Genomic DNA, 144,179 nt, shown 5'->3' with positions numbered 1-144,179 from the left:
CGTTTCCTTCTGCGTAGGTGATTGTAAATATACACTCGGTTAGCAGCAGTTAAACAGTGAGTTCGCTTTGTGGGTTATTATGGGTTGCTTTTTGCGTTTTCATTGCTTCTGTTCGGACATTTTCTAGCATCAACCCACCCGAAGTATATTTGATGACACAAATGTGTACAGTAATGTGCGTGTGTGTGTTTTTTAATCTGTACTTGTACTAATGGTGAATAAATTTGGTTGATTCAGCCATTCGTACGTATTGTCTGCTAGTTTTGAATAGGAATCATCCTTCCTTTTCTTTCAAGATCTCTGACATGTTGAACAAGCAGACAAAAGCAATCAAGATAAGAAAATGAATGACGGAAAACTAATGATAATGGAAGATATGCCTTTAATAAGCTATTATATACAATCAAATTGCGTATACCCTCGAGAAGGATGTTAATTAAGAGCCTTCTGTCTATGATGTTTACTATCAGTCTATCAAGGATTTCCCATGATGCTCTTTGCCACGGCAATGATAGACTGCACAACTCTGAAGGGGATTTTTGCTGTTTTATTGTGTTGGTTCTCAATAAATAAGGTTTTAATGAAATGTATGCTTTTCTGACGTTCACACACAGATGCCCTATCTTAAGTCTTTTTTTTTTCTAGTTTATGAAATATTAGATTAAACTCGCTGTGTCGCACATAATCAAAAGATGGCTGATGATAAAATAGACACAATTTACAAGGGTGTTAAAGGAAGGTTTGGGGGTTTAATGAAAGTAAAGCTTTATATCAGCAGCATTTGTAGAATGAAATTGATTACCATAGAAAATAATTTCAAATGATTATTAATTTATTTTAAAAAAAATGTTATTTATTTAAAAACTTAAAACCACAGAAAATAATTTCAAAAAGTTCAGAATTTATTTATTTATTAAAGGTTTTTTTTTTCATAACTTAAAAATACAAGTAAAATTTATTTTAATTATTTATTTAAAAAGCTTAAAACCGCAGACAATTATGTCTTAATAACTTTTTGGTTTGTTTATGTGTTAAAAAGCTTAAACACAATTAAATCAAGTTAAGCTCTATTGATAGAATTTGTAGTATAATGTTGATTATCGCAAAAAATAATTACAACCGGATATTTATTTAATTGTTTGTTTGTTAAATAGCATGAAACCTCCGAAAATTATTTTGTAACTATATTTGATAGTTAAGTGGATTTGCATGAATTCTTCCTTTAAAATGTGCATTGTTTGAGGCGTGAAGTGTCTAAATGGTCATTTTAGCAGAAGGGTGGCTGTTTACTGACTCTACATGATCATGACGAGTGTTATGGCATCACTGAAAACTTTGGTAAGTGATGTAATTGCACTGATCTCATGTTAACACAATGTTTAAGTTTAGTAGATAATGCTTTTCAAACCGTGTGTATTTTAACATTCATTGTCTTGGGTAGACATCCATTGTAAATCTATATTGCTCTAAACACTTTCACTTTTTTTTCAATCTGAATTAGACTAATAATCAATTTCTTCTGTTTTTGTTTTATTTCAGGGAACTAGTCCTCATCCTCACTGCAGTTTTACAAAAGCTGTCAGTGAAATCACTTCACGTATTCATATTTTCTGCCATATTCGTGCATGTAGTTGGTGTTTTTCTGCTTGTGTTTGTGATTTATTGATGAGCCGGCTGTGTTTTCAGGGTAACTGTGATGCTGGTAAGAGATACTCTGACAGCTTCTTGACTTTTAATCTTCAACAGCAGGATTCCTACCAGACATGTTTCTCAGTGCGCAGAACATTGAAGGAAGCCAATGATTCCCAGCGGCTGCGGATGTCCTCGGTTGATTGCAGGTTTTGTTTTGTGAGTCCGATCTTTAGTTCTGACTGTCCACATTATCAGTGTACCATTGATGAGATCGGACATTGTTCAGTGTGATCAATATATGTGATATCAACACCAGTTACTGTATCATGTCCATCATGACACGTTCTTACAGCATAAACACACTACTGTACACGCACACACACACACACACGGTCCAAAACGTACTCTTTGGCAATGAGAGTTGAAATTTACTGGCCTTAATTATTAGATAGATAGATAGATAGATAGATAGATAGATAGATAGATAGATAGATAGATAGATAGATAGATAGATAGATAGATAGATAGATAGATAGATAGATAGATAGATAGATAGACAGACAGACAGACAGTTAGACAGACAGACAGACAGACAGCAGTTAGACAGACAGACATTTAGACAGACAGTTAGACAGACAGACAGACAGTTAGACAGACCGTTAGACAGACAGACAGTTAGACAGACAGTCAGACAGACAGACAGACATTTAGACAGACAGACAGACAGTTAGACAGACAGTCAGACAGACAGACAGACATTTAGACAGACAGACAGTTAGACAGACAGACAGACAGACAGTTAGACAGACAGACAGAGTAGATAGATTGACAGACAATTAGACAGACAGTTAGACAGACAGACAGTTGACAGACAGTTAGACGGACAGACAGACAGACAGAGAAGATAGATTGACAGACAGTTAGACAGACAGTTAGACCGACAGACAGACAGACAGACAGAGTAGATAGATTGACAGACAGTTAGACCGACAAACAGACAGACAGAGAAGATAGATTGACAGACAGTTAGACAGACAGTTAGACCGACAGACAGACAGACAGACAGAGAAGATAGATTGACAGACAGTTAGACAGACAGTTAGACCGACAGACAGACAGACAGAGTAGATAGATTGACAGACAGTTAGACCGACAAACAGACAGACAGAGTAGATAGATTGACAGACAGTTAGACAGACAGTTAGACCGACAGACAGACAGAGTAGATAGATTGACAGACAGTTAGACAGACAGTTAGACCGACAGACAGACAGAGTAGATAGATTGACAGACAGTTAGACAGTTAGACAGACAGACAGACAGACAGTTAGACAGTTAGCAGGCAGACAGTTAGACAGGCAGACAGTTAGACAGACAGACAGACAGATAGATGTAATATTGCACAACACATTTAATTTTAACTAAGCCATTCTACATGTGTTTGGCGCTTGACAAGTATTAATTTTGTTTACACATTCATGCATATTTTGTCCAAAACCGCTCACTCGTTCACTCATTGATCATTCAGTGCATAGTGAACACCACACGCGAGTGTAAATGAATGAATTCAGACGGCTGTAAACACTACTGTACTACAGGTTACAGTCACACCACGTCCCAAACACTGAGAAACAACTTTCAGACTGAAACTCATTTCTAAAAACCCACTTTAAATTCCGTTTTAAAACGCATGCATGTGGATGTTGTTTGTAATGTGATTTTTTTTTCTTTCGCTCTACAAATAACTAAACAGATTTGAGACGGTTGCATCAACTAATTTAGTTTTTTTTACTGTGAGTTTAAAGTTCTGGTGACGCCTCACTATCATAAAGGCCTCAGTCTGAGCTGTTAAACGATCACCATAATGACCAGATGGACAATATCATCGCCTTTAATGTTGGGAGGAGAACAAAACAAAGACTGGCTCTCCGCCGTAAATTAAATCTCGGATCTCGCAGGATACAATCAATCTCCTAAATTGTTTTCAGCCGAGCACGTTCACACATTATCAGATTATTATTCATCTCTGCGTCATTAATGATTCTCCTCTATGATGTGGTGTCGTGTTTTACAGATGTTTTGTGTGTCTTTGATTGGGTGCTTTGTAGTCTCGCCTCCTCTCATGCATACAAGATCAGTCCTTATTCTCAACGGCCTCTAGAACTACAACGGAGCTCACTCTATAAAATTACTTCAGAGAAATCTGCAAGATATTTGGAGATATCTGGGAAGTTTGTTAGCTCAGACATTAGCATCGCGGTAACATACACGGACATCAAAACAGACTTTGAAAATCCTCTGGAGCCGAAGGTGCTTTGTAAAAAAAAAGAAAAAGTAAATGACAAAATGACAAAATGGTAAACACTGACTTCCCTTTGATGCAATAGTATGATCTTTCTTTTTAAGGCTCTTTTGTTGTTGTTTTTTCAGACCCGCCGTCTTATTTAGTGCGCGCATAACTGAAACATCATCAACTGAAGAATGCATCTGTTGGCAGATGAGGACCAGATGTTTGGTGCAAGTGTTTTAGTTTTTAATTATGTTTATATAATGGATAGCTGTGATCACCGATGCTTCAATGAGGCGCTATATTACTGTATTTTAATTAGTGCTGGGCAGCGATTAATCGCATTTAAAATAAAAGTTTGTGTTTACATAATATATGTGTGTGTACTGTGTATAATTATTTTGTATATATAAATACACTCATCTGCATATTTAAGAACTAGAATTTGTATTAAATATATGCATAAACACAAACTTTTATTTTTGATGCAATTAATTATTGCCCAGCGCTAATTTGAATTGAAATCCACCAACAGTGATGTTGAATATCTAGTTCAGTCCTGAAACTCTAGAGGGCGCAGACTAATTTGTCCTTAAAATGCAATCTGCAACCAATCACAGCATTGCCTCTTGGCACAAGCTGATTGGCCTGTGCTGATCCTGCAGCCAATGAGATTGCTTGCTCAACATTTAAATAGTCTGGTTCAGTGTTTGCTGTAAGCTAGTTCCTCTGAACCCCTCCACCTCCCCAGCTCCACCTGCCTAAATCTGCTACAGGATTTATGTGTGTGTGTTTATGCAGCAGCAGCAGATCTGACATGTTCACAGCAGCGTCTCTGTGTGTCTTTTAGCAAGAGAAACTTATTTTTGCTCTGCAACCGCAGTAGCGTAACAGATCTAAGACCAAATACATTAACTTTGTCATATTAAATTGTATTGAATTTTATTTTTGGTGATTTTTTTTACGGCAATCACCATTGGTTTCAATAGAGTAAGACTTAGAGTAAGACTAAAACGTTCAGTATGTTTACATTGTATACCCAATTTACCATGGAACAATTGTTATTCAGTACAAAATACCACATTTAGTGTTACTATACAAAAAACAGTTGATTTGATGCCACAAAAAAAAAATTGTATAATGTCATTTAAAAATAGAAATAAATCGATGAGCCTTTATATTTTTCAACATGAATTAGCAAGAATGCTGAAATGTACCAACAGCGATGTTTTGTGTATTTGATTAGGTTTTATAGCCTGGGTTTCCCCAGACTGCCTTTGCGCAGCGCGATTTTATTCTCGCTGAAAGGCAGTCTGGAAACCATGGACCAGATTTTAGCCTCGTTTAGGGAACCAATCACAGAACGGGGAGGGAGCAGCAAGACGATGACGACATCTTTGCGACACAACTAAGCAGTTTGCTTATACCTATGGAGTCAACATGGCAGCAGACGCGAAGCTACCTTTTGATGCAGCCTTAGATATTGTTCTAAGTAGTTTAGATCGCAATTTTATTTAGAAAAAAGAGCAGCGTTTGGCGTTAAACCATTTCTCTACATACATCATCTGGTATAATGGAAACGATTGGCTATGAGCTACGTACAGGCGCATTTGATAGACATTCTTAGCACCCAATAAACGGCGCCGGCGCATTCGTAAACCACGCCTCAAATACGAGAAAATGCACATGTGGTTCCCAGACCCAAGTCTCAACGAGAATTGGGTCTGGCGTTAGCCAGGCTATAGGTTTTAGGGGAAGTCAGGCTTTTCGTGCATTTTGTCCTGTGTAGTGAAAATCAAGTTTTAATGTTGTTTATATGTCTATGTGGTGTTTTTAATATGCTCTAAGACAAACCATGTGCAAATTCATAAGTCGACAGCATTGCTGAGTATTTTCTGCTTAATACTGCAGTGAATCAACTCAAAAACACGCTTTGAAATCGCTGGTGTTTCTGACGTCACAAACTACATTGTAACCAATCAGATCAACGTGTGATCGTCAACGAGCGGATCTCTGAGCTGAGTGAGTGAGTGGAGGCGGGGCTCATTTGCATATTCATAGAACCGCATATACTACATGAGGCAAGGGTGCAGAGTTACATTCAAGATATTTTAAGGCATGAAGAGTTTTTTTTTTTTAAGGGAAAAAGTTTAAATATGTAATTTTGGTGATCAAAGATGAGTTTTACGGTATATAATTATTGACTAAAGATGTAATTTAAAGCAATCCTCATTGGTTTCAATACATGCTTTTACAGTAAGACTAAAACTTAAAGTATGTTCCCATATACTGTAGTTTTTTTCTTGACATGACCCCTTTGAGAGCACAAGTCTTAGATGGATGTTAGCGCAGTAGGACGGCGAGTCCCGTTCCAGCAGAACACAAACGCCCCCGTCCCTTTACACTCCGGGATCGTGGGGTGATACATCTTTCCGGACACGAGAACAATGCCTGCGAGCTCTAATTCTTCATGACAGCACTGTAAATGGGCCACAGATATGGCTCCTGCTATGAGAGCAACCATTTGCATTTAGATGGGGAAAAAAAGAAAGAAATGAGGTTAGTTTGAGAACAACAGATGTCAAATGGTCAATCAAGAAACTACCTAAACTATATATATTCTTGAGGAAGTTTGGGGTCGGAAGGATTTTACGCTTTTGAAAGAAGTTAAGAAATTAAAAGTTTAAGCCAGCAGAACAGGCCGATTTTTTTATTTTGTACTCATATATTTTATACATAATTACTCTTAACTTGAAATATTTCAGTAAGCTAATGTATACATTTAACTTAAAATTATCATGTAACCTCAACTTAAATATTTTTAGTAGTGGAAACTTGGCTAGCTTTAACGAGCTAATTCAGTAAATTATAACTTGGTAACACAATGCTTTGATAGCATTTGCTGAATGAGTACAGCAGTTTAGAACAATAAACATATACCTGTTCTCAAACCAAGTTCATGCTCCGCTCGTCTGTAAACCCTAACGCTCAAAGTAATTAATTGGTTTGAGTAGGACAAACTTAAATTAAACTAATTAGTTCAGTCAAATTAACTTCAATGAGTATTTAGCACTTTCTTTTTCTTTCAAGTTCACAGAACTGATATATGTTAAGTAAACTGAACTGTTTCATTGTTTTGAGTTTTATGAAATTATTTATTTTAATTTAGACGAACTCAAGTTTAACTGAAACGGCTGGGATGTCTATTTCCCAGCATGCTTTGCCGATGGCACTCGAAAGGGAGAGTAAATGCTACAATTAAGTGTAATATAATGTTGTTGTTTTTATGCAAGATTAATGATAAGTGGGAGATTTAGCAGTGATTAATGTTTTGTTATGCTAATTTAGAAGAATTTCTGTTTAATGTTGGTTTTAGGATATTACCATCATGGTCAAGTGGTGCATGAGCTTGATTTGAGAGCAAATAATACCTTTATATTGTTGCGCTCATACAGCAAGTGCTTCTGTATAATATACTATTGCTAATATGTTAACAAATTAGTGTGTTAGCGTTTATACTAATAAAAGTGTTCACATTGAGATTACATGAAAGTTTTAAGTTAATTGTATGAATTAGTGTACTCAACACATTTCAAGTTAAGAACAATTAAAATGTATAAGTAAAATGTAAAATATGCTATAGTTTTGCTTACTTAAACTTTGAATTTCTTAAACTTTGAATTTGGGTTTACGATGACCCTCCAAACAACCCAACATAACAGAAACTCTTCTAAATTAGCATAGTAAAACATTAAACGCTATACTAAATATCCCACTTAACAATAACCTTGCACCAAAAACATTATATAAACTTAATTTTAATATTTACTCTCCCTTTCGAGTGTCAAATCATGCTGGGAAATAAAGATCCGAGCCCAGTTTCAGCTCAGTTTGTCTAAATTAAAAGAAGCAAGTTCATAAAACTCAAAACAATGAAACAATTCAGATGACTTAAAATGTGTCAGTTTTGTTCTAAGTTCTAAATACTCATAATAGTTCATTTGATTGAAGTAATTTGTTGAATTTAAGTTTATCATACTCAGTCCAATTAATTATTTTGGGCATAGGGTTTAACTTTATTGTGCTCAAGAAACATTATTATCGTCGACGCTAAAAAATAGTTTCCTATTTTTGTGGAAACTGTGATACATTTTTCCCAGGATTCTTTAATTAGTAAAGTTCAAAGGAACAGTGTTTATTTAAAATAGGCCTAGAAATATTCTGTTATAAATGTCTTGATCAATTTAATGCTTCCTTGATGAATATACATATCAATTTCTTTCAAATAAATACCAAAATTTAGAGTTGCTGCTGACAATTTTAATTTTCAGCCCTCAAATCTGAATCATACTTCACATTCATACGGTTTCTTTTTGTCCCAGTAGAAATGCATTTAAATGGTGTTAAACATGAGCGCGCTGAAAAACAGATGTTTTTGCACAGAGATTTTCTCCAGTGAATCTCGATCAGAGTTCAGAAACGGGAGGGAGAAAAAATAAAAACGTCATGAATAATGCAGCATGTCGCTCGGTGTAAATGCTACTTTATAATAAACTGTGATATCTGAAATGTTGCGGCTGCAGGAATATGACAGCGAGAGAGCTCAGGGTAATTATTTTAACCCGGCTCAGACTGCTTGCACTGCACAAATCCTCCAAGAGACCGACAACATCAACAACAACAAATCTAAATGCAGCTTCTCTGTCGGTTTGTGAGAATGAATCAGAGCGGCTGTCTGGAATTTGCATGTAATGACTTATTTGCTTTCTGTTATCGTAAGAAAGAAAGAGAATTATACGGTATTAATACCTTTCATTTATGAATATACAAATAAATCCCTAGAGAAATTACATTTAAATGCCTGTACCATCAAACTTTATGAGTTATTATTCAGGTATCTGCTGTAAACATGTCAAGAGTTTTACTGAACTAACTGCTCTAGCGCCTCGTGTGGCAATGCTGAGAATGCAGTCTTGCTTTGTTTGAACAGTGGTTCGTGAAAAAACAAGCTTGTGTGGATACAACTATTTGGATTCATGTACTCAAATGCAAAGCTATGTTTTGAGTGTATGCACAAATGAGATTTAAGACCTACAGCAGAAACTCTTGAGACAAAACAACGGCACTGACATATTTTAAAGGGGAAATATCATGAAAATATTACTTTATCTGTGTTTAAGTGCTATAATTGGGTCCACGGTGCATCTACCAACCTAGAAAACGTGAAAAGTGAGAACACAGTAACTTTTGGTAAGCATGTCAAAAAATCAGCCAATCAGATTTCGCTCCCCTTCTGCACTGTAAAAATGAAAACATAGATTTTCGCGTTTCCGAAAAAATGCACTTACCATGAACGCGAGACACTGACAAAAAGGGCTGAACAAAAAAAAAAACAAGCGAACATACCTTTCAAAAAGATGAAATTAAAGAATGCCCTTACTTAACAGGGAGGAAGATGAAGAGGTGGAGGAGGACCACATGATGGCCAACCAAGAAAATGCCCAATATATCGCTGGTTTTCGTGCACGTCAACAAGTCATTGACAAATTTTTTTTAATTCATCCCTATTTTCCCCAGTCTTTTTGAAGCATATTTCCCACATTACTTCTTTTATGAATTTTTGTGTTCGTTCATTTAATTTAGATGTGTATTTAAATTTTTTCTTCCCTTTTCAATTATTTCATTTATAAATTTGTTTAAACAAAAAACGAGTACAATAAAGTACAATCAAAATCTTATATTATACTCACGTTGCAGTGTAATCTGTTAAATAGATAAAAGTGTAATCTGCCGGTTGTCCTGCAGGTGACCTCATAAATCGGTCTTCTTACGATGAACTTGGGGGTGTACGATTACTCCAGAGCGCTTGTAGTTCTACAAAGATTTTCAAGTGCTACTTAAGTTACGATGCTTTTGGGAAACAGACCATAATAATAACATCAGTCGTACGATCGTTTTTACGAACTTCTTAGACTTACGATGCTTTTGGGAAACGCAGCCCTGGGCAAGAACTCCGTGTGATGCAGCCTAGCAGGGGTAAGAGCAGCAATACCCCCCTTGGGGTAAACAGAACAGAACCAACATGAATATATTGCAGATATCATTAATTCAAGATTTTAAAGCTCAATATAATTCGAGAATTTACTCTGATTTGCAGGGGAATCAGAAGGCCAAATCCTGACTGGACGCTTTAGTCTAGGACCATATCTTAAAGGAGAACTCCGGTCAATTTTAACATTGAGCTCAATTTTTATTAAATTTGGAGTGCTGTCAATACAGAGAACAACGACAAAAATCGGTGTTGCCTACACTGTGTTATCCTATTTTTAAAATTTACACCCTATTGACTTGAATGGGGCAAGTTTTAAACCTGCTTTTATCCTCTTAACATCTTTGATGTGTCATACAAGTGCCCAGCCATGTTGCTGGATTCCTTCAGAGTGAACACGAGTGAATCTGACTGCAGGAGATGTGAAAGATATTCATAAAAATGATGTTATATCAGCCAGCGCACAGACCTGTATTTACTTCCTGTTTTCGGTCGAAGTCCAAAGTAGTCGATTGTCGAGTTCATGCGCATAGGTTTAGTTACTATGATCACGCCCGTGAACTCGACAATCGACTACTTTGGACTTCGACCGAAAACAGGAAGTAAATACAGGTCTGTGCGCTGGCTGATATAACATCATTTTTATTAATATCTTTCACATCTACTGCAGTCAGATTCACTCGTGTTCACTCTGAAGGAATCACTCACATGGCTGGGCACTTGTATGACACATCAAAGATGTTAAGAGGATAAAAGCAGGTTTAAAACTTGCCCCATTCAAGTCAATAGGGTGCAAATTTTAAAAATAGGATAACACGGTGTGGGCAACACCGATTTTTGTCGTTGTTCTCTGTATTGACAGCACTCCAAATTTACAAAAAATTGAGCTCAATGTTAAAATTGACCGGAGTTCTCCTTTAAGCATCGTCTGTGAAACCGGGCAATAGTGCATGAATCGTATATACTGTTGTGATGCTTTTATGGTGGTCTATTGTAAACTGTTTTCATTTTCCGCTTTCTTTTTAGCTTTGCATGCAAGAAAGCAAGTTGTGTTTGGAGCGACATGCAGGTGAGTCAATGATGACTCTCTATTGGTTCCCAGGGCATTGTGGCTCCTGTGGGAGTGGAAATCGAGATGAGAAACGAAATGTGCAGCTGGGAACTTCTGAGGGGCTTAAGGAGGAATCGATTCTTCACCTCCGAAGGAGAAAACGCAATCGACAGTCCTGTGAGAGTCCGGGGGATTCACCTTTACCCTTCGCCGCTGGAGGAGATCTCAGGTCAGAGTATTGAAACGCTGATCTGTGCTTCACCTGTTGCATGTCATCGAAGTGTTCGAGTCTGTGAAACTGAGGAAGAGGAGCATGACTGTCATTGAGTCCATTTTCCAATGTCAGTCTGCTCTTAATCTATAGCCTAAACTTACCCAAATTTAACATGGTAAAAATGTGTTTGTTTGTTTTTTAAACACACACTGCTGTTGATTCGGTTAATGCCACAAAAATAAAAAATAATGCTAAAAATAGACTAAATATATGATGGGCATGGACATTTTTGGACATGGTAAAACATGGTATTCTGCACAAAATACCACACTTATTATTACTATTGTAAAAACTGTTTTCATTTGGTTAATAACATAGAAAATAAAAATTGAGGAAAATAACTCAAATTACCATGGTAAAAATGCACAAAATACCTCAATTGTTTTTACATTATAAAATAACATTTGGTACAAAATACCACAATTATTGTAGATAAACTGTATTCATTTGACAAAATGTAAACAAAAACTGTTGATTTTGTAAATGCCATAAGAAAACAGGAACATTTAGTCATTTAACATTTTTAATAAATGACAGAAAACTTATGAATGCTTAAATAGTTACATCAGTATTTTATTATGATTTTACTGCTGGAACAAAATATGGGTTTTTACAGTGTACCATGGTACATTTGTGTTAGGTTATTTCAGTGTTCACTGTTGTTTTATATTTCTTCACAGATGCATTCATATAAAAAGTGGCTTACAAAAAAAAAACTAAAACACATTTACTTTCATTTAGTTCATAAATGAATGGTAGGAATAAAACTAAAGTGCTCCCATAAGAATAAACTCTCAATAAAAGTCACCTTTTAACATTGCATCTTATGAGAACATCGAGACATTTGGGCTTCCCATAAACAGTTATTGTTATTGAATTCTTTATTTTAAAAGCCATATATGACAGTGATAAAGCCCAGCTGGACTGGCAGCAGTGAGTCACTCACATTCAGAATCAGACTGAGAAAGTGCTTTGGGTGAACATGGTGAGTCAATTCACATTTATTAGAACTGCATTGAGACCGAACTTCATGCTTTCATAAAAGAAAAGTTTTGATTATATTTCATGCATTCACAATAAGTTCACCCCCACTCCTTCCTTTTGCAGTAAATAAGTCTGAATTTGTTTATTCACTGAATGCAAATATCCCCTTCAGCATATCAAATATAGTCAAAGAAACTGTATATTCTGTGCAAATTATCAATTAGCAACTTAAAAATATAAATTTGTATAAGTCACTTTGGATAAAAACATCTGCTAAATGGTTGACCGTGAATGTGCATATCATTTGTCTTCGTTCTTGTTTAATATGTAATGTGTAATGTAACTCGTTGCCTCTGATGAAAGAAACAGCTTGCAAAACAAAGATGTTAGTGTTTAGTTAACAACAGCAAAAAATAACATCATAAAGTCCATAATCTTAAAACAGAAATGATTCATTCATGCTAGAATGCATGCTGGGAGTTTGCAAAGCCTTAAGACATAAAGCAACTTTTTTTTAATGAAATAGTTTATTTAGACTCTGTAGTTGAGATGATATTTGGGGGGAATATAGTTGATCTAATGTGTTTGTGTAATATAGATTCATAATTTGTTGTTATCTGTGATTCAAAATGCCCTGCATGTTTAATTAGATTTTAATCGCTTTGCGATTGCTATTTTACACAAGAACTTATATATACTTTTGTTGCAAGCAGCACAATAAGCCTCTAAATGTTGTGCAATACAGTGATTTTACCACAGTAAAGGAAACCTCCACTTGTGTCTGAGAATACACCACGGTAAAATCAATGTAAAGGAGTGTAATGTTGTTGGTTTTCTTGTTTTGCTGTTGCTCTGAATGCCAACACCACTGCTGTAACTCTCTCTCCCCCACAGAAAGGGAGTCTTGTTCGGGATCTTTGGCCCCATAACTCTTCCTTATTGCTTTGGCTGACTTTACCGCGGTAAGCGCTGACAGGGGCCTTTGTGCTCTTAGAGGAACGACGTGTATTACAGGAGTCAATGGGTTCAGATCCGGCTTGAGATTCGGGACGCGGAGGGCAGACGCAGTGCAGAGGATTCAAAAGCTTTACAGTTTTCAAGTCTTTACAGGTGAAGCTTTTAGGATGTTCAGATAGTTGTTGTGTTGTTTAAGGTTAAGAGTCAGTGGTAGTTTCACCTCCTGAAGAATGAAACTCTGTGACTCTGAGGCTCTGCTTACACCTGGGGCCCTATTTTAACGATCTGAAACGCAAGTATCAAACGCGAAACGCAAGTAACTTTGTGGGCGGATCCCTGCGCTGTTGCTATTATACCGGCGGGATAAACGACTCTTGCGCCCGACACAAATCTAAAATGGGTTGGTTTGAAGTAGCTTCATTATTCATAGGTGTGGTTTGGGCGTAACGTGAAATAAACCAATCAGAGCGTCATCTCACATTCCCTTTAAGAGCCGGCGCGCTTGTTCCGTGGCGGATCGCTATTATAACGGCGGGTTTGCCAGCGCACGCCAGGAGCGGTTCACAGCCGAGGAGACCGGCGTTCTCGTCAGGGCCGTAAAACACAGAGAAGTGACATTGAATGGGGATGATGGGAGAAACCCACACAATAAGCTTCGGTTAAACAGGCGTATAATAGTTTGGGTAAATGTGTAAGCTGGATTAATACCTATTTTTTCACATCTTCATGGACACAACAATGATTTCCCTCATCTGTTAATGTTTGTCCTTGTAATAATGTATGATTTGCAAAAATTAAAACTGCTGATTAGAGAATCAAAGTGTATGCGCGTTGTTCACACGCTACATTATGGCCAAGCATGCGCCCTTAAAATAGCATATGACTAAAGCCTGTTTTACTCCTACGGCGTCGTGGCCGTTTTATGGTTCTGCGTCGGGTTGTGTTGCATCGCGGTGCATTTCACCGCCAGAACGCTAGAGGGCCGGTATCACAGCCCTTGCGGTCTGCGTCGCCTCGACGCGTAGTTACATTTTTTTGGAGGTGCACGTCGAGCTTTGGCGGAGGGGGCGGAGAGGGGTTCGCGTCGACGCAGAAGGGTCTGCGGGGGTACGCAGTCGATTCGACGCACAAGGATAAAACAGGCTTAACGTGCAACGCGCCACTGTCTTTAGACTGGGTTTTTCCTGGTCAGTGGCGGAATTGTTTTCTCAAACTGCAAAATAGCACCAGGGAACGTTTGCGCCGGAACACGCCTCCTCTTTTCGCTCCACCGCCCCGCGAGCGCAAGTTCATTCCCTAATTTACCAACGTGCGTCTGTGGAGGGAAAAGTCCGCTGTGCGCGGGTGCAAAATTGAATGATACATGCGTCGGTGTTCAAAGTCAATTGCGCTGGGTGCAAGATAGGGCCCCTATACGGTGTTAAAGGAACACTTTTTTTGGAAATAGGCTCATTTTCCAACTCCCCTAGAGTTAAGCAGTTGAGTTTTACCGTTTTCGAATCCATTCAGCCGATCTCCGGGTCTGGCGGTAGCACTTTTAGCATAGCTTGGCATAGATTATTGAATCTGATTTGACCGTTAGCATCTCTCTCAAAAAAATTACCAAAGAGTTTCGATATTTTTTCTATTTAAAACTTGACTCTTCTGTAGTTACATCGTGTACTAAGACCGACAGAAAATGAAAAGTTGTGATTTTCTAGGCCAATATGACTAGGCCTATACTCTCATTCCTGCGTAATAATCAAGGAACTGCTGCCGTACCAGCAGCGCAATGATATTACACAGCGCCTGAAAGTAGTCCCCAGCTCTGTAACTTGACCGGCACTAAGTTTGTAATATCATTGCGCTGCTGGTACGGCAGCACAGGAAATATTATTGAGTACAAACATGTCAGTTTTGAAATGATCTTCCCTAATGAAATCAGTGTGTTGAACACCCAGTGTTTGCTCTCTCTGTCTCTCTCTGTAAAGTCAAATGTCTCTGACTCACTGTGTTCTCTAGCGCAGGTTTTCAAATGCGCATGTTAACTAATCACCTAAACAGACTCAAAAGTTTTCTGTTTGATCGGTGATGATGAGCTGTTTACTCACGACATCCTCACAGCACACAATAATTATGAAATAAACATCCTAATATCCTGCAAGATGCGCCATCGACTCAGTTTCGGATGTCTGCTGTTTCTGAAACCCGAGATGAGAGCAATCTGTCGGAGAAAACATCTGAAACACCATTCAAATATTAATGAATCTGCAGAGAATGGATGGATTAACTTATTGTTTATGGTGAAAATGTGTTGTATGCAGTTTTTCCAGAGATGCTCTCTCTGACTGTCAATCATTTTGCATGTTTAGGGTCTCGATGAAAGCAAACCTGTGGAAGCTCGTTTCCGCCACAGAATAAAACATTTTAAAAGATAATTGCGACTTTTTATCTCACAATTGACTTTATTTCTCAGAATTGCGAGATATAAACTACCATATGCCAGATATAAACTCGAAATGCTGATTTTTGCTATTGCAATTGCGAGTTTATATCTCGCAAGTCTGACATATTTTCTCAGAGAGATATAAACTCGCAATTGCGAGTTATGAAGTCCAATTCTAAGGAAAAAAAGACTGACTTCTTTAGCATCTGGACCAATCAGACGCAAACTATTAATTATATTTAATGAATATCCAGCAAACTCACTATCCCAACAAGGTCTATAAAACTTACACCCAAAATGGCAACTAACATCCCAAATGAAGCCAACACACTGGCAGACAGGTGTCCTGTACACACAGATAAAAAAATGTGTAAAAATTGAGGTAAAAGTATACCTTAAGATACGTATTTGTACACTAAGGTACTAATATGCACCTTTTAGGAGTAAAAAAGGTACAAATATGTCCTTTTAAGGATACTGCCCCAGTGACAAGCTGTTGTACCCTTAAAGGTAAAATGTGTACACCTTTTGTCCTCTGTGTGCACAGGATTACACACTTACACATTAAGACTGATAAGACTTTTTTGACCCATAAGGAAGTTGTGTCTCTCACTTAATTCTTGCTGAGAAGGAGAAATAACCCCTTTTAATTCTATATATATATAAAACAAAATATTAAATGGACTGCATTTTTATAGCGCTTTCAACAGGCCCATGACCACCAAAGCGCTTTACGTATTGCCTCACATTCACCCATTCATTCACTCATTCACACACCGACGGCGCATGTAAGGCGCCATCCAGCTCGTCGGGAGCAGCTGGGGTTAGGTGTCTTGCTCATGGACACCTCGACACATACAAATTATTTATCTGTGTAGCTTTGTATTGTTGAGTGTTATATAATGCAATTCTGATAGAATTGTGAGATAAAAAAGTCGCAATTACCTTTTTATTTTTTATTCTGTGGCAGAAACTAGCTTCCATACAAACCAGCTGAAATCATCTTTATGAAGTTTGTTTACAGTAAAAGATTGTAAATTATTTTTGTTTTTTATCAGCTTATATCGATCTAGCTTACTCGATGTGCAACAAGTAGAGTAACGTTATAACTTTCACACACTCAAATGTATTTTTAGTATGATTGTTTTGACCAAGTAAAACAGTGTTGCGTTACCCCACAATTTGAATTGCTCAAATAAAGTGACATGAGTAGTAACTTGTGGCTGTTTTATTAGAATGAAATAAAATAATGTGAATTTAAAACGTGACTGTAACTAAATGAAAGTTTAGGGAAGAAGGAGGCAGGAACCGGCAAGCGTCAAACGTAACTTTAATCGTAAAATAAACATAAGCAACAAAAGTAAAGGAGCAGCAGCGGCATATTAGCATAATAAAAGCTCCAGAGCTCGAGACCGTGTGTCGCGCAAGTGTCTCTCATTAGCAACCGTTTTGATCCACTCCCACGGCTCTCGCCCGCACCCTGTTTTATAACTAATAAAAGTTTAATACATTAGCTCATCCATGAACATGATTTCTGTCTGAGTCCCATCGGCTGTAGAGGTGAAGACGACAAATCCAATGAATCCACACTCATTCACGGAGTCATCAAGCTACGCCTTTAATACTATTGTGAATAAGCGACCTCTAGTGGCGAAACTTACATACTGTGCCTTTAAGTTTGATCATATTTCCTTTAAATAATTAGGTTTCTTATTTTGGTTGTTGAATGCAACGTAGTGTTAATGTCTATATTTTTCTTTAATGTTTACTGTGATATGTAACTGTCACATGTTCAATTGCTTTTTCTAAATAAAGATTTATTTAATAATAAATCTGCCCACAGGAAGAAAAAGTATGATTGTAATTCCTTTCATAGAAAGCATCTGTCATAAATGCCCATGTGTGGAAAGGGTGGCCGTTCAGTAAAACACATCTATACGACAGAGAAAAATATTTTGGGACCAGCGAGGGCTTGGTAACAATCTCTACCACACAAACTATCCTGCCCACACTGTGTTAAATAAATAAGGAGCTCCTGTCAAAGGAAGGGAACATGATAAATCCACACCAGTAAACAAAGAGACAGAGAGAAATGTGCCGGTCTGCCGGTGAGTACTTGCATAAGTTACTAATGTGATCACCCATCTTGACAGCCACATTAATGATGTGTGTCTCATATGCTGGATTAAGGCTAAATAACTCAGTTCCTGCGGTCTTGCTGTCGTGCCTACTGTGAAGTCTACATAGGCATGTTTCACAGATTTCGTCTCAATGCATTCTGAGATTGTCTTCTCCATGAAGGATGCACACAATGCTGCTTTAATTTGGAGAAATTAAAGAAAGAAGCATAATTTGGAGTATATTGCCATTGCTACTGTCTAGGCAGCTCACTATAAGTCGCCAACTATTTTAGTATGATTTTGGGATAATGTTTTTTTCTGTGACGGTATGTCTTCTGTGGCTTTAAAGCTGCAGTCCGTAACTTTTTTGGGTTAAAAATGATCCAAAATAAATTTGTTAGCAAGTACATAACCAGCCAGTGTTCAAAACTATCTGCTTGCCGTAGCTCGGTTCAAAACGGTAAGCTTGTAATAATGTTTTTAATTCCAGCGGTACTGGTGGCTTTCCGTGGGAAATTCGAGCATGTCTTTGCGTCATTACGTCACATCTGTACACATAAAGAAGGAGTCTCGGCTAGTAGGCTATATTGCATGTAAGGATGTTGGAGGTGGAGATTTATAGCCTTTTCTCACAGCACTTGATATAATTAAACTTATTAAATTGATGGCGGATCCAGAAAGGTTCAAACGAGAATCATCAGTGACAACTGGAGATTCACCCATTGTAAAACGCAAAAGACTTTGTAGTGGCTACAGAAAAAGAGAGACTGCAACCGGACCCATGCGAAAACAAGGATAAATATCGGAAGGGCATTAAATGTAGTCACACAATGCTGATGTTGTTAACATTAACAGTGTGAGAACAAAGTATAATTTGCACGGTTTGACGTGATATGAAGTGATCGTTAGATTTAATCAGCACGATTTACTGCAATGCTTTTTTCCCCTTAGTTGGTCAGAACAGTGGATGTTACTTACAAAAAGTATAATCTGTGATTATGAATGACAGTATCCAAACCGGCGCGGTGACTGACAGCCGCACATTCTCCTCAAAACATTGTGTTCATCCGCGCTGTGCCGTGCCGAGGTCTGTCAACTCACATAAAATTGATAATTCCGCGAATAAATGCAATTGCAGATTCGAACAGAGATGGCGACAAAAAGGAAAAACTGCGGACTGCAGCTTTAAAATCACGAGCTCTTTAAACTTGAGTGGATTCTGATTGGCTGTTCATGTATTTATCGTTCATCAGCTTGAAAAAAAAATCATTCTGATGGTGATTCCAATTATATAGTTTTTCTGTGTCGAAAAACGATTAAGGATGACTATAACGATAACTTAGCTATATTATGGCCCACACCAACACACAATAACATTAGTTTATTATTATGAGCGCGCGCTGCCGTTACGTCTTCTGTCATGTTCGCACTCTTTAAAGTTGGGTGGATTCTGATTGGCTGTCAATGTTTTTTATCATATCAGCTGGAGAAAAAAAATCATTCTGATAGAGATTCCAGCGACATCTTTTCTCACTGTCCTACGGTGTGGACGTCCCTATTAAACGTTCATTAAAACTAAAACTAATTGGACTAAAATGTCCTGACTTTGCTCGAACCGGGTTTTACTAACCAACATATTTTGAATATTTTTTTTACTTTTTTGAGGATTTTCTCCTCACCTTGTTACACTTGTGGTGTTAAATGACTGGCCTTCAAAAAATAGCTTATAAATCTCTCGTTATGCTACAGCCTATTATCACCAAATGTTGGATTCATACTTTTTGTCAACTTGTTTTCTTTCAATTGGGACAGTTTTTGTATTTATTTGTTGCACCTGACATATTGTAGGCCTCATTGATCTGAGCTTATATTGGTAAAAAATCTCCATTCATTGAAAATAAGATATCAAATAAAAATAAGAGAAACATTTTGTTTAGGGACATGTTCATCATGTTCATGTTCACATACATGTGTATTTGCAAAGATAAAGGCCTTGGACCTCTGCATGCGTGAACACACACACAAACACACACATTCATGTACACAAACAAACTATTTTGAGTATTATAGGCTTTCTTTTTCACAGAGATTAACTCCATATCCTCAGATCAATGAGGCCTACGATCAATCCGTTTCAAAAATAAATACTAATCCTATCCTAATTGAAAGAAAACAAGTTGAAAAAGTTTTAATCCAATATTTGGTGATAATATAGCATAACAAGTCATTTTTGTAGGCCGAACACCAAAGGTGTTGCAGTGTTTTTTAACACATAAAGGTAGGCCTATGTATGCCTATACTAGCAAAATAAATGTTTATCTGTTCCATATTTTCCAACTTCAGATCCCGTTTTCCGTGTTTCATGACCGATGAGATCTCCGCAGCCTGTGTGGCTTTTGTTCGAAGCCTGGCGTGAACTGCTAGCACTGGAACACAGGGTGATTTGTCTGATTTTGAGCAGATTTATCGAGTTAGATGTCTGGCTTCAGGGCTTTTCATGTTATGGTGAAGAGGAACATGAAAGGGCTTCCAAACCTCCCTCTCTCTCCCTCTCTTTCTCTTTGAAAATTCATTTATTTGAGTTGCATCAGTGTTTTCCTAAGTTACCAACGTCAACAGGTCTGAACGCAAGCATCGCTCTTCAGGATGCCATACTCACATCCAAACAAAAAAATGACACCCAGCAGCTTTAAATCACCCCGTTAATCATCATAAGCGATGGCCGCGTGCTGATGTGATCAGTGTGACCGCAGCTTATTTTACAGGGCTCATAAAAACGAGCTGGCCCATAAAGAATGACGGTAACATTCGGTCCTGAATGAACCGCCAGTGCAGTGCTGGAGGTTTCATAAGCTCTCGGGGTTTCATAATGCCTTTATCATCACAGACCTGCACTGCTGCAAGACTAACTATACAATCTAAAGCCAACTTCAGCTGTAAATCTCTGCGGGACGCAGCCTCACATTCAGACGCCTCCTCTCCGCCGTTATATTAGAAAAGTTATTATATTATAACGATGAATTAATGATCTGGTGTAAAAAAGGGGGAACAAATGTTTTTTTTTCACACCACATCATTATTTCATCGTTCACCTGATGGATTCCCTGCTGTAAAATACAGCTTCAACTGGTGGATGTGTTTTGGAAAATGCAGGTCTGGTCTTTATGATCTGGTAATAGGCCTATTATTAGCTGGTAACGTATACCTTGAATGCAGTATGTCATTTTTGGATAAAGTGTCTGCCAAATGCATGTAAATCACGGAATAAGAATGAATAATAGTTTTACAGCATTTATTATTAATCTAGGTTCATATTAATTTATATAGCATATTGTAAAGTATATTTTCAACAGTGTTTTGACCAGACGGATCCGTTTCTGGGTGAGATTGAACATTTGAGTAGGCTACTGGTTTTCTTTGCTGTGGTTCTGCTCTACATGAGTTTGATATTTCTGAGGCTGTCGATAAACAGCTCACAAGCTTGTAAGTGCGTGTGAATGTGTGTGTGTGTGATTGTCCTCGTGTACGCAAGTGTGTTCTGAATATTGTCTTTCAGAAAGAACACGGGCAGTATAGATTTTCGTTAGGCTATGGCTTTCTCTGAAGCACCCTGCTGTTTAGACTCAGAGCCGATGGTTAATAGTAAAGCTCTACTGCCCTCTAGTGGTGAGATCTGGTAAGTCTAAGATTAATTTGAATGAACGCTTCAGTCAAACGCTTTGATTCAACTGTGTCATCAGTAAAGTTTTAGAATTCACTCTGAGTTTTACTTGAATATTTAATTAAATACTTCTTGTCGGCTTATATAAATAGGTTTGTTGGAGTTGCACCGCTTGAAACCACACAGAGTCACATCTGTTTGAAATCAAATTAACCAAACACTTTTCTCTCTGCTTTTCTTTAGACACCTCTCTCCCAGAATGCACTGGGCATTGAGAGTGGACTGAGAATGAATGCTGTACTCCTGTCTGTGAGCTACATCCAGTTTTATTGAATAATGTTGCATTCGACTATTTAGTTCACATGTCACGTATTCTCTTAGCAATGAGATCAAATGGAGGGCAAGAGACTTTTACTAACATCTCGTGCTTCTCAGATGCTAGAGTTTTAGAAGAGATCTCAACAATATCTCAAACTGTGCTCAGATTCGCCAAGATACCAATTAACAATGTGCAATCAAAACGTAAATACCTTATATGAATATGATCTGAGCTGCTCCACGTTCATTTTAAAGCTTTTAATGTGTGATTGATTCATTTCTTGTATCTGAACACAACATAATTTCCTCTTCCTCTGAACATCAGATTCAGAATACGATGGAGAGTCTCTATTGGGAATATCTGACCATCATGTCTCAAACTTAATTACACAGTGATTAATGGATTCCTGACAGACAGAAGATGAGGTCATGATACTATCAAGTCCTCGTGGACCAGAATCTGTGGTTCTGTGCCAGCTGGGAAAACCACATCATCATTACTGATAAATTGTGCGCACTAATGCATTGTGGGAGAACACCTGGTTTAGTAAACATGTAGTATATCTATCTATCTATCTATCTATCTATCTATCTATCTATCTATCTATCTATCTATCTATCTATCTATCTATCTAATATTGTCACGGAATCGATGTTGATGGCATTGAAATTCTGCAGACATCTCAGATCATGTCTCATGTTTATTTCATTTAGCCAAGGCACAACCGACTCCGTTACAAATATAGTATAACTATGACTTCTACCACTAAACGATTGAGACTCTCTTTTCCAGCACTGCATGGTAGCTCCTTTGAAGAAGATAAAGGAAAATATTCGACGCCGTGGTACAACGAACACAAGGGCACAATAAGAAAGAAGGCCGGAAAATGGAGCGCAGCTAGAAGAAAACAAAACTAGAGGTATTTTGCATTTCGTGGAAGGAAAGTGTTATTGCATACATAAAGGAATCTAGACTTAAAACACATCTCTTTAACATGACATGCACATAACACAAATCAGTTAAAGCTGCCGTCGGCAAGTCTGGCAGATTGAGTGGACTTAGACAAAATTTTGAATGTTTACAACTCTCATGCCCCTCCCCCACTACCAACGAGCACCCGCCCATCGTCAGTGCGTGTGTACCTGATTTTCTGTGAACGCGTCCGTCTTCAGCATCGATCAACACCATAGACTCGGAGTCGGAGGTAGGCTGCCCTGGCTAATCTATCCATAGATAGCAATAACCGAGGAATTGGAAGCTTGTTATTAGATTTTCTCTCTGCCATCACGCTTCGTACAATCTTCAGGCGAACTTCAGGCGTGTCGTGTGTGATATTGTAACGTCCGCGTCTGCGCGAGGGAGGGGGATCTGTGATTTGTGCACGACCTGTGATTGACAGTCAGATCTCACATCCCCCTGCGCTGATTAGACCCGATGATCCGGGACGGTGGATTTTTGCAAAACAAAATAACACGCTCAGGTGGAGTTAGAAGCTCGGGTTTTTTTCTAAAACCACCTTATTTATGTTGTTCTGTCGGATTATAGTGTCAATTTCACTGAATTTGATCAAAAAAATGTTGCCGACGGCAGCTTTAAATGATTGTTAGGCTGCATAAATTAGGTAATCCCGAACCGAGAACACTTATTGCATCGTAAGAAGAATGGCATCTTTGCTAATATTAGTCGGTCTGTCTCATTCTTATCCTGGGGTTGCTAGTCAGCCGGATCCGGTCCATATCCAGATCAGATGGTTAGACACGACCAAAGCACGGCCCTGAATGTCAGCAGATATCCTGTCTACTAGACAATACATTATGAAAGTCTTGTAGACATGACAGTCATTGGCACAGACAGGTCCTCTGAACAGACCCTATGGCCAGCTTCGGCTCCATACCGGTGTGATGAAACTGATCTTCAAGCATATGGAACTAGATTAAATATTTGGAATGTTCCGATCCAATCTGACCTGTAATGCTGCCTGAATCATAATCACACAGACAGTGTTTGTTCGTTGGCCCTGACTGAGCCTGGTTTCTCCCAAGGTTGTTTCCCTCAATTCTGTCACCTGATGGAGTTTGGGTTCCTTCCCACTTTCACCTCTGGCTTGCTTAGTTCACAAATCTGTCTATATTGTTAACATTCAACAATATAGACACCAAATTAAGTAATTCAATAATTGATCATCTTTTTACAAAAGAACTGAATAAACACTGAACTGACTGAAGCTGAAATGCATAATTTTCCTGTTATCACTGTAAAGCTGCTTTGAAACAATATGTATAGTATAAAGCGCTATATAAATAAAGGTGACTTGAGTTGACTATCTACACTGAACAAAATTATAAATGCAACACTTGTTTTTGCCCCCATTTTTCGTGAGCTGAACTCAAAGATCTAAGACTTTTTCTATGTACACAAAAGGCCTATTTCTTTCGAATATTGTTCACAAATCTGTTTAAATCTGTGTTAGTGAGCACTTCTCCTTTGCCGAGATAATCCATCCACCTCACAGGTGTGGCATATCAAGATGCTGATTAGACAGCAGGATTATTGCACAGGTGTGCCTTAGGCTGGCCACAATAAGGCCACTCTAAAATGTGGAGTTTTACTGTATTGGGGTGTCCTGAAAACCAGTCAGTATCTGGTGTGACCACCATTTGCCTCACACATCTCCCCCACATAGAGTTGATCAGGTTGTTGATTGTGGCCTGTAGATTGGTCCACTCCTCTTCAATGGCTGTGCGAAGTTGCTGGCTATTGGCAGGACCTGGACCACGCTGCCATATACGCCGATCCAGACCATCCCAAACATGCTCAATGGGTGACATGTCCGGTGAGTATGCTGGCCATGCAAGAACTGGGATGTTTTCAGCTTCCAGGAATTGTGTACAGATCCTTGCAACATGGGGCCGTGCATTATCAGCTGCAACATGAGGTGGTGGTCGTGGATGAATGGCACAACAATGGGCCTCAGGATCTCGTCACGGTATCTCTGTGCATTCAAAATGCCATCTATAAAATGCACCTGTGTTCGTTGTCCATAACATACGCCTGCCCATACCATAACCCCCCCGCCACCATGGGGCACTCGATCCACAACGTTGACATCAGCAAACCGCTCGCCCAGACGACGCCATACATGCTGTCTGCCATCTGCCCTGTACAGTGAAAACCGGGAATCATCCGTGAGGAGAACACCTCTCCAAAGTGCCAGAGGCCATCGAATGTGAGCATTTGCCCACTCAAGTCGTTACGATGACGAATTGCAGTCAGGTCAAGACCCAGATGAGGACGACGAGCATGCAGATGAGCTTCCCTGAGACGGTTTCTGAAAGTTTGTGCAGAAATTCTTTGGTCATGCAAACCGATTGTTGCAGCCGCTGTCCGGGTGGCTGGCCTCAGACGATCTTGGAAGTGAAGATGCTGGATGTGGAGGCCCTGGGCTGGTGTGGGCACACGTGGTCTGCGGTTGCGAGGCCGGTTGGATGTACTGACAAATTCTCTGAAACTCCCTGGGAGACGGCGTATGGTAAAGAAATGAACATTCAATTCACGGGCAACAGCTCTGGGGGACATTCCTGCAGTCAGCATGCCAATTGCACGCTCCCTCAACCTGTGAAATCTGTGGCATTGTGCTGTGTGATAAAACTGCATATTTTAGAGTGGCCTTGTAGTGGCTATTTTATGATATTCACTGATCTTTAGTAAAATATAGATGATTCAAAGAATGTCACATGTGTGACTCTCACTTGTTAGTGTGAGAAGATTCTGTTTATGTACCTGGGAAGGCAGAAGGGAGAGACACTCCAGAGAACAGACGAACGAGGACCTCTGACCTAGATGTCAGAAGGCCATTTGGTGAAGGAGGGCTTAGGAGTTGGCTCTAGTGACGAATCGAAACTAGTGTTATGGCTTCCTTGTCTATGGAAAATTACTGAATGGAAGACTACTGGGAGGATGGCTCTGGCAAGAAGACCTTGGAAGAGCCAGGAGATAAAAGCAGGTTCAGTCTGTCTGGGGGTGTGTCACTCTTCTGCACAGGGTAACAACTGTGTATTAGACTGCTCCTTCTTGCAAGAATAAATATTTTAATCTTTATAATTTGACTCTGAGTCTCCCTTACGCAGTGATGTTTGTTTGATGAATTTTTGCCACAACAATTTGGTGTCAGAAGTGGGATTCCTTGGACGATGCCTCCTGGACCTGAGATCGGACGGTGTTTGGCCACCTGGACTGAGTAAGTTCCAGCTCTACCTCGTAAACTTGAGAGAGAGAGGCCGGCCGATGTCAGAGCCCCGGGAGGATCGACCACTGGAAATCAAAAGAACTCAAGGTGGCACAGAACAACATCTCTGAGTAAGGTAATTAAATTCAGTTTAATTGGGGGAAGAGTGAAATTGAACCATATTGGCTGGGGACTGTTTTCTGTGGTAATAATCTGAAATTAATTGAGGTCTGTGTCAGAACAAGATATTTCAAGCAGATAAATAATCTGGAATTAATTGAGAACTGTGACAGACCAAGACATTTCATACAGATAGGTACCTGAAAATTAATTGTTCCACCACGGAGCGAGTTATTTTTGGGTGCTGAGACTAATTAGGGGAGCCAAGAAAATCGTAACAGATTTTTGGTAAACCATAATTAGGAGAAGCACTAATAGTGCGAACCCAACCGACTTGGGTTAAAAGAAAAGATCGGGTTTGTTTCAGAGACGTCTGACAAATAAAGAGAACGCGCGCAAAGGAAAATCCACAGAAGACAGTGAAACAGCCAAAGTATGGGGATGTTTTAAAAGCAAGCTTGCGAAATTTGGTACACCGGTGTTTTGTCAAATGAGATAAAATTAAGGGCAGAAATGTATGATATTGAGCGCCACAAGATTAAAGATGGTGCTGGAATCAGTTGAACAGGGCAGTGAGAAACAAAGGTTGTTGTGTCTGCGTTCAACGTGTGTAAAAGTGTGAAAAGACAATGAGTTGTTGGCTAGAATGTATTGCCATATAGTAAGATTGAATATAACTGATAAAAGGGTTTTTTTATTTTTCACCCATTAGATGGATGCATGACATTAGATGTCAGAAGATTTTTTTTGTAACAAAAGTTGATCCTCTTTGTGAAGGATTGAGATTTGAGTAATATGATATTTTGGTTTCTGTAAAAACAGTAAGTAGGATAAGTGGGACAGAGACAGTAATGATAATACTTGTTGAATCTGCAGACTAACCATTTTGAGAAGAAAACAACTGTAGAAAAGGTATGTTATGAAAATAACATTTCTGATAAAATTTATGGAACTATTTATGAACGCCTGTTAAGTCAGATTAAGAAATGGTATGAAAAGTGAGGTTCAGATTAAAAATAATAATGATAAGGTATTGAGTATGATTAACAGGGATTGAAAAGATTTAAGATAATGAATGTTTCATTGAGCAAAATGGGGAACAATTCTATATGTTAGTGGTAAAATAAAGAGTGAAATTATGTTTATTTTTGGTTTGACAACCATTATCTTTTGAACCTAAAGACTCCAGCTTTGCTGGGAGTACAGCAACAGCGTGTGCTTATTCAGCCCGGCTTCTGGGTGTTAAATGTGTACTTGCTATTGTAATCACTGTTGTTGATGATAATACCGAATTAGAGAAATGTAAAGACAGATTTTGGAATTAAATAATGTAAAATGTCGGATATTTTGTTGATATTAAGTCATTGAGGGAAAAAAAGACATTGTCTGTTTTATAAAGGAAATTATGGGTCGGGGATAATTTTCCCTGGACAAGTGTTAAAGTTAAACAGAAACTTTGTGAAAACAACTTAGAAACAATTTATGCATTTCCGTGCAGTTTATGAAAATGAATGTTCTGCCAATAATGATGAAGATTATGATTTGGCTAGTGTGATAGAATCCGCCACTGGTGGACTGTCAAAGAATAGAGAGAACTGCTTATCAGCTCTGTTTACAAACTGATTGGAACACACTGCTTCAAGGGTGTCAGTAAGTTGGTGCTGCTAGAAAGCTCAAGGTGATCGAACTATAGGCAAGGGGACAGAGAGTGTTTTAATTGTGGTCAGCTGCATTTAGCAGTAACTGTAAATGACCACTCAGAAAGGTGGAAAAGAAAGTTGATGGAATGTGAAAGTGACGTGGATTAATGTGGGTTTGAAAGTAGAACAGTATTTGAATGACGATATTAAAGTTTTCGTCTGAGAAAGAACTAAGAATGTGAATGAAAGAGAAAAGAAAGTTGATAGATGGAAGTCGTAAGTAGATTGAAAGAGAAAAGAAAGTTGAAAGATGGAAGTCGTAAGTAGATTGAAAGAGAAAAGAAAGTTGATAGATGGAAGTCGTAAGTAGATTGAAAGAGAAAAGAAAGTTGATAGATGGAAGTCGTAAGTAGATTGAAAGAGAAAAGAAAGTTGATAGATGGAAGTCGTAAGTAGATTGAAAGAGAAAAGAAAGTTGAAAGATTTAAGTTGTAAGGAAATCCTTTTAAAAGGAAAGAACTAAAGTACCAGTAGATGTAAATTGCAGATAAGCAAAATATTTGTAAAAGTAAAGGTAACTAAAAATATGATTGTCTTTTAATGAAACACTTAAACATTTTTTTTTTTGCAGATTGTAATTGAGAATCTGACAACTAAAATTGAGATGTTATAATGAAACGTTATTGAGAACTAGAATATCTATTTGTATTTAAGATCAAATAAGTAGAAGTAGCACTGGGTTGCTAAATGTAAAAACAATTTTGTAGAAATGGATCTGATTAAACAAACAGCTTGGTAGTGTTGACCATGAAGCAGCTAGAAGATGTTTTGGTTTCAAAAGATAAGTTTGGGACTTGGCTGAAACTGACTCAATATGAGCGGAAATTTGTAATGTCTAAATTCCCTGATGTATGGGCAAAAGACAACTATAAAATTATTCTAAAATTGAAAAGCGTATGTAATTTCTGGCAAAGATGCCTTAAGCTGCCAGAATTAAAAGATAAAGTAGAGAATGTTTAGTATGACAAAAAAGTGTACCAAGTCCTGAAGGCCTCAGAGTCTCTGTCTCATTCAATGTCAGAAGGCTGTTATCTTAGCCTGTCATGACAATAAGCTATTTAGTAAAGCACAGTGTTTCAGTTGAAAATTATAGACACAGATGTTAAAAGAAATCATGTTAAAGGAAATCATTGCCATTCAGAGGGCAATTAGTACTTAAATATTTTAGATTGTAAAACTGAATGACTTTAAAGGAGTCTTTAAAATAATAATGTAGACCTGAATGACAGAAGTGACATTTTTGTACTTTGTTATTTTAGGACCAGTAACGTATTTGTCTGATCTTAGCCTTCACCATGACACAGGACCTATGACCATGCTATAGATGTACATTGAATAGATGGATGTGAATAAAGTTCACTGTGATTTTGTTGATTCAGACAGGTCTAACAGATTTGAGTGATTAAATACTGTTGTTATTAACCTGTCTCCCTTAACATTTATTAGGCATGCAGTCCAGATAGAGGTGACTCCTGAATGTGTCTTTCCTAAGCTCCAGGAAAAAAAACAGCTGAGTTCTGTTGAAGAAACTGATTGTGTGATGCGAGCGGGTCACCAGTGGGTACGTGGCTACTCAAAGACGGGATGATTTTCCTGGCCAGGAGACATTCTAACGCAGGGGGTCCCGGACACTGCATCTCCGGATGGAGGTGTTAATATGTGAGAAAGGTATGAGAGTTGAGCGCTGACTACTAGAGGCCAACTGGGGTCAGCAGAGCATTGTGGGGTCAGCAGAGCATTGTTTGACCGAGAAAATGTAAGTTCCTCTACACAGTAAAATCGGCAGTGTAAAAATTGCAGTGTTAAAAGTTATTAATTCCCAAAGAGTTAAATTAACAATCAACAATGTTAAAAAACACTCCTCTTCAGTGTAGTTACAAGTGTAATTTTATTTTTACACTGAAAGTGCAAAAACAAAAAGGCGCCGAATTGTATTGACTCCGCCCCTCGATGACTGCTGTCTCGAAAGACGACGACGCCATTTTATCTTCATGCGACCGAGACGGTAGGTTGAATTGCTTTTTTCTTTCTAAAATAAAAAAGTAAATACACTTGTTAACATTTTTGGTAAAATATGGTGGTGAACACATTTAGAAATGATAAACTGCGCGTTTTTGTCAGGATTAAGGAAGCTCGTCAAGTTCATGAGATGCAGAGATGTAACGTTACAGAAGGATGTGAAGGTTTCTCATGACGATTTGATTTCCTGGATGAAGGTGATTTAACGTTTAAAATACATTTGTATTATAAATTATATTTGTATTACAAATATATTTTTTAGCTCATTTCATTTTGGTTTGTTGACAGCCTTCATGAAAGCCTTCCCGCCTCCAGTCGCGCCGAGGCCTCAACCGGTCTTACGACAAGCCTGGCACTAAAGTTGATGAGGAGGTCTGAAACAGCAGCAGCATTTGGGCCTCTTTTTTTCTGCGCAGATGAGAGAATTCTTCAAATGGTAAGTTTATATTCGTTTTGTGTGTATTAAAGTTGCTGTGTTATACATGAACGCGTTAACAGTTCCGTTTTTGTGACGCATGCGCATTATTAACAGCTCGTTTAAGTATCTTGTAAATTAGCGCGCAGTGCAAACAACAAAAGCACTTTTTTGTAGACTGAGGTGGGGGAGCGTTTAAAAACGTTTTATTCGCCCTATGTTTAAGTGAGAATTACATATCTGTATGTTTGTTCTTAGCACTGAATATCATGTCGTCATATCTGCGTCAAGACACAAACATACGAACTTCCCATCAAATTTTTTTTTCCAAACATTGTGAAAGTGCATTAAAGCTAATCTGTAAATCCATCTGTCTTCCAATTCAGTTTACAGGTAACATTTGCGTATGCACTGGCAGAGAATACAGGTACTTTAGCTTGAAATCAGTCTTTATCAATTCATACTGCATGTTATTTTGGGATAAATTATGTCCTAACTATTTATCTGTCTGCATTTTATTAATATGAATCTTTATGTTCTGTTCACATTATAAATACCATTAATAAATTATGGGTAAAATAAATTCTAAATGCGTATTAAAATCAAGTTAATGCCTTATTACTCATTTAACTTATATAAATGTATTCAATAATCAGATTAAATGCATATTAATGCAATATAAATAATTTTACACCCATGCTTTATAGACAGCTCTCAGCATAATCGAAATTAAGGGTAATCACAATTATTTTTACCTTATTTACAGCCCCAATTTAAATTGTATTGCATTACTGAATTTTGGAAATATTAGCCTCAACTGACATATTTTTTTCAAATCCTTTTTCAATAGATTTGGCCCAGAACCCTCCAGTGTCAAGTGAAGGAAGCTCCTCTCATGAGATTGCTACAGAAACCAAGCAACAGAAATTAAGACGAAAGCAACAGAATTCTGAAGATGAATCCAGAATCGTGAGTGTCATTATATTTTATTCTATGTGCAGTACACATTTTAATACATGACGAATCAACATGAAACATTTAAACCTAACTGGGCAACCACACAATGCCTTTGTTCAGACCTGAAATGTACATGTGTCTTGGGTGATTGATGTATCTTGATTGTCATAATTCATGATGACACATCAATCACTATGTCATTGTGTTAATTCAAGATATTAAACTGCAAAAAGTTAAAGGGTTAGTTGTCACACAAGTGTAAAATTGTTGTAATTTCTCACCCTCATGTCATTCCAAACCCAAAAAGACTTTAGTTCATCTTCGAAACTTAAATGAATGTATCAAGAATACTCCACGCAACTACCACTTTGACGCTTCAAAAAGTTAATAAAGAGATTATAAAACGAACCCATATGAATTGAGCCGTTTAGTCCAAATTTTCTGAAGAAACTTGATTGCTTTGTGATGAATAGATTGAATTTAGACTTTTATTCACATATAAACATGAATCAACCAACATGAACAGAAGAAAAAGAAAATTTGGACTAAACTGCTTGGTTCATGGATTAGTTTTAAGATCTCTTTGTTAACTTTTTGAACCGTCAAAGTGGTAGTTGTGTAGCTGTCAATGGAAGGAAAGAAAGCTGTCAGATTTCATCAAAATATCTTCATTTGTGTTTCAAAGACTAAAGAAAGTCTTGCGGGTTTGGAACGACATGAGGGTCAGTAAATTACTGAATACATTTTTTTGGGTGAACTATCCCTTTAATAAAAGAATGTGGCCTAGACCTCATCAGAACAATCGAATCTCAATGCGTCTTGGGTGCGTTTACACCTGTACTTCGAGTTGTTCGCTTGTGCAAGATGAATGTTAATGCCAGGTGTGAACGGTGCTACTCTGTGACTACACAATCATCTGAACAGAATTGTTCCTGAGAGAGATATGGTTGTCATTATGCTATGTAACTGTTTGATTGTTTTTGTTTTGATTTTTGGTTAGAAGACCTCCGCTAAGTTCCTGGAAAGGCTTCTCCCAAGACCTTCAAGGACCTGATTGACTGCAGAATCTGCTATGAAAGATGATGAAACTGATGATTCAGGTTAGACTATAGTTCAGAATAAGATTATCTATACACGTTCATGCATGAATGCATTTTGCTGAAGTTGTCACGTGTTATATAGAATGGGGCAGCGATCTTGCATCAATTCGTCTCCTGCAAGAGACCTGGAAAGATGTCCTCATATCAAGCTGAACAACACCTTGTCGTCTCCAAAAAGGTAAATTTGGACATTTCTGTCACACTGCCTATCGTCTGCCTCAAAATATTGCCATTTGTGTTGATTGTATTGTGGAAAACAAATATAAAGACGGCCAATTGGAGAGCTGACTGAGTGTTATTTTTTGTCTTTGAAAGGGACCAGCATACAAGACTCCCTTGACTGCATTGAAGAGACCACACAGCATACCTGCTCGCGGCCGGTGATGCTGATATGGCAATAAACTCAAATACTACTTCCTGGTCGCTGATGGGACAAAGGGGAACTGCATTCATGGATGCTACACAACTGTCGACAAGTAGTTTTCTGCAATCTTGTTCAAATCTACCTGTCATATTCGTTCATGTCTAGGCAAATTAACATGATTTTATGTTTTTTATTGACTTTTTTTTCTTGCAACTCCTCATGAATGTGATAATTTGACCTTTACACATCTGGCATATGTTATAAAGGAGCCACTTTGCCTATTTGTTAAATAAACTTTGGATTTATACATCTGTCTGAAGACTCTTGATTTTATGTCTGATCTTGTACATTAACACTATATAATAGTGTAAATAGTTTTTGCACTGAACAGATAACTTATAAATAACACTTATAGTGTAATCCAATAGTGTAAATCCAATGGAATTAAATCAACACCAGGGGTGTTAAAACCCCCAAGTGTAAAACTTAAACAACAATTTAAGTGTAACACTTTACACTCGAAGTGTAATTTTTCTACACTGTAAGGTGCTATATTAACACTGTAAATTCAACACTACAAACGGTGTACTTTTTACTCTAGATAGATTGGGACCATATATGATCCGGAGTAGTGTTAAAATTAACACTTTAAGTGTTAATTTGACACTGCGTTTTTTACTGTGTATACCACTCACCAGAGAAAACCCCGCAATTCACTGTATGGCTTGTTTTCAATTGTGACAAGTCTGATGGAAATTATAGATAAAGAGCTGATGGGAGATGTGCTTTCAGGAGCCAGCTGGGACCATCTGATTGTCATTATTTGTTGGGGAGACAGTGACATAACTTATTAATTTATATCAGGAACATGTTGGTTGCCTTATGGGCAAGGAAAATTAAAGAAGTTGATTTTGAACTAATATGTCTATAGGATGGTTTTAACTCCTGAAGGTTAGACATGGTGATAGCTATAGATTAAGACAGTTTTTAGTAGAGTTTGGATAACAAAGGTTAGGAATTGAGAATTTATACAAGTATTCAAATTAAAGACAATCTTATAAATACTCATAGCATAATGTATTTTAGATTATTGTAATGGTTCTAATTTGAGTTAAACATTTGTATATTAACATTTATGAACTATTAAGGGTTCTATGATTAATTAAGTTTCAGTCTTAGGAGGCTGTTTGAAAAGATTATTTTGTGTAAGAGAGACTGCTGAGTGGAGGAAGGGATTGGGACGCTGTTTGTCTTTCTGTTATCAGGCATGGTAAGGCAAGCTTAAACAAAATAATGATAATGAACCAAAACAACCCAGTTGACTTTTCTAAAGAAAGAAAAATGAATAATGAACAGATAGAACATTTGAAACGGTTTGAAAGGCCATGTAAAATTATATAAAAGCTACAGAAAGATGTGAAGGTTAAATCTTGTTTAAACCTTAAATATTATACATTTAGAGTTAATATAAAAAAAGCGAACATTGTAAATGAGCAGTTAACATGCTGTATGTGTGTCTAGCATAAGTGTGTGTGATGGGGACAGCACTTTATGTCTTGTGTTAGTTTAGGGCAGCTATTCCGCCTGAATAGTGAGTATATTGTGTCTTTAACCTCTGGAGAGTGTTTTTTCATTACAGATGTGTTAAGGCAAGTGACAAATTGTAAAGAAGGCAAATGCTGAGTGAATCTGATGAGAAGATGATAGAGAACATGGGACGAGCTTTAAGATCACGCTCCGTCTGATAGTAATTACTTTTGTCATTTATGATGTGGATTTGAATTACTTTTGGATAAGTTTAGGTATTTATATAAATTGGAATTGTGGAGTTGTAGATCCTGGGTTGAAATAAAAGAAGATGTTATAGATTTGACAGCAACAACAAAGATGTGACACATTGGCTAAGTCAATATCAAATTATGCAGAGAGCCATATATGATTATCAGGATACAGGAGGAGAATGTTTTTTTGACTGACATTGACCAAGTCTGTACAGCACGACCTGACCTGATAAAAGAAACTAATGATGACTTTAAAAATGGTTGCGAGACAAAACAACAGACCTGAAAAAAGCAGGATACGTGGCGAGACTGAGGGCCGTTGCCCTTCAAATACTTCGATAAGAAAATGAAATTGTGGCTTTAAGTGAAGAATGTAATATTTTTGTTTCAGAGGCAGAGAAAGATGTCTGGAGAAAGTTTGTCTGAGGGACAACGTTTGGGTTGGTGTTGATGGCAGACTTTATCGAAGACACTATGTTAAATGTTATGTTAAATTGATGATCGAGTTGTGTCGACCATCAAAAGGGGGATGCTTTAGGTTTTATATTCTTTATGGAATAAATGTTGGGAGAACACTATAGGGTAATTGGGTAAAAGCCCTGAAAGAAGCCTTTCTTCTGCCTAACAAAATTGCTGTCTGGATTGTTTCAACAGGAAACGCCAGGACATCGAAGGGGCAGCACGTACTTTACTATCTGACAATAACCTCAAAATTTGTTTTTCTTTACAGAGAGCATGCAGGATTGGGAGACAGGGCAAAATGTGCCCAATGAAATAATGGCAGAAAGCTACACCTTGTACAGCATAACTTTAAAATTTTCCTTTTGCAGAATGTCAGGAGGGATTGCATCAAGCTGAACTGATTCTGTTTTCCAAATGTGGATATGTGTTTTTCAGGGGAAAAGGACTCTGACTCTAATAAGCAAGAAATGTCTAATGATAATATGTTTCAGTTTGTAAACAGATGGTGAAAATTCCACAGGTCACACCAAAAGGGATGAGAGGGAAAGACAAGCAGTCACTAACAAAATACTTAAAGTCTCCATTCACAGGTGACAGTAAGCAGGAAATGGTTCATTCCATTGGGGGTGTGGTGGTGATCCCATTAGTCCATGGGGCAAACGAGATGATCAACACGCCTGGAGGAGGATGTGGACCAACTAATGAATTAAGAATGTGGTTTTGTGATGATTTTGAGGATTTTATCTGATTATATTGAAATAGAGCTTAGTATTGATATTGGTATATGACAAATGATTTGATTGGTTACTGATTCATTAGAAAATATTTAAGGCAAATGTTTTGAGGAAGAGAAGATCCATTAATTAATTTAAATTATAGGGATTATTGTTGAAGCTTATTAAGTAGAACCACTGCCTGATTGAATTAAAGGTAAAAGAACAAAATATGGGTAGGGAAATGGATATGGGGAAAATGTTGAATGTGCAGGAGTTATGATTGTATGTGTTATTCTGATAATTTTGTTATTCATGGGTGAATGTGAGAAAACTGGAATGTCTGTTCAATTGAAAATTACAGTCTATCTGGATGATGATGATGATGAACAAAATTATGCAGATGATTCAAGTAGAGATTACAGTTAAATGTGTTGATGTTTTCTTTTTCTTTCTGAGAACGATTGATATGTAAAGAGGGTTAAAAGTAGCAGTCATCCGTGTTACGAGATGGCGTACAAGGACAGGGTTTGAAACTGAGGGATTTTTTTTATTTTTTTATTTTTATTTATTTATTTATTTATTATCTGTTTGTTTTCCTACTGTGCTATAATCTTTTTCCTTACTAGTGTGACTGCGGTAGTGAGCCCGGCATTAGTAAATTGTTTACTTGCTTGCTAAATAATTAATGGGGCTTTCCCCCACAAAAAACAGCCTTATGCTTCTTCATTCTAAACTTTTTCTTCACAGGTTCAAGGAGACTGATCTTTTAGGATGGTGTAATGACTTGAACTTGCATTTTATTAGGGGCCAAGCACTGAAGGTGCGGGCACCTATTGTATCTGTTCCCGTTCTTATTCTTCTTCTTTTTCTTTTTCTTTTTTTTCTTTTTTTTCTTCCGACTGGGCGTCTATGGCAGCCTATAGAACCGTTTGCGGGAAACTTATACAAATTGGCACAGTGATAGAGGACAGCCTGAACTATCACTATAGCAAATTTGGAGTCTCCAACTCATTCCCTCTAGCGCCACCAGCTGTCCAAAGTTTCACTCATGTTTATGCTAATAACTTTTGAACCACAAGGGCTAGAAACAAAATTCTTTTTTCCTCTGATTCCTGAGCTCATGACGATTCGACTGCACCCTATGACGTCATTTTCCGTCATAATAGTTTTCCCGCCATTTTGAATTTTCCGAAAAACCTACTTTTTCGAACTCCTCCTAGGCCGTTGCTCCGAATTTCACGAAAAATGAACCAGATCATCTCCAGACCTTGACGACCAAAAGTTATGGAATTCAAGTTGATTCGAATTACCGTTCTCGAATACCGCGCAAATAAATTTTACGTAGCGCTTGCGAAAACAGACGTAAGGCCGTATCTCCACAACGCTTTATCGGATTCAGACCAAATTTGGTACATGTCATCACAAGCATGACTTGAGGCTACATGCTGCGTTTCGGCACAGCGCCACCTACTGGTCCGGAGATATGAAGAATTTATGTTTTTGCTTATAACTTCTGAACGGTTTGTCCAAAAATCACAAAAGTGGTCTCGTTAGATTCAGGGCGTCGTGCTGAGTTGACTGATATCCAATTTTCCCATATCGGCCATTTTGGCTGTCGGCCATTTTGAATTATGTGCTAAAATGCTGTATTTTATGAACGCATGAACGTATCGTTACGAAACTCAGTATGGGTCATCAGTACAACGCCCTAAAGGTACTCAAAAATTTATGAGACACCGCCACCTTTTGGTCAAAAGTTATAATGAAATTTCCAAAAATGCTAATAACTTTTGAATAAATTTGCCTATAGTAATGACACTGATCTCAATAGATTCCTTGGGTTATGCTGAAAACATAGATACCAATTTTGCCATAGTCAGCCAAACTTCCTGTCCGCCATCTTTATTTTCTTTTAAAACCTACTTTTTCGAACTCCTCCTAGACCGAATGTCCGATTTTCACCAAAATCGGATCGTGTCATCTCCAGACCGTGCCGAGTAAAAGTTATGGATTTCGTGTCGATAGACGAAACCGTTTTTGTATACCGCAGTGGCAAAGTTGAGGCATGATGCCAAAATGACTATTCAGGCTTTATATCTGCAATGCCTTGACATATTGACACCAAACTTTGTAAGTGTCATTGTCACTTCACTCTGACCACATCACATCAGTTTCGTAACTGCGCCACCTATTGGTCGAAAGTGATAATCATATTTTTAGTTATTGTATGTGATTTTTCAACCATTTTGCCAAAATTCATCTTTAAATGTCTTCAATTGCTCCTTGCTGCAGTTGGTCTCACACTTCCAGCCACTTTGGCATGTCTTGTCGTCTTGCTTGCGCTTGGCCCCGGTGATTGCTGCTTGCAGCTATATTTATTAGGGGCCAAGCACTGAAGGTGCGGGCACCTATTGTATCTGTTCCCGTTCTTATTCTTCTTTTTCTTTTTCTTTTTCTTTTTTTTCTTTTTCTTCCGACTGGGCGTCTATGGCAGCCTATAGAACCGTTTGCGGGAAACTTATACAAATTGGCACAGTGATAGAGGACCATAGCAAATTTGGAGTCTCCAACTCATTCCCTCTAGCGCCACCAGCTGTCCAAAGTTTCACTCATGTTTATGCTAATAACTTTTGAACCACAAGGGCTAGAAACAACATTCTTTTTTCCTCTGATTCCTGAGCTCACGACGATTCGACTGCACCCTATGACGTCATTTTCCGTCATAATAGTTTTCCCGCCATTTTGAATTTTCCGAAAAACCTACTTTTTCGAACTCCTCCTAGGCCGTTGCTCCGAATTTCACGAAAAATGAACCAGATCATCTCCAGACTATGACGACCAAAAGTTATGGAATTCAAGTTGATTCGAATTACCGTTCTCGAATACCGCGCAAATAAATTTTACGTAGCGCTTGCAAAAACAGACGTAAGGCCGTATCTCCACAACGCTTTATCGGATTCAGACCAAATTTGGTACATGTCGTCACAAGCATGACCTGAGGTTACTTGCTGCGTTTCGGTGCAGCGCCACCTACTGGTCCGGAGATATGAATAATTTATGTTTTTGCTTATAACTTCTGAACGGTTTGTCCAAAAATCACAAAAGTGGTCTCGTTAGATTCAGGGCGTCGTGCTGAGTTGACTGATATTCAATTTTCCCATATCAGCCATTTTGGCTGTCGGCCATTTTGAATTATGTGCTAAAATGCTGTATTTTATGAACGCATGAACGTATCGTTACGAAACTCAGTATGGGTCATCAGTACAACGCCCTAAAAGTACTCAAAAATTTATGAGACAGCGCCACCTTTTGGTCAAAAGTTATAATGAAATTTCCAAAAATGCTAATAACTTTTGAATAAATTTGCCTATAGTAATGACACTGATCTCAATAGATTCCTTGGGTTATGCTGAAAACATAGATACCAATTTTGCCATAGTCAATCAAAGTTCCTGTCCGCCATCTTTATTTTCTTTTAAAACCTACTTTTTCGAACTCCTCCTAGACCGAACGTCCGATTTTCACCAAAATCGGATCGTGTCATCTCCAGACTGTGCCGAGTAAAAGTTATGGATTTCGTGTCGATAGACAAAACAGTTTTCGTATACCGCAGTGGCAAAGTTGAGGCATGATGCCAAAATGACTATTCAGGCTTTATATCTGCAATGCCTTGACATATTGACACCAAACTTTGTATGTGTCATTGTCACTTCACTCTGACCACATCACATCAGTTTCGTAACTGCGCCACCTATTGGTCGAAAGTGATAATCATATTTTTAGTTATTGTATGTGATTTTTCAACCATTTTGCCAAAATTCATCTTCAAATGTCTTTAATTGCTCCTTGCTGCAGTGGGTCTCACACTCCCAGCCACTTTGGCATGTCTTGTCGTCTTGCTTGCGCTTGGCCCCGGTGATTGCTGCTTGCAGCTATATTTATTATTGTTATTATTATTATTATGTTTGATTAATAATGATAAAAAGTGAGGAGTGTAGTGGCTATTTTATGATATTCACTGATCTTTAGTAAAATATAGATGATTCAAAGAATGTCACATGTGTGACTCTCACTTGTTAGTGTGAGAAGATTCTGTTTATGTACCTGGGAAGGCAGAAGCGAGAGACACTCCAGAGAACAGACGAACGAGGACCTCTGACCTAGATGTCAGAAGGCCATTTGGTGAAGGAGGGCTTAGGAGTTGGCTCTAGTGACGAATCGAAACTAGTGTTATGGCTTCCTTGTCTATGGAAAATTACTGAATGGAAGACTACTGGGAGGATGGCTCTGGCAAGAAGACCTTGGAAGAGCCAGGAGATAAAAGCAGGTTCAGTCTGTCTGGGGGTGTGTCACTCTTCTGCACAGGGTAACAACTGTGTATTAGGCCCTGTCCACACGGAGACGCGTTTAGCTGTATACGGACAAATTTTGTGTCGTATTGGCGTTTCGTCCAGACGGATCCGGCGTTTTGAGAGACTGAAACCGCTATTTTTTGAAACCGGGTCCCAAAGTGGATAAATCTGAAAACGACACGCTTGCGTTTTCGTGTGTACAGCCAATCCGTATATTTTGTGAAACGATGATGTCATGTCGACTAGTCGGACACTGCTAGTCACGTAACAGCACCAACACCTGCCGACTGCTTGTATAAAAATATAATATAATGCTGCAGAAGCTACTGAGCCTCTTGTATTACTTTATATATTATTTACTTAAATGTATTTTTATTGTATTTCTTTATATTTGTATTATGCTATGGTGCTGGTCTGTTGTCTGATTAAGACATTTCGTATTTTGTAGGAATGGGCATTTCAAACTAAAAAAATATTCGACGATCACTGGGAATTATTTGATTATTAGGCTGTTCAAAAAACGCACATGCTCGCCAGGCGCTCGCTCAAATTCCACTCCGACATTACATTTCTCAGTAAGCCTGTTGTAGCCATTAAAGAAAATGTATTTAGTTTCATATTTATGTTTAAATAATATGTTATTTTTTATTTCATCTATGTTGATTTATGAAAGTGAACAGCATGAGTAATCATAAGATACGCAATATAGCGGGAGACATCATTTTGACCACATTAAGTTTTGTTTTATATAAAGCTGGTTTGTATAAAGCCTTTCTTTAAAGTGAATTTCGTTTTGTATAAATTGTATCTTAATTTTAATCAAAGTTTCATCAACCAATTGCCTGGATTTAATAAATAAGAAGCAAATATAGCTGACAATATAATCATGAAATTGACGCGCCGGCGCAATATAACTTGCATTGCTCGTGAACTGGAACTCGTCTCATAAATTAGCCTAACCGAAACTCAGAAATATATAGAATGCTTGAAATGTCTACTTTTAAACTGTTAAAATGTCTCCTTGCTATATTTGACTCATTCACTAGGCTACTTTTGCCGGTTCTTTGTGGCAAGCTTTATGAGTCTGATAACTAGCCTAATTGAATATCGTGATTCGTGACTCATCCCTATTGTACCAGGCCATTTATGGTTGTTCATATTGTTTAATAAAGTTCTTGGTAAAAAAGAAAAGAAGAAGCTACTGTGCCTAATATTATTGTATACAGCGCGCAAGGTTTATGGGCATGCTCAAAGTCTTCTTCTCCGTTTTTATTGTATCTCTATGGCAGAATTACAGCGCCACATACTGGTCTGGGATGTATACTACATCGTTTTGAGTCGGTTTCAGTGGTTTCGTGTGTACGCAGATATTTCTTGAGACGACGCCGTGTTTACGGAATTCTTTTTTAGAACGAGGCAAAAAAAACATCGGATAGGGAAAGCTCTGGCTTCGTGTGGATGTGGCCTTAGACTGCTCCTTCTTGCAAGAATAAATATTTTAATCTTTATAATTTGACTCTCCCTTACGCAGTGATGTTTGTTTGATGAATTTTTGCCACAACAGCCTTTTATTGTGGCCAGCCTAAGGCACACCTGTGCAATAATCATGCTGTCTAATCAGCATCTTGATATGCCACACCTGTGAGGTGGATGGATTATCTCGGCAAAGGAGAAGTGCTCACTAACACAGATTTAGACAGATTTGTGAACAATATTTGAGAGAAATATGCCTTTTGTGTACATAGAATAAGTCTTAGATCTTTGAGTTCAGCTCATGCAAAATGGGGGCAAAAACAAAAGTGTTGTGTTTATAATTTTGTTCAGTATATGTTTGTTTGTTTATTCCTTCTTTCATTCATTCATTTGGTTTGAAAAGTAATCTCTTTCTTGCAAATGAAGCTCAAGAAGAGTTCCAGAAGTCAAAATAAGACATTATTGGACAATATTGGACAATGCAACAAAGCCGAGATGTAGGACATCTGAATCTGTCTCTGACCAGGTCTGATCTTTATACACTCCTCTTATCAGCTGTTGAGCAATGAGATTACAGCTCAATCGCCACACCTGCTTCCAAAAATTAAAGCCCTCTCTTCTTGCCTTCCATCTAATTTTGGGATGCTGCCAATTGAACTATCCATCCATCCATGAAAACATGATGAAAAAAAAAAACCGATCAGGACTGTGCTGGTAAAGAGAGGATAAGAGAGAGTGTGGAAATCAGAGGAGAGGTGGGGGGGTTGGGGTGAAAATTCCACTTAGTGTCCATACAAAGCACTTTAGCGCGCGCACACAGAGACACACACACACACACACACACATGCCTCTGAGGTCTTGGATCATCTCACAGCAGAGGAGTTGACAGGAATGATGCTCATCTGACAGATCGGACAGATATCAGACCCCAGATAAGAGGATACTCACGAGTACACAGATTGCTCTGTCAGGTAAGACCAACAATTATGTCTTTTTGACCATATTTATTCACAATGAAAGATCATGAGTATATTCATGATCAGAACTGATATATTTATAGCTTCAATTTATTTGCAAATCTTTGTAATGGACAGAAGTGATGCATTTAACAGTCGTCTTATTAAACACTCTTCACTTATACTATAGTATAATATTCGGTTATTACGGGCTGTTTATGTTTATGTACTACAGTAGCTCATCGGGGTGTGGTCCTGTACGCCATATATACAGTTATTTCACTAGTAATACTGAGATCAACAACAACAGTGCATATAACGTGTGGTGTCTGTTTACTGTCATGTAGCTTATGACATTGTTCACAGTCTTCTTTTTAGACTTTATTAGTAATGCTTGCCAATGAAAGCATCGCTATTTTTACTGTCCACACTAAGTGCCAAACTAAATATTGGTGCTATACAGATATGAACGATTCCTCCAATCATGTGTGTTGTTGATGAGAGTTTGTGCTGATACTTTACTAACTGATCGGATGCACCATTTTTCACCTGCTGGACCAGAAAACAGGTGAAAAAAAATCCCACTGTGTTGGGCAAATTTACAAACTGAAAGATCACAGACACGTGAAGTACATGTCTCTTTTTACTCCAGAGGAGTAACGACAAATATCACCATAGAAACACCCTAGCAACCACACAAAACATCCTAGAAACTGCAAAGCAACGACTAATTATAGAAGAATTTAGCAACTGCTTAACAATGCACTAAAAACCACTGACCGTGACCAGCGTGAAATCATAGCGGCAAGATTTACAAGTGCATGCATGCACATTTTCAAATGACGTAGGCACTGCAACATTAATAATAATGCATTCTTAAATTAGTTTTTTTTTTTATGCTTGAATTCATTGGTTGAATTATTTCCCCAGACTCGGCCGAGTCCACGGGCGGCGGGACATCTGAAGACATGCCGTCTGTCTCGGAGCACCTGCCCCTCGGGGACTGTTCCCGCTCATGTTCCCGCGAGCAGCTGACGCCTCGCTCCGAGAACACGGTCATCAGCCTGTCCGGCAAAGAGATCCGCTGGACGCCTCTGCCCCCTCCAGGCAACTGCGAGTACTACTGGCAGGCCATCCTCCTCATGACCTCCGGGGGCAGCGTGCTCCTCTCCGGGATGGTGCTGAGTGGACTTTACTTCGCGGGGGTTTCCACCATGGCCACCAATATTTTAGGCCCCGCCCTTCTGTCTATTGGTCTGATGGTGCTGGTGGTGGGTGTGGTTTTGATGCCCATCACACAGGAAATGAGGCATCAGAGTGCAGCGAATCGGCTCTGCAGTTTCTACAAGCCTCAGATAAACCTATGAGAAGAACCTAAAGCGTTCAAACCCTGTCCCATATGGACACTGCCCTGCAACTTTAATTTGCGAAGTTTCTGGGCTGTGTTCGAAATCGCCCCCTATACCTTCATTGACTATTCCCTACATTACTCTGCTAACATCGTTCACTCGAGGGAATGAATGAAAACGAGTGATTGAATTCGGACACTGAGTGCACCGAGGCTGCTGCTTTTGCATCGTTTTTTTCTGTTTAATAATCATTTGAAACTTAGCAAACTAGCAGCTCCAGTAGTAATGAAAAGATTTAACTTTTTAAATGAAAAAAATTAATAATCAATTAAAAAGGAAGTTATACCTGTATGATATTACGCTGTACCCACATTGGACCAGCGATCTGGAAAATGAATGGATGGATGATTCGACTGCAGGCGCCATCTTCTGGTCAGACGTTGATATTAATTCGATGCGCGACACTCACAGTGCATTATGGGTATTCTCTAGCCGTTGAGCGTACATTGGTTGTACACTCGTTATTGCGGTGCATTGTGGGATTGAATGAGTGCGCTCGATAGTGTCCACTATGGTTTCAGACACCACCACAAAAAGGCTGTCCCCTCAAATAGTGCCCTATCTAAGGGTATAGATTTTGAACACAGCCAAGTCATTCTGACAACCTTAATTAACTGGTTCATGTGTGTTAAATTGGGGTTGGAGCTGAAATCTGAAGTACAGTGGCCCACCAGGAGTGGGATTGGACACGGGCAAGACCATTGTTTAGGGGGTTTTAGGCACTTTTTGATTCTGCTTCCATTACGTTTCTTCTTTCGTCTTTTTTCTTTATATATATATATACAAACTCGAAAAATTTGAATATCGTGTAAAAGTGAGATATTTCAAGCCTTTATTTGTTATAATTTTGATGATTACAGCTTATGAAAACCCCACATTCAAAATTAGAATATTGTGAAAAGGTTTATAAGCTGTAAGCCATAATCATCAAAATTATAACAAATAAAGGCTTGAAATATCTCAATTTGCAGGTAATGAGTCTATATAATATATTAGTTTAAACTTTTGAGTTGAATTACTGAAATAAATGAACTTTTGCACGATATTCGAATTTTTCGAGTTTCACCATATAATAAAGCTGGAATAAAATAAAATAAAATGTCAGATGAAAAACAGTATTTTCAGGATCTATGGAAAAGATTATTTTTAATCTTTATATAATCTCGATAATTTTTTAAATATTCTATTCTACAATATGTTCAATTGAAAAGTTTAAAGCGCTTTTCACAATGCATATTGTTTCAAAGCAGCTTTACAGAAAACATGTTCTTCTGTTCTGCAAATGTATGCAAATGAGTGCATTAAACATTTGCATTTTTAAACATACAATTTCAGAAAACGTGTCATGTGAAACATTGTCTTGATGTCCAGTGATTGATCTATTGGAGAGAGTATGGTGATATCTATTTAAAATGTTTACCCTATTCATGTATATTGTCTTAATGGAAAAATCGCATTGTGGCTGTAAAGAGAGTCCCACTACCTTGGCAAAAGTGAATACTGAAACTTGGTGTACATGTGCATTAGCTAAGCCAATGTGGTTTTGGGCCTGGTTTGTTCGATGGAATTTTTGTCAGAGTTTCCTGGTGTTATTGCAACATTAGTCTCAGCCGCAGACGTCTCGACCACGGACAGTTGGCTGAACGTCTGATGCATTATGGCACATAAAATGGGAAACACTTCAGGAGTTTCGAAGTCTGATTGGTTTAATTCTACAGGATTTCTCGTTCTTAACAAAGCAGTCGTGAAGCCAAACCCCCTCATGGAAAAAGAAAGCCATTGTGTTTACAACTGTGACAACGATCACTTATCAGTATCAACTAAACACTATGTGAATTAATTTCACAGCACCATTATTACCAGTGGCGATTCTAGGGGGTGGCCTGGGGTGGCCAGGGCCACCCCTGAAAGCTCATTGGCCACCCCTGTGGCCACCCCAGATCTGATAGGTAGTTGCATGTTCGTCAACACAACAAGAGATGCTGTCAATGATGACAGCTGATCAACTGATTTAGGGCCAGTACAATGTTCAAAAGTTACTTTTTAAAGAAGCACCTTAATCCTTAAAATATTTTTGGTCTGTTGGCATAGGGGTGGAACGGTACATGTATTCGTATTGAACCGAAACGGTTCGGTGCATGAATTTACACGGAGAATACATGGTATAAAAAATAAATAAACGTCGCGTGCAAATTAATGAATGTAATGCTGCGGAACTACTGCTAGATACGCGGGTTATTTGTGGAAACCTAATCTGTAGCCCCGCCTTAAGATAGGTTTGTTTATTACAGTAAAATTGCACAACGTTCTTGAATGAATTGCACCGGTCTGTTATTGTGGCGACATTGACTTTACATTTTCACACCCCTAAACATGACGCTGAACTAAACGAGCAGTGATTGGTTGCTTTATGTGTCAGTTAGACGGCCTATGGGCTCTCCTTGGCCAATGAAAGCTGCCAAGGAGTCAATCTAAAGGAGACGATTGAAACATATGTTGGCAAACAATTTTATATTTCTTATATTTTAATTCCAAATTAGCTGTGAACTTGCATGCCTTGACAATATCTGTGTTGAAGCATAACTAAGGGCGCTTTGCTTTAATAAGGACTTTTGGATTATCCAGCTGTTCGGATGGTGTTTATGTTGTCTGTCTAATGTGTTGAACACTTTGGTCTGTAAAATCCCCAAACTGACCACACAAACCCGTTACAATACAGTTCAATGATTAGTGGTGTTTGCTGAATCATTGTCAACGTTGTTCGAAGTTTAAGAATTTGAACAAATGTATTAAACAAATTGTTTTGGATGACGAAATGGGCAAAATATCTTGGCTGCATTGTGACTTTATACGCAAATTTACAAAAAAAAAAAAAAAAATTGTGAATGTTTATTAAAATTCTGTTTGATTATTGACCCAGATTCTTATTTATTGTGCGAGATGCATTTGTCTTTTTAAAATCTAGAAATGTGTAAGGCATTTTTACTCTAAAAAATGCTGCTTGTTTTAACCCAATTTTGGGTCAAATATGGACAAACCCAGCCGTTGGTTTAAATTTTTAAATTACATTTTTAACCCAACGTTTAGGTTTGTCCATATTTGACCCAAAAGTGGGTTGAAACAACCCAGCATTTTTTTAGAGTGTACTATTAGTTAGTCATTTTTTGTTTTCATTTTTTGAAATTGTTGCTGCCTTAAATTTGCCCATGACATTTGCATCCTTAAATTTTCAAGTACAATCAACTTAGATGTTTAAGTAATTTCAACTTAAATTGCATTAAACTGCCTTAAAAATTAGTTGAATCTTGTAAAAAAAGAAAGATTTTTTTTTAACTTATTTTGCTTAGTTAAAGCAATGTAAAAGCATGTGTTGTCATAACTTATTGATCATATCATTTGTTATTTTTGTCATTATTTCAAATTAATCAGAGTGGGATTGATTAAGAATCCACTACGAATACTGGATAAAAGTCTACTGGATAAACTAAATTGTCTTTTTCATAATTTAATTTCTTCCAACTTTAGTCATGGCAGATTCTTTTGATCACATTTCTATCCTTCTATAAAATTAAATTAGCAATCCTTGTATTCCTTAAGGGGTTTTCACCACGCTAACATTACATTTTTTTTTAAGTTCTCATCATACCATCCAATCAAAAAGTGTCTGAGATTAGAAACTAAAACATGACTGGACTAGAAATATGTGTGTGGCTTTGGTAAAAACAAACAAACAAAAAACAAAACAAAAACCCATATCTCTCATTTGAATTACTTGAGCCCACATTTGACAGGCAAATTGCTAGTATGTACAATCTGACACCGAATCCAACATACTGAGGTAGGCTAAGTTATTGTTGTTTTTTTAGTTATTCAATTCTGCCTAACAATAGGCTATCATTGACTCTAAATAACATCAATAAATAGGCCAAACTGGAGGTGTAGCCTACTTTATAATGCATAAATAGTAGTAATTAAATCAAAATTAAGCATTTGAGTGCAGTGTCGCCATCGTGACGTCACAGGGGCGTTCCCCTCGTGCGCGCCAGGTGAGTTTCACCTGAACTCGGCAGACCTTCCGTGATACCGACAGGATCGACAGCATCATCCTCCTCCTGAAGGTGAAGATGAAGGAGCTACGGTGCATCGGCACCTGTTTGCTGTTATTCGTCATGGCGATCGTCTTCGACGTCGTCGGTGTGATCATGCTGTTCGTCGGCGTGTTCGGGGACGTGCGGCGGAACGGCGTGTTTTACGGGGATTTCCTCATTCACACCGGCGCGCTGCTGCTGTTCGCCAGCCTGGCCTGGTGGCTCATGTGGTACGTGGGGAACATCAGGGTGGAGGATGAAAGTGTGGAGCACAGATCGAGCGCCGCGCGCAGCGTCAAAGAGCTCGCGAGGAAACTCACGGAGAGGCTCTCCAAAACACACAACAGCGGTGAGAAGCAAACAAACTCACACACCAAGATAACATTTACATGAATCATTGTGAACTTTTGTAATATCCAAAGAACCATGGCGATAAGACTTTACAGTAAGGTTCATTAGTTAACATTAGTAGGCTACCTTAGTTAACATGAACTAATGAACGATACTTCTACTGCATTCAGTCATCTAAGTTCATATTCATTTCAACATTTACTAATACATCATTAAAATCAAAGGTTGTATTTGTTAACATTATTAACAAATGTGAACTAACATGAACAAACAATGAGAAGCTGGATTTTTATTAACTAACATTAACAAAGATTAATAAATGGGCTACTGTAACAAATGTGTTCATTATTAGTTCATGTTAGTTAATACATTAACTAATGTTAACTTGATCCGTATTGTAAAAAAATTATTGATAAAAAAAAAAAAAAAAGGCTTCTAAAACAAAAGTTATGGAGCCTATATTACATGGTGATGGGAATAAAAAAATATAGGCTATTTAAATGCTGCATAATATGATTCTTGAGATGGAAATAATACGTTTTGGGAATACAACTAATTCAAGCTACTTGAAATTTAGTTTTTTTTTCCCCCTCCCATCTCATAATTTTCTTCCGTCACCATCTCCTTATAAAGAAACATTGAAGAAAATGTACTACCTTAAAGTGCATGCATCCTTATTCTTTATTGCTATTTTATTTTTAGTATTATTTTTCCAAATGTGCACTCATAAAAATAAAGGTTCTTTATTGGCATCGATGGTTCCATGAAGAACCTTTAACGCATTCATGGAATCTTTCCATTCCACAAAAGGTTCTTTATTTAAGATTAAAATGTTCTTCACGCTAAAGGTTCTTTTAAGAACTGTGGACTGAAAGGTTCTTCCCGGAACCCATATGGTTCTTGTATGGCATCATTGTGAAAACCCTCTTTTAGAACCTTTATTTTTAAGAGTGTATCCATCTCCAGTCTGTATATCCTCATGTGTACATTGATCTTTATATTGAATCTAGCCATCTGTCTTTGTTTTTGCACAGGTGAGAAAACCGGAAGCAAATCTTCCACCATTCGAAACGTGACATGGGGCAAATCCACCTATTTCCCAGGACACAAGGATCTTGATATGATCAAATGTGATGAACTACCCAAAGAAAAGTCAGGTGATGATCAGTTCATCTACTACCAGAATCAAGGGTACGAGGACGAGGAGTCTGGCAAACCAATCCCAGTCGAGGTTTCGGAATCAGATGTGAGCAAATGCAACGAAGAGTCTCAGGGGAAAAAGCCAAAAGAAGATCAGTTCAACTGTTACCAGAATGAAGGGTACGAGGATTCGGAATCAGACGGGAAACCTCAGGAGAAGAAGCCAGATGATCAGACCGAGCCGCAGAGTTTGGATGATCTGCTGTGAAAAGAGGCAAGTAAAAATCAACCCTGAATGTCCTGCATAATAAAGGCACTTCAATGAAGTTCAATTCAACAAAACAAACTCCCATGTGACACAAACTCTACAAAGTTTCATACTGTGCCCAAGACATTTACATAAACAAACATCCGTCTTATTTTAGCTGGTGTGTAGATGTTTACCAAGATAATCTGCAAATCTAAACCTACAAGTTATTTACATAAGCTCATGATATTGTATTTAGATATATTATTTCTACACACTTGTGTGCTTCTTTATTCAATTATCGTTTAGTATTTTGATCATATATTTACACCATATCAAGATACATTAATTATAGCAAACTCGCTAATTAATTCGTGAATTTATGTAAGCGTCGTTTTTCGCACTATTGAAATTGTTCTACCTCTGAATGAGGCTTTCACATGAAAAATTGTAAGAAAACTTCTTATTTTCCGCAGGTCCTGAAACAATTGACTGAATTAGCCGAGAACCTTCAATAGTCTTCAACTAACTATTTGCCATACGCTTAGATGCATTTCAAACTGGGTCTGAAGTATAGAATTAGCTTTAATGTACTAAAACACAACTCTCTGTTGTGTTTATATGGAGTGGTCAATTGATAAACCACTCTGTACTGATATCTGTGGCTTATGTAATGGAGTTTAGTGGTGTCACCAAACTGGTCAAATGAAGTCAACTCTTACTTTGCACATTATTTACTCAATTCTATACGACTTTGGAAAAGCTGTTGGCAAATTACCTCCAAAAAGTGGAGGTAACACCAACAAATCTTGATCATTTTCAAAATGACCAATGTGGTTCAATATAATTTATCAGTCTATCGCTATTTTATTGTGTGATGTTGTGTCCGCTTGTGTCATGTTTCTGTTGATTGTCTTGAAGTGATACTCAGGTACAGCCCTTGTTTTTGCACATCCTCATTTGTGAATTCATGCATCGCCTCATGCATAGTAAGAATCCATTTCCCTTTCAAAGCGGCAGCTGGGCGTTCATGCAAACTCCTCTACAGAGTCAAGTCATTTCACTTGTTAGCCAATCAACAGTCGGTGGTGTCATCAGCGACCAAACCAGTCCGACAGCAAATGCGGCTTCAGCCTGACATTGCAATGCTTTAGTGGAAAGGGGGTCAAAAGTGTAGTTATTTTATCGCTAAATATTGTGGCATAAAACTACAGTATATGAAGAATTTTATATTGTCAGATCATGAAATTTCGAGATATGTAACATTAAAATATAGTTATATGGATAGATTATATTTTCAGAAATGTGTGTGTGTACGTGTACAATTGCATGTATGTAAATATGAAACATGTAATCTTGACAAATCCTTTCACTGTACCAATGTAAGATGAAATGCATGTAGAGTTAAATCTGTCTTTAGCTCAAGTTTGTATAAACAGTCCATGCTATCAAATTAAACCACTTTTCACCCTTGATGACTTTTTAAATTTTTTTTGCTTAATACTGTTTTTTGTCAGTCAAGAATCACTTGACACAATCGCAGGGTTATTGAACACATTTGAGTATTGAACGATTAGTTCACTTCAAAATGAAAAATGCTGTCATCAATTAGGCCTACTCACCCTCAAGTTGTTTCAAACCTGTATGTATTTATTTCTTCTGTTGAACATAAAAGATATTTTGAAGAATGTTGGTAACCAAACAGTTGATGGACCCAATTGACCCTACGCAGAGAGCTTGATTGACAGGTGATCTGACCAATCATACTTCGCCATCCGCCATTTTGTCCGACAAAGCAGTCAGAAGAGTTAGTAGATTAACATGGGATGATTTAAACTTGAGAAGCGGAGTGTACTGACGCCTTTCCGCGGTTAAAACAACATTCCTTCTGATGTTCATTCATGTTTATTTGATGCTATAAATGAACTAGAAGGAAGAGATGATCGGTTCACGAGCAGCTTTAACTGAGGCTCTACAGCGATCTGTCAGACACATTAAAGAGCCACAAAACGGTATTTATTGTTTAAATTTATTTTAAAAATGACCAAATTTGAAAGGTGAGACTTTGTTTAATATGTATAATATCAAAAGTAACTTAAAAGTAACCTGGTCTGTCCTGTATGTCAGTGTGTTGTCAGTGTCCTCTCTGCTCCGCAATGTATTTTTCACTGAGTGAGAACATGGTGTGGCGTGCAGCGGCGTAGCTTGTCGAACATAGCGACAGTAACTAAAGGGAGCGGGTGTTTGCGAACGGTCAATTGACTTCAAAAGTATCATTTATTTTCCTATAGAAGACAATGGGGTCCATCAACTGTCTGGTTACCGTCATTCTTCAAAATATCTTCTTTTGTGTTCAACAGAATTGAATTGGAATGATACATACAATTGTGTACCTTGCTAAAATGTGCAATGTGACTAATAGTTGTTTGAGTATTACATAACTCAGAAAACAACTCTTAATGCCACATCCGCAGTGGTTCTGTGACAAAGGCTTTTAGAAGGATGTGAATCTGTTCACTTCACAGTTCATTGTGAGGAAAACAGTCTGTAGAATAAAATGCATAAAAATAGTCTTGACCCCTTCTGTAAGCATTTGACAGGCGGTTGGACTTGTTTTGGTGGTTGCAAAGCATGCCGTCAAAGGAATGGACTACGTAAGAATGTGGGTGAGTTGCTTCATAAAAGCCTTACAAAGAAAGGGTTCCTGTCATTCATTCTTCAGGATCATCAGCCTGCTGTACGTCTGTCGGCTCTCCTTACCTGAGCGTCTCCAAGATGGACTGCAAGGAAAGAGTGGGCCGCTGCTGTATCTTTCTCTTCTTGGCCATTCTGTTCGACGTTGTCGGATTGGTTCTCTTGCTCATTGGCATTTTTGCACAGATCAGTTTTTGGGACTTTTTTGTCCTTTCTGGACCGATCATCATCTTCCTTAGTCTGGTGTTTTGGATCTTTTGGTACATTGGGAACCTGACAGTACCGTACCATGAAATCCTGCCCAGGTGAACGTGGATAGGAGGAATATGGACTGGAGAATTTGAAAATGAACTCTTGGAAGGCGAAGGGACTAACTCTGTGAAACGACCAACAGAAAGGATGACGTGCCACTGCCGGAGTCAACCGTTGAACCATCAATGTGACCACTTGTCTTGGGAGTTAAAAGCTTGGGAATTTCATCTCAAGATGCTTCCAGAATGAGAAAAGTGGGATGATATCCTGACAATGAATGTTAATGTTAAAAGGAAGATTCTTCAAATAGATCTTGAATTATTGTTAATTTTTAGCCATTACATTTTTCCTGATTATGAAAGACTTATTGCTTAGTATCACATACATAGTTCTTGACTCTTTTGGGGAGATCCTGTCATGCACTTTATGGAAAACGTTGGAAAACCTCAGGTGAAGTGCTGAGCCCATAGACACTGATTACTGTACTGAAAGCTAATTATTTATTTACTATCCATGTCTTGACTTTTCCAAAGATTTTACTTCGGTTTACAGGCTAACAAATAAACTATTATTAATCTCTTCATTATAACCAATACGAGCAGAAAATGGTGATGCTGAATGTGAACACCTGTACTGAAATCATGCTGTGGTTACTTTGAATATAGTGGTTGAATGTGGTTACTTATTTCATATAAGATTAATTTATAAAATGAAGTTTTTGTTTGGTCAATGACAGTCAGGGGCGGCGTCTTTTATGATCTTGTGTTTTGGTCAGATGGCTTTCTGGAAACCAGATGAACTGGAAATGCCAGCTCAAACGTCAGCATTCAATGTGAGAGATCCACCCTGTATGCATGACTCAGTGTATTCTTTTGTTATTTTACGTAAAGTGCTTCCTCATATGGTGTCCACCATGTTGAGATCATATGGCAAGTCCAATAATACACATTTATCATGGTGATACCAATATTACGTTTCAGTGTTCAGTTTTGAAGACATTTTTGTTTACTTTGGTACGATAAACACGATGTCCAATGTAAATTTTGAATACTGAAGCAAAACCAATTGAGACCAACTGACTTACGCTGGATGCAGAAACTTCTGGAAAGTTTTAAAGATTAAAGTGCACGATAAAGTTATTGTCTCCCGAAAGAAAGAATTGATACTGAACTGCTGAAAAGAGCCATCAGCAATTCCAGTCTCACTTCCTGTTACATATCTACGTGACAATGTAACAAATTTGCCTGGCTATGGTCTTCATTGGCTGCCGTGAACAATGTCTAGTCTGACCCTCAAACACTGTAGTTGTAGCTGAGACTGTAAGAGTTTGGACTGTGTTGTCGAGAAAACTGTTTTCTGAGCTGTGAATACACTTTGCATGCACTTCAAAAGGATGAGGAATCACGCTGGAATTGATATGAAAAAGGAAAACGTTTGCCATCGTTCGTATCACTGTGTATAAAAAGCTGAGGAAGATCTAGAGCTGAAATTCAGATATGGATATGGTTTCCGACACACACTGTAAGTGGCCGACTAATCACAACAGACTGGGCCATCTGACCAATCAGAGAAGAGTAAAACAATATTAACAGACTGGGCCATCTGACCAATCAGAGCAGAGTAGACCAATCACATCAGACTGGGCCATCTGACCAATCAGAGAAGAGTAAAACAATATTAACAGACTGGGCCATCTGACCAATCAGAACAGAGTAGACCAATCACATCAGACTGGGCCATCTGACCAATCAGAGCAGAGTAGACCAATCAGAACAGGCTGAGCCATCTCAACAATCAGAGCAGAGTAGACCAATCACAGACTGAGCCATCTGACCAATCAGAGCAGAGTAGACCAATCACAACAAACTGGGTCATCTGACCAATCAGAGCAGAGTAGACCAATCACAATAGACTGGGCCACCTGACCAATCAGAGCAGAGTAGACCAATCACAACAGACTGGGCCATCTGACCAATCAGAGTAGAGTAGACCAATCACAGCAGACTGGGCCATCTGACCAATCAGAGCAGAGTAGACCAATCCAAGACTGGGTCATCTGACCAATCAGAACAGAGTAGACCAATCACAACAGACTGGGCAATCTGACCAATCAGAGCAGAGAATACCAATCACAACAGACTGGGCCATCTGACCAATCAGAGCAGAGTAGACCAATCACAACAGACTGGGCCATCTGACCAATCACAGACTGAGCCATCTGACCAATCAGAGCAGAGTAGACCAATCACAAAAGACTGGGCCATCTGACCAATCAGAGCAGAGTAGACCAATCCAAGACTGGGTCATCTGACCAATCAGAACAGAGTAGACCAATCACATCAGACTGGGCCATCTGACCAATCAGAGCAGAGTAGACCAATCACAACAGACTGGGCAATCTGACCAATCAGAGCAGAGAATACCAATCACAACAGACTGGGCCATCTGACCAATCAGAGCAGAGTAGTCCAATCACAACAGACTGGGCCATCTGACCAATCAAAGCAGAGTAGACCAATCCAAAACGGGGTCATCTGACCCATCAGAGCAGAATAGACCAATCACAAAAGACTGGATCATCTGACCAATCAGAGCAGAGTAGACCAATAAACTATTCATATTAATAATGAAACTAATTATGATACACAACACTGCCTCTTTTCGGTTTCATTTTTAAAAATATGAAACATATTCATTTGTGGCTTCAAGCAACATGTGCATATACTCTGATTATCTTTGCTGTATGTATTTGTATAAACTAAAAACGACATAAAACAACCCTTTTTGTTACAAATCAGTTTTAATGAACAATAATAGGCTACCCATCATAAAAGTATAAAGTATGAGAAGTTTATACAATAGGACATTTAGACAAGCAAACAATTCAGTCAAAAATACAAAGTCAATGCAACAGCATTTATAAAGTTATTTTTAAATTACGCTGATTTTCTCTGCCATTGACGCTTGCTGATTGGTGCGAGATGCATTCTGGGATACCTGGCTGTCTCAAGTCCGCACAAGTCACCTCTCGATGCATCCTCGGTAAAAGGGGCGGACCAAGAACACATCCGGGGATTTGAACTGGACTTTAAGATGTGAACTTTGAATTGGAACAGTATTTGGGCAGCGACTGATAACAAGAACGACAAGATATTAAACAACTGCAAACACTAATCATGGCTCTTTTATAATGAAGTGAAACGGTAATAACAGTAAACATGACCATGCATCATCCTGAGGAGCCCAACGGATCCTTGTGGCAGAGTGAAAAGGTTTGTAGATCTCTCTCAAATACTGGTAGAAAACTGCTCAATTCAAGTATGTGCGGTTGGTACACTTCACATGTCAGGTGGTGCGACCAATGTAAAACTAAGAAAAATACTATTGTATCATAAACGTCTTTAATGTATTTTCTGTTTGCATCCGAAATAGTAGGCGATAAACAGTATGTGACAAAAGTATGTCCGAATTCATATACTCATAAAAGAGTAGGCAAAAATTCACCGGATGACCTACTTCTTCTGAAGTGTGTGTACGATGGACACTTGTGAACACAGGTGAAGCTAAATAATGCTGGAAGGTCACATGATCATGACAACATGGCGAATGTACTTCCGGATTACTACACATAATACCAGAGTTATTGTTAAATGTCTTTTGAGACTTTCTCATAATTAAATTTATTCGAAAGAAAACAGTATGATAACATTTATCTCAAAGTTATTATTTTTAAATATTGTTCTAATATGTTAGTTGTATGGTAAAGATGTTTTACACTTTCAATTATTTTTATAATATTTTTTACAAATAATTTTAGATGCCACTATCATATGCTCACATAAAAAAATGTTTAAGACCCAGTAAGGGCATTTAAATATTAGTACATGATAGTTAAATATGCACTTAATAATATATAGTGGGACTGAGAACTCAGGGAGTGCATTGAAAATTATACGGTTGCAAGAAAAGCATATCTTGCAAAAGAAAAGGGAGGTCATGAATCTTGTTAAGTAGTTATATTGCTTTCCATTCAAGTTGCTCTGCATTTAATGTTTTAAACATTTTAAAGAATACATTTTTGATAGGCCTATTTTAAAGGCACAGTAATATGTAAGATTTTTTTAATAAAATATCCACACACAGTGTGATATATTTCATGCAGTTTGTTAAAAGTTTGTAAATCCAGAGAAATTCCCATTTTAAATAATGGCTCGTTTTTTTAGGCTACTTTATTTTTTCTTGCAAAACATACAGATATGACATGTTTATGACATAGGCCTACAACTTTGCATACAATATACAAAATGTATTAACAATATGTTGTTCAATGTCATCAGAATACAACTGAGAAAAGAAGAGTTAAAGAGCTATAAAGTTTAGTTACATTGTACATCAGCTACATTAGGCTAATTGAAGATGTTGCTTTCTTATTTACAGAAAATGTATTTTCTTTTTTTAAATAATAGTCGTCCCTTGTCATTGTCGCCTATCACTGACGAAATTTCGGCGCTATCCTCGGTTTCCGCTTGTAGTAACCACAAAATAAAACATAGATGCCTCATTAGTGACCGTTTCGCCAATGAGGCATCTATGTATTTATATATATCTATGATACAGCATTTAGCACGCCGTTGTTGTGTTGTTCAGTTATCATCATGGATCACGATTATTCATTATTACCGATTAGAGAAATTCCCAAAAAACGTAAACGTAGACCCTCAGAGGCAAGAAGTCTTTGTGATAAAAGGAGAAATAAAACCAGGATAAATATCGGCGTGGCGTTTTGCAGATGGAGAGAACTTCGAGACAAACTTAGAATTGACAAAGATTCCGCTCTCGCATGTTTTTTAATTGACAGCTAAGCAAATAGGCTATTTATTATTTATTGTAGGCTACAAGTAGGCTTATAGTCATTTGATGATTTCAATATTATTAGTTTACTTTTACTACGATTGTTTTACCGTTTTTGTTTTGTTTTTTTCAATTGTCCAATCTGTAACTTAGCACATTTTCAAAACTCCACACATTAGCACAACATCTGTCTTTTGTGACTGTAGCCTACCATTAACACGTTTCTAATAGGCTATGTTTACATTTTCTTTTTTTAGCTTATGCTATAATACTAAAATCATGGATATTTCTGATGCTTAAAATACAGTCTGACAGAAAGACTAATGTTCCAAAACTTTAGTCTTAACATCAGCAGCTCAAAAGTACTGAACAACTGATAAGCATTTTTGGGTAACAGATCACTGAAATATTGAGGAAATACCTGGATCCAATCTCAGTCTGAGACATGGTCAGGTGTTTGAAGTTATTTCCATTACATGGAAATGTAAAATGATAGGACCTGAATTGGTTTTGTTCAATGTGGAACAAAACATGTGCCGAACAACTGGAGGTGAGGGGGTCACCGTGATTTTGCCAAGTAAGACATGTTCCTGGATCAACAAAGATGTTGTTACAGGAACATGTACTTGGTGAAATCACGTTCAACGAGGTGAGGGAGAGGAATAGTTGGAGGAGAGGAGACTGTATGTTCTCCCCCCTTACACCTGTGGAAACCTATGAATGCTTATTTCCGCAATAGAAAATAAAATGGTAAATGTGACTTTTTTCCCCCTCTCAATTCCTAGTTTATGCCTCACAATTCTGAGAAACAAAAAGTCAGAATTGTGAGATGTAAACTTGTAACTGCAAGAAAAAAGTCCGAATTGTGCAGATTATAAAGTTACAATTACTTTTTATTCTGTGCCGGAAAAATAAGCTGCAGGCCTAATCAAATGCCATATGTTGGATTTGTTGTTGATCAAAGCTTACACTAAAAGTAAACTGAATTATAAAAAACTATGGATTTCATAGTGTCTGCAGGAACTGAAAAATGACAAGTAATGCAGTTATTAGCCTATAGTATTTTGACAGTCATTGCGCTATGATTCACTATATGTTCATGTTGGACGTAGTTCTAGTGTTTTGACAGAATGATTGGATTTTGAGTCAGGTAAAGGTAATACAAAAACGAATCAATTTCCTCAACCCAAGAACATGACTTGTGAATTAACAACACCTTCATCATTCTCTCTCTTTCAAAGCATCGCCTTTGTTATTGTTTTAAAAATGAAAACTGCTGGTAATTATTTTTGTATCAATCAATACAAAACATAACTTTGTTGTTGTCAATCCCAATCGATTGTGTATCTATTCCACGGTCTATTCCAGTTCCTATTGTCATGTGATTTATTCTGTTTTTAATAAATTTACTACTTTTACTTCAAAGGAGTTCAAGTGTTGACTAAACTATATTTTGTTTTATGTAGTTGAAATGCAAATAAATTCAGTATTCAGCATATTCCTTACCATTATGTTGTCAGGTGGCACAACATAAATTCATCAGGTAATGCAAACATGTAAATTCGCAATTTAAAGGTGCTCTAAGGCGATGTCACGCGGTTTTTAGGCTGAAACATTTTTTTGTCACATACAGCAAACATCTCCTCACTATCCGCTATATGCCTGTCCCCTGAACACACTGTAAACAAAAACGCGGTCGCTAGATAGCCCAGGCTCCACAAACTGGGCCAGCCTGCACCACGAAACATAACAAACAGTGCTCCAGCCAATAACCGACAAGAATGATTTGGGGTTGGGGGGTTATTAGTGCGCGAGCACATGAAGGGGCCAAGGGGGAGAGAGAAGCATGAAGTGCGAAGTTAGCTAGAGGAGAGATGTCCGTGACAACGACTAACGTTATTCATTTAAATATTGATATGGCCGACAAACGACCAAAGAGACGACGGTCCGAAGAACAAAAAGCAAGGAGGAGGGAAAAGGAGAAGGAACGCGCGAGGTCCCGAATTAACATCGGGAAAGCCTTCGAAAGGTGGCGAGAACTCCGCCGGCAGAAGGGCTTCCTATCCAACATTCAGGTGGCTCTGTTTTTGCTGGACAGGTGGGTAAATCCAGTTTGGTGTTTCTAAATGGACGTTCATGCGTGTTTCAGGAAGCACGGAAGGGAGAGGGAGGGAGGTTAAGGGGACGGGGTGAGGAGGAGAGAGAGGGAGGGACGGGATGGGAGGAGGAGGAGGAGGAGGAGGAGGGAGGGTCGAGGTTGTATCAGCGATTTCAGGCACAAAAATAAATTATCACATTCATCTAATCTTTCCTAACGATCCGCTAGCTGTCCGCCCCGTAAGCAGGCCGTCAAAAAAACGCGTCTCTGTAACGTTAGGCACTAGGCAGCCTCTGAGATCTGCACACAAAAACAATTGGTTTCACCAACCACTCAAAACCAAAATAAATAGTGTCCCAACCAATCACCGACAGGGGGTGGGCGTTGTGAGGTGTTGCGCTCGTGCACGTCTGCACGTGAAGTCGGAGCTGAAGAAGAAAGCCATGCATCGTCTATCAACAACGAACAGGAGAAATTGAACATGGCTGAGTCAATCCCCAAGAGGAGGAGGAGGATTAGGGCGAGGGAATACCATCGTGTTTACGCCAAGACACGAGTAGTTATCGGGAAGGCTTTTGAAAGGTGGAGAGAACTTAAAGAACTGAACGATTTTAAATCGGACGCCGAGGTTGCACTGTTTCTTCTGGACAGGTGAGGAGCTGCTAGTGTGCTGACTTTTTTTTGGGATGTGAACTGTGTGATTTGTGTCATGATGCACGAAACGGGAGGGAGGGGCGAGCTAACTTGGTTTGTTTTGGGATCTCGCATTCTCGCTTCAGACAGAAGTGACGTCACCCGCAATCGCTGATACAACCTTTAAACCAACAGATAACTTTAAATTAAGTATGCAAATTGTACTTATTGTGATTCACAACCAGAGACTATCTTACATCTTTTTTTTTAGCATTGTGATCATACAAGAAAACGTTGGCAATACCAGTTCATAGTAAACTATATAAGGACTTTGAGAAGCATTCATTTTTGAGAAGCAATATATGAGAATATATTTGTTCTTATATTATTTTAACTTAATTATTTTGCTTGCAAAACATTTTATCCACAAATGTAAAACTATGAAAGTTACCCCCAATTTTTGATGTATGGTCATTTTTGTTTGTTTTTGTATAATTGTTTTTATTTTGTTTATTTTTATAATTATTTAATGTTTTGTGGTGAGAATTGTTTTTAAATGATATCTCCTCATTTTTATTTTTATTTTATTTTTTGTGTGTATTTATTTATTTGTTTGTTTTTCTTTCTTTCTCTGAATTCCATTGTGATGTAGGCTAATTGTATCAGTCCCTGAACCTCTGGCTCTCTTTTCTGGCTTATTGTTCTTCACTTTTGTATTTTGTAAGTAAATGTTTAATAAAAAATAATAAGAAGAAGAATAAATCAACAAATAACAGGTCGAAGTAAACAAATGTCTAAAATCTAGATCGCGGATTTGGCAACCCGTGCCGGAACATCTGTTATTGTTTTGGTTCGTGTGGCCCCGCCCACTGCCGGGTTGCCAGTTTTAGCGGAAAACACACACTTTGCTCGCAATCATGGAAGCCAGCGAACGAACTGTCTCAGAGATCGCAGATTCTAGCCGACCTAAAAAGCCCAGGCATCCATCTAAAAAACGCTATGACCTGAATTACAATAAAAAGCGGATAAATATCGGGGATGCGTTTGAGAGATGGAAACAGCTTAAAGCCCAGAAAGACTTTAAAAAGAATTCAGAGTTGGCTGGTTTTCTCCTGGATAGGTAACGTTAACATAACGTTAATCGTTGAGCTTCAGCTAATAGTCAGGCTATTTTACATTTTATGTAAACACTCTGTGTTATATTGAGACACAGTGTTTATTAAAATCATCGCGACGAAAAGCACAAGTTTGACTCGAATTTACGAATGCGAATGCAACCGAATAGATGTGGCTAGAGTTAGATTGCAATACTTTAGGTAAATTATGTGTCATTTTCTGTGTGCATAGGTTGATTACGGGCATATTCTTTTATAGATACGAGGGTAAAAACACCCCCATTCCTGGTAAACGTCGTAAGCGTACCCCGAAGGATCCTGCACAGTCCAGTTATGAAGGTCCAACAACTCTCGCAGAATGGTCAGTATCTGAATCCATATTCGGTTGTGAATGTTTGAGTAACGTTACATAAGTAGGTAACACTAAAGAAGTTTGTTGTTAAATTCAATTTGAGTGCATTTTTGTATTACTTGTATAGACAGTTACACAAACGTAACGTCTGTAAAATAGTGAAACAATCTATAGAGAAGATTTGCAAGATTAAGAGAATATTTAAAGGGGTAGTTCACCCAAAAATGAAAATTCTGTCTAAAAGAAGAAGATATTTTGAAGAATGTTGGTGATAAAACTGTTGACGTAGCTATATGGAGAAAAAAAACCACCTGTATGGTTACTGACATTCTTCAAAATATCTTCTTTTGTGTTCAGCTGAAGAAAGAAATTCATACAGGTTTGGAAAAACTTGAGAGCGAGTAAATGATGACAGAATTTTAATTTCTTTTTAAATATGGTATCTTAGTAAACATGACAGTGAACTAGAAGCATACATAGGCAGAATTTCTGTTGTGTAATATTTTTTATATCTAATCTTCAAAATTTGAGTGTCCACAACGATGAAAACTTTATCATAAATTATCACGGACCTCAGTAACAGTGTGCAAGTTGTAATATTTGTTGTTGTTGTTGTTGTTGTTAATAATATTTCATATAGTATATAATGACGTATGATTCCTAGTTTACTAATCTCAAATTTTACAGTTATGATTGGGGAACAGATGATGAGGAGGAGGAGGAGGAAGAAGAAGAAGAGGAAGAACAGAAATCTGATTGCTACGACAGCCAAGATGATGAATTTGTTCCTCGTCTTTGTGAACGGTATGTTGTATATTGCTCTTACCAAACTAACCTATTGCTTACTACACACTCGGTCTGTGACCAAACTGAATCTTGTACAGTCAAACCAAAAATTATTCAGACACCAGATAACAACTTTGATATATATATATCTTTTTTTTTACTAGTCGTTGCAGGACACTATAGTTCATTTATGTAAGTGAGGATAGCTAAATAAAGTAAACTGTCACATATTATACCCAGAAATTCTTCATGCAGTGACTACCAGTAAAATGTATCAAAATTTGGGACCAAATATTATCCAGACACTTTGACCTGACCATGTTTATGTGTTTTTTTGTTTAATTGTGACCTTTTTACAGCACAGACTGAACAAAATGAAGCATTGCTTGGTCATTGGTTGACCTAAATGTGTATTATCTTATTGTGTAGTTAAATTGAACAGCTGACAGATATTCAACATAATTCATCTGTGAGACGGTCTAACAGAAGAATGGACAAAACCAGTTAAATATCACCTTCTTGTCATATTTTATTACCATTTTCTAAACTATAGCGAATAAACTGAGATAATGTGAGAAATGTTGAAGGTGTCTGAATGAATTAGCTTTGACTGTATATGAGTGTGTGATGCGTATCGGCTAAACCAACATGTTAACTTTAAATGTGATGAATATATTTGGTGTGCCGACAGGACCGGTGGACTGGATGAGATTGTTTATGACGTCCGTGACACAGAGCCCCCGCTCATCTTCCCCACTCCCCCCGAGATCTTCACCGAGGACGACCTCACGGGGAAACGGGCGTCCATCGCCTATGAGGACTGTCTGAAGCAGCTGGCGGCGTTCCTCACGCTGCCCGTGCAGAGGTGCCCGTACAGGTGTGACGTCAGTCACGTGAAGTGCCAAAGCCGTGCCCCCTTCCACGTCTCCATCACATGCAGGGGTACGGCGAGCATCATGGAGTGGGTGAGGACTTGTGTAACTCTGTAAAACACTGGAACCAAGTCGTGTATGTGCAGTGAACGTGGTTTTTGTCAATGTAATCAATAATGATTACATGTATTATTGATTACACTATACTTGCATTTGAGAAAGTTAATAGTGTGGTGCAGGTAGCCTATGATGTCACTTTGTAGGCCAACCGGCAGTTTGCATCACGCGTGTTTCCTCGAGGAAAAACCCAATAGGATTTTCCCATTGGCTTTTGGTTTATCGCTAAAAACAAGGTCTGTGATCAACACAAGTTTATGATACTTGCACGTTTTGACCATCAAGACAAATATCACAGATGAACACAACTTTTGTGAATTTTCAAAAGCTAAAGGTAGGCTATAAACTAACTACACCACGGTCGCTCGACTTAAACGGCACCAACGTTCATGTTTTGATACATTTTATACATCCGGTAAGTTTTGGTTTGGTTTCACATTGCAACTAAAGCGCACTAAAGAACTTTACGTGACAGACTTGCGTCCTGTCGTCACCATCTGTGCGGGCCGCATCTCGACATTAATTGGTTTGTAAAACGGACGTGTGTCTGACGTCAGCGTGTTGTCGAATCGGCGGGTAACTGACAAGAATGAATGAACAGACGCATATCGTTGCCACTATACTGTTATTATTACGGCATTACTGCCTGCAGCACCAACTATGTTCAAATTCGCCAAATGAACGTCCTCGTCGTGCGAACATTTTATCGTCGTCGCCGGCAAGAAAAAAGGGAAAGAAGACTACAAGCGTTTTTTCCAGTTGACTTCTTATGTCGTCAGACCATATTTCAGTTAAAACCCTTGTCTCCTCCTCTCCCCATGATGTACCACGGCTCATTTTTCCTGCTATCTTCTGTCTTCTTCAGCTACGCGGGAACCACCGGTACTTCCTGTAAATGCTCTGAAAGTCCGAACCATACAGAAAATGCTTTCACACTAGAAACAAACCAAACCTTTGTTCAGTTTGATCCGGACCGAGACTCTTTTCATCGGACCAGATTTCGTCGGTTTGGTCCGGGCCGTGGTCCCGGGGAGGTTTCACACATGTAATTTTGATTCGGATCAAACTGAAAAGTCAGAAAATCTGGACCAAAGAAGGCAGGTGTGAAAGGGCCCTAAGCTTCCCACAATATTTTCAGTTTTTATCTAAAAACATTTTCCCAAAACGTTTGAGGTAGAATAGTTTATAAGAGCACAATTGTAAGCATAATGAGGTTTGACTGAGTTTACCTGTTCAGCGTGATGACGTTTAATCTCCTCGACTGCCTCATTTAGCCGCTTGCTAGCAACCGCCTTTCCAAGACACATAACAGCTTAAAAAATCTGCCTTGTTTGGTCCAGATTTTCGGACTTTTGAGTTTGATCCGAATCAAAATTACGGGTGTGAAATCTCCCCCGGGGTAGAGTGGGGTAGTAATGTATTTTATGTCGTCGAAAAAAACTGAAAGAGCTTGTGTTCACCACAGACCTTATTTCAGCCATTTAACCAAAAAAAACATTTGGAAAAAAAAAACATTGGAATCGGGACGATGGAACTGGAAGTGCTAAAAATGCAACTCGTTTACGTGTTTTTGCCTACAAAGTGTTGTCACACCTGCACCTCTCTATTATGGAAGGAGGTTTTTTTTTTCCCAACTTTCTGCTGTTGACTCTCAGACCTGTCCCAACGGCCACACTGTGTGGAGGTGGAGCTCGCAGCCAACAGTAAGGTGTGGGATACAAGCGGGGGATTTCATGCTGGCCACTAACATCATGCTTTCTGGGAGCAACTACTCCAGCAATGGTATGACGAGCGACGCGAGGTTGGCATGTCTTCTGTTGGACAGGTATGTTCCCACTTTTCCATTACAACTCATTCTGTTCATACAGTATAGGTTGCAGTGTAAGGCCTACTATCAACCAATGCACTGGTAGATCATATGGTGGATGACATGACGTCGGGGTTTTCGCCGATTTGAGTTCTTGAGGTTTGCACAGAGATATCCTTTATATATATATAAGGCTTGCACCTTGAAATCTATTTCAGGGTCTGCGTTCTCGAGCCACTAGGCACTGTTTTCTGTTAGAACGGTGTCGTGTTAGCACTCCCTAAGTTAATAGCTAATGCTCTTTGCAACGGAAGTGAATCAATCAATCAAATCTAACTTTAGGACAATAACTTTATTCTAGAGCTGCTGTAAAGCCAAAACAATCTCTGTTACTGTGATTTCCTATTATCACTGTAAAGCTGCTTTGAAACTATGTGTATTGTTAAAAGCGCTATATAAATGAAGGTGACTATTTATTCAAATACATTTTTTAAATGAATATGCAAATGAGTACCGCCTCCACTCACTCACTCAGCTCAGAGATCCACTGGTTGACGATCACACGTTGACATGAGTTTGTGACGTCAGAAACACCAGTGATTTCAAACCGTGTTTTTGAGACTGTCCTTTGCCGCTTTTCCACTACACAGTAACAGCTCGCCTTTGTTTGGTTTTCCACTGTGTAAAAGTTGTACCTGCTTCCAGGTACTTTTTTTTCATATCACCTCCGGCGAGGTTCTGAGCGAGCTGAGGCGATACTAAAATGTGACATGAAACACGGCAGACTGCTGATTGGTCAGAGAGAATCGTCACTATTCACCGCGTCATCATTGCACGCGCCAGACGGAGTATCCTGAATAATCCCGACATTTTAAAAAAGTTTGGCCAGAGATTGCGTGATATACCCATTACTAATATTATGTAAAACAGCATACACTCGATTTCCTCCATTGTCTTGTGTGTGTGGGTAGCGGGTGTGTGTCGCGTCGCTATGACGACCAGTTACTATTGTGGTACTATCTGCAATGAAAAACGGAGCGAAAAGCGAGCCGAGCCGAGTAGAGCTGGTACTGGTAATAGAAAAGCGCCATTTGGTGCACTGCAGTTTTAAAGGTGCAGTCTGTAAGAATGACAGCTAGTGGTCGACATAGGTACTGCAGTCCAAATTCAAAATATCGGAGATCGTTGTTTCTCCTGTCCCCTCCTCCTCAGACTCGATGCTCACACGGGTTGCCAGTTTGAGAACACGCAACAGGAACAAGCGCAATTAACAATGAAAGCAGAGGAGACTTACACACAAGTTGATGAGTCGATTTATCCGTATTTTAATACGCTCTCATAGAGTTTTTCAGACGGATAACCATGGCTTTTTAGGTTGTGTGGAATCTGCAGACTCTGACCCAGTTTGTTTGCTGGCTGCAATACGCTGTGTTTCCTGCCAACTGGCATCCCGGAGTGTCGAAATACTTTTGGGTGAACTGGCAGTGGGCGAGATCATACATAACAAAACAAAAACAGACATTTCAACACAGAACACACATTTCAAAGTAAAATAACTGGCTGTAGAAGAAACGAGTGTGTGAACATTAAGGACATTAAGGGTTTAATGGATAATGTTGGTTTTAGTATAAGTCTGAAGAGATTGTTTTTAGATAGGATGGCTTAATAGAAATGGATATATATGTGTATTTTTTTTTGTTATAGTTATTACTTTTTGTGGTTTGTCTTGAAAATGTCTAGTTTAAAAACCACAATGGAAATAAGTAATGCGACTTTATTGCGTTATCCTTGACAAACAAGTTGTGCATTCATTGCATTATGCATTCATCATAGTGTTGGAATTTAGGGTTTATGATTTATTATGCCTGTTTGTTCACAGGGAAATGGCAGAATCTGAAGACATGCTGTCAGTAGAACAATCTGCAGACAGGTAACGTGTATTTGACATTATTACTCGATTTATTGAGGTCGCCAATAATTTACCCTCTTTAGACCCATAGGAATTGTTTATTAAAGATGGGGGTGTACACACACACTTCAGTATTAATTCTTTTCTTATTATTTATGGGAACATTAGCTAAAGTGCGCTTATGCATTATTTATATTATTTAGGGCTGTGAAACGATTAATCGCATCCAAAATAAAAGTTTGTTTTCATAATAAATGTGTGTGTACTGTGTGTATAATTATTTTGTATATATAAATACACACACGTGCATGTATATATTTAAGAAAAAGTTGTTATTTATATATAAAATATTTATATATAATATAAATTATATATAAATCTATATACAGGTAAATATTTCTTAAATATATATCTTAAATATGTATTTTTATATACATATATATATCATTATATTAAATAATTATACACAGTACATGCACATGTTTTATGTAATCACAATACATTTATTTTGGATGCGGTTAATCATGATTAATCGTTTAACATCCCTAATATTATTATATCGTATCAAATAATATAACAATTGTGAACTGTAAAATTCTGTACACAAGCAGTTTAATCCTATAATTCTGATTCAAGATGGCTGTGAATCTTTGGGAATGGATTTGCTTCATGATTCATTGGTTTTCGACTCAATTCAAGAACGATTTTGTGCAAATTCAGAATGCTTCAGTTCGAGATGTTTCACAATGCAATATGATTAATCATTCGATTCTGCATTTTTTTAAAGTGCATTCATGGGATTATTTAAATTATTTCCCTAATGTGTCTTAGTCAGGGTGTAAATTACAAAACAAACAAAAAACGTTGTTTAATGATGCTACATCACTTTATTTCACATCTTATACAGGGTTCCCACGGGTCCTTGAAATCCTTGAAAGTTTGTGAATCTGAAAAAATATTTTTCGTGAACTTCGTGGCCTATGTACGCTAGCTTGCTTGATTTACATTAGTTACGCGCATTTACACATTACGTATTACACATTGCGCATTTACACATTACCCTCTCTTGAAATGTGTCCCCACATTAAATCCTTGAATTTGAGGGTGTTGGACCTGGAAAGTCCTTGAAAGGTCCTTGAATTTGAAGTTTACCAAAGTGTGGGAACCCTGCTTATAATAAATATGCTTTATGTAGAAACTGACATGAACTAACAATAGTTTTAAAGCATTTTTAAATATTGGTTTCTGTTAATTATTGTGGAGAATAGTGTTCATGTATAAGCTACACAACCTTATTATTACAGTGCATCAGGTGCATTAACCCTTAAAGACCTATACAGCTAAAAGTAACTATTGTTCTTGAAATTTGAATAACGTTTGAGCCGCTGATCAAATCTGTATGCTTTAAAAAGTCCCGTAAATAGGAGATTCGCAGCTATTGTGGGTTAATCGCGTTTGGACATTCAGAGGCTCTGTAGTTAATGTTATTGCGTCATCAGGTTTTGATCAGCATTGATTTGCCATAGAAACCCATGCGGTTTGTTTCTCTGAGCCAAACAGGAATGATTGTTTAGTCCCATCCTCATGCCCAGATTGGTATATATATATATATATATATATATATATATATATATATATATGTGTGTGTGTGTGTGTATATGTCACTTTTGCTTCAGTGTTGACTGTTCTATTAAAATGTTTTCTATTTATTTTACTTCCTGAACTTTTTTTGGACAGTGAGTAAATTGAAAAAACACCAGCTTTTCACTGAAAATCGCCTATAATAATGTTGTAATAAATGGCTATAACTTGCTTAGGGATTGTTACATGTAGTCAAAATTTCATCTGGATATCTAGAATATCCAAGTAAAACTTTCTAAAAGAAAAAAATCCAAACTTCAAAAGGATTTGTTTGAGTTGAGTAAAAAAAAAATCACTAAAAATGTGCTACCGTTTTTCTTAAATCTGGTAAATGCATCCATTCCAAGACAAAATGAATGTAAAATTGGGATTTTAAATGAGCTAGATGGAAACTTCAAGTTCTCCTGTTTAAAATGATATATGGGACTTGATGCTGACCGCTATAATGGTTTTAGATTAGAAAAACAAAGAAAAGTACAGGCGAGTCAGGTGCTCCAAAAATGTTCTCGGTCTTTAAGGGTTAAACATACAATTCTTCCATGGATAGACAAGACTTCCCTAAAATATAATGCGTATTATCAAGAGAGTTGTGAGGGCGCGCCGCAAACGGCTTATCCGTGCATGCAATAATTGAATGTTTACATATTTAAAGCATTAAATAGCAATTCCTAGCATTTTAAATCCATTATTGACTGAAAAGGATTTACGTTTCAAAAATAAATGTTTCAAGAATGATGCATGTGTCAGGATGTGTAATCGATTCATATTAATACACACCCCTTCTGAAATGTTGCCACCAGATTATTATTTTTTTGTGTGTGTTTGGGGTTGGAATATGTTTCGTAGTTTCTTGTAAACGCTTCTGAAATGCCATTCTTCGTCTACCACAGTCTCCCAGTAGCGTTAAAGCACGGGTTTCCTAAATGGTTTCTGTAAGGGCTTTCCAATGTAATTGTCGGCACGGCTTTCTGGAGTGCTGAATATTGATCTCTGCGCTCTTTATTTTAATAACCCATGCGATTGTGCATCCTGGTGGACATCGGTAGATACAGAAAATACCACAATGAGGCACAAAGAGCAAATGATGTGTGTGTGTGTGTGTGTGAGAGAAACACAAGCCATAAAGAAGGAGAGAAGCTAATGGCAGTGATAATGGGATGAGGCCAACCAAACAAGATATATTTCATCACATAAAGATTGTATTTCGAATTATCCACATAATTAACGAGCAAACTAATATAATGGCGTAATCCAATAATTCCCGCTTGTTCAATACGTTGTTGCTCTGAAGACCTCATGACATCTTAATGGAAGTTTTATGGTTTATATACTATGTTTTCAGGGTTTCTTTTTAGGCTAAATGTCAAGTTGTGTAATTGGCTATTGCGGGTATCCCGTCAAAGGCAGCCAATCAAAAGTCATAACTTGTGTGATATTTAAGATTTGGGATTGGGTTGGATTTGGGGAAGATTGTGCCGTTTTTGGACAAAAAAAGTCAATTACGACAAGCCTCAAATTGGGCCGCCCTCCTCCCCCCAACATTTCAAAAATCTAAAGAACCATTTGTGGAATGAGAAGATTCTATAGAGCAGTGGTATTCAATTAAAGTTCCAAGTTCCACAATACTTTGTTGGAACAGTTATACATTTCCTTCGGGGTAGCCGTAGTACTTTGTAAAAGTAAAAAATATTAATCACACAAAATAGTCATCAAAGAAATTTTTAATTTTCTGCTGTTCACACTTGCTAAATACGATCCGGTTTCAATATATGCACCACAAAAACGGATTTTGAACGAGGCTAGCGGTGTTGAAAAGAAGGCGTGTTGAACGGTCTCTGTTATTGGTGGAGTGAAAGATGGGGGCGTGGCTAAAGGGTTCTGCCATTGGTGGAAAGAGGATCTGTGAGGACCAATCGGTGAATCCGTGGGGACCTCGCATCATTTCATTTAAAGATATTTTGAACACGAAGACGACGGTGGTAAGAGAGATTTTTCTATTGCATATACATATTCTATTCTATCTATATTTTATTAATGCTCCATACAGTCCATATATTTTCACACCACCTAAAAGCCTTTTAGTTGCGCACCGGAAGCTCAGACTTTGTTCAGTGAATGCAGTTTTTTGTTATGATTCGAGCGTTTAGAAACGGAGACAGTTGCTGTCAGATTTCATTGGTGATTTCAAGCATGAAATTGAATCGTAAGCTTGGTGAACAGCTTTGGTTTCCCCATTCAAAGAGATCCGAGCTGTTCTTGCATGACTGAATTTGCGTTTCAAAGATGGCCGTCGACTTAAATGACTTGCTTTAAAGGGACTTCGGTACATCTAAATAACATTGTGTCTGTTTTGCAGGTGTTGTCACTGGGATTATGTCCACGTAGAGGTGAAAAAGCAAGTGTAGATGTATATATTGGAGAACACGATGACCAGTTGTGCTGGACGTGGACAGTTACTGTAAATTGTAAAGTATTCAATGTCTGAGTAGGTACTACATTGGAATTGAATTCAAGACAGCTAAAAAAGTAGGGTTCGTACAAGTGCTTAAATGCTTGAATTTGACTTTTTGAAATTTACGTCCTGGAAAAACCCTTGAAAAAAAGCCATGTTTATGAAAAGGTACTTGAAAAGCGCTTTGAATTATTGATATAGAGCCATTTCGCATGGCTATGAGTGTGATATTGCTCATAAATATCCAAGTATGTGATGCAGCTTTCATTCTTCAGGCCAATCATATATTCATGGGATCAGTTGGAATGAGGAAAACGATATCTTTGTCACATATCGTTGCATCTGCTGCACTTCATCTGGGTTGTTTTCGCCTAGACTGTAACAAACTGCTATAAAATTTACAGCAACTTACTGGCAATTTTGGTTGAGTACAATTTTTGGTTCGATTTTTAAGAGTACACTACAATTATACTGTAAAATTATACAGCACACATGTAAAAGCAGCAAAACGAACAGCTGTGAATTTACAGTTCTTAAATGTAATCTTTACAGTATGTTACTGTTATTAATAAACACTATGTATTCAGACATGCCACTTTTCGCCTACCGTATAGTAAGGGAAGTGTTCGATATCGGACGCAGCTAATCCAAGTGAACCACTCATGAAGATAAATTATGAAAATTATTCCTTTTTTGCTACTCATTTGCTGTGATTATCTTTATAAGAATATGTTTTCTTTTCATAGTTAATAAAACTGTTGTTTTTTTAACACGGATGGATATGTATAAATAATGATTTTTATATTTTTGTTGCCCCATAACTGTGATGTAGGTCACTTGTAGTGTTCAAGTTAAATAAAGCATCTATCCTACAATCATGCTGTGGCTGTTATGATTTTGTGATCAGAGAAATGCAGAACGCTTACATTTGATTGGCCCCTTTTTATTGCTTATCTTATCAGCCATAATATGCAAATAAACAACAGAATAATCTACAAGGAAAACAAACGGTGTGTCATGTATGTTGTATGTGTCTCAATACATTAGAAAAGCACCTCATAAGTGTTTATTTCCACTGTTTAGTCACTGGTAATAGAAATTTTTTCTTTGGTTTCATTGACAGCGAATTAAATCACACTTCTTCTTTTTTATGCAGTCGGTTTGTTATCAATTCATAAAAGTCTTTCCATCGCCAGACTTTCAACACGTCTGCTCATCTGGGTAATAAAACCGTGTCCTGTCCTCTATTGTGTGGATGTGTATTGTGTTAGGTGACACTCACAACAATCACCTCTGACCCCACGCTGGATAAAAGCGTCGACTGAATGACAAGTGTAGCATCAGACTTTATTATCAGGTGTCAGTCTCTTGATCCGAGCGGTATTTCCCGGTAGTTTTGTGTGTTCCCCCGCTGGTCATGAGGACTGAACTGCTGTCAAATGAACAGTTGTTTGAAGGGTCGTTTCGTTGGGAAGACTGTCATCGCCACATCCTCCTACAACACGTGACAACAGCGTAACGTCTCCCTCTAGTGGCTGATGTACAACTGACTAGTCGTGAACATAAATAAATAATAATAGGCACTTAATGCAATTTCCCAACCTTTTGGCACAGACTTTCTCAGGCAATATACACTTTAAATAAATAGCACTTCACTTATAGTTACACTTTATGAGAGTTGCATGTATTACCACATATAAGCAAGATGTTTTTTTGTTGTTGTTTACACTTGGTGCAAACTGACAGATATAAATGAAAAGTTTGGACAGTGTGTGTGTGTGTGTGTGTGTGTGTGTGTGTGTGTGTGTGTGCGCGTCTGAACATCCTAAAATCAAAATACATTTGCTTGAGATGCTAAATGATATAAAGTCTTGTTTTGGGGCTTATGCTTAAAACAAGAGCAAATATGTGTCATTGAGTTATGAAAACTATGTTTTGCTTGAACTAAGCTCATTGGCAGATATCTGTTCTTTTTTTATCATAAACTAACTATCTATCATAATCTAGGCATTTGCATTGTAAAACAAGACAAATACTGAGGAAGAGCAGCAGTTTAGAAGGAAATGTTAAAGTTATTTGCATGTTCTAGTGGTTGGGAAGTTTAGGGGTTGAAATAAGCTACTCTTTTTTTCTCTAAAAGTAATTAAAATGTAATACGGAGATCGGTTGGAACAACTCATTGTATTTCTCCGTAGACATTTACATTTAGAAAACATACTGGTATATTTGGTTCCATTCCAGTTTATTCCTTAAATTGTCTTTACTTGGTTTAAAAAGGCCTTCATACAACCTTCAGAAACCCTGGGTAAAGATTCATGGTGTATGCTCAAATAACAGGGTAACAAAGGCAGCATTGTATCATAAGAAAAAATATCATAGTGCGTTTCCATACGCATGGTTCCACTACTTCCTACTGTAAAATAAACAAGTGATAATCAATGTGGTACGTGTGAAAGTGATTATGCAGGACACGATTAGCTATTGTTCCACAAACAGCATGTGCTTCCTCTCAGAGCCGTTTTCGGGTGTGATCGTGAACGCGCCCGGGCGGGTCACACCCATGTAGAGCACTGTTTACAAACACCAGGAAGAGATGACGTCACCCTGCACGAGCACATGTTCTGCGCGTATGCTCGCGCATCTCCCTGTGCGCGTGCACTTCGTCGTGGAAATTACGTCTGCTGAACGTATAGAACGTGTTTCTACGTGTAGTTTAAGGAAAATGGGGGGTTTCGCGCTTAAAACGAGGCAAAAAAACGCGTTTGTTTTCATGACCTCCATACTCAAAACACACACGCTGACGGGCGCTGAGGATTGTGGGGGAATCGGCGACTGCAGACGTGGAGAACCGTAAAACACGGAGTGGAGCTCAGTGGGATTCTGCTCTGGGGTCACTCGGTTTGCAAATATACTGGGAAATAAATACTAGTTTTTTCCACCCACTCAAGAGATACACTTTATTTTTAGTTTGTTATATTCAACTGTATGAATATAATTCATAACTGTATTCACAGTTATAGATTCTAAATTTCTATTTTTTGGCAACATTGTTAAAATGTTTTTAACAGGTTTAAATTTTTCAAAATCTGCCCATTACCCTGGCATAAAATACAATTTTACTTTAAAGGTACTTTTATCGACATGATTGATGCATGTGCAATATTCCTAAAGCATTAATAGGCACACACACACAGAGGAAAAAAAAACATAAACAGTAATACAAATATTAATAAAAATAACCATTTATATTAATTAAATTAAATAGTCACTCTATTACAAGAATATTATTTATGATTTAAAATAGTTATTTTATTCTATAAATCCCTCTTTTATTTGTATTCGATACTTCCTTGTTGTAATATTAATATATTTATTTATTATAAAACCATTTCACGTCCTTAACACAAGTCTCCAGTCCAGTGTTTACAACTCTCCGCGTACATGCGTGTTGGGGCACAGCGCAACCGACCTTCAATCCGTCAAACCGTCCATGTTTTTTATCTCATTGGCTGCGATTGAATTACCGCATTCCTTAGAGCGCCTCTAATTGGTCGGCGCCCCCGTCAATCACAGAACCCCCTCCTCCAGCGCGCTCTGATTGGCTGATCCCCCCTTCCCTTTCTCTCTGGTGTATCGCGGCGGTGGGTCGAGTCGCCGCCGCTGCTGATGCTGGTGTCTCCGGTCGGGCACGTTTAACGTTTCATATTTTCCCTTCATATTCATATCGTGCCCCGTTCCGTGTGCGGAAAGATAAAGATGGCAGCGGTGGCTCGTTTGGAAGGCCGCGAGTTTGAGTATGTGATGAAGAAGCGCTCGGTGACGGTGGGTCGGAACTCGTCGCAGGGTTCGGTGGACGTGAGCATGGGCCACTCGAGCTTCATCTCCCGCCGGCACCTGGAGATCTTCACCGCGGCGGCCGAGGACACAGGCTCGGGCCCGGGCGGAGGAGAGTTTTATCTGCGCTGTCTGGGGAAAAACGGGGTGTTCGTGGACGGGGTGTTTCTGCGGCGGGGGGCGCCACCCCTGCAGCTGCCGAGAATGTGAGTTATTATCATAACCTTCATCATTCTTCATCATGCTTATCATACCATCATCATCATCAGCGATGTTATTGTTGTTGTTGTTATGGTGAAACGCCGGGAGCACGTGCTAGTGTGCCTATGCCGCACAAAATTTTCGTTTCGCTTTCAGAGCGTCTCTGGGCTGTGTCTCATTCCCTAGTGAGCTGCCTAACTAGACAGCATTCACGCGCTTCATGTGTTCATGCAGCATTTTGCCATTGTGTGGAGAAGCAGGGGCCTTTTTAGAGCATCATGCTGAATTTTTGGGCCACCAAAACGATTTTTGTTTTACGAGGGCATGGCAGACCCCATCTTATTTCACCATAAATGCATGCATTAAGTTTGGGGTGTCATGGACACATGCAGCTACCGATTTAGAGCATCACATGCGTGCATTTTTGCGTGAATCATGCGTGTATATATTTTTTTCTGGGGGGCATTAAACATGCTTGCATCATTTTGGGGTGTTAATGTGTGTGCAACATTTTTGGGCATCCATGGGTGTGTGTAGCAGCATTTTTGAGAAACAATAGGTGCATGCATAATTTTGGGGCATCATGGGCACATGCTGCAGCATTTTGGGGCATCATAGGCGTGTGAAGCAGCATTTTGGGCCATCATAGGTGTGTACAGCAGCATTTTGGGGCATCATAGGCGTGTACAGCAGCATTGTGGGGCATCATAGGCGTGTGAAGCAGCAATTTGGGGCATCATAGGCGTGTGAAGCAGCAATTTGGGGCATCAGGCGTGTGAAGCAGCATTTTGGGGCATCATAGGCGTTTGAAGCAGCAATTTGGGGCATCGTAGGTGTGTGCAGCAGCATTTTGGGGCATCATAGGCGTGTGAAGCAGCATTTTGGGGCATCATAGGCGTGTGAAGCAGCATTTTGGGGCATCATAGGCGTGTGCAGCAGTAGTTTGGGGCATCATAGGCGTGGGAAGCAGCATTTTGGGGCATCATAGGCGTGTGCAGCAGCATTTTGGGGCATCATAGGCGTGTGAAGCAGCATTTTGGGGCATCATAGGCGTGTGCAGCAGCAATTTGGGGCATCATAGGCGTGTGAAGCAGCATTTTGGGGCATCATAGGCGTGTGCAGCAGTAGTTTGGGGCATCATAGGCGTGGGAAGCAGCATTTTGGGGCATCATATGTGTGTGAAGCAGCAATTTGGGGCATCAGGCGTGTGAAGCAGCATTTTGGGGCATCATAGGCGTTTGAAGCAGCAATTTGGGGCATCATAGGTGTGTGCAGCAGCATTTTGGGGCATCATAGGCGTGTGAAGCAGCAATTTGGGGCATCATAGGCGTGTGAAGCAGCATTTCGGGGCATCATAGGCGTGTGAAGCAGCATTTTGGGGCATCATAGGCGTGTACAGCAACATTTTGGGGCATCATAGGCGTGTACAGCAACATTTTGGGGCATCATAGGCGTGTGCAGCAGCATTTTGGGGCATCATAGGCGTGTGAAGCAGCATTTTGGGGCATCATAGGCGTGTGCAGCAGCAATTTGGGGCATCATAGGCGTGTGCAGCAGTAGTTTGGGGCATCATAGGCGTGGGAAGCAGCATTTTGGGGCATCATAAGCGTGTGAAGCAACATTTTGGGGCATCATAGGCGTGTGCAGCAGCATTTTGGGGCATCATAGGCGTGTGAAGCAGCATTTTGGGGCATCATAGGCGTGTGCAGCAGCAATTTGGGGCATCATAGGCGTGTGCAGCAGTAGTTTGGGGCATCATAGGCGTGGGAAGCAGCATTTTGGGGCATCATAGGCGTATGAAGCAACATTTTGGGGCATCATAGGCGTGTGAAGCAGCATTTTGGGGCATCATAGGCGTGTGAAGCAGCATTTTGGGGCATCATAGGTGTGTGAAGCAGCAATTTGGGGCATCATGATAGGCAATGCTGTCTAGGTAGGCAGCTCACTAGAATTTCAAACACCACTTTTAAACAAATGCAAATGCATACAAATATCGCCTGTCAGAAATGTGCACAAAAGAAAAAAATGTGTGTTGTGTGTCATGGAAGAATGAGTGTTGTTTGTCTCAGATGGAGTGTAAACAGTAAACACTCATAGGGTTAGATGTTAAATAGGGGCTTAGATCCTGACTGCATCGTATGCTCTTTCTCAAGTGTATATTATTATTATTATTATTATTTTTTTTAATCTCAGAAAAGCCCCGTCTGTCAGTTAGGTAGGTTTTGCTGTCAGATGTTTGCATTTTCTTATTTGTTTGTCTTGAGAAGATGTTGGACATCTGGTTGTGTGGACATTACCCTGAAGTCGACCTTTGGATCGTGATCATCGTGCATTATCTGATTTGAATGAATTGTCTGATTTGTATTTACTCTCGCCCACAGCTGGCCACCGTATTTCCGAATCATTTTGCTCTGTAGGTTTTGAGGTATCTGCTTTTTGAACGACATCAAATCACAGCCTCAAGCACGACTGTAGTGCACACTTATCCCTTTGCTTTTTTTAACACATGACCCACATATCTCAATATGACAACAAATCTGTTGCACCCTACAATGCCAGCCTTTAAAGCTATTTTATGCACTGCCATTTTCAGCTCGTCTCATTTCAGCAAAACCTCTGTTGAGTTCTACACAGGTTTAAAAATGCATATCACCTCTAGATCATCTTGATACGTGGTGTCACATTAAGAGTGCCGTAAGGAAGTCAGCTGATATAGTTTGACTGATTCGCACTTTCTAAATATGGAGGCATGCATGTTTGTCTGAGTTATTAAGAGACTCTCTGATGTCTTTGTGCTGACAGACTTGATGCGGCTTCAGAAAATGTAAATAAGGCTTTTTATAGCCAATATTTATCTTTAAAGCTAGGGTATGAAATCTGTTATTTCTTTCCCTAAATTTATTTTTTATTTTTAATGTTTCTGGATTCCAGTGTAATGGTTTAGTTGAAATTTTAATAATCAAAAATAATGTTTTATCAATTGAATAAAACCGTTAACAATAATATTGCCCTATGAAATTGTTGTGTGTGTCTATTAAAAATTTTCTGGATTCTGTTTTATGGTTTAATATACGTTTATTATCAAAATAATGTGGTAATCAATCACTAATCAGATGAATGCATATTTTAAAATGTAAGCAAATTAAATTTGAACAATTTAGTTTATTTTGAATGGCAAACAAAGTGTTTTGCGAAACAAAAGTTTAACTGTTCTGTACAAAATTAAGTTTTTAAAAATCTTTTAAGGAATAGCTAATAAATAAACAGTTTTAGTGTTATTATCATGATATCAATATATTGCTAGACAATCCTATAACGATACATCACGATATCTGTCTAACTATGAAAACAAAATGCCTTTGAAAAGGTCAAGTGCATGTTTTTTTCTTTTTTTATTAAAGTCCAAACTTTTAGAAAACAGAATTTTTTCAGTCTGTAAATGTAATAGAAATTTTTTAATTAATTTAAACATTTTATGCTTCTACTTTTTAAAAGCTTAAACTTTTCTTTGTGTGTAAACTGACACATTTAACTGCTTATTGACTTGTTTTATATATAAACCTGGTACATGTCCAAATTTACCAACCTCTTTTATTTAAACCTGGGAACATCTCCATGTTTACCAGCTGCTTCCTTAAAATAAACCTGGGAAAGTGTTGTCAAAGTAACTTGGGTATTTTAACATTTAAAAAATGTGACGACACCAGCATTTCCGACCTAGCATTTCGAGCGCTGTTGAACAGATTCTTAAACGTCTCTGATTGGCCTATTGTTCACACGCTCAACATTTATGTTTGTGATTGGCTAATGGCTACAATGATCAACGCCTCCAAAACATGTTGTAAATAGACATCGATATTAAAATAACGAACTTGAGCGCACAAAAGACACGACGTCGTGAACCATTTTATGACTTGATCTTGTGTTTCCATCTGCATTTTTCATGGAAATCATAGGGCCTTATATAGTGAAAATGTGCATATTTCCTTTTTTCATGTAAATGCATGACCTAGACGTGGCTAGCGCAGTGAGGACTGACTTATAATGGCTTACTTATGGTGGCTGCACTGAAACGGGTTGTTTATAAATGTTTGTCCTCAGCAGTTGTGTGTGTCTGTAAAGTTGTTAGCGTGCCATGCTGTTGCTAATTACGCTGCCACTTCTCTAAAGATTAGAGACAGAGCCACGTCCACACTTTAATTATCAAGAAATCAATGCGTCCCACCCGCTGAGACGTGCAGTACGTCCAGATGGTTTGTATGGACTCGCTATAATGGACAGCACGTTTGAGGTAGAGACGCTCCGAGTTACAATATTGATCAAGAAGCTAAAGAGCATTTAATTAGTGGAGATTCGCTCCTATTGGCTCTCTTGTCAGCACAAAGAGATGCTGACGTTTCCACACACGTCATGACCAGGCCTAGACCGAAACCGTGAGATCTTTCAGCATTATTTTTGTCTTTCAAACATGGTGAGGTGTCCGGTTAGGAGAAGGTCATTGGTTTGGCTTGTGTCGTAAAACACTATGCTAAATAAATGCACCTCCCGCTGGGGTGGTTGAACCCAGAGAAACCCCAAACACTGAATCTGAACCCACTGACCTTCTGGAAACAAACAAACTCATCTGTGAGGGAGTTTACGCTGCGAGTCGTGGATTGAAGTGAAGAAGTTAGAGCTTCACAATGCTGGATAAATTGAAAATCACCTTTTTATTTGTTTCAAACATAATCATGATTCTCTAGTCATGATTCAACTAGTTAGACAAAAATAATAACATGTAATTTACTAGAGGTTCTGACAAAATCTCTTGAATGAAGGATTCAATGACTCACTCATAAATGGTTAATTGATTCATGACTGAATCATTCATTAAAAAACGCTGATTTATCCAAAGACATTTTCTAACTATCTAGTCGCCACCTGGTGGCATAGCAATGTCAAGTCACCTTCATTTATATAACGATTTTAACCATATAGATTGTATCAAAGCAGCTTTACGGTGATAATAGGAAATTAAAGTAACTGAGATTTTGGCTTCACAGCAGCTCTAGATTAAAGTTATTGTCCAGCTAAAGTTAGTTTAGATTGATAGACTTCCATCACAACGATCATTAGTTATTAATTTAGGGGCCGCTGACACGACACCGTTCTAACAGAAAACACTTAATGCGATCCGGCCGCTCACCCGCACAAAACAGTGCCTGGTGTCTCGAGAACGCAAACCATGAAATAGGTTCCCAGGTACAAGCCTCGGAAAATTTATAATACAGAATTTTGTATCGCTTCCGCGTAGCCACGTGAACCGGAATTATCCCGACAACGTTTTATCTGTACAGAGGTAAAGGGAGGAAGGCCTTCACAGGGGAGAGACTATTTGACACTTCAGCACTGCGTTGTCGTCATGTCCAGGCGCAGGTCCTTCATCAGATCTGGATCCGGCGGACTGCGGTGAACCTCGGGATAGACAGAGAGACTAATATTAGCGTAGATGCCATTCTTCTTATGATGTAACGAGTACATCAGGATTTAAGGGAAGTGTTCCCGGTTCCGGCTGACCTAATCTATGCAGCCTAACATTGAGTTATAGAAGTCTATAATGCATTATGTGAATCCTAGGCTGAAGAGATGTGTCTTTAGTCTAGATTTGAACTGACAGAGTGTGTCTGCTTCCCGGACAATGGTAGGAAGACTGTTCCAAAGTTTTGGTACTAAATAGGAAAAGGATCTACCGCCAGCAGTCGATTTTGATATTCTAGGTATTATTAACTGGCCGGAGGTTTGAGATCGCAGTAGACGTGAAGGACTATAATGCGTTAAGAGCTCGCTCAAGTACTGCGGAGCTAAACCATTTAGTGCTTTGTAAGTAATCAGCAATATTTTAAAATGTATACGATGTTTAATAGGCAGCCAATGCAGTGTTGACAGAACAGGGCTAATATGGTCATACTTCCTGGTTCTGGTAAGAAATCGAGCTGCTGCGTTTTGGACCAGCTGTAGTTGTTTGTAAACGATTCTGTAGACATCAATGTTTACATCTGAACTGTAGATTTGTATCCCAGTTTTTCTGTGATATGAATTTTTGTAACAGAAATAAAGATACTATGTGGTTGATCGGCAGCGCCAACCCAGTTTTGAATGTCCGCTGTGATTTTGTGAAATGTTTAATAGACACAGGGCGAATCGTTTAGGAATAAGTTTGGCTGCGTTTACACTTGGCATTAACATGCGATCACCATGATCCGATCAGGCAGATCGGATCATTAGCCAATCAGGACACCGTGTGTTTACATTTGTTCATAATAAGTAGCCTCTGTATCTGGATAACTGATCGGATTTCTGTTTCCTGCTTAATATTTAAATTAGGTCTGTAGCACGACACCAATAAGAGTAAAGATTATACAAATTAAGCAATGTCCCAATTGCTCTCACTCACTCACTTTACTTTCCTCTGCAATCTCCATCCTTAAATCAAATTAAGTTTTTTGAATGAAGGAATATTTCCAGATTTGATCATACAAAAATAACTGGGTTATAAAAATAAAAAGTCACATCATCGATCATCGGGGTAAGGTTATAGCATGCTATATTAATATAGTAATGACTATATTAACAGAAATGGGAGATTAATAAACATGCTGAAACAATTAAAAAATGCAACATTTAAAAAATAAAAAGTTTATTCCTCTGGCAAAGCAGCGCACGCTCTTCATTAAGATGTCATGCCTCACAGCTGTGATTGTACAGGCGATCGCCTCGTTCAGATAATGTTGCACAATTAAAATGAAAAATGACACGCACAGTATCATGTAAGTCTGAATAAACGGTTTTAAATATTTACGTTTATTGTAAGGTTCAAATAAATTTAATTTATTGTCTAAACTGCGTCTGGACGTTATTTTCTGACAGCACGTGGGGAGACTGGGCGGGGATTTATATGACGTCCACCTGTGAATGCAGACACACACACACACACACGATGGCTGGATTGCGTTTACATTACACTGAGATCCGATCACAATGCGTCCTCGACCACCTCCGAAACTGGACACGCTGATTGGATAATATTCCGATCAGAAGCGCGTTTACACTCGTCTTTTCAATGTGTATGTGGACAACATCCAGATACAGGTCGCATGTTAATGCCAAGTGTAAACGCAGCCATTGAGATCTTTTTAACGATTAATCGTGCAGCTCTAGAAGATTTGCAGCGGGAAGAGTTTTGTCTTTCAGACTCTCCATCAGAGATATCTCTATTCCAGAGATTCACAAACATTTTTTGTCAGCCGAAACCCCTTTGTGTGATTCAAACCTTCTCCAGTGGATTAACCTCCATATTATGAAGCGATGCGAGTGCTTGGTTTGTACAAAAACCCCCCCCCCATAATTTACCACTTTATTTACAAAATATAAATCTCCAATGCACGTTTACGCAACAACATCTGCTCTGGCATCAACAGAACACACATTTTTTTATTTTGTAAATAAAGTGGTAAATTGTTAATTGTTTTTTGTACAAACCAAGCACTCGCGTTGCGTAATAAAATTGGGGTTAAACCACTGGAGTCACATGGATTACTTTAATGATGTCTTTAATAGCTTTTTGGACTTTGAAAGTGGTAGTTGCGTAGGCTGTCAATGGAGGGACAGAAATATCAGATTTCATAAAAAAAATTAAAAAAGTGTTTTAATGACAGAATTTTTTGTTTTGGTTTGGGTGAACTAACCCTTTAAGATTTGAAAAATGCCAAACTAATCTCTGACGTTTTTTTTAACTTATTTTTTACTTATTCATTATTTTACAGTTTAGTCATGGCTTCATTTTATAGTTTAGTCCCAGTCTTTCCCTCTGTGTCTACATCTTGGTTTACTGTCACGGCTCTAGACAGGACTAGACCGCCGGAGGAGTGAGTCAAGTTTTAATATCTGGTATAGTGTTGTAAGACAGTGAGTCACTGGCAATGGGATTGTTTCTGTCTGGAAGTCATTAGGGTTTTGCTTCGGTCCGTCTTTGAGAATATACACCCCAGCTGATGACGGGATCTAGCTTTAGACTCCACTGACTCGGTTCTGGCTCTCTTCTGTGGCTGTCGCGAGTCTCTTACACTCATGAAGCTTAACAAGCCAATTAAACTCTTCTATTATTTCATCAAAAATATATGTATTGTTTTTATCATGACAAGTAACTGTTGTTCCTTAGTGAACTTGCAAAAGATTGTTCCTTATATTTTTTGCTTTACTCGAAGGTCACGCCACATAGACTAAAATAAAGCTAAACATCTGATGGTTAAAGTTGTGATACACTCAACAGTCATTGATGTTTTCATTAGTGGAAGTATGTATTGATTGGCCATCATTCAAACAATGCATCATGTTGCAGTTGTTTAATTTACTTTGTTGCAATTTCACATTGAAACTTGCATTTTCTATAAAAAACTGCTTTGAAACCAAATTAATTGAATTGAAAATGATCCAGTAAGTTTATTATGTGGGAAATAAACAGACAGACCAGTTAGATGAAGTTTATTTTGCTACATGATCTTAAAAACACTGTTTAAGTGTGTAAAGTAGTGTTGTCAAAAATATCGATATTTCGATAAATATCGATACTGAAATATCTGAACGGTACCAATACTAATTTCCCGAAGTATCGATACTAGCCAAACTTTCACTTTCACTTCTCCCCAAAGGCGCGTTGACAAACACCACACGTGACGCACTCGTCTCATTCGCTCTGGTTAAATAGCAAAAGTGAAGTGAATGGAAAGATGGCGAGGGCGGCGCCCCCGCGACTGGCTTTGGTTTATTTCATAAAGAACACCGCGAGCGGGCATGTTGGAGAATAGCGCGGACACGCGTAAAAACACACCGCGAGCGAGTCGGAGAATAGCGTGGACACGCGCTACACACCGCGAGCGGGCATGTCGGAGAATAGCGCGGACACGCGCTTCACACTGCGAGCGGGTATGTCAGAGAATAGCGCAGACACGCGCTTCACACTGCGAGCGGGCTGCGGGCACCCAAAAGATTGTTTGACAATCAATAATCCCTCACATCACTCATTTTTTAAAATTATTTTATAGGTGAAAACAGACTTAAGGAACAGGCTCCAGGGGTACCATATAGCAAGCATAGGCTACGCTCAGCATCAGGGGTGTTTGTTGTTTGGACAGACCTTTCCCCACTGCTAAAAACAATCCTAAACGAAACACTAACTCTTCTCATTTTAACTTTTCTGAAACATTAACCAAGATGGCCTAGTATTGTTGTTGATATGAGTCTGTGTTGTCTCGTTTTTTCACCGTAATTCTTAAAGTTAACATAATCTGACTGAGGAATCCGACAAGTAAACTGACAAGTAAACCGACAAGTTTAACTGTGGTCAAATGTAAATTAACTTGTGCCTATTTAACTTTATTCAGAAAATTATTATTTAATTCTGCAATTTGCCTTCATTAGCGATTATCATCAATTTGATTACACAGATATGAATTAAACTAGACAGCTAGACAATGGCATCTCTGAATTCAATAATGAAATGCCTTTAACTAAAATTTGAATGTTTAATCTTATTATTATACATTACTGACACTCTATCCTCCAATTTGATACTGTTGAGTGCTTTTTTACAGTAAAAAGCAAAAAAACAGTTTTGGCCTATTACAGTAGGCTATATTTTAATCTTTGATTACAGTAGGTTATACAAATACAACGGGTCATGTTAGCCCTGGTCCAATTAAAAAATATTAACAGATAGAACTCAGGACATTTTTGTTCATGTAAAATATATCTCATTGTCATGTTCTAGACTTGTTATATTTAGCTTTAAATAAAAAAAAAATACCCCCTTAATATTGTGGCAGTTTTTTTCTCTGTGGTATCGAAAATGGTATCGAATATCGATATTTTTCAAGGTATCGTATCGAAATTAGAAATTGTAGTATCGTGACAACACTAGTGTAAAGAGTGTGAGTTTTGGCGTGATTCCTCTGCTTTAAGTGTTGAGCGGTTCAGACTGATGGTTTGAGTTTATCGGCTGAAGACACAAGTTTGGTTTGAAGATATAAAAAAAAACGTATCAATGACAGTGTTCTCTCACCGTTCCTGATTTCAATCACACACTCGCGTTCGACTGGTCTTGTGGCTGTCGGGGCAGAAACCAAAGCTGATGTTCTGTTTTTTTCTTTTTTTTCTTTTTTGGGTGTGATCACAAGCTTATTTTGTCCATTAGATTGAAAGATCGAAAGAAAAAAAACATACTTTTGACCCTGCCCTGGAAGAAATCCGGACAGAAGTGTTTGAAAGTGGCCAAAAGATACGGATTAAAACACCAGGTGTAAACGGGAATGAGTCTCCCTCGTCTACTTGTGATCCGATCGACCAAAACACATCTTAACACCAGCTGTAAACAGGGCCTAAGATTGAGTGCTTAAATCACACTTTTCCTTTTCAGACATGATTTTTTTTAATGTTAACAGAAAAAAACACACCAAAGTTTGGGGTATGTGAGCAAACCATGCTTCCTGTGTGAGATCGGTAGTGTTTTTTTGCAGAATCTTTGAGTTTTTTGGTTATCGTGGGAGAGACGCAAAGGAGATATGCAGGAACAAGTCTGTTCGGATCTCTCACTCTCTCTCTCTCTCTCTCTCTCACACACACACACACACACACACACACACACACACACACACACACACACACACACACACACACACACACACACAGGGAGGAATGTGAGGGGTTGAGATCCCAACATTCCTGTTTTAAAGAGCCCCTCGTAGTTGCCATGACTGAATTGAGCTTGAAATGGCTGCTTTGGAGCAGAAACACAGTTAAGACTTTCTCCTGAATACTTAATTAAATCTGCATCAACAAAACGATTGTTGAATATCTGACAAAAGCAACTGGCAAAGATTAATGAAGGTTTATTGAAAAGTGTCAAGATTCTACATGATCGAGAGTGGTTATTTATTTTCCTCTCTGAAACATACTTGTTAAAAACGGCTGTACTTTAGATTTTCATTCACGTTTTCCAAGTCTTGTGTTTGTAAATTATTTGTGTTATGATTCACTAGCCTTCATTGTTATATTAATATTATTTATACACAATATATTAGTTTATAATTATAGTTATTCATATTTTAAATCAGCTTTTATTGTAAAATTAAAGTTTACATTTTTTGTAATTCGTTTTTTATACTTTTTAAATTTTGGCATTTAGGTTGAATTTATTTCTATTTTAGCTGTAGTTCAGTTTTCATTATTTCCAGTTAGTCATTTTTAGTGCTGTAATGTAAACATTTCAGTTGGTTGCCAAGGCAACATTTTGAAACTCGAAAAATTTGAATATAGTGCAAAAGTTAATTTATTTCAGTAATTCAACTTAAAAGGTGAAACTAATATATTATATAGACTCAGTACATGCAAAGTGAGATATTTCAAGCCTTTATTTGTTATAATTTCATCAAAGTGAGATGAAAACCTTTTCACTATATTCTAATTTTGAATTTTGGGGTTTTCATAAGCTGTGAGCCATAATCATCAAAATTATAACAAATAAAGGCTTGAAATATCTAATTTTCCATGTAATGAGTCTATATAATATATTAGTTTCACCCTTTAAGTTGAATTACTGAAATTAACTTTTGCACGATAATCAAATCTTGAGTTTCACCTGTGTATATTTTATTCAAGTTTAATTTCAATGAACAAATGTTTTAATAGTTTCAGTTAACAATATACTGAGTGTTTATGTAACTGTTATTGGTCATTTGAGCTTATTAACACGATTGTGATGTCTTAATCATGAATATTTCTGCATTAGTAGTTTTTGCGTTTTAGTTTCAGAGAATGTTGTGGTTCGACTGGAGAGGGATTTCTGTAAATTACGGTCGTGTAAAACATCAAACTCCTGTTCGCAGAGGAAGAATCCTGTGTTCAACAACATGAGCTGAAGGAATGGACTCATTACTGCAGAAATGTCCCGCAGATGTTGTTGATAAAGCGCCACAAGCTGCTCGTTCATGACCGGTGCGGATCTGAATGAACCGTCACGTGAGAAATCACACGAGTTTCTCTGCCAGATCATGTGGTTTTATTCTTATCGTTTGTCTTGCTGGATGTGAACAATTCAGCTTTTTTGTTTATAAGTTAATTATTTAGTGTAGTTTGTGCCACATTTTCCTTCAGAATATTAACTTACATTAATCAATGTTTTAAAATGATTTACAAATTTGTTCATTGTTTGGTCATATTTGCTAATACATCGACTAATGTTAACAATTGAAACCTTATTATAAAGCGTTACAGCAATTCCAGAACCTGTATCTACTGAAAAATACCCGTTTAATGAAATTAAATTAACTTGATTTGAAAATTTGCATAATGAAAAGGAAAACTATTGTCGTTGCCTTAAGAATAAAAGCGGGAGTTTGCAAAGGAACAAAAACTAGAAAAAAGGGAAAAAAAAGAATGGGATTTGAGGGATTTGACATTTGAGATGTAAAATGAATCTCTGATGTCCCCAGAGTGTGTGTGTGAAGTTTTAGCACAAAATACCCCACAGATATTTGTATATAGCATGTTAAAGTTGTCACTTTTTGAGGGTGAGCAAAACGCACCGTATTGTGCCTGGCCCTTTAAATGCAAATGAGCTGCACAGAGGGCGGGGTTTCAAGAGCTCATGTGTGTTAGCAGCTGCGATTACCTCACGCACACACACTAAAATGACAGAAACTGTTCTGCCTTTAATGTTAAAACGGAGTCAGACAATGATGGAGAGACTCAAGAAGTGACAACATGTAGAAGCAACAGGACGACTCTGAATGGTTAGTTGACGAATTTATGTTGCTTATGTGGAGTTAACTATCTTCAATTAGGATATTCTGTCATGATAATCTATAAATCGCTCGTATAGGAGCTGTTGTGAGATGCACACAGAGTGACTTTCTATTGCAACAACTCTTCCTCTTCTCAACATGGACTGCGTGTTCCCGGGGGCGGGGCTTATGTACACTTTAGGGTCGGTGATGTCACTAACCCGGAGGAATGTTGTGTAGTTCCTCTCAGCAGTTTGTTGTAGTCCTTTTCTTTAAAAGCAAATATCTTCCTTTGTTTTGAACTTTGAGCGTTGTAACTTTGCAGATGTTGTTTATGCTCAAACAGCAACATTACACACTAACTAAAGTTAGAAAAGTGAAATCATACCCAACCACCCCTGTAACTGGTCAATGGCAGAATGGAAGTACTGTTGTCGCTGTGTTTTAAGGAACGAAAGCTAAAAAAAATGTGTAAAAACTAAACAAAACTAGTCGACAAAGATACAAACAAAAACTTTTGACATTAAAATGTCACTGAAATAGATCAAAATGCATGAAATTAAAATAAAGTATCTGATATAACAAGCATCAGATTGTATTTTGCAGCCTGAGGAATTGATCTGTACGTTGAAACTGATTTCAGATCAGCGCCTTTTTCTCCTCGCCTTTTAATTCCCTTAAAGCCGCCGAGTCTTGATGATGTCGGCAACTTAACTCAGGACTGTGTGTTTATTCCAGACACGCACGAATGCCGTCTCTGTTTCTGAACGAGAGCAGGATTGAATCCTCCTTTTCATTTGTCAGTGAATAAGCAGGATAGTCTTCCGCTGTATTCTGGGATAATTGAAGACGCTGGGTGTGATTGGGGTGTGTGTGTGCCAGGGCTGCAGGGGCCTGGCGCGAAGTTTAGTACAAGGCTTGGCACAAAAACACGTCACCTAGTGCCAACCATATGGACCGTGACGCTAAAAGAAAAGCGAGAAATGGCCCTTGTCCATCAGCCGAGCGCATCGCTCCTGAACTCCTCCAAGGGGGCGCTTGTGTGCTTCAAAAACTGTTTTCTCTTCGTTTTGTCCTCTCGGGTCAACAGGTTGTTGTTTATAAATGGAAAGGATATTAAAATGCTATTGCAACTTGAATCGATGATCGCTTAATTGAGAAATGCTGTAAGCGTACATTTAATTTTATTTGTTTTCACATTATTGCAAATATTGCTGTTTATTGCTATATTGGTGCATATGTTAAAGGTGTATAATTAACTTTTTTTAAATGAAGGCTTTTTTCAACCGCATTTATTTGGGGATAATTGTGATGTTTATTGAACTTGGTTGTTTTTTGCTGTACTTTTTTATTTTTATTTTTTATTTTTTTTGTGTATTGTGATTTGCAAAGCTCCAATAACTGTTTTCTGTGTGAGCCGTGTCATGTTTTCATGGATGAGGTGGCTTGTTTACTCCTGGGGCCGTTAGTGTTGAGACTGAATATTAGTCCATCAAGGGGGCGGTTAATTTTAGCATCGCTTGGAGATCCACTTATACTCCTGAGCTTTATTACCACAGTCATCTTGGTCATAAGAAAACTTGTGTCTGAAACGCATCGAGGGTGTTTACGTGCGTCTAATACTCTTACACCGATTACACTTATTAAACCGACTGCACATAAGGTCATAAAAACATAAACATTGTGAACTGTGCTCTTTTATCAAGCAAACGTTGGACACACCTAGAGTTTTTTTTTTCTGTGGTTTCGTTTTACATGTAAACAACTTTAATATCCCTACAGGAGCTTATTTGCTGAAACGCGAGCCGTTTTTATGCATTAATTGTGTAAAACATTCTCACGTAAATGAATATTGTCACTTCAGACCCTCTTCAAATGTTAAACGCCCTGTTTTCCACCATACACACACTCCACCCATGTGTTTTGGAAGTGTGAATCTTTGTTTTGGCTGCGGCTCCCCTTCCTGGCTTCATGTTGATGCTTGTTTGATCCATAAGGATTACATCTCTTTAGTTGATAATTGTCTTTCTCTCTTTTTCTCAGGTGCACGTTTCGGTTCCCTAGTACGTACATCAAAATCACGTTCACGGCCCTGGCGAGCGTCAAGCGTGAGAAGAGGGAACCGGAGTCTCCGGTGAAAGCGGTTCAGCCACAGATCTCCCCTTTAACCATCAACATTCCCGATAACATCGCTCACCTCATGAGCCCCTTGCCCTCGCCCACCGGCACCATCAGGTACTCACACACACTCACACACTCACTCACTCACTCACTCACTCACTCACTCACTCACTCACTCACTCACTCACTCACTCACTCACTCACTCACTCACTCACTCACTCACTCACTCACTCTCACTCACTCACTCACTCTCTCACTCACTCACTCACTCTCTCACTCACTCTCTCACTCACTCACTCACTCACTCACTCTCACTCACTCACTCACTCACTCACTCACTCACTCACTTACTCACTCACTATCAGGTTAAAAAGCTAAATGATTTATGAAAAATATTAGGGATGCAAATTGAATTTGATTGAAATATGATTGGAATCCATTAAAAAAAAGGAAAATACAGTAAAGTGCTTAATACATTTGCAGCGCAAGTCTGTCATATGAGCCACATACAATTATAATAAGAACAAAAACTAAAGTCTCTCCATGAAAAGCCATGTCCCAAGCACACAATTATGATGTAATCAGGCTCTCAAAAATGATATACAAATTTGGATTTAGATTTATGAACCAATATATCGGCTTTCAAATATAAAGAATTATCGGTTATTGGTATCAGCCAAAATGTTCACATTGGTGCATCCCTAAAAAATACAACTTTTTATGGTTTTATTGTCAATGTGAACCTGAGAATATTTTCTGTTTTAATTGTAATAGACCTTTTTTTTTTTATTAAGGAAAAAAATGCAATTTAGTTTGTATGATTTATTTATAATATATATATTAGGGCTGTCAAAAGATTAATCGCATCCAAAATAAAAGTTTGTGTTTACATAATATGTGTGTGTACTGTGTATAATTATTTATATATATATATATATAAACACACACAATCATGTATATATTTAAGAAAAATTGGTTATTTATATATAAAATATTTATATATAATATAAATTATATAAATGTATATACAGTATATAAATGCAATTATTCCTTAAATATATACATGAATGTGTGTGTTTTTATATATATAAATAATTATACACAGTACACACACATATATTATGGAAACACAAACTTTTATTTTGGATGTGATTAATCACGATTAATCTTTTGACAGCCCTAATATATATATATATATATTTATTTATTATATACATACATACTTTAACTACACAAAATAGAAATGTTGCCTTGGCAATTGTCATTTAATAGTTTTAGTTAATGAAAACACGTACTGAAAGGTAAGATATAATTGATAAAGCAGAATCTGATCTCTGAAGCTTCAAGGCGCTGATGTTCGTGCTGCATCGGGTTTGGTGGTGTTTGAGTGTCTGCGTTTGAGTCGTGTGTCTGCAGCTGTGTGTCCTTTACGGGCCACTTCTGATTTGAGTGATTTAATTGAGTTTGGCTCCCACATAAATGAGGCAGTTTCCTGTTCTGCAGGGAAAATGAAACGTCCTCCTTCCCTGCCTTCCATCTGTTTCTATCAGCCCGCTTTACTAAATGATTTTGGGAGTGTATGGTAATGCATTTTGTGTGTCGTGTGTGTGTGTGTCCCTCAGCGCTGCTAACTCGTGCCCGTCCAGTCCGCGGGGTGCGGGATCCTCCGGCTACAGGCTGGGCCGAATCGTGCCTGACCTGCAGCTCATGAATGATAACTCTCAGTCCGAGAACGACAAAGAGGCGTCAGAAGGAGACAGTCCAAAGGTGCCGAATCTCAGGATAAACATCACTACCGGACGAAAGTTTGGAAACATTATGATTTATTTTCAAAGACGTTGGTTATGCTCCCCAAAGCTGCATTTATTTGTATTTAAATTATCATGTGAACAGTACAATTGTGATTTTTATTTATTTAAATGTGTTCTATGTGAATATATGTTAAAATGTAATTTATTCCTGTTTGTTTGTTTGTTTATTTATTTATATAGCACAGTTTAATACAACTCACGTTGCCCAAAGTGCTTTACAGTCCACAAATAAACAGCACAGAACAAAGAGATAAATAGAAAAACACATAACACACATAGACATAGGAATTTAAAAGATGTTGCTTCAGCATTGGTTTGAACATGTATAGGGATGTGACTGATCTAATGGACATAGGAAGGTCATTCCACAGTTTAGGACCTACTTGAGAAAAGGCTCTGTCACCTCTATGTTTATAATTTGTCCTGGTAGTGCACAGCAGTTGTTTGTTCTCCGACCTCAGGGATCTAGGAGGGGTATAAAGAGTGACCAGGTTTGACAGATAAACTGGAGCTAGATTGTGCAGCGCCTTAAAAACTAGTACCAGGATCTTGTAGATAATTCTGAAACGTACTGGCAACCACTTAAGCGAAATTAGAAGTGGAGTCACGGCATCATATTTTTTTGCCGACTTTAACATTTTTGCTGCCGCATTTTGGACTTTCTGAAGACGCATAATTCCTCCAGTATCCACACCGAAATAGAGGGAATTACAGTAATCCATTTTTGAAAAAACAATGGATATGATAGCTTTCTCGAAATCAGAGCTAGAAAGAAACGGTTTCGTCTTATCTAATAGCCGTAGATTGAGAAAACATGACCTCACCACAGAGCTGATTTGCCTGTCCAGTTTTAAATCACTATCTAAGACAAATCCCAAATTTTTAACACTAGGCTTTACAAAATCACTAAGGGAAGTTTTATTTATGCACTGAATCACGTCAAGTTTTTTTGGACCAAAAACAGTGACATCGGTTCGTGTGATAAAAGCTGAATTTTCAGCATCATTACTCCAGTCTTCAGTGTCACATGATCCTTCAGAAATCACTCTAATATGAGGATTTGATGATCTAGAAACATTTATGATTATTATCAGTGTTGAAAACGGTTGTGTTGCTTCATAGTTTTGTTGAAGAAATGATACACTACAATTCAAAAGTTTAGGGTAAGTAAGATTGAAAATAATAATAATTTATGAATGCTTTAATCCAGCCAGGATGCATTAAATCAAAGGTGACATTACAAACTTTTATTACAAAGGCATTTGTAAAGTTTCAAAAGATTTCTATTTCAAATAAATGCTGTACTTTTATATCTATTCAGCAAATAATTCTGAAAGAAATGTATCATGGTTTCAACTGTTTTCAACATTAATAATAACCATCAATGTTTCTTGATCATCAAATCCTCATATTATAATGATTTCTGAAGCATCATGTGACACTGAATACTGGAGGAATGATGCTGGAAATTTAGCTTTGATCACAGGAATAAATGACATTTTTTAATATATATATTTGAATAGAATTTTTTTTATATTAATATTTCACAATATTTCAGTTTTTACTGTATTTTTGATCAAATAAATGCAGCCTTGCTAAGCATAAAAGGCTTCCTTCAAAAACAAATCATAATTATTCCTAACTTTTGGCCTATAGAGTTTAATACCTGGAGAAAACTGTCCATCTATTCTAAACGACTCAAATCTCTCTCTCTCTGCAGGACGACTCCAAGCCCCCGTACTCGTACGCTCAGCTGATCGTGCAGGCGATCACGATGGCGCAGGACAAGCAGTTAACACTAAACGGCATCTACACGCACATCACCAAGAACTACCCGTACTACAGGACGGCAGACAAGGGCTGGCAGGTCAGTATCCAGGGGTCCCACGGGTCCTTGAAACCCTTGAAAGTTTGTGAATCCGAAAACATTTTTTCAAGGCCCTGGAAAGTTTTTGAAAATAGACATACATAGATACAGGTCCTTTAAAAGTGCTTGAATTTAAGTTTTCTGGAAAAAAATTCTTAATTATTCCCTCTGGTCCGCTAATGTGTTATTTCACCAACACTTCGTGACCTAAGCTAGTTGCTTTACGTTAGTTTAGGTTTACGCATTTACACGTTACGTCAAGTGTTACCCGCGTGACGATGGTACTACTACGATGGTACCTCAACGTTTGTTGTTGGACACAATAAGTGTGTCCTCAAATTAAGTCCTTGAATTTGAGGGTATTGGACCTGGAAAGTCCTTGAAAGGTCCTTGAATTTGGAGTTAACCAAGGTGTGGGAACCCTGAGTGTATCACACACACACACACACCAGATCAACCAGAGATGAGGCTGTTCACACAGGCTTGCAGTCAATCATCATCAATATCTGGAAAACATAAAGCTTTTTAGGCGCTTCATGACTGTTGAGGTTTGAAGTTTGTTGCATTTTGAAGTTGAGGCTCTCTGTGTGTAATATACAGTCAAAACTATTCAGACACCAGATAACATTTTTGATATTTTTTTAACTAGTGGGTGCAGGACACTGTAGTTAATTTATGTAAGTGAGTAGGGGTGTGCCAAAAAAATCGATTCACAGAAGAATCTAGATTCTCATTGGCAACGATTCAGAATCGATCTGAAATGTCCAAGAATCGATTTAATAAATAAATAAAATCAGCTGGCTGTTCGCCTCCATTTTTGTAACGGGACGTGAGCGGCAAATCACTAAAACAAAAAGGAAGCAAATGGATGAGAGGGAGATCTTTCGTTCCTACCATTTGCATGTGTTTTAAGTCCTGTCAGTTTAACAGGGCGCGCTTGACAGGGCATAAGAACGAGCAGAGAGAGAGAGCCCCGGCCGCGCGCGCGCACTCACCCGAGCGCTGTCTGCTCTCTCTCTCTCGCGCATATGAATCAAAATCAATTAATACGATGTTGTCGGGAAAAAAACTCTCCAGTGATGAAATGGTTTCTGTGTTGACAAATCTTGTGCGATATCCTAAACTGCCGAATGCATTGCTTGTTTTTTTCTGTTTACATTTCATTGTGAATGCTGCTACGTCAGAGCGGCCAAAGCGTCAACAAGATTCCCCGTACTTTTTGACAAGCGTCCTTGACAGGGCGGCCATAGCTTTTTTGCAGCTCAAGTCGGCGGCGGTGTGAACGTACAGTCAGCCGCCAGCTGCAGACCAACGCACACTGCAGTGCTTCACCAAACTCCCTGCCAACTCAGGGCAAAAAAAAAAAAAAAGACTCGGTCTATCGCTGCTTCATCGCCAGGTAGCTTAGGGGTAGGACTATTATTCATTTTGAAAGAAGCACTTTATTTTCATAACTTGTTATTCTTTAAGTTACTGTGTCTGACTGAGAAATATAGATGTTTTTTTGTCTTCACCGGTTGTGTTCTACATGATATTTGTGGTAAACTGCATCTATTTTCAACCATTTTGTATTATGAAGAAGCACTTTTGTTTTGTTCCAACTTATTTTATAGCTAGATACTAATGAGTAGCAATTGAGAACATGTTTTTGATAAAAGGCACTTCACTGAGAATTGAACTTAATAAATGTGAAAAAGACACTTTAAAGTCTCCGTTTGTCATTCTGTATAGCAAAGCAGATGAGAGTAGATCATGATCAGAAACCCGATTAGAAATCATTATGGATAAAATCGAATCGAATCGTTTTGAATCGAAAATCTTTTTGAATCGAAAATCGATTTTGAATCGAATCGTGGCCTCAAGAATCGGAATCGAATCGAATCGTGAGATGGTAAAAGATTCCCACCCCTATAAGTGAGGATAGCAAAATAAAGTAAACTGTGACACATTATACCCAAACATTCTTCATACAGTGACTACCAGGAAAATTCAGAAAAATTTGGGACCAAAGTTTATTCAGATACTTTGACCTGACCAAGTGTTTTTTTACTTAAATTGCTAATGCGACATTTTTACAGCACAGACTGAACAGAATTAAGCATTGCTTGGTCATTGGTTGAGCTAAATGTGTATTATCTTATTGTGTAGTTAAATTTAACAGCTGACAGATATTCAACATAACTCATCTGTGAGACGGTCTAACAGAAGAATGGACAAAACCAGTGAAATATCACCTGATTTAATAACTTCTTGTCATATTTTATTACCATTTTCGAAACTATAGCGAATAAACTGATAATGTGAGAAGGTGTCTGTTTTGACCGGATCATTTTACAGTCATGTTGGATGAATATTTCAGTTGACGGTGTGAATAAATGTCTCTGTTTCAGAACTCGATTCGTCACAACCTGTCCCTGAATCGGTACTTCATCAAAGTCCCGCGCTCACAAGAGGAGCCGGGCAAGGGTTCGTTCTGGAGGATCGACCCGTCGTCCGAGAGCAAGCTGGTGGAGCAGGCCTTCAGGAAACGCAGGCCGCGGGGCGTCCCCTGCTTCAGGACCCCGCTGGGACCCCTCTCCTCCAGGTCCCAACTCTAACCTTTAGCACATCCAAAATATTTAGTCAAGTCAAGATTTATTTATAGATAGTTTAACACAACTGAAGTGCTATACAATACAATACAAATAAATCAATTCAAAGAAAAGGAGTAGAGAAAAGAAACACAGAAATTGAGATAAAAATCAAGTATCAAACTATTAGCGGATTCATTTGCATGCCGTGTATTTTTGCTTGTAAAAATGTCACTAAATCTTTATTTTTGTCATAAAAAAATCATAGTTATGATTATCTTAAATGTTGCATTAGACACAATTGTTGGGGTCGCTAAGATGTTTTAATGATTTTGAAAGAAGACTTATGTTCACCAAGGCTGCATTTATTTGATAAAAAATACAATCAAATCAGTAATGTTGTGAAATATTGTTAAAATTTGAAATGGCCGTTTTCTATGTAAATATATGCTAAAATGTAATGTATTCCTGTGATCAAAGCTGCATTTTCAGCATCATTACTCAGTCTTCAGTGTCACATGATCCTCAGAAATCAATCACTTCAACAGTGTGTTGAAAACCAGTTGTGCTGCTTAATATATTCTTGTAGGAACCTTTTTTTAAGATTCTTTGATTAATAGAAAGTTTGAAAGAACTGCATTTATTTGAAATCGCTTGATGTCCTTGCTGAATAAAAGTGTTACTTGAGTAAAAAAAAAAAAAAATCTTGCTGGCCCCAAAGTTCTGGAGGATAGTGTGTGTGAAATGTGTTCTGATGTGTTTGATGACAGGAGCGCCCCGGCGTCGCCCAATCACGCGGGGGTTCTCTCCGCCCACTCCAGCGGCGTCCAGACTCCCGACAGCCTATCACGCGAAGGCTCACCGGTTCCCATGGAGCCCGAGCCTGCCTCGGCTCCGCCCCCTTCTGTTGCTGCTGTCCAACCCAAACTAGCCGTGATTCAGGAGGCCCGTTTTACCCAGAACACCTCAGGTACTACATCACAGATGAACAAACATTCACTTGGGCGGATCTTTTAGGCTCAGAAATTCATGATCTTTGTTATCTTTTATTTCTTGACATTATAATTTTTTTCTTTGGTTTCAGAGCATTAACAGCAGTTGTAAAAAAAAAAAAAAAGTTTGTATATGTCTACATGTGCAGTTTTCATCCGTATCATTCAGAATCTCTGCATCAATATTGTTTATTAGTTTACAGTGAAATTGTAGGCTAATTATTTGTTTGTGTGTTTGTTTTATGAGCCTTAACATGCATAATAAACACTTTGTTTTCATATAAATAACTAATAAACAGTTTTTATCTGTATCTATCAGAATCTGTGCATCGATATTGTATATTAGGTTAAAGTACAATTGTGGACTACTCTGTCTTTTGTCTCTGTCAAACATAACAACCTCAGTCAGAATCTGGTCATCAGTAGTATATACCAGTTGACATCAGTAAGCGTGTGCATGTTTTCTTTCTCAGTGTCTCCCATCACCTCCCAGCCGGTCCTGATCGCGGTCCAGCGCCCGTTGACCCAGTCGATGAAGCCCGTGACGTACGCGCTGGCCACCCCGGTCACGTCCTCCACGTGTGCGCAGCCGCTGATGCAGACGGTGCACGTGGTCCACCAGATCCCGGCGATGACCGTCAGTGCCCTGAGCGGAGCCAACCTGCAGAGCGCCATCAAGAAAGAGCCGCTGGAGAACGGGGAGTACGAGGAGGTCAAAGGTGACGAGCTCAGGTCAAGGAACATCAACTGGTTTTAATTTCTTCAGATAACGTTAGTAACAAATGTGTTCTGTCTCCCTTTAGTCAAGGTTGAGTCGGTTCCTGGCATCGCTCACGGCTCTATAGGCTCAGCCAATAGGATCATTCAGACCAGCGCCGGAGCCACGCCCCTTCAAACCGTTACCATAGTGCAACAAGCCCCGTTGGGTCAGCACCAACTGCCAATCAAAGCCATCACCCAAAATGGCACTCATGTAATGCCTATTGCCACGGCAATACAGAGCCAGGCTAACTCAGGTATTCCATTATTAATGATATAATCACAATTACAGAACTGTGGAATTTAAAGTCCCCTCGTAGTCAATCATTTTATCCCTTAAAACTCTTATTTGATCACCGAAATTACATATTTAAGCGTTTTTTTCCTGGGAAAAAAACTTCATGCCTTAAAATAGCTTGAATGTAACTCGACACCCTTGCCTCATTTAGTATGCGCGGTTCTATGAATTTGCAAATGAGCCCCGCCTCCACTCACTCACAGCAGCTCAGAGATCCACTCGTTGGTGATCACACGTTGATCTGATTGGTTACCAGCGATTTCAAAGCGTGTTTTTGAGACTGTCTTTGGTTCACTGCAGTTTTAAGCAGAAAATACTTTAATAAAGCATATTAAAAACACCACATAGACATATAAACAACATTAAAAGCTTGATTTTAACCACAGGGGGACAAAATATTGTCTGACTGGGCGAAGGAAAACATTTAATTCTGTTTAAATGGCAAATGAGAAGTCCGTTCTTTTGTGTTATCCTTCCTCTGCATGATTATCTGCATTTTATTATTTGCATTTTTTTTCTTCTTACTGTATGCACTTTAAGACTTGCGAGGGAATCTTGTGTTAAATGTCTCTTTCTGTTCGTCTTCAGTGTCGAGTCCGTTACACATGCTGGCCGCTCACGCCTCGGCGTCCGCCTCTCTCCCCACGAAGAGGCAGAACGGTGAAAAAGCGAGCGAGCCGCCGGAGAGCAAACGATTGAAAACCGAGGACGAAGAACAGACCATCGCCTCTGACCCGAACGGGACCGCCGCGGACACAGACTCCACCAACCAGCACGGCAACCACAACTAGTCACCCATTAAACACCACCACTTTCCCTCCTCCTTCTGTTTTTCTTTTGTTCCTTTTTTCTTTTCCTCTCATCACGGTTTCTCTTCCATCCAGCTCATGGTGCCAAAACTGAAGGCTTTCAGGCTGGACAGCCGCTGTTAACCTTTTCAAGTGAAGCAAAAATAAATTCTAACGTCAAAAAAAAAAGAAAACCAAACGCATAAAATAGCGTCCGTTACTGTTGTAATATGTTGTCGTTTTTTTCCCCCCCCGCAGCAACCAGCTGCCCGTTTTCCGTTTTATGACTCGAGCCTGATTGAACAAGAACTCGCACCCCGAACCACAAGAGCAACTGCCATCTGGTCCGTGACTGGGCATTTTATTACAGACTTTCACAGACCCTGCAGATGTTGTCCGATCGGAGGCGTTTGATTGGCTTGGATTCTGCTCTTGGGAGTCACGGTGATATTTAGCATCTCGCGGCCAAAATTGGAAGCATCTTTAAGAAGGAAAAAAAAAAAATCACTCTCCCCGGATGTTTTGCGACATGCGATGCCCTCCGGATGTGCAGATGTTGATCCTCTCTGGACCGTCGGAACCCGAAAGATTCTAGAACCTCCGGAACCCTTGCGTTGTTCACAGTAGACTGAGAATTCCAGAACTCCCGCTTGTGGAATCTGGATCTCTGGCAGCGGAACACGGGCTTCCATCCAACATTCCAAAGTTTGGCATTCAGATTGTGTGGGGGGGGGGGGAGCCAAGAGGATGTCCTGGAATGGAATTACACACCATGAACCACAAATAGGTTGATGTTTTTTTCTTTTCTTTTTTAATAGTGCATACTAGGGCTGTATGTGGTCTTCAGCCAAAGGGATCAAAATATTCCGAAACACATCAGATATTCCGAAACTTTCGGCAGCTAGCCTGACAGCATCCCCTGCAATTGTCGTAGTGGATAATATGCAGTATTTTGTCGTTCATACGTGGAGCGTAGGATCTGGGTGTGTTTTCATTTATAGAGACGTTTTAAAAAGTAATAATAACAATAACGATATATATATATAAGCAGCAGCATACGAGCAGAAGAGGACGTGGGACGCCGGTCTCTTTTCTGCTCTGTGAAACTAAGCGTAGTTTCTTTTCTAAGATGGAGAAAAAAATGTATCAATGGAGTATTTCCTTCCTATGTTTTTTCCTTTGTTTATTTTTAAACCTGAGCAAAACCGGCCTTGTTACACTGACATATTTTCATACACGCACAGATGCTCGAGCGGACGTGCCATTTCCATGTGTAGTTGAACTGTTTTCATCCAGCTTGCATGTAACGGACTAGACAAAACATACCTGATCCGGCGATTTAAACCTAATCCAGAAGAAGAAGAAAAGAAAACACAAGAACCGGCTTTGAATCGGACCAGATCTGCACTTGATTAGACTCCTCTTTTGTTTACTTTTTCCCCCGTTTTCTCTGTTTTGTTCCCTTTTGTTTTTAGGCTGTATTGGTGTAGGCCGATTGTGTCTGCTTAATGATTTGATTCTGGTCAGGCCCGTGAGTCTGACTGATTATATATGTTTCAAACAAAAGCAAAAAAAAAAATATGATTGATGTTTGTTCTGCTTCAGTGGGTCAATGCTTTTTTTTTATAAATTAATTTAAAACCTTACGCTGATGATGTTCTTGTCTTTTCTTTGATTAAATTAGTCTTATATATCATATATATGTATATATTGTCTGTAGGGGTGATTATATGTTTTAGAAATGTCTAATGCTCTCAATGCGGCATTTATTTGATCAAATATACAGTAAGATATTAATATTGAAATATTACCATTTCACAACGGTTTTCTATTGCAATATATTTTAAAATGCAGCGTCATTCAATGTCACATGATCTCTCAGAATTATTCCCTTATGATGATTTGATCAAGAAACATTTGATTATAAGCAGTGTTGAAAACTTTGTGAACAGTTTTACTGCTTATTATTCATGTGGAAATTGATGATTTTCGTTCATTTTAGGCCAAGATTTTTCTGGCTTGTTGCACCATTAGCACCACATAAAGTCATTTTCTAATTCTCAAACATTAACTTACATTTGTGAAGGCGATGCTAATTAAGATCGCTAAAACTAGTTGGAAAGCTAGTTCAAATATTAAATTGTTGCAGTTTAATTTTAACCTCAGTGGTTTTTAAAAGCAAGATAGTTTACTCAATACTTGCTAAATTAAATATAAGCAAGTTAAGTTAAAGTCCCAAAATAATGGTAATTTTCTCACTAAGATACGATGTGGCATCCATAATACATTTTCAGATTTCTCTATGAGATGCCAGCTGAAGACATTTCAATCTGGTCATTTCTCTGATGACCACTGTGTGGCGCTGCTGTGTAAGCGTGCATAGACTGTATGTGGCAGCAGAACTCAAATGGCTTCTGATATTGTGTATGAAAAGGTGCATTTCGAGTCGTGTCGTCCTACAGATGATCTTAACCTGCTGTATTGGTAATCTGGTCTAGATTTTCTAAAATACCCACCGAAAATAGTTTAACCTTTAGCCTCTTTTCATAAAGTTAATCTCGGGGGAATACAGATCTCTTAAGAGCGCTGTTATTAAAGATGATTTGATTGACCTGTATGACCCCCGTGAGGGACTCATCCTCTCTTTGTTGAGTTTTGACCTCTTTACGTGTGCAGAATTTGAATGCAAGATGGCGTCTGGTCTGTTCAGCCTGAGATTTGCTATAACGGCCGAAAGGTTTTAGTAGCCTAACTTAAAATGACATTGCATTCGAATAAAATGGTGTTATCTGTCTCTAGTAGATCATGAGGATGTTTAATGTGATTAAGATTTCAGGTCAGTTTTGATGAAATCCCTTTAGTGAGAGTTAAGGTGCGGTCACTTTTACCCTTGCGCCGCAAATTTTCGCGGGCAAAATCCAGTCGTTCCAATAGGAATCTGCGCGTTCGAATGTTTCACGTGAGGGTGAAAAAGTTTCACACGCGGATTTCTCTAGTGTTAAAGTTCAAATTCGCCGAGTTGGTCAGCAGAAAGCTGCTTTTGAGTTGTGCCTTATTCATTATACTCTTCTGACGGTGGACTTTTTCTGTTTCTTTTTTTTGCTGCGAAATTCTGTAATGAGAGCGTATTTTGAATACGAGACCGTTACCCTCAATGTGGCGCTCTTAGTAAAGTGAGCTCAAATGATTTCACTTCATCAGGATAGATGGGCTACTTGTTTTGAGTTTTTATGCAGTTTTGGATGAAATGTTCTTGATATTCTTCATGGTAACCTCAGCTGCAGGAAAAAGGCAGCAGAAGATCGCAGGTAACGCAATCGGATAGAGCGCGAGACTGTGGGAGGTAAATTAAGGCTCTAATGAACACATCTCACTGGCACACAGACGTGGGAGGAGTTGCCATGGCGACCGGGAGCTGAGTGATGCTGATGAGAGGAAACGAGAGGAGCGGAACCTGAGTGTGTGTGTGTGTGTGTCAGACGCTAGCATCAGTCTCCAACACACCTTTTCAAAAGCATCTCATCTCCTCTAAATAAAGAAGGACCTTGAGCTGAACTGCGTCTGAAAGTTTATGACAAACTCACATCTGATGCAGAAATGACTGGATGTCTCAGGCCACGTTATATTGAAAGAAAAGCCAGAAAGGTATCAGACAGTTTTATATGAAAACGCAAATTGCTTTGAGATGTTTTGCTCAGCAGTTGTAAAAGAGTTGTAAAATTCATCTAGAGTTGGTAGCTTTTGGAATAACGTACTTCTCATGATTTCTTTATGCAGATTTCCAGTACATGTGGAACAGAAGACCTACTACATTTGCCAAAATGAGCAAGTATACAACAGTGTAGCCTATACGCTACATATCCCACAATGCATATGTTTGACTTGAAAAGTGCTCGTATTTGGTAAAAGGGTGAATTAATGCTTATGGGTACAAAAAAGTGGATTGAAATCAAATCCAAGAAGGAGGGAATACAATGATATAAAATTTGTTCCATTTTGATCGTTTAAATTGTCGCACATGTAAATATTATCGCACAGATCTATATAAAGTTGGATGTACATCCAATTTTACACGCATAGATACAGTATAGCCTACTGAAATAAAGCTTTTACTATATATATAATGTAATGTTAGTTAAATGATACTATAAGGCATGAAGATATTATGATAGTATTAACATTAGCATCATGACTTTCTGTAAAGCTGCTCTAAAAAATGTCTTATTGTGAATATAAAATTGACTTGATTTTTACTTTTTCAATGTGTTGCGTTTTGTAGCTAAATATAGTCTATTTCCTGATAGTGATAAACTCGTTCCAGACCCCTGTAGATCATCTTGTGGTGCTTTAAGAGCTATTTTATCCTGACACTAATCTAGATCCTCTGCTAGCCCACAACCCTGTTTCTGACCCCTGTCACTGAGGTCAGCGAGGGATTAGCCACAATCTGATTATCTCGCTGTTGTTTTGCTAACAAGCTTCTTTGGCTATTTGGCCAAACTTTTTCAGTAGTGTGGGTCACTAAATTTAGTTATAGTCTCCATCTCTGTAGCAGAGGTTATACATTTTCATCTTCAAAAAAGTGCTATGGTATCGGTAGCATGGTCATACCATTTGTGTGTGTGTGTGTGGAATGGAAATGGGCTGTTCACACGACACCGTTTTAAACTAAAAACGTGTAACTTTTTATGCGTTTTGGCCGTTCGTTTACATGACAACAGCGTTTTGGGTGCCTGAAAACACAAACTTTTGAAAACGGGTCTCGAAGTGCATGTTTTTGAAAACGGTCTCCGTGTAAACAACAAAAACGCGAATCTCTGAAGACGATGACGCCATGCACATGCATATTAAGTGTTCAGTCTATATGTTTCATCTCCATCTAATGGCCTGGCAGCAGAATACAGCGTTTTCAGTCGTTTTTCGCGGATCCGTGTGAATGGGGATCGTTTTGACAATGGTGTCGCCAATACCCGGAAAAACTTCTCAGTTTTAAGCATATAGTTTTCTGTCACACATCAGCGATGTACTAAAAACAAAAAATCCTTTTCATTTTTCGCGCACAGATGTTGTCAAAACGATCACCGTTCACGCGAATCACGAAAACGACGAAAAAGGCGGTATTATTGATGCCAGGCCAGTAGTTGTCACTTAGTAACTATAGACTGAACATGTTATATGTACGTTACGTCAACTTTTTTTTTTTTTTTGTAGTTTTACACGAAAACAGTAACCTAGCGTTTTCAAAAACGTGCATTTTAAAACCAGTTTTCAAAAGCTTGCATTTTCAGGCCCCAAAAACACTGTTGTAGTGTAAATGAACGGCCAAAACGCATAAAAAGTTTTCAATTATTGTTTGAAAACAGTGTCGTATAAAAGGCAATCTCAGTTTGCGAAACTGAAAACTTTATACATCTTTAATAAAGTGCCGTGCTATTACCAAGGTTTTTCGGTCATGGTTGGATTAGATTTCTCACAAAAGTCAAGAAAGCTGCTTTCCACGAATCAAAATTTCATGACAATGATTTATTGAGCAACTGCAAGTGAAGGTGAATATTCCCCATGACAATGCTAATAAATGGCGACGTTTAGTCGTAGTTCTCGTCCGTGTACTGAAGCCTGACGGTCGAGAGCGTGCGCGCGCCACAACAACACACGCTCAACAATCACAACCGCTGACAATCGCTCCAGTGTTTATCAGCTATTTTCAGCGGATAGCTCATTGATTGATCCCTTGTGATCCTTATTTTGAAATCACAAAGCCGAACAACAATCTCTTTTGTGTTTGGAGCGTGTAATTCTGTGGAATTCGGGCCCGTGAAGAGATTACGTTATGAAAGAGACTCAGGTTAGCTTGGTTAGGATCAGCTAGCTCTAACTTCCACCTGTTTTTAGCTCTGTCTGCTGTTGTTTTGCACTGGACGCAGGTGGTGTGTGTGTTTGGGATAAGTGTGTTTAGTGTGTTCTTGGGTCAGGCAGGTCCTCAGACTCCCTCATGGAGGCGCTATAGAGCAGCAGATGTTTGCTGGAGCAAATCTGCAATTAGATGGACCTCTTTCTATCAGACTCCAGGATGCAAATGAATGCATTTCTCACTATTCTGTGTCTGTCGGCTTTCTCGTCCAGTAATGGTGGCGTGCCGACAGCAGAAGAAGCGCGTTTACGGAGAGAGTGTGTAATTTCCTCGGTGAAAACCAAATGACATGTTAGGCAGAACTGGTTTCCTTGTTATCAAAGTGAATATTTATGTATCAAAGCACCGTAACATATACCAAGTCTTCAGACGTGGTAACTTTGTGTGAGGAATGGGTGCAAGTTTTCCACCACATAGTAGATCATAATTATGATATAATAATAAAGCTTTATTGCAGACACAGGTCCATATAGCACAACATACATCATAAAAAATGGAGATACAAAAATACATAAAAAAAAAAAAAAAAATCATAGTAGCCTATATACAGGCTATTACACCAGTGTCGTCTAAGCCTTGAAGTATATCTATAGCAGCTTTTCAGAGGACTGACTAGGGCTTCAATTATATGGTTCACTGAATTGTCCAGTCGACACATAAAACCAAACATCAGTTGCCTTAAGAGTGCCTCACAGGTTGGCACTCTATTAGACACAAACAAATGACTGGTACTGTGCCACCTAGGGACACAAAGCATATAAAAATGCCTACTTATGACATTAATTGAAATTATGAGAGTAGACATGCATGACAGTCATAACTATTTTTACAAAATTAATACATAAAAAGTTATTATAAGATAAAAAGTTTTTTAAAATTCATTATTAAAAAATTGTTTCCATCTCATTAATTTGACTTAATTTGTCAGTTGCTCATAATTTCAAAATGTCATCCTAAAATTACTTTCAAATAGCTTTTTTTTTTTTCTTCATAGTTTTGACATTTTTTGTCTCATTATTTCTACTTGTATCCTTATAATTTATAAAAACATGTTTTTTTTATTTCTTATATGGTGTAAATGACCGTTCGCAAAGACCCGCCCCCCTTAGTTACTGTCGCTATGTCCGACAAGCTACGCCGCTCTCACACACACACACCACGTTCTCACGCAGTGAAAAATACATCGCGGAGCAGAGAGCACACTGACAACACACTGACATACAGGACAGACCAGGTTACTTTTCGGTTACTTTTGATATTAAACAAAGTATCACCTTTCAAATTTGGTCATTTTAAAAAATAAATATAAACAATAAATACCGTTTTGTGTCTCTTTAATGTGTCTGACAGATCGCTGTAGAGCCTCAGTTAAAGCTGCTCGTGAACCGATCATCTCTTCCTTCTAGTTCATTTATAGCGTCAAATAAACATGAATGAACATCAGAAGGAATGTTGTTTTAACCGCGGAAAGGCGTCAGTACACTCCGCTTCTCAAGGTCAAATCCTCCCATGTTAATCTACTAACTCTCCTGACTGCTTTGTCGGACAAAATGGCGGATGGCGAAGTATGATTGGTCAGATCACCTGTCAATCAAGCTCCCTGCGAAGGGTCAATTGAGCTTCCATACTATTTGAATGGATTATTGAATGATGATTTTTGGCCGTGTGAAAAACAGAAGCTCTAACATTATTTTATTTACAGAAGAAGAAAAAAGTGTGAAAGCGGACGACATGAGGGTGAAAAAAATTATGACAGAATTGTATCACTCATAAAGAGCATATTGTGACTCTTAAGATGTGATTTTGTCATGTTTTGACGCATTAACATCTACTATTTTGGCATGGTAAGCCTGAACACAAAAGGAAACATCACGTCAAACGGCCAAACTAAACTCAACCAGACGGAAAACAGACTGAGGTGTGTTTTTTGTTTCCTCACCTTATGAACACAATGCCAGTGTTTATTTTCTTCTCACAATAACTTTTCTGCAGAATGCCTTCTAATTTTGGCTCTTGGTGTTTGTGAAAGGTGTTTTACGTCATTGGTTGACAGCTTATTACTCACGTTGTCAACTTGAGTTGTGAGTTGACATGTCAGGCCTCTCGAGCAAACAGAGGTCAGTGTTGCGAAAGTATCGCAGAGTACAACATAGCTCTTGCTTATCAGTTTGAAGTCAACATGAGATCACAATTGACCTAGTTAACTTAATGCATGTTCCTAATGCGCTATTTGAAAAAAAGAAAAAGTTTCGCACAAATGTAATAGCTTCTTCACTTCTAAGAAAACTTTATTTTAGGCTGATGTCATCTAGACCAAGCAGACTATTGGATCATGTTAACCAGTTGCCGAATAGCTTCAGGAGAAGAGTATAGTCCTCAATAATCATCTCCATCCTGATACAAAATAACCACTTTTCACTATTCAATCGGTCTTAATTTATACAATCAAGTGTTGCTGAATATCGCAAACATGTCTCATTAAAGGATTAGTTCACTTCAGAATTAACATTTCCTGATAAGTTACTCACCCCCATGTCCTCTAACATGTTCATGTCTTTCTTTCTTCAGTCGAAAATAAATTAATGGATTTTTCTCCATATAGTGGACTTCAATGGGGTCCATTACTTGTTGAAGGTCTAAATTGCAGTTGTAACGCAGCTTCAAAGGCTCAACACGATCCCAGACCACGACGAATAAGAGTCGTATCTAGCCAAACCATCGGCCGATTTCCAAAAAAATAACTTTTATACACTTTTAACCACAAATGCTCGTCTTGCCTAGGCTATCTGTGATGCGCCACGCATTACATAATCATGTTGAAAGGTCACGCGGAACTACCGACCTAGTGTTTACAAAGCGAACGTGCAAAGACTGAGTCAAAAAAAAAAAAAAAAAAAAATTATACCACAATGTCGGGCGAGTTTTACGCCCTAACCTACATTTTCTGCCTACTTTCCGCATGACCTTTCCAATGTGATTATGAGCATTTGTGGTTAAAAAGTATATAAATGTTATTTTTTTTAATAAAATGAGCGATGGTTTGGCTAGATACGACTCTTATTCCTCGGCTGGGATCGTGTAGAGACTTTGAAACTGCAATTTGGACCTTCAACCTGTTGGACCCCATTAAAGTCCACTATATGGAGAAAAATCCTGGAATGTTTTCTTCAAAAACCTTCATTTCTTTTCGAGTGAAGAAAGAAAGACATGAACATGTTGGATGACGTGTGGGCGAGTAAAATATCGGGAAATTATCATTCTGGAGTGAACTAATCCTTTAAAGGGGGGGGTAAAATACTTAGTTTCAGTCAATCTCATGTTAATCTTGAGTACCTATAGAGTAATAGTGCGTCCTTCATATCTCCAAAAAGTCTTTAGTTTCATCATATTTATAAAATAAAAATACAGCTTTCCGATTTTAACCGGAAAAAGCCGAGGTCCTTGATTCTGGGCGTGGGCGGAGCTATAGAGTCAAGCGGGAGCGCCCGGGAAGGTTTGCTTATTATCGATCGTGGTGCGGTAGGTCATATTACTATATATATATAGTATTTGGTTTGCAAATCCAGCGACGACCTGGGCCTTGTTAATAAAACATTCGTCACTGAAATGACCAGAACACAAAACCACACTTGCCACACTCCTTTGCTGTCCCGGAAATACAAACTGCATCCACTGTTCCAGTAACACTGGGTTCTTTGGGAAGCTGAACAAGGTAAACTTTCCCTCACATCCCAAAACACACTTTTTTGGAGACATTCTTGACATCAACCATTCCTATTTAGCGCTGCAGATGATGATTTCCGGTAGTAGCGTGTCGATGAGCGCGGTCTTTCTCTCCTCTGGTCGACGTGTGCGTGAACGCGCTTTTCCGAGAGCAATGCTCATATAAGGAGTTCCACTCTGGTCTACGTCATTAGATCTACGATAGAAAAAAAACCAGCCGAAACGTGTTGCAATCCGGAAGTATGATTTTCAGCACAGAAATTCTCTGTTATTCGTTCAAAATAACTTTTCAAACTTTGGCCATTATTAGCATGAGAATCCATCTCTTTAACACTGTAAACAACTCTGAATACATGAAACACCATTGTACCCCCCCTTTAAGGAAGTAGGTTATTAACACTTCATGTTGTTTTTAAAGTCCCACTGTGGTGAAAATCCAGCTTTTAATGTTGTTTATGTGTCTATGTGGTGTTTTTAATATGCTTTAAGACAAATTATGCGTAAGTTCATTAGTCGACCCATTGCTGAGTATTTTCTGCTTAAAACTGCAGTGAACCAACGACAGTCTCAAAAACACGCTTTGAAATCGCTGGTGTTTCTGACGTCACAAACTACCTTGTAACCAATCAGATCAACGTGTGATCGTCAACGAGGGGATCTCTGAGCTGAGTGAGTGAGTGGAGGCGGGGCTCATTTGCATATTCATAGACCGCGCATACTAAATGAGGCAGGGGTGTAGAGTTACATTCAAGCTAAAGCATGAAGATCTTTTTTTCTTTTTCAAGAACATAATGTTTAAATATGTCATTTTGGTGATTTAAAGATTAGTTTTGAGGAATAAAATTATGGACTACCGGGGGACTTTAACATTGCACACCCTTTAGTAAGGTCGTCGTCCCGTTCTTTGCATGTAGTCAGATCCGTTTCTGCATGACTTGGCATAAACCGAGATTTTCCACTCTTCGAAGCAAGTTTAATGTTTAGCCATCTGTAAAGCTGCCAGGCCAGCTTTTCTAGTCAGTAGATATCGCAGGTTTGTTTGTGTGGAGTTTCTAATCAATACGCGTGCGAGTGGAGACATCTGCGATTCCAGACTTTAATGAGACACTAATGGGAATGTATTGCCAAACTCCTGTACAAACGCTATCCTTCCGTCTTAGCGCTGGATTAACAGCGACTACTGGAAGCCCAGGGCCATATTTTACATCTGTAACACACACACACACACACACATCTGTCATAAACGAGTTGCTCGAGGTCTGAGAGCCGAACGCTGGGTCTCCAAGTGGAGTTGGTGCACATGCAGAGATGAAGTGGTGTTTTCTGCTGAGAGGGTCAGAGGTCAACACGACCGTAGGGTCACACAGAGGGCAGCTGTTACTGTAAAGATCATCAACACGGCATTGTGTTTTACTCCTTTCTTTTTCAGCTTTCAGTTTCAATGTTTTTTCCATTTTGCTTCACTTGTTCTTTGAATTTGCCTTTTTTTATCTGGCCGTTCTTTTGTTTTTTAAGTATGTATTTTTTTATTTTTAGTCTTTTTTCATTTTGTTTCCTTTCTCTTCGTTTCTTTTTGTTTCTCTTAGTTTTATTGCTGCTTTTAATTTCTTTTTGATAATTTTCTATTCTCTTTTTTTCTTTCCCTGACTTTGATTTGCTATTTTTCATAGACTTTTTTCTCTCTTTTACGTTTCCTTTTTTCCTTATTTTTTTTAACCTTTTTTTTGCTTTACATTGTCTTTTATCCATTTCATTTGTCTTTATTTATAGTTTTTCTTTTGTCTCTTTTGCTGTTTTTATTTTTGTCTCTGCGTGCTTTTTTATTATAATTTTCTCTTTGCTTCCCCTTGTTTAATTTCTTTATTTACATTTTCATTTTCATTTTCATTTACTTTTCTCTTCTCTCTCTCTCTCTCACTCTCTCTCTCACTCTCTCTCTCTCTCTCTCTCTCTCTCTCTCTCTCTCTCTCTCTCTCTCTCTCTCTCTCTCTCTCTCTCTCTCTCTCTCTCTCTCTCTCTCTCTCTCTCTCTCTCTCTCCCCTCCCCCTCCCCCCACTGTGGTGTGTTTTGACTGTATTCGGGTCTCAGTGGAGTTGTTGTCAACAGTGTTTCTGTTTTCCAGGAAGCTCTTGCTGTAGATTATGTTGTAGTTTCATCATGACAGACAGATTGTCTACACCTGGACGCAGCTGCCCAACACCTGTGTGCGGAGACATGAGCTGGGCAGATGTGGTTTCCGATCAGTTTGTGGGATCTCAAGAGAAGTAAAAGCAGTGAGATAGTGAGAGCATTGCTGAATCTAGGGTTGTGCAAAAATATTTTTTGTGAAACCTTTTTAATTTTTTTTGCAATTTGACAGACATCCTGTATTGCAGTGGATACATGCACCCTTGTTAACCTCTGGGCAGAGATTTCTCAGAAATGGGTTTAAAACTGATGTGCCTAAAACAAACACTGATGGCATGTTTAATTTCCTTTTTGAGCTATAAAAAGCTGCTTGCGTGCTTATCAAGCTCAGGGAAGCCGCAGACTCGTCAAATCTCTGGATTAGAACATCTGTGTGTCATGAACGAAATGCTCTCTTTGAGTTTAGAGTTTTCCTCCTCTGCTCCAAGTGTGCGTGAACGTTATTAGTGAGACCTTTGGAATAACCAAAGAGACAGAAAGCAAAGAAGCATTATTTTCCATGATAAATGTAATTGTATACATTATAAGTTCTCTTTACATTCCTTTATCATTTATAAGTTCTCCATAAGTTATTTTATATGTTCTATAAGTTAGTTATATAATAAAGGATATAAACATATAAAGGGACATATGAAGATCTCTGTAAGTTATTTTATTTGTTTTAGGTTCTCTATAAAGTTATTTTAAGTTTAAGTTCTCTATAATTAGTTTATAAGTTAAGTACTCAATAAGTTATTTTATCTGTTCTCCAAGTTATTTTTAGTTTAAAAGTTATTTCTAAGTTTTAAGGTCTCTGTTAGTTTTGTTATAAGTTAATTTATAGGTTATTTTATAAGTTGTAAGTTCTCAAAGTTTTTTTAAGTTATTTTATTAGTTATGTTCTCTACAAGTTATTTTATAAGTAGTTATCTACAAGTTCATTTATAAGTTATATGTTCTCTAAGTTCTTTTATATGTTAAAAGTTATCTAGTTATAGTATTAGTTATGTTCTCTGAAAGTTATTTATAAGTTTTAAGGTCTCTGTAAGTTGTGTTATTAGTTATGTTCTCTATAAGTTCTTTTATAAGTTTTAAGGTATCTGTAAGTTATGTTATAAGTCAAATTTTCTATAACTTCTTTTATAAGTTAAAAGTTCTCTAGTTATGTTATTAGTTATGTTCTGTTTAAGTTCTTTTATAAGTTTTAAGGTCTCTGTAAGTTTTGTAATAAGTTCTCGAAGTTCTTTTATAAATTATACATTCTTACAAGTTATTGTATAAGTTATGTTCTCTGATGCACATTTAAATACGTCATTAAGTTGCTAGTTGGTTCTTCACACACTGTAGAATTTCTCTTCCTGAATTTTTTGGGAGTTAATCCAGTTGCAGAATTTCAGTTGTCACTCTGGTTAGTGACTGATCTGTGTGTGAACAGTACAGGATTAAGCACTAAATAATGAATTGACAACAGAGTTTAGCTCCAGTGTGCATGTGGCCTATACTGTAAGTAGGCTACGTTGTGTATAAAACTGTCTCATAAATGCATCAGCATCTCTACTATTGCAACTCTATTTAGTATAAAGTTCTGTGCAATAAAACATAGATCATTATCCAAAGACATTTTATATTCATGCTCGGCAGAAACAATAAGATGCATAAAAAGTTGAAATTCAGGACAGGAAGTCACCACATCGAACGAGTGAATTCAGGCGTGGCTTTATGACGCTAATGTGAACGTGACTGTTTGCTCTGTAAATAAATCATGGCATTGTTCTTGTGGTTCTGAGGCTCTTGTGTTCCTGCAGACCAGCAGCTGGATGCGTTGACACTTTCTGTGTTTGATAAAGCACTGAAATGACAGATTATAAAGGTCAGCGGCACAGAGGGTTTCCTTCGGGTCACTGGATCACGCTGCTTCATTAAACATTGACAGCTCAGCTGGACTCAAGGTTCACTGCTCTGAACTCTAGAGTATATACCTGTATGATGATTACTATTTTTTCTTATAAATAGTATATGTGAGTGTATGCAATCTGCAATCTAAGGGGCCTATTTTAACGATCTAAGCGCAGGGTGCAAGTTCACTTAGGTCGTGTCCGAATCCACTTTTGCTAGTTTAACGACAGGAAAAATGGTCGGCGCACCCGACCCATGGTCTAAAAGTGTTGTCCCTATTCTCTTAACGAGTCATGGGTGTGTTTCGGGCGTAACGTGAAATAAACCAATCAGAGTCTCATCTCCCATTCCCTTTAAAAGCCAGTTGCGCTCGCGCCATGGCGGATTCGCTATTTACATGGAGGAATTTGCAAACTGAAAAACTGAACGCTTCTCTAGTGAGGAAATGGATTTGCTCGCAAGGTTAAAGCGGGACCATCTACGAGACAAAGTGTACGTGCATTGTGGACCCGCCTATAGGCGCACATTACTAATGCGCTCTTTAAAACAAACAAAAATATTGTGCCAATGACTTTAGACCAGGTTTCAATTGGTCAATGGCGCAGTCTATTTAATTTGCCTCAAAATAGCAACGTGCCAACAACGCGCCTCAACACACCTAGTTTTCAGACCAACAGCCCTCGGCGAACAAATGCATTTGCTATTTAAACAACATGGCGCAGAATGTGAAAATGATAACTGCGTCAGGCTGAAACTAGAAAAAAACACTTGTCGCGCCTGGTGGTGCATTGCATCAGGTGTATGATAGGGCCGAAGTGTGGGTGCTCATAGTGTTTTCTCTTTGTGCTCACTCTGTTTTTTTTCTCTCCAAATTGCACAACCAAGAATTCAGAACGGAAGTTGAGAATGGAGAAATATTCAAAAACAAGAGGAATTTATGAAGAGATCCTGATTGCATTGACTTCTATCTGTCTGTCTGATGATACCTTGTTGTCCAGATGCCGTTCTGTACGAATGCATCAGACACACTAGTTACTGGCTGTGAGGTTAAGTACACTACCACCAGTATCACTGCTGTTAGCATCTGCCGGACACCATGATCCAGGCCACAGACGGTGTGGACTCTCTATCAGAGATATTACTACAACAATCAGAGGGCTGGTTTTACCCGTCAAATTCCCTCTTTGCAAATCGCATTATGAGATAAATGAAGCGAAAGACAAACAGATGAATCGCCTTTTCCTTTCCTTTCAAAGGCTAGTCAGATTAGTCAGAAAAAAGATTGCTTTTATTCAACTATTTTTAGCATTTCTTTGTGGGCCGTGTGTGTCTGCGTTAGTGCCGGTGAACCAAGAAGACAGAAATCACATGAGCTTTAGAACGGCTTAACGGAAACTCAAACATTATTTTATTAATCAAATTGATTTAGACAATCTGGCTGTGACATGTAAACTAAGGAACTCTTTACTGACCAATCAGCATCCAGGAATTGTCCGCCATCATGACATCACAGAACTCAACACTAATGAAACTCTGGAAATTCATTCTCTGGGCGCTGTTTGGGGAGGATTGAGCAGATAAACAATGAGTGTTTACCAAAGAGTCGCTTTGCCAGACTGTGATGTCCTTGACTTTTCCATCTCCAAAAATAGTGCAAAGAATCCACAACCTGAGCAAGAACAGCTCTAAATGTTAGTCTAAATGCTACTTGAGTGCTTCCATGCCCCCCTTCGCACTGACGTACTGTTGAAACTTTTCTCACATGAGTCACTTTTGATCGTTTAATATCAAAAAAGTCAATTTCAAAACCTAGAGAGCTGCCTACAGAGACAGCATTGTAGGATACAAGGTTGTTTCAAACAGCTGGCCCAGAATGCATTGAAATATGTAAATATATGCATAGCAGACGAAGTTAGAGAAATTATTATGTTTTATTCAGTACTGGAAATTAACTAATAGGCAATAGACTCATTAAAAACGTACTACTTTACACAATTTGCGTGTGCTTTGTATTTTTATTCTCGAGAACCGCTTACAAGCACATACACAACTTACAAACATCCACACGGAGTACTGTTGTTGACAGCATACTAGCATGGGTTATATCTTTATATGGCAGAAATATTAAATTAAATTTCCAATTTAAACTATTGTTACTTTGGACTTTAAAAAAAACATCAGCAGGATTTAAATGAGTGGTAAAAAAAAACACATCAGTTGTGGTTCCCAGTACTTTACCATAAAAAATACAGTAGTAGCCTTTTAGTTTTTAGGGGACAACCCCCATATTTCATAAGCCGATAAACATTATCATTCAATTTCACTAACGTATTAAAATCTGCTTTATACCTTTGTAATATACTGATAACCACCATAATAATACGGACGGTAAAATAGAAAACCACATGATGATTCAAAGTTCCCCACCATTCGTTTTCCACAAGCTGAGGCATGTTAATATAAGGAAGGTGCACAGTGTCAAAACACACAAATACAAAACTCCATCATGGTGTGTCAACTAAAGCAAACACTCATCTCCATAATGGTGACTTATTATAAACTTGATTATTTTCAATAAAACATCAACGTCTAAACCTCTGGTAATTCTCAATAATAACTTTTATGACAAATTGGTTTGTAATACAATATTTTTAAATTACAGGCAACCAAAGCTGCCAGTTTTTTACCGTAATCGTTAGATCACTGCCGTAAAACCTAAAATATTACTACCATAATTTTTACGGTAAATCGCTTGCAACCAGCTGCCAGATTTTTACTGTAAACTTTAGTTCAGTGCCGTAAAACATAAATATTTCTACTGTATTTTTACGGTAAGGTACGGTAAATGCAACGGTAAGTTTTTTTTTTTACAGTGTACTTCCAAAATCCATACATTTAACAGTATTTTACTGTAAAAGTACATGAAATGTCCTGTAAGAGCTATTACAGTTTTTCACTGTATACATACTGTTAAGCAATTAACATGTCTTTTCCGTTGCTTTTTTACAGTTCAAATTACGAAAAAAATTTACAGGTGAAAAGTAGTCCATATTTACAAATATGAATAATCATTTGAAGCTTATTATGTGTTTAATACTCGGTGAAAATAGCCTGTATTTGACCGAAATTCCAGAATCGTCAGCAAACTGACTGCGGATAGTGCTATGAATGTTTATATGGTTGTCAATGAATGGGACGCTAAATATAAATTTGTCTCTTATAAGATTTTCCCAATAAATAGGCACGAATAAACCTGGTGTCCTCCATGATTTCTATTCTTTCCGACAACAAAGCGGGGGAAGTTCGTGCAAGACAAATCTGCGTATAGAAGTGACAACATGTAGAAGCAACAGGACATTTCTGAATGGAATTTATGCAGCTTATGTGTAGTTATCTTCTAGTCATTGATTAGCATATTCTGTCTTGATAATCTATAAATCATGTTCCCGTCGATGTAAATTTTAGGGTTAGTGATGTCACTAACCCGGGAGGAATGTCGTGTAGTCCCTACCAGCCGTTTGTTGTAGTTTAAAAAGTGATTTTTCGGTAAAATAAAATGGTCATTTCGGTGATCAAAGATGAGTTTTAAGGGATACAATTATTGACTACAGAGGGACTTTAATTACTAGACTGGGCTTACTCTGATTTTTGTATAGGTTTAGGGGTTTGTTAAAATCACTTTATTAATTAATTAGGAAACACCTCAAATGGATACATTTTTAAACCCGTATTTTTTTCTGTTGTCACCTGCCCTTATTATGCTAATTCAGAAATTGTTATATTGCTTTTTTATGTTTTCTTGTCATATTGGATGACCTAAAGTGAGATTGCATTTAAAGATCGTACACCTTCGTATTCGTTCAAGTTGAATGCATTGAGCGCACATTTTGAATAATGTTAGTTAATGCAGTTAGTTTACATATACACACAGGAATTTGCTAAGAATAGGCTTTACTGCAGAAATAGAATGAATATGTATGGATAGGATGTTTGCTCTTTTTGAACGTTAGTTGGTGAAAGTCTCATGATGATCTTTTTTCCTGCAGCTGTCTGTCGGCTCACACACACACACACACACACACGCACGCACACACACACGCATGCACTCATGCATCCTGTCACACACTTCCCCTAATGAGGTTTACTCAGCAACAAGAGCTCTCTGCTGTTCCCACGGAAACAAAGCGTGACATCGCCCGTCCGTCAGCCAATCTGAGCGCGGCCTTCCTGGATCTGCTCTAAATCTCTAACATCACGCCAACGCGCCGTACTGCCTCAACATCTCTGGTTACTGTAAATCACCCTCATATCATTCATAAAGTCTCTGTGGTCTAAATTGCCCGGATCATCTTTGTCTTGAGATGTGCAGGAGGGATTAACTCAAGAATACCTCACATCATGACTGTAATGTAGAATCTGACAAAGGCCACTTCCTGTTTTGATTGTGTTTACAGAAGAGCGTCGTGGCAACGCTTCAAATATTCAACACTCGTCGCCAAAGTTCCGAATCGAATTTGCGACAGCATTCTGACCTCAGAGGAGCGGGAAATCACAGAGTGAACACAGATGCACCCTGGGATAGACAGGTGTCATATATGGCCATCATGAAAGATGTTTGACAGTCAGCGCAAAGTGCTTCCATTGTTTTACATGTTGTCCAGGAGAGGCTCTTTTCGATATCCACACCAGTTTTCTAACCTCCTAATTTTATGCAAGATTACCTTTAAAAACATGCAAAATCACCAATTGAGTTGATATATATAGGCCTAAATTGTATTATATATTTAGTTTCTTTAGCTCTAAAAAAAAAAGAGCTAAAGAGCTTTTTTTCTTTTTCTTTCTTTCATATTTCACTTTTAGTGTCACTTTTTTGGCTTTGTTTGCGACAGGGTTATTTTTGTTAGCAAAATTTTAAACTAAAACCATATTCGTCGCTTGAAATAAACATTTATGTCACTTGAAATATACGCAAACTTAAAAACTCGGCAATAAATGATTAAAAACTTAAACTCATGTTATTTCAGCTATAGTTTCCAAATCATCATTTATCATTTTATTTAGTTGAAGTACTTTGAAGAAACTTGAAGTACTAAAATAACTTTTAAAAACATTATTCAAAATAAATAAGAACGATATAGACATAAAAAACGAATAAAATATACTAAAAATAACTAAAATTTAAATTTTAAAATAAAAACTAATTTAAAAATGATAATAAACTATATTATACAAACCATAAAAGTATATCATCGATACTAAAAGAACAGGTTTGCGACATTAGGCATATGACTTTAAATGGCTTTGTTTGCAATGTTACTCAGTGACACGATTATTACAGAGAAAAAAATAACAGTTTGTGTCAGAATATTGTGTCTAAGACGTGAGTTATTAAAAATAAACGTCTTTTTATTGAACTGCAATAACTCAAAAGCAATATCTCACTGGCAATCATGCTGTCGGCCAAAATATCTGTGGCCTTCAGTCTATGGCTGAATCCCTGATATTTGCATATGTGATTTTGATGAAATAATCAGCATTTGCATTATTTTAGCGAATGCATGCTCATCCGAGACTCACAGATTTGCTGTGATGACCTTCAGAAGTCTGTCGGGAACATGTAAACACCACATATATCAGCTGCTGGACTCATATAAATCTGTGCGCAATATGCACCAGGCACTCCATGGCACGTTTGCTTGTTCTTACCTGCATTGTACACCTAACATTAAGCACACACATCTACTGAAAAGCTTCTTCTGAGTTGGTTTTGAAACATTCTCTCTCTCTCTTTCCTCCCCGTCTGATTCGATTAGCTGCTCTGAATGGCTGTGGTCAGGATGAAAGTCTTGTAGTTCGGCTGTGAAGTCTCTCTCCTGCATGAATGAGCACATCCCAGCCTCTCCGGACCCCCGGGGGCCTCCCGGCACTCTCCCCTGCTCCGGGCCTCCTCCCCTGGGACGTGGTTTTCCTGACTTTCTACTGCTTTAGATTTCATTGCACATCTAGAAAGATCAAACTTTTCTCCTCAAAATAAAGCTTCCAATTAGATGTTTATTCTCCAAAAGCTTTAGAAAAGCCCTGATATCCATAATAACCATAAGCTCCTTCCTGTGAAGTTCTTTTTCGTTTTTCGATTGGAAGTTATACGGTATACAGCGGTATACTAGTTGTTGACATCACGACGACGGCGTACACGCTTCTGAGAGCAACTTTTAGATTAATGTGTAAATATGTTGCGCGCTTTCTTCTCAATAACAAAATAAACACAAAAATGACAGCGGTGAGATAGAGATGTGGGTATTTTTGCACCAGCGTGATTCTGTGATTCGGCACTCCAGTCAAGTCACGTGACGTTTATTTCTATAAGATTTTGTGCTTTAGATTGCTTTAATGCAAGCAACTTTATGGCCTGTTCAGTCCAAGAAAGCTAACGTGTTTATTCTACGCATACTGCAGTTTTGTCATCTGCCGCTTTAAATGCTCGAGCTCTTTAAAGTACGGTGGATTCTGATTGGCTGGCGATGTTTTTATCATTCAGCAGATGGAAAAAATTCTGACAATATGGTTCTTCTGTGTCATTATCATTGTGGTTCTGTTGTAGAATCTATTCTTTGAAATTTAGAATGTTTTTTTTATTTATTTTATTTTTATTTTTATCATCATCATCATCATGAATTTTATTTATCATGCACTATACATTTGACATCAAATCTCATAGTGCTACAAGAATAAGAAAATATAAATAAAAACAGAATAAAACAAATACGCAAATACTTAAAAATAATTAAAAATACGCTTTTCTAAAAAGAAAGGTTTTCAGTTCTTTTTTAAAAACATCCGCAGACTTAGGAGCTCTGAGTTGTTCTGGGAGAGCATTCCACAGACGAGGAGCGGATGCTTTAAAAGCCCTGTCGCCCATAGTTTTGAGCCGTGTCCTAGGTGTAACCAGGAGGTGCCGTTTGCCTGCTCTGGTCCGAGTAGAGGTGTGTAGGTAAAGGAGATCAGTGAGGTATGTGGGGGCCGCACCGTGAAGACAGTAGTGGGTGTGCACGAGGATCTTATATTCTATACGGAAGTGAACAGGGAGCCAGTGAAGGGATTTTAGGATAGGGGTAATGTGCTCATGTTTTCGCACCCTCATTAGGACCCTGGCAGCACTATTCTGCACAAACTGGAGCTTTTGGAGGCTCCTGCCAGGGATTCCCCACAGGAGTGCGTTACAATAATCCAGCCTGGAGGAGACAAAGGCATGGACGAGCTTCTCTGCAGCTGAAAAGGAAAGAGAGGAACGCATCTTGGAGATGTTTCGGAGGTGAAAAAACGAGGTTTTACAAAGTGAGGTGACATGATTGTCAAAAGAAAGGTATGGGTCAAACTTGACCCCAAGGTTAGTAATGGAGGGAGAGAGGGTAATGGTATTGCCAAGAAATGAAACAAGTGTGATAGGAGACGAACGTAGTTGGTGAGGTGTTCCGATTTGGATGGCTTCTGTTTTAGAGCCATTCAGCTGCAGAAAATTTAGATTCATCCATGCCCCGATCTCCTCCAGGCAGGAGGTGAGGCAGGAAATGATGGCAGAGGGGGAGCCGGAGGGAGTGATATAAAGATAAAGTTGTGTGTCGTCAGCATAGCAATGGTAGTGAATTCCATGCCTGCTGACGACACGACAAAGGGGAAGTGTGTAGATATTAAAAAGGGTTGGACCGAGTACGGAGCCCTGGGGGACCCCACAGGTAACAATGTGAGGTGATGATTTTGCCTCCCCCAAGGCTACACACTCAGTCCTGTCTGTAAGATAGGAGCGAAACCATTTTAGGGAAATGTCGGAGAGGCCAATATAGTGCTGAAGTCTGTGAAGGAGGATACGATGATCAACAGTATCAAACGCAGCAGAGAGGTCGAGAAGGATAAGCAGAGAAGTGGAACCAGAGTCAGAGGCCATAAGGAGGTCTGTCACAGAGCAACTAGGGATACCATCTAGGAGTTCTTCAAATCAACACATGGAGGACGTTAAATGCCAGTTTTCCAGTTTATTCTCCCAAGCCAGGAAAGTGCAAGGTGCTCACAGGTGCCAAAACATGAAACATCAAAAAGGAAAAAATAAATAAATAAAAAGACTTCAATGTACCAAAACAATCACCTTGGATCAGGTATCACAATTCAATCAGAGTACTCAGCAGATACTGCACTCACTACCACCAGTCTTAGACTCCCTGTCCACTTCCTCAGGTGAGCATTTATACACATGGGTACAACCATTTCTCATTCATAAAATGGGGATGTATTAAATACCATAAACATGTATTAAAGATCATATAACCCAATTCCCTTCAACACACAAATTTAAATAACACAGCACAAACTTCAGTTCAACCATAATTATAAAAAGTATAAATATAATTATATCAATCAACAATAATTATACATAAATAACTTCAGAACAATTCCACCCCTTACACACCATACTTGGTATCTCCCACTCCCATGATGCAACACAGCACAGGTACAAAAAGCACAACAAAAGTCCATTCCGGTCTTTTACTAAAATCAAGATGGCCGCCACCATGCATGCGTGCTCAGGTGGCCAGTCTGAGACACAACAGTCTCGTTGTAGGTGCATGTTTGTGTGGGTGTGGGTGTAATCCATCTCTCCCTTCGCTGGTACATCAAGGTAAATAAAGTGTCTTTTAAAACCCAAGTATGTGTGCATGTGTTTTTAGCAAGGGTTAACAAGGGGAACAGAGGGCAGCTCTGTGACAAGGTCACTTGTCACTCTGAGGAGGGCTGTCTCTGTGCTGTATCGAGAGCGAAAACCAGATTGATATTTGTCGTACAACCCTTTGGAACCCTTATCGTAATCGTTCTCGTTCTTCAACATGCTTTTACAGTATTAAACGTGAAAAACTGTGTCACTTTTGAGTAGAAGTGCAACTTTAATTTCTAAGAAAGCAGCTCTTCTGCCATAAAGCAAAACGTCTGACATCGACGGACTGAACGGAAGAAATGATCCGCGGAAGACTTCCACGCCCAAGAAGGCGGAGCCTCAGAGCCACGCCCTGTTACGTAATCGGCACTGACCAATGGTAGTTCAAAGGCTGTTTCGAACTCCCGAAACGAGCTTTTGTTTTGATTTTGTTCAAAATGCCAACAGTTTGTTATGCAGAGAAAAACGAGTTCTTGAATTGTTCTGGACAGACGGACCGATGATGTCAGTAAACATGTGAAAAGTCAATGTGTGTGTCAGATTGTGTCTTTTGACAACAGTGATAGGAGGCCTGCTGTGTGTGTGTGTGTGTGTGTGTGTGTGTGTGTGTGTGTGTGTGTGTGTGTGTGTGTGTGTGTGTGTGTGTGTGTGTGTGTGTGTGTGTGTGTGTGTGTGTGTGTGTGTGTGTGTGTGTGTGTGTGTGTGTGTGTGTGTGTGTGTGTGTGTGTGTGTGTGTGTGTGTGTGTGTGTGTGTGTGTGTGTGTGTGTGTGTGTGTGTGTGTGTGTGTGTGTGTGTGTGTGTGTGTGTGTGTGTGTGTGTGTGTGTGTGTGTGTGTGTGTGTGTGTGTGTGTGTGTGTGTGTGTGTGTGTGTGTGTGTGTGTGTGTGTGTGTGTGTGTGTGTGTGTGTGTGTGTGTGTGGTAACAGAAAGACGGGTTCTCGGTAAGAGCACGCAACTGCTCTGTCTGGAATAAACCTAGAGACCCGCTGTCCTGCCAGGGCATATCGTTTACTGTACCACGCTTGACACCATGTTTTACCTCCTCGCTTACATCCCAGAGTCAAATTTTATAGCTCAGAGGAGCTTTCAGTATAAAGTTGCCATGTACGTTCCTATTTAATCTCATTGCTATCTAGGAGAAACATTTAAGATCTTAAAGAGAAATAATTTATGATTTTAATCTTACTGCTCTTTCATAATGCAGTCAGGTCACCTTTATTTCTATTGCGCTTTATACAATACAGATTGTTTCAAAGCAGCTTCACTGTGATAAACAATGATGATGTCAGAATCAATGATGCAAACTTCAAATATGATTTAAAAAATCTGTTGTAAAGCAGCACTAAACAGACAATAGTGTCATTATTCAGCTCAAGAAAGTTTAGTGTTGATTCAGTTCAGATCAATAAAGTTCAGCGATAAGCAGCTCTATAGAAGACAGTAGTGTCATTATTCAAACCAGTTCAAGTTTAATGAAGGAGATTAAATGTAGTAGTCCATTTATTATCATCTAAAGCAGTCAGTGGACCCTCAAACACACCTGATCCAGCCACTCAAGCTGTTCAGGATTACTAACTTGGCAGCTGTAAACTCACAGATTTATATTTTCAGTCTGCCGGACGACTCAACGCTAGTCGTGTTGAGAGATTTCACAGAAAAACCACACAATGTATGATTGCCTCAGACTTTGATTATGTCCAGTTAGAGGATATCAAGCTTGTTTGATCATTCGAGCCGCTTTTAGAACACATTGTTTTCATTTGTCATGAGAACATTTTTTAGGAATGACTTAAAATCTGGTAGTGTGTGATCTTCAGTCGTTTAGTGTATGATGCTCAGTGTTTTTTTTCTTCATTTAAACTAAGTCGGAAAATGTATAATGCTTAGTGCTTTAACATCTTTTCTAATTCTAAAAGCCGTGTAGAGTATTCCAGCCTTGAGTTCTTCGCCTCAGATGTTTCTACCAAGATTCCGTTTGGAATTTTAAAAAAAGGGAAAGGAAATAGACCCGAATGAGTCAGTCGTTGTCATGTGAGAGTCTAGAGAGTCAAAACGACTTGTGAAGAACATCTCAGGAGGTCCATTCTTCATACCTGGATTTCTCAGGATACCTGGATTTTACTGTTGACTGTTTGACAGGTTCTTCGAAGCTCATCCTGGAGTTGCTGTCAGAGCAACAAGTCCATGAGCTTAAACCTGCTCAGGAGAAGCTTATTCCACATAAACAAGATTACACTGCGTCTTTTTAAAGGTGAAAGTCTGTCCCAGCCATTGCTACTGTCTTACCTCAACAAGAGCGCCGTATATTCCTGCTTGGCCGTTTCCTTTCTAATGATATTATGTCATTACGTTGCTGTCTTAATGCCAGCCAATCACTGCAATGCTGATCAGGGTGTCAGGTGTCGATGCTGTCCAATGAATATCAGACAACTTAATCCAGATATCTTATTAAATCCACACTCATTTTGAAGAACCAAATTAGGCAGAGATCAACCATGATCAGAAGATCTGTCTAATCATCTCAGATGTATTAAGCGAGGTTCAACGAACGGACCTTTTCGACATCTCTTCTGAAACTCTTGCAGACACATGGGAGATTACTAGGGTTTTTTCTGCATCTGAGAAATGGGAGACTTCAGTAAAAAGTCTCAGTTAATTTTGTATTCCCTATCAGTTAGAAACTCGTCGATTTGTCTTTGTTTTGTCGTTCAAAGCGAGGTGAAAAGGTGTCGTTTGCGGTCTGATTTCCAGGTCTAATGTCAACATCTCGAGGCTGCGGTGTTTGAGATGCATTCGTTCAGTGTTTCACAGAATCGTTTAAAACCTCATTTAAATTATCTGTCGGCCTGTCCTTGACAATTTGTCAAAAGCAATTCTTGCCAAGTCTCTCTCTCAGCATGACGGCCGACAGAAAAGTTGAAAAGACTTTGGAGGCCCGCTGGAAAGCAGCCGGAGCGGTGGCGTTCGGATCCAGGGATGTGTTTTGGCTTCGGGGCAGTGGAGCGAGCCTGTCTGATCTTGTCTGCATGGCATGCAATGGAAAATACCCACCTCCTGCATGAAATCAACGAGAGGCAGAGGTAAAAAAAGTGTGTGTGGATCTGACATATGCACGAGGGCCCGTTCTCTGCGTGCATGTGTGTGTGTGTGTCACAGCGAGCGAGCGTGCGAGAGGAGGATACGAGACTGGCCTCTAGGAAAGGAGAGGCCCTCCTGCCTGTGGTATTCTGGGTGCCTCCGTGTTTAATCACATTACCAACACTCGGAAAACCCGGACTGCAATCCACTGACCGGTGGAGATTCGTGAAACCATGTCCAGGTTTGATTTAACCACAGAATCAAGCGAAGAAAAACAATTATAGTTGGCTTGAGGGAAAATGAAGCCAGTTTGTGGGACCATTACGATTTACATTATTACGATACATTATTACATTTTTGCCAAACATGACATTTTTCATCATCATGTGCTGTATTTGATGGGATGGCCAGAAGTGTTTTTAAACATGCAGTCAAACCAAAATTTATTCAGACAGCTTCAACATTTCTCACATTATCAAAGTTTATTCGCTATAGTTTAGAAAATTATAATAAAATATGATAAGAACTTGTTTTTTCCCATTCTTCTGTTAGACTGTCTCACAAATTAATTATGTTGAATATCTGTCAGCTGTTGAATTGAACTACACAATTGGACAATATTAGATAATATCAATTTAGGTCAACCAATGACCAAGCAATGCTTCATTTTGTTCATTCTGTGCTGTAAAAATGTCGCATTAGCAATTAAAGAAAAAAAACATTTAAGCAAAACATGATCAGGTCAAAGTGTCTGAATAATATTTGGTCCCACATTTTTATACATTTTACTGGTAGTCACTGTATGAAGAATTTCTAGGTATAATATGTGACATTATTTTTACCCACTAGTAAAACATTTTTAAAAAGTATATCTGGTGTCTGAATAAGTTTTGGTTGTATATCAAATAATTTGAATTAAAAAAAAGAAGAAAAAAAAAAGAAAAAATTATAATAATAATAATAATAATATATATATATATATATATATATATATATATATATATATATATATATATATATATATATATATACATATATTATTTCTATGCACATGAAATGAAATGTTACCATGAATTGGATCATGAATTTTGTTCATCATGCAGTTAAATAACAATAAATAATAGTTGAATTGATATCAAAGCCTGTAGATTTACATTACATACATGCTTGTTTGAAAGACAGAATTAATGTTGTGTGGTTTGCAATGTTGTGTGGAATCGGGACTGGGTGTTTTTAGCAGGAAAGGGGTAAGACGTGCATTCTTGTCCCCTATACGGGCCTATCTATCGCACCTGAGAGTCTGTCATCGATCTAAGCCCAGTTGAACAAGCAGAGATTAGTGCTCGGCTCCTCCTCTCTGTCTCTCTGCTCTTGCTCCAGTCCAGCTCTTCTAGCCCAATCCACTCCAGGCTTTCCTTCTCGCATGTTCCCTGTGTGTAAAAGTAGGTCAGTGTTTGCTTTGTATTATTCAGCAACTGGGCTGATTGGAGATTGAGAGAGAGAGAGAGAGAGAGAGGGAGGGGTAGAGAGATCTTTAATGCCATCTCAGGGTGGGATGCATGCAAATCCAGGCCTTGTCATTGCATTAGTGTGTGTGTTTTGCAGTCTCATGCCAGCAGCCCGTGTCTCGATGGCTCATTAGCAGGAGTCGCTGCTGCGCGGGCTGAAGGTTGTCCGCTGAAATGCGGCGTTCCCAGCAGGCCTTGCAGCACACAGCGCGCTACTGTTTGGTACCGTCGTCTGCCGCTCTCTCTTTCCCCTCCCGACGGCTGCGTTCCCTACGATGATGGCCCGATGTACTTTCCTCTCTGGCTGTCTGCTGCATTCCTCAGTCGGAGGAAGTCCGTGCAGGAAAACAGCTCCGGGAGGCTAAGCAAGAACATTCATTATTAAACTGCATAACTAAAATGATTTAAAAAACACACGTTTCTATACAACGTGTGCATTTATACAATATGAAGAAGAACGTTTTTGGACATACGTGTTTTGTCTGGCATTAGAACAGCCGTATCTGTAGTAAGTGCATCACATTATGTTTTCATCAACTTACAGGTTATGAAGTTGACTGTAGCTCAGGTGGGCGCTCAGTTTTTTTCCGTAATTTGGACTAAATCTCATGTTATTAAAGACAAAGTGTTCTTTGAGACAGTCTAGCATTTGTTGTCGAGTCACAGCCAATACTAAGACCAATGCCGGTCCTCCCTACACGCATAGGTCCCAATCACACACCCGGTGCAATGCAGCGACAGGCGCCACAAGTGTTTTTTGCTAGTTTCAGCCTGACGCAGTTTTCATTTTTACGTCCTGTGCCACGTTGTTCAAATAGCAAATGTATTTGCGCCCATCTGTGCGGCCATGGGCTGCTGGTCTGAAAACGAAATGTGTTCAGGCGCATTGTTGGTGTGTTGCTATTTTGATGCGAGTGAAATTGATTTCCAACTGAAACCCGGTCTAAAGTCAATGGCACAGTATTTTTTATTGTTATTTAAAGAGCGCGTTAGTAATATGTGCCTATAGGCGGGTCCACAAAGTCCATACAATCTGCTTAATACACACACAGGGACGCACAGCAGCACACAAACATGCCAAATATTAAAAATAAAAGGATTACAATGTAAAAGATTATTACTGTGTACATAAAGATATGGTGGAATCCGGCTAGTCCCGTAGATGGTCTGCTTGCACGCTTTAACCTCGCACACAAGGAGATCCGTTTGCGCTCTGGATCAAATTCGGCCATGGCGCGAGCGCAACTGGCTTTTAAAGGGAATAGGAGATGAGACTTTGATTGGTTTATTTCACGTTACGTCCAAAACACACCCATTACTCGTTAAGAGAATAGGGACAACCCTTTGGACCATGCGCTGACCATTTTTCCCATCGTTAAACTAGCAAAAGTGGTTTTGGACACGCCCTAAGTGAACTTGCGCCCTGCGCTTTAGACCATGCGCTTAGATCCTTAAAATAGGGCCCAAAGTATGCAAGTTGCATAGGGCCCCGAACCCTCAGGGGGCCCCCTTGCTCTCAAGAATTATTTAGGGCTGTGTTTTAGTTTCGTTTTGGATTAACGTCACGTGTAAAAACGTATTGAGATGTGAAAGAGATGCTGTTCAACAATCGCTTTCTGTCCGCACGATCCAAGATGGAGAGACAAGTACAGGCTACGATAAATACACACAGGGGCAGTCGCGGGCTAATGGTTAGCGAGTCTGACTTGTAACCTAAAGGTTGCTGGTTCGATTCCAGTACTGGCAGGAGAGGACTGAGGTGCCCTTGAGCAAGACATCGAACCGCCAATCGCTCCCCGGGCGACAAAGCATAATGGCTGCCCACTGTTCCAGCTATGTGTGTGTGTGTGTGTGTGTGTGTGTGTGTGTGTGTCTCCACGGTTTGCAGTGTATGTGTTCACTACTCCTAATGTGTGTGCAGTAATTTTGGATGGGTTCAATACAGAGGACAAATTCAGAGTATAGGTTACCAAACTTGGCCTTCACATGTCATTTTGGATGGATGGATGGAGGTATGGATGGATGGATGGGTGGATGGGATGGGGGATGGTGGATGGTGGATGGAGGGATGGTGGATGGTGGATGGAGGGATGGTGGATGGATGGGTGGATGGATGGGTGGATGGATGGGTGGATGGGTGGATGGGATGGTGGATGGAGGGATGGGTGGATGGATGGTGGATGGCTGGGTGGATGGATGGGTGGATGGATGGGTGGATGGATGGAGGGGTGGGTGGATGGATGGAGGGGTGGATGGATGGAGGAGTGGGTGGATGGAGGGATAGATGGAGGGGTGGATGGATGGAGGAGTGGGTGGATGGAGGGATGGATGGAGGGGTGGATGGATGGATGGATGGATGGATGGATCGATGGATGGATGGATGGATGGATGGATGGGTGGATGGATGGATGGGTGGGTGGATGGGTGGATGGATGGGTGGATGGGTGGGTGGATGGATGGATGGGTGGATGGGTGGATGGATGGATGGGTGGATGGATGGATGGGTGGATGGGTGGGTGGATGGGTGGGTGGGTGGGTGGATGGATGGATGGATGGGTGGGTGGATGGATGGGTGGGTGGGTGGATGGATGTGTGGATGGATGGATGTGTGGATGTGTGGATGTGTGGATGGATGGATGTGTGGATGTGTGGATGTGTGGATGGATGGGTGGATGGATGGATGGGTGGATGGGTGGGTGGATGGGTGGGTGGGTGGGTGGATGGATGGATGGGTGGGTGGATGGATGGGTGGGTGGGTGGATGGATGTGTGGATGGATGGATGGATGTGTGGATGTGTGGATGGATGGATGGATGGATGGATGGATGGATGGATGGATGGATGGATGGATGGATGGGTGGGTGGGTGGATGGATGGATGGATGGGTGGATGGATGGATGGATGGATGTGTGGATGGGTGGATTGGGCGTCAAAATATTTTGAATATTTTTAAAATTTTAATATAACTCAGATTGTGTTCGCCTGAAAGAAGAAAGTCATATACAGCTAGATTGGCTTGAGGGCGAGTAAATTATGGGCTAATTTTCATTTTTGGGTGAACTATTCCTTTAAGTTTTTGCAAATGCCACAGAAAGACGTGAAAGCTGACCAGTTTATGAAAAGAAAAAATATGAAATATAGAGATACAAGGTTTCTGCCCAACAGTGACGAAATATAACACATCATAAAGCTATTTATATGAATATGTTTCTCTGCTTTGATGCGTTTAGTATTTAGCTCGCTCGGTTTCACCTCCACGAAAGTGAGAAATCAGAGTTGACACTTCAACCACGGTGTGTGTCTGTGAATAAACACCGCGGCGAGGTCACATTGGAGAAGTTTTACTTCCTGTCAGTCTGAACCAACAGTTTCTGAGTGTTTTTATTTTATTCTCTTTGCTGGCGAGACGCTTTCCGCATGTGTGTGCACGGTGCGGTTGCATGTTTGTGCAGTAAACAATCTGAGGCCTTGGGGAAACAAACCTGGTATGCGTGTAAAGCACTTGTTGCAGTTTCTACTAACCTGTACTATTGTATAACCGCCATTAACCGGAGACTTCAGATGCCCCTGTAATAGTTTCCTTGTGATAAAGATACTGGCATTAGGCCACCAGGAAGAGTTCCAGTACCAAGCGTATCCGTGTATCTTACTATTTAAAGTGTGTGTGTGTGAGAGAGAGAGAGACATGGGTTATCAGGGTCAAACCAGTGTTGTCTCAGTGGAAAGAAAAATCACAAATGAGATCTTAATATCACAATTGTTTCTCCTGCACGCCAATGAGATTAAATGGAGAGCAAATGGATGACGTCTAAGATCTTTAAAGAACACCTGAGTAGTAATCTCACACGTGTCTCAACAACATTATCTCCAACTGTGCTCATATTTGTTTCTTGAATGAAAGAACAGGACTGCATTTATTTGATCAAAAATACAGTTAAAACAGTAATACTTAGAAGAATTTTTTTTTACCATTTACAATAACTGTCCTACGTGATTATATAGGCTGCAGTGTCACATGATCATTCTAAGATGATGATTTGATGCTCAAGAAATATTTCTGATTATTATCAATGATTAAAGGTGCATAGCGCAAGATTCTGAGTTTTTGCAGAACTATGCCACCTCTGGCGGCGAGCGAAACTGCAGCCAGAGATGTGCACGCACTAGACTAAAGTTATTTTTTTATCTTACGTGGAGTTTGCGTTGGTGTTTGAAATGAACTACGAGCAGGTCTCTTACAATCCATCTTCTACGGAGAATGCCGGCGAATACACAAACCTGCCAGACATAGCTGTGTGAGCGTGCCGTGAACGCGCATGACGTCACACCCAGTCTCAAATTCCGGCCCGAATCCCTCTTATTTATTTTACTTTACAGGATTATAGAGACAATCTCAGTGATCAGAGAAGGGCTCATTCAGCCCATCAGGCAATTGTTTAAGCATGTATGGGTTAGAAAACGGGTATTTTTAACATGAAAAGTTGCTTAATGCACCTTTAAAACAGTTGTGCTGATTAATATTTTTGTGATGCATTTTATTTTTCAGGATCCTTTGTCAGCATTTATCTGACACATAATCTTTTGAAACTTTGTAAATGTCTTTACTGTCACTTTTAATCGATTTAATGCATCCTTGCTGAATAAAAGTGTTTATCATTTAAACAATAAAGCACACTAACCACAAACTTTTGAACTGTAGTGTGTGTTGTATTTATGCTCATCATTAGTGAATCATCATTAATCCATAATACATAAGGGATTCTTTCCTTGTTCTTTTTGTCTTGCTCGTTTTCATATACCGTTTGGACCATATTTGTATTGATTGATTGTGATTCGGCTGGTTGCAAGGTTCACAAAGTATAAATCTTTCTTGAAAACGTTTTTAAGATGCTAATGGAGAAAACGAGGCCGCCCACTGTTCAAGCTCTTTATCTGGATTAACTCTGATAGCAACTCTAACTGTGTCAGAAATCTGTCCAAATGCGCTCGTCTGTGTAAGAAGTCATACTGTACAGATAAATGACCCTGATGTGTTAAAAATCTTTTACGGTATGAAGATTGGCATCACGGGACAGGAAAAGTATTCACTTTCATAAACGTTTGGTCTTTGCACAAGCAGTCCTCAGAACATTTGGGACTTTTAACTGAGTCAAACAAGAGCAAACGTTTTCATACATTCACACTGAAAGCTGTTTTGAATTGTGCTACCAAATCTCAAGTTATACAACTATAATTCATGCATTATCAGATGTAGGCTAACTTGAATATTACCTTATTTTTCATCAATGTCATGTTGCGCTTGTGCAGCGGGTCTCAATGGCAACGATGGTTCCATCAAGAACCTTTAACATCCATGGAATATTTTCATTCCACGACAGGTTCTTTAGATTTTTTAAACGTTCTTCACACCAAAAAAAAAAAAAAAAAAAAGTTATTTTAACTGATCAGACAATTGGCCGATTGTTTAAAAACAGCTGATGATCAGTGCCGATTATATCCTGTCAATCAAAAGGGTGCGGGAAAACGTGTCCGACTGCAACTCAAACTGTGTGTGAATAAAATCTCTCTTTTGTTGGATTTTGGGCAAGTTAACGCAACAATAACGTTCTAACGGTTAAAAAATAGCGACGTTATGCAGGCTTTATTTGACCCTATGAATCACCCGTAGTTCCAGTGTTGACTTGACTTGCCAGATCAACGGGTTTTCCTACACCAAACATCTTTAAAGGGATAGTTCACTTTAAAATTAAAATTCTGTCATCATTTACTCACCCTCAAGTTGTTTCAAACCTGTATTAATTTATTTCTTCTGCAAGAAAGATATTTTGAAGAATGTCAGTAACCAAACAGTAGTCTGTACCCATTGACTTCCATAGTATTTTTTTTTCCTACTATGGAAGTCAATGGGTACAGACTACTGTTTGGTTACTGACATTCTTCAAAATATCTTTCTTTGTGTTCAGCAGAAGAAATAAATTTATACAGGTTTGAAACAACTTGAGGGTGAGTAAATGATGACAGAATTTTCATTTTAAAGTGAACTATCCCTTTAATAGCGCCTCCCAATAATCACAAAGAGCTGTGTGTTCTGTTACTTCTGATAAGAAACAATGTCTCCGCTTTCAAATTTTGTACATTAGATCACGAAATTCAAACAATAAATGGCGTTTTTGCCGCTCTTAAACGTGACGTGACCTCTAGCGCCTAGCTCAGTTCAAGCGGCAGCACGAGCATTTTCTTCCACTTACAAATTATATCTAGAAAAACATGCATGAATATCTGAAGGTATGTTGAAATATAGCTACAGTACAACTTACCTAAATCCATATCATGACTCTGTAATCACTCAATCTGTGTTTCAACTGCGGAAGACGTCAATAAAACAAGCCTGTGAAAAATATTAGGCTTATAGGCTACTTAATGTTGCATTTGATTTACCTCAGGAAAGTTAACCAGTGTTCACAGTTAGTTAGCTATAAAAACACTAGAGAAAAGCTTATAATTATATATGTTAATTATATATGCATATATTTGAATAAATTTGCCTTGAAGTGTTCATGAAAACTACTTTATGCAACTGAGTGAGCAAACATGCAGGTTTTAGCTATTTGAGTGTATTATGTCTGGAATAAATATCAATTTTTTGTTAATTTTAACCTCTAATATTATAGTAATGTACCAAATGATAGGGTTCCCTGTATAGTTTGCAGCATTATTTGCATGATCCATTTTTCCTTAAGAAAAATCTAACTATCGGTATCAGCCAATATCATTCTGAATAATCGGTATCGGCTGAGAAATTTTAGTAGCTATCGTTGCATATAATAATGTAATTAATATCTTAACATTTACATAACCTTAACAAAATTTGAAATTTGTTTAAACAATAATATTATATAATCGTGGTTGTAGCTGTCATACCCTTAATTCTGTATATTTGTGCTCTGTTGGTCAGATGTGAAAACTGTGTGAATGTGTGTTGTATCAATAATGTGAAGCCGACTCAAAAACAGAATATACTGAAAAGCGTTTCATTGAAAAACTCTGCGTGAGTTTGAAGAGGTTTTCACTCGGGTGAGTCAGACGCCCTTGAGATATTTTCTACATCAGATGTAAATCTATTACCATCTGATCAGGCTGTAAAATGATTTATGCAAAGTGGAAATATTCAGATGTACGTTACCCATGGCAACCCATGGCCAGCACTTTAATGATACAAATAGCTCGATGTGTGTGTGTGTGTGTGTGTGTTCATTCATTCACATATCGCAGTTAGAATGATAGGCTCTATAATATAAGAGCAAATGAAGGCTCTTGCTCAAATCTGCTTCTCAGATGTTTCTCCTAAGAAAAAGATCCCAAAGATTATCTCATTATCTCCTCAGATTATCTCCTCAGAGTCTCAACAATGTCTCAAACTGTGGTCAGATTATTTCGAAATATGAACTTAAACATTTCTCATTAATGTCTTCAGAGATCAAATGTTCTGCTGCTCCACATTCATTTTTAAAGCCCTCCTCTACTGTATGAATTTTATATTATGTATTAATTTTAAAGCCCTATGCTCATAAATGACAACTAGTGATTCATTTATGTATATTTGGTCTCACATGAACCAGGACATTTCTTGTGCTCAATCTCTAAGTTATAGTCATGAGTGACCTGCATAGTTCAGCCCTTTATAAAGAAACACTCACTTCCTGTGCGACCGACACACTTTTCATGAGATCGAAATCAGCAAGTTATGGATTGTATCTCGAGTGTCTCACTTTAAACCCCAGTTTTCAAGATCTGTTAAAAGAATAGTAATTTAGGAAGGCAATTAAGGCAATTTCTGGTTCCAAGTTGTCAATATAATCGACACGAATGTTCATCAAAACATGATTTTGTGATTCAGGTTGATTGGTGTCTACAGGGGTTTCTAAGGGATTCATAAACAATTTGAGAAATAAAAATGCCCTTTTATGACTTAATGTGTTTAAAATGTTAATTAAACGTTATTAAACATCTGATTATTAATACAATTGGCTTTTTAAAGACTGATAATAAATCATAAGATTAATGGCAATTATTAAAAAAATATTATTTATTTAGATTAAAATGTGTTAATATCAGATGCATATCCTTTAAATAAATAGTAAATATTTGTATATAATACTTCAGCTATTTCCTTTAATACAATATCATTTAATACAATGACAATATAAAATCTTTTTAAAGCAGAAATCATGAGATTAAATGCAATTATTGTATTTAAAAACATTTTTTATATCCAATAGTCCTTTAATTAAATATTTTCAGATACTATTTTATATAAATGTGCTTTAGTACAATGGCAATATCATTTATGATTATGAATAATATGATTACTAATAGAATGTGCTTTCTAAAGTCAGGTCAGAAATCATGAGATAAATTGCATTTTTTAATTTATTATTATTTGTAAAAAATAAATAAAAATAAAGGGTCAACATAATAAAGAAAAAATATTTTTAGATAATATTTTAGCCGGTTAATTTAATTTGATGACAATATAAAGAGTTATTTAATTTAGGAAACAATTCGTTCATTTTGTTGTCTTTATAATATTGCACTTAAACATAATTGTTTTACTCAATTATATAAAATAGTAAGTACACTGTAAAACAAATTAAATGATCAACAAGTTATGGCAACATAAGTTTTTACATTGCTATAACTCATCAAAATAAGTTAACCAATGTTCAACTTTTTATAAGTTATACAAGAACTCAACTTTTTAAGTTGAAATGACTTAAACATCCAAGTTTATTGTACTTAAAAATGTAAGGTAGCAACTTTTTTTTTTCTTTTTTTTTTTAAACAGTGACTTATATATAGTCTTATATATTTTGGGGTTTGGCATCCAACTCTGCACTAGAAGATCTGGTTGTGAAAAGTTAACTAAATGAAAAAGTTATTCGGGTAATGTAGCAATTAAGCTGCTATATTGCAGTTTCACTTCACAGCTGATATGTGAAGCCTTTTTATTCTCTTTTTTAGAGCCTGCCAGTCCCCATTCACTTCCATTGTATGGAAAAGAGCAGCTCGGACATTCAGCAAAACTCCTCCCGTTGTCCTCGACAGAAGAAAGCCAGTCATACAGGTTTCAAGCAACATTAGGGTGAGATATTTGAGTTCAATATTCCCGTCATCCATAAACAAGCTCTTACTGTCTGCGCAGTGAAAACACAGACGGTTCTGTCAATCCTCGTCTCTGTGTGTGTGATCGTGTGTTTCTTTAGTAAATAACAAAAAGAGCATCTCGTCATGTTCGATCTCACCTCTACCCACACACTCGCAACTTCTGCTCAACAGCCTCCACATCCACAACTCCAGCCCTTCCTCTTCCTCGCTGTCGGTCTGTGGGAGGGGGTGGCGTGGGATCTGAGGAACATCGCTGCTATAGACAGAAATATCTAAAGGAAGCACACATACGCTCACGGTTGTGTCAGCCTTCGTGTTATTGGCAGGGAGAAGCGGCCAGGAGATTTCCATAGAGCGGCAGCAGAACGGTTTCATTTTTAGACGCACCACTCCTCAGCTAACAAGCGTGTTCTCAGAACATTCTCATTGCGTTACACTCTTAGAAGAAAAGGTTCTATACGGAAGCTTAAAGGGTTCTGACAGACGCATCATATTTAGAACCTTTAAAAGGGGTCATCGGAGGCAAAATTCACTTTTATGGTGTTTGCCTATAAATGTGTCTTTGCAGTGTGTGGACACAACCACCATACAATGAAAAAAAATCCATTCAATACTTTTTTTTGAATCCTCAAAAAGCCTAAACACTCTCAATAATCAAGCCGTTTGGATTTTCTGAGCAATATAATGTCATATTGAGCAGTTGCTCATATATCATTTAAAGAGATATGCACCGAAACGGGTCGCTGTGAACAGAGCTGTTTTTGAGGTGTTGTTTTGCACAACCATTGAGGAATTTTAGCTAATCAAAGTATATTACAAACTTTACATTAGACCCTAAAGAATCATACCAACTTGTGGAAAATGGGCATCGATGACCCCTTTAAGTTTTTATTAGTACAATTAATCGCGTTTAATCTCATCCAAAATTAAAGTTTGTGTTTACATATTATATATGTGTGTGTGTACTGTGTATACATATTTTGTATATATGAATACACACACACACACACACACACACAAATGAATGTATATTTAAGAATTGTTTTAATTCTAGATAAAATAATTATATATCATATGATTATGTATTTATACAGTATATACATGCAAATAGTTCTTAAATGTATACATGCATGTGCGTGTATTTATATATACAAAATAATTATACACGTTACACACGCACATATATTATGTAAACACAAACTTTTATTTTGGATGCGATTAATCGTGATTAATCGTTGTCCAGCACTAGTTTTAATTATTTATTTTTTATTCAAATAAATTGTAATTACATTTTAGGAATTAAGCAGCACATAAACATATTTATCGTAACCCCTTTAACATTAAAGTATCAATTAAAAGTGTAAGATATTTCTCTTTATATAGAACCATTTAGGCATGAAGGGTTCATTAAAATTGAGTTGAGAACCCTAGAGTTCTAAAGGGGAATGAAAAAAATATTTCTAGTTTAAAAAAAAAATTATTCTTGGTTATGCGAACGTTAAGGAAACATTCCGTTTTATAAATCTGCAAATGTGAATGTTACTAAACGTGTTAGACGAACATTCAACTAAAACGTTTCAGAAAAAAACATTCCATGAATGATGTATAAATAATATTTTTGTGCTAACGTTTTGAGAACATTATTAAAGACCACATAACTCTGAAAAAACATTCTAGTAATGTTACTTTACTAGTTTGTTCACCTTGAACGTTAGCTAAAGCTCTGAGAACGTTCCCTGTTCCCGGATCTGAAAAAAATTTGGTGTAAAAAAAAATACACACACACACACACACACACACACACACACACACACACACGCACGCACAAAGAAACACATACATACATAAATACTCACTCAAACACACACACACACACAAAGAAACATAAAGAATCACATACATACTCTCACACACACACACACACACACACACACACACACATACACACACACACACACACACATACAAAGAAACACATACACACCCACACACACCCACACACACCCAGTTACGCACGCACACATGCACACACACACACACACACACACACACACACACACACCACAGGGATGCAGCAGCATATGTTGCGGGTTTTGCATTTTTAAGTGTGTGTGTGTGTGTGTGTGTGTGTGTGTGTGTGTGTGTGTGTGTGTGTGTGGTACGTCAGAGCGCAGTGTGTGCTCCTTCTCCACCTGGACGTCCATCTGCCTCCACAATCATCATCCGGACGCTGGAGTCTCTCACACCAGAACCGGTCAGAACACCCGAGCAACGGAAACACACTAGATCTCCGTAACATGTCTTTGAGCGAACAGTGGGATCAAATGGAGACATTTATCTTAGTCTCTGCCTCTCGAAAAACTCAATCTCAATCGTGTCTTCACTAGAGGTTCACAAGAGCTTTCAACAATATTCTCAGAGTCTGAAATCTCAGTGTGAACTCACATATTTTCTTCTGCTCTCCACATTGAGTCTATATATTCCAGTGTAATTATAGTCGGCTAAAACTAAAACAAATGAAAATATAAGAAATGTTTGCTGAAACTAAAATATATATTCTTTATTTATTGTATTTCAGTACTATACTAAAATAACTTAAACTAATTCTGATATTAAAATGATTACAAATATATAGACATTAAAAAGTTAAGTTACAAAAACTTTCAACAAAGTTGACAAAAACTGAAAATACTAAAACTAAAAAGATTCAAAACATGAAACAACCTCAGGATCTATTGTAATTTAATATTTGTATTTAATAGTCAGAACCAGCAACAGGTCAATGAGTGTTTCGCTCAGCACTGGACACAGCACACACCATGTGATCATGGGAGGATTTGATGAGAATTTTTTGAGTTTGTGTTTAGATTTTTGACTTCTGATTGCAGACTTTGACAAATCTGAGCACAGTCTGAGACATTATTGAGATTTAATGTTAAAGACAACCGGCCAATCAGTGCTCTTGACTCTGCTTACATCACTTTCACACACAGACACTGTGGCATGTTCAGTTTATCAGCTCGTTACTAATGACAGATCAATGAATGTTTCAGTCCCCGCAGGACACAGGAAACGCCCGCATCATGTGACCGAGTGTGTGTGTTGTTTTCCCACAGTGAGTCTCTGAGAGAAATCCAGTTTGAGTGAGAAGCTGAAAACAGCAGCATGTGGTGTTCCTTATTTAAAACTCTCCCTAAACAAACACAGCAAGTGCAAGCGGACAGATGTTTCACAGTGTGTGTGTGTGTGTGTGTGTGTCTGTGTGTGTGTGGTACGTCAGAGCGCAGTGTGTGCTCCTTCTCCACCTGGACGTCCATCTGCCTCCACAATCATCCACCGGACGCTGGACTCTCTCACGCCAGAACCGGTCAGAACACCCGAGCAACGGAAACACACTAGATCACCGTAACATGTCTTTGAGCGAACAGTGGGATCAAATGGAGACTGTGTGTGTGTGTGTGTGTGTGTGTGTGTGTGTGTGCGTGTGTGCGTGTATGAACTTTACATCCATTGTTCTGTCATTCCATCCATCCATCCATCGTTCTGTCGTTCCATCTATCTATCCATCCATTCATCCATCCATCGTTCTGTCATTCCATCCAACCATCCATCCATCTATCCATCTATCCATCATTCTATCGTTCCATCTATCCATCATTCATCCATCCATCCATCTATCCATCATTCTATCGTTCCATCTATCCATCCATTCATCCATCCATCCATCCATCTATCCATCATTCTATCGTTCAATCTAACCAACCATCCATCCATCCATCCATCTATCCATCATTCTATCTTTCCATCTATCCATCCATCCATCTATCCATCATTCTATCGTTCCATCTATCCATCCATTCATCCATCCAACCATCTATCGTTCTGTCATTCCATTCATCCATCCATCCATCCATCTATCCATCATTCTATCGTTCAATTTAACCATCCATCCATCCATCCATCTATCCATCATTCTATCGTTCCATCTATCCATCCATTCATTCATCCATCCATCTATCCATCATTCTATCGTTCCATCTATCCATCCATTCATCCATCCAACCATCTATCGTTCTGTCATTCCATCCATCCATCCATCAATCCATCCATTCATCCATCCATCCATCGTTCTGTCATTCCATCCATCCATCCATCCATCCATCCATCCATCCATCCATCCATCCATCTATCCATCGTTCTGTCATTCCATCCATCCATTCATCCATCCAACCATCTATCCATCATTCTGTCCATCCATCCAACCAACCATCTATCTATTGTTCTGTCGTTCCATCTATCCATCCATTCTCCATTCATCCATCGTTCTGTCATTCCATCCATCCATCCAACCATCCATCCATTGTTCTGTCATTCCATCCATCAACCATCTATCGTTCTGTCGTTCCATCTATCCATCCATTCTCCATTCATCCATCAAACCATCCATTCATTGTTATGTCATTCCATCTATTCATTCATCCATTCAATCATCTATCCATTATTCTTTCATTCCATCCATCCATCCATCCATCCAACCATCTATCCATTGTTCTGCCGTTCCTTCCAACCATCCATCCATCATTCTGTCATTCCATCCATCCAACCCTCTATCCATCGTTCTATCGGTCCATCTATCCATCCATTCTCCATCCAACCATCCATCCATTGTTCTGTCGTTCCATCCATCCAACCATCCATCGTTCTGTCATTCCATCCATCCAACCAAACAACCATCCATCCATCGTTCTGTGAATCCATCCATCCATCATTCTGTCATTTATCCATCCATCTATCGTTATTCTGTCATTCCATCCATCCATCCATCCATTCAATGTTCCGTTGATCTATCGGTCCATCCAACTTTTCTGTTGTTCCATCCATCTATTGTTCTGTCATCCATCCATTTGTCATTCTGTCATCCATCCATCCATTTGTCATTCTGTCATTTCATCCATCCAACCATTGTTGTCGTTCCATCCATCCATCCATCCATCCATCCATCATTCTGTTCCATCCATTCTTTTTGTCGTTCCATCCATCCAACCATATATCCATTCTTCTGTCATTCCATCCATCCATCCATCCATTGTTCTGTCGCTCCATTCATCCACCTATCCATCCATCCAACGTTCTGTCGCTCCATTCATCCATCCATCGTTCTGTTGCTCCATTCATCCATCCATTGTTCTTTCGTCCTAGCGATCCATCCATCGTTCTGTCGCTCCATCTGTCCAATGTTCTGTTGTTACATCCATCCAACATTCGTTCATCCCATCAACCATCTATTCGTTCATCTGTCATTCCATCCATCCATCCATCCATCCAACATTCTGTCGCTCCATCTGTCCAATGTTCTGTTGTTACATCCATCCAACATTCATTCATCCCATCATCCATCTATTCGTTCATCTGTCATTCCATCCATCCATCCATCCATCCATCCATCCAACGTTCTGTCGTTCCATCGGTCCATCCAACTTTTCTGTTGATCCATCCATTGTTCTGTAATCCATCCATCCATTCGTCATTCTGTCGTTCCATCCATCCATCCATCCATCCAATCTTGAATTCAGGCTCATGTCTTTGTAGTTTTGTGAATTATGGCACTGACTGTGTGTTCAGCAGAAACCCAGAGCCTGTGTGTAATTATCTGCTCAGAATGACCTGAATGGAGCCCCAATTAACAGACACACACTTGAGTTGGTTTCTCTCTCTGTTGAAAAGCATCTTGCAGCCTTCATTCATCTCTCTGTCATTATCGCAAACAGACGCGGTTTATGTAAGACACTATTATACTGCAGCAGCTCATAATGAGGTCGTTGAGATCATGACGTGAAATATTACAGTGGGACTGAAGTCAGACTATAATCAGCTGCTCGCACTACTGTATCTGACACAAAGGCCCATCATTATCTCATTTGAATGAGATTTGGAGGGGATCATTTATCATCACAGCTCAAAGGTATATTTAATTTGAGCGAAACACACGGTCAGTGTATTAATGTTATTTAGAAAAGAGTGCTGGGACTGCAATTATTATTATTTTTCTTTGAATTCGTTAACACTGAATGCACTGCATCTTCTGAAAGGAAAAGCACATTTACAGTATGGGAGCAAACTTATGCTAATGTTATGTTCAGGATAACTCTGTGGGAAATTATGTCAATACTTGATCAGATTTGACCATGACACAGCACTATCATGAAATCCAACAGTTACATGACTACAATTAACTTATCAATGTGAAATCAAAATTTATGTCTTTTAAAAGAAAAGGCACTGGTGTGTATAATGTGCATAATTCATCAGCATATTAAATTGAACGTCTCAGATTGAATCATTTTTTGGGAGAAATTAACAACCTGGCATTGGAACGACATGATGTTCAGAAAATGACGGAATATCTCTTTAAATCTGTTGTGAATTCAGTTTCATGACGTCTTTAATGTTCACACCTGTTCTTGATTTACTGTTTAATCAATGAAGGTTTATCTCATAATGAACTGTGAACTGAGCAAACAAACACTAGCAGATAACAAGAGTTCATGTTAAAGTCATCAGCTGAGATAACACATTCACTGCAGTTATCAAGACTAACTTTCAAATGTCCGTCCATCGTTCTGTCATCCCATCCATCCATCCATCCATCCATCCATCTATCCATCCATTATTCTGTCATTCCATCCATCCATCCCTCCATCCATCTATCCATCCATCGTTCTGTCATTCCATCCATCCCATCCATCATCCATCCATCTATCCTATCCAATCATCCATCCATCAATCCATCCATCTATCTATCCTATCCAATCATCCATCCATCCATTCATCAATCCATCTATCTATATATCCTATCCATCCATCTGTTGTTCCATCTATCCGTCCGTCGTTCTGTCATTTCCATCAATCCATCCCACGTTCAGTCATTCCATCCATCCAACGTTCAGTCATTCCATCCATCCATCCATCCATCCATCCATCCATCCATCCATCCATCCATCCATCCATCCATCCATCCATCCATCCATCCATTCATTCTGTCTTTCCATCAATCCATCCATCCATCCATCCATCCATCCATCCATCCATCCATCCATCCATTCATTCTGTCATTCCATCAATCCATCCATCGGTCTGTCATTCCATCCATCCATCCATCCATCCCTCCATCCATCCATTTATCCATCTATCGTTCTGTCATTCCATCAATCCATCCATCGTTCTGTCATTCCTATCTATCTATCTATCTATCTATCTATCTATCTATCTATCTATCTATCTATCTATCTATCTATCTATCTATCTATCTATCTATCTATCTATCTATCTATCTATCCCATCCATCCATCCATCATTCTGTCATTCCATCAATCCATCTCACGTTCTGTCATTCGATCAATCCATCCCACGTTCATTCATTCCATCTATCCATCCATCCATCGTTCTGTCATTCCATCCATCCATCCATCCATCAATTGCTCTGTCATTCCATCCATCCATCCGTCCATCTATCTATCCCATCCATCCATAAGTCATTCTGGCATTTCCATCCATCGTTCTGTCATTCCCATCCATCCATCTATCTACCCCATCCATACATTGTTCTGTCATTCCATCCATCCATCCATCCATCCATCCATCCATCCATCCATCCCATCCATCCATCCATCATTCTGTCATTCCATCCATCCATCCATCCATCCATCCATCGTTCTGTCATTCCATCCATCCATCCATCCATCCATCCATCCATCCATCCATCCATCCATCCATCCATCCATCCATCCATCCATCCATCCATCCATCCATCCATCCATCCATCCATCCATCCATCCATCCATCCATCCATCCATAACTAAGACATCCACTGGGAGTTATCAAGACTAACATTCATATGTGTTGATGAATAAAGATCACGGTCAGTAATTAAACAGGACCCAGAGCAAAAAAAAAAAAGTGTTAGTCTTCCTCACGCACAGCATATCCATGATTGTTTTGTTGTTGTTGTTGTTGTTGTTGTTGTTGTTAATCAACATCAATATTTTAATTTTTTTCTTAGGAGCTGTAACTGTTCATCCTTATTCAACATTTTAATCTTAGTTTAAATATCGCTGTGGTGTGATTAATTATTATTTTACATGTACAAATATCACCTCTCAATTAAATTGAGCTCATAAAAACTGCGTGCATCACTGCATTAGTAAATTAATCTGAAAATATAAATATTCAAAGAATTAGGAAAATGTCACAATTCAGGACGTCTTCTTTCTTTCTTTCTTTCTTTCTTTCTTTCTTTCTTTCTTTCTTTCTTTAGCACTCTCTTGAATATTCAAATAAAATAATTATTATTTTTAAATACGATTTTTCTTTCGTTATTTGTTTTTATGTATGCACAAATATCCCATGCAAACACTCAATTAAATGACTCTCATACAACTGTATGCATAATAATTAACAGACAATAATCAAATGCTATTGCTTTTTTATTGCAATTAATGTGACGTGTTTGACCTCGCATTGCTGACCCTGCTATCTTCTCCTTGAGCCGGTGCACTGTAAACATAAAACAATAATATTGATAAGGCCTGGCGTGAGCCAAAGTTATCAGCTTGCGTGTGAATAAAGACTGATTAAATGGATTTGATTGCTTATATTCACTGATATGAAAATAAAACAAACAATAGAGCTTACTCGCTTCTAACGTCATTTATTGTCTATTTTATAATTTACTAATCCTTGGATCCTTTTCAAGGTTATAG

At 38.5% G+C, this 144,179-nt stretch overlaps 3 protein-coding genes across 6 annotated transcripts; all 3 read left to right on the top strand.

Moving 5' to 3' along the window:
- The first annotated feature begins 42,394 nt into the window (after positions 1-42,394).
- pirt (phosphoinositide interacting regulator of transient receptor potential channels) lies at positions 42,395-44,314 on the top strand. Its single transcript, XM_079627832.1, has 2 exons — positions 42,395-42,414; positions 43,330-44,314. The coding sequence occupies exon 2, from the start codon at positions 43,368-43,370 to the stop codon at positions 43,764-43,766; it is 399 nt and encodes a 132-aa protein (XP_079483958.1). The 5' UTR covers positions 42,395-42,414; positions 43,330-43,367; the 3' UTR covers positions 43,767-44,314.
- A 3,480-nt stretch (positions 44,315-47,794) lies between these two features.
- tmem238l (transmembrane protein 238 like) lies at positions 47,795-51,108 on the top strand. Its single transcript, XM_079604758.1, has 3 exons — positions 47,795-48,245; positions 49,282-49,661; positions 50,111-51,108. Exons 1-2 carry the CDS (start codon positions 47,933-47,935, stop codon positions 49,653-49,655), a joined length of 687 nt encoding a protein of 228 aa, XP_079460884.1. The 5' UTR covers positions 47,795-47,932; the 3' UTR covers positions 49,656-49,661; positions 50,111-51,108.
- Positions 51,109-59,219: 8,111 nt separating this feature from the next.
- Positions 59,220-100,916, top strand: foxk2b (forkhead box K2b). Of its 4 annotated transcripts, none has more exons than XM_079598333.1 (14): positions 59,220-59,529; positions 61,537-61,638; positions 62,317-62,433; positions 63,107-63,380; positions 65,060-65,229; positions 67,091-67,141; positions 90,107-90,298; positions 91,808-91,952; positions 93,717-93,863; positions 96,254-96,447; positions 97,204-97,403; positions 97,899-98,144; positions 98,229-98,441; positions 99,071-100,916. In XM_079598333.1, exons 1-14 carry the CDS (start codon positions 59,306-59,308, stop codon positions 99,271-99,273), a joined length of 2,478 nt encoding a protein of 825 aa, XP_079454459.1. In that variant the 5' UTR covers positions 59,220-59,305; the 3' UTR covers positions 99,274-100,916. The 4 variants fall into 4 exon arrangements, with proteins under 4 accessions (XP_079454459.1, XP_079454460.1, XP_079454458.1 ...); XM_079598334.1 differs by lacking the exon at positions 59,220-59,529 and adding an exon at positions 59,907-60,180; XM_079598332.1 differs by lacking the exon at positions 59,220-59,529 and adding an exon at positions 61,067-61,282.
- The last annotated feature ends 43,263 nt before the right edge of the window (positions 100,917-144,179 follow it).

This window comes from Phoxinus phoxinus, assembly GCF_949152265.1.
Source record: "Phoxinus phoxinus genome assembly, chromosome: 1".
NCBI classification, from domain to species: domain Eukaryota; kingdom Metazoa; phylum Chordata; class Actinopteri; order Cypriniformes; family Leuciscidae; genus Phoxinus; species Phoxinus phoxinus.
This window is presented reverse-complemented; position numbering and strand designations above follow the sequence as displayed.

What these genes read in the sequence shown, in the direction of transcription:
- pirt (XM_079627832.1), top strand. Translation starts at nt 43,368, where the DNA reads ATGCCGTCTGTCTCGGAGCACCTGCCCCTCGGGGACTGTTCCCGCTCA.
- tmem238l (XM_079604758.1), top strand. Translation starts at nt 47,933, where the DNA reads ATGAAGGAGCTACGGTGCATCGGCACCTGTTTGCTGTTATTCGTCATG. An exon ending in CTCCAAAACACACAACAGCG is followed by an intron (nt 48,246 to 49,281) that starts GTGAGAAGCAAA and finishes GTTTTTGCACAG; the next exon opens with GTGAGAAAACCGGAAGCAAA.
- foxk2b (XM_079598333.1), top strand. Translation starts at nt 59,306, where the DNA reads ATGTCCGTGACAACGACTAACGTTATTCATTTAAATATTGATATGGCC. An exon ending in GTTCCTCGTCTTTGTGAACG is followed by an intron (nt 62,434 to 63,106) that starts GTATGTTGTATA and finishes GTGTGCCGACAG; the next exon opens with GACCGGTGGACTGGATGAGA. An exon ending in CGGCGAGCATCATGGAGTGG is followed by an intron (nt 63,381 to 65,059) that starts GTGAGGACTTGT and finishes GTTGACTCTCAG; the next exon opens with ACCTGTCCCAACGGCCACAC.